The sequence below is a fragment of the Arachis hypogaea genome, chromosome 13, assembly GCF_003086295.3.
Source record: "Arachis hypogaea cultivar Tifrunner chromosome 13, arahy.Tifrunner.gnm2.J5K5, whole genome shotgun sequence".
In the NCBI taxonomy this organism is placed as follows: Eukaryota; Viridiplantae; Streptophyta; class Magnoliopsida; order Fabales; family Fabaceae; genus Arachis; species Arachis hypogaea.
This window is the reverse complement of record NC_092048.1, coordinates 16,762,818-16,906,996: the sequence shown is the minus strand read 5'-3', so window position 1 is coordinate 16,906,996 and position 144,179 is coordinate 16,762,818. Positions and strand designations below refer to the sequence as shown.

The following is a 144,179-nucleotide window of genomic DNA, read 5'->3' as shown; positions in this document are numbered from 1 at the left end:
GTATCGATCTCTTATAACTCCGTTTTCCCTCTAAAATGAACTTTTCTATTCTCTATTTTAAATTATTTTATAAAAAATATATTTATTATAATTATATTATAATTAATATTTAATGAATAATACATAATTATACTAATTTAGGAACATATCTTTATTTTTAGAAAGTACTATTTTCATGTAACTAAAGCACTCTTCTCTTTTCTAAAATTATTTTTAGAAAAATATCTTTATTATAATTATATTAAAATTAGCATTTAATGAATAATGCACGATTATACCAATTTAGAAAAATATCTTTATTATAATTATATAAAATAATCTACTTAATATACTAAAATTGGATTTTCCTCCAACTAATGAAAGTAAGGTGCCAATTTCTCATGAATTTATTTTCTTTTCAAAATAAAGGCGCTATTCTCTCTTCTAAATTTATTTTAAAAAATATCTTTATTAGAATTATAATACAATTAGCATTTAATGAATAATGTATAATTATACTGATTTAAAAAATATCTTAATTATAATTATATAAAAGTTAAACATAAATTTATAATTCTAATTGTTATAAATATGATACTAACGTTCGTAGTGGTAAATTGATATTGCAATAATTAATTTCTATAATTATTTTTGTACTATTAAAGGCTATATATAGTGTTTCTTTGTGGTTAGTGAGTCTAAATCTAAGAATCAAAGCATTTTTTTTCTAATCTGTTATTCTTTTTTGATTGGACAATTGTTTCTAAGGAGCATTGTAGGTCAAGTTCAAGTCACATCCCCTCTACGTTTTCTACGTTTGTCCAAAAATATTCGAAGTGAAGCATATAATGAGATCGAATTTTCTCAATTTAAGTTCAATTTTAAAAAATTCGTACCAAATTTGAAGATGCAATTCAAAGATTGGTACTATATTTAAATTTTTTTCTCTTAAGCTTTTTGTATTAAGAATAATTTTATAACATATTGTATTTTTTTCAGAAACTACCGGTCTTTTAGTGCATTAATGCAATGCCATTAAAGATAATAAAAGTAAATTTAATTTGACAATTTTAACAAGAAGATAGTCTGAATTTGTACCGATTCTAAGTATTCAATCTTATGATGTTATTTCGGTTGGTTGTTACGAAAATGGCTCTAATCTATATGTATCTAAGGATTAGAATAGATTAAATATTATTTAAATAATTTAGTTCTAATATTGGTAGTTGATTAAATTAGTGTTAGAAAAATTTAAATTGTGGTCTCAATTTATATATTATGATTATTCTTTATGGATATGTTATTTTTAAACTTTTTAATATGATTTTTTTTAAGTTTGTTTTCTTTTTTTATATATGTATCACCTTTTTTTTTATATTTCAGATTAGTAATGCAATTATTAAGAGAAATGTAATTCATCAATAAATTAGAATGATTAAAAGTTTAATTAAGATTAACTAACATCTGTTTTGACCACAAGATTGATTAATTAAGATTAAGGCGTGAAAAAGGAAAAAGAGTCACAATACGTGGTTTTGCTTTCTTACTAATATATAAAAATACGTGAAAGAAAAAAATTAAAATATCACCATTTAAAAAAAATTTGTTAATCATACATATGAAAAGAAATTGGGGAATATGCATGGATATAAAAAATAAAAAATTATTACTCGATTGTAGAATAAAAAAATAATCATATATATATAAAAAATAATTAGCATATATGACTTAAATTTATATATATATATATATATATATAAACAAATATTTAGAATTATTTAATAAAATTAATAAATATGTATAGATAAATAAAGAAATTATTGTAATTTATAAAAATTACACATACGATTAATAATAAAGAATAAAAAAATTATTGAATGATTATAGATTAAAAAAAAAAATTATGAAAAAAAAAATAATTAATATATACGATTTAAATATATTTACATACAATATATATATATATATATATATATATATATATATATATATATATATATATATAAATATAAAGAAGTTTTTAGAATTATTTAAAACAATAAATATATTCTAAAAATAAAAAAAATTATTAACTATAAAATAATAAATATATTCTAATATATATATATATATATATATATATATATATATATATATATAAAAATATAAAGAAGTTTTTAGAATTATTTAAAACAATAAATATATTCTAAAAATAAAAAAAATTATTAACTATAAAACAATAAATATATTCTAATATATATATATATATATATGGAAATTAGTATGATTTATGAATATTATTACGCATATGATGGTATTAATGGAATAACAAAATTAGTATAATTATTGTAGACTAAAAAAATTATTTATAATAAAAAAATCAAAAAATAATTAATATATGTGACTTAATATATGTGTACTTAAATAAAAAATATTTAAAATTATTTAAATAAAATAAATAAATATATCATACGAATAAAAAAATTATTGACTAATCGATTAATATATACCGGTAGTATAAATAAAAAATTATTAAATAAAAAATAGTATGTTTTCAATTTTGAGAATAAAACGTAAATAATTATAATATAATAATTTGTTTAATTATTAATATTTATAATTGTTATTTTAAATCATAAATTTAGAGGAAAAAAATATATTAACAAAAATGATTAATAACTATATTAGAGTTGATACATATAACACTAGATTAAGAAAAAATAAACACAATTACTACAATTTAAATTAATTTTAATAAAATCATTTAAAATTATAATTTCAAACTTATCACGTGCATAGTATGAATTATTGAACAATTTATTATCATGTACATGGCACGGATTATTAAACAATTTCTTATGTATTTTTTTTTTCAAAATAAAAATACTATTTTTACTTATAATTATTATTCTTTATCAACTCTTTCATTTAAACACTAATATTATTTATTAATTTTTTTATTTTTATTCCTCACATTTATTAAAAATTATTTTTTAATAATTTAGGTATTAATTGTTGTTATTTAATTAACTTATTTTGGGTATTTATTTATTAAAATTTTAGGTATTAATTATTATTATCTATTAACTTATTTTAGGTTTTTAATTATTAAAATATTAGATATTAATTATATTCTGTTACCATGTTAAGCCTTTAGACATAATTCTAATTTAATTTTAGACAATGTAAGAAGTAAATATATATAATATTAAATTAGAAGAGTAGATTTTAATTTTACATAAAATAATATAATAGATATAGGGTATAAATAAATTTATTTGACAAATATAATTATTCATAGTGTAATATTTTATTACGATAACATATCTTTGTGCATTAACTCCCTATATAGCAATATATATATATATATATATATATAATTTGTAATTTTTTCATCACATGACATATTTATTATTATATTTTAAATTAGAGTTTCTTTTATCTAACATTGCAGTGAAAGAATAGCAAGTAAAAAAAATGAAAAAAAACATGGGAACATTCTAAACATAATTACCGCTAATCTTTTTTTCTTTAGTTTTCAAATATATTATTTATTTTATTTATTCAGAGTAATAACTAAATTTATTATAACTATAGTAAAATTATCTTTAAACTATTACTATTATTAGTAAATTTTTAAAATTATTAATATATTATTAGTATATATAATAAGCAACAAATTTTCTTTCATGTTTATTATTTAAAAAATTTATAATTTTCACATAGTCTTTATTTTATTTTTTTTCCATACCTAATGACTATTGACTACAATCCTATTAATAGTATCACCTATAGTAGATTATACGAAGAGAAAATATGAAAAATAAAGACAAGGATTATAAGGTTATGAAAAGTTCCATTCAAGTTTGACAAGAGTAAGACGGTTTACATAGAAATAGTTCTAATAGATGATAAGATTAATTGATTCATTTACTAAATTTTTTCAAGTAATGCTAAGTTTAATTTATAAATAGAGTTTAATTTTGATGCACTGACAGTGTAAAGTGTTTTACATAGTCGTGCAATCACATCCGTTCTTTTAGATGACCATGCACGCGGTCAATGTGAAATGTATTTATTTTTATTGATGTGTTATTACGTAATTAGATACACGTGTAAAACTACTTTACACTGTCAGTGTATCAAAATTAAATTCTTATAAATATTTGTAGTTCATATTTTAAGTTAATTTTATAAGTACACCATTTCACAAGTCAAAGACAATTCTTTTTAATAGCTTTGTAAATGCTAATAGCTTTTATATTTAATTTATTTTGCAATACGATAAAATTCATTATTCAATCAAGTCAAAGACAATTCTTTTTAATAGCTTTATAAATGCTAATAGCTTTTATATTTAATTTATTTTGCAATACGATAAAATTAATTGTTCAATCAAGAATTATTTGAGAAAAATATTTGAGAATGAATTGGTAGAAAGAAAAGTCTATGTCTTCTCAAATTTTGAGATTGAAAAATCAAGCGGAATGTATCTTCTGACTGTACACACGTGCAAAATATCTTTTAAGATGGAGTCAGGTATAGTACATTTGGTCGATGATCGTAAAATTCTGGATAATCATTTTAATTTGCTTGCTCATGCTGATATATTGAAACAAACAAATGAACGATTCTACTATTTGGTACGTAATTAATTTATATTAACGCACACAAAATTATCTTCCTTTTGATTTTAAGTTTTGCCAAAAAATTGTATAATAGCATCATTTTATCGATGACAAAAATTTTAATAATTTATTTATGAAATTATTTGAAATTGTATTGTGACTTTTTTAAAGGTATATCCTTTTATTAATATACTATTGTTAGTTTTATCGTTGAATATAAAATAAATAAGTAAATTCTTTTTATTTTATACACGTTCGAAATATTATTCACTCATTTGTCCTTAATTTAGTACTTTTAATTCAATTTTTTTGTTCACTTAGATGTTATTAGATTCTTGACTAGAAAAGAAAAACTCATATCATGGTAAAAAAATAGAGAGAAGTGACCAGTACATTGTGATTGATTTTCATGATTTGCAGTATGTAAAATTTTAATATGAATATTTCTTTAGGTTATAATCATGTGTTGTGGTGCAAATTTTTTTTCTTTATATATTACTATTTACTCCCTTAATTCTCGCTTTCATTCAAAAATGAGAAAAAAAATAAGATGTACACGATGAGATCAATTTACAATCAATTACTTGATCATCTATGTGATCACCAAGCAACCGAATACATAATTTATTCTCTAATTTATAAAATTTAACAAAGACATTAGTAAACATATTGGTTTCGCATTTATTTATATATTTTATTTATTTATGTTATATTTGTAATTATATTATATCTATTTTTATCAATATATATTTTTTTAAAATATCGTTAGTGTTAGCACATTGTGTATTAAATAAATTAAACGATAGAAATACGTAACTATTTTCTTTTTCAGTCAAGATTAAGTAAAATACTGTATTTTAGACTTGCAATATCAACATATTAATAGTAAAATGAAGAAAAAAATATAATATTATATCAAAAATTTTTTTAAATCATAATTGTAATTTACGATTGAAATCATAATTTAAATATTTTAAACGGAATAATTTTATTTAGAGAATTCATAATTCAAACATAATTTTTATACACTTAATAGCTATATTCGAGTTAATACATTTAATATTATATTTAAAAAAATACGAATAATGCACATCATATTATTTATTTATTAATTAAATTATTACAATTCAAATTAATTTTAATAGAATAATTTAAAATTATAATTTCAGTTTTATCATGTGCATGACACGAGTTATTACATTTGTTTAAAAAGAACGAGTCACTCAATAATATAATTTTTTCATATAATTGTACAATAACGGTAAAACCCTATTCCTAGTTAAATAAGGAAATAATCATATAATCAAAACTATTTCTAGATGATATATGTGAAGATATTATGTGATATATTCTTTATTTCAAACAAAAAATATTTTAATTTTAAAATCAATTTTGCAATAATATGTAAGTGAAAATCCTAAATTTACTAGGAATTTAGTGTCTTAGTGTTATAACGTGCATTCTAAAATTCACGACTATAACTTGACAGCTTCTACTTACCTTTTTTTGTTTCTTTTAAAGTTTTAACGAACCTGACTCCTTATTCTTGGAACTTCTGCTTCTTTAAAAGAAACTTCAATGATATAAAGTCTTCCAGATTTGGTAATCCTCGTAGCTCTCCTTGCTTCTTTCATACTGTATTGTCCAACAAAAGGTCTTAGCCATCTCTATATTATCTTCTTGGTGCTTATTATATTGTCGAACAAACGGTTAGTTTATAAAATCTTGGTTTCCTCTTCTATTCTTCTTAAGTGATCAACAATCATACTTTTGTTCTATCTTTTTCTCAGTTTCTAAGAAGTTAACAGAGTTGCTTTCCAGGGTTCAGTAATATAGAGTATGACGACCATATATACAACAATGACGAGGATCCATGATGAACGAGAACAACTTCAACAACCACCTAGAGTTTTTCTTATCCCACCGCCCATGGTTGTTGGTTTTCCGCCCTTTTATGGCGCCGCTCAGCCAAGGTTTGTGGAACGGCTGCCACTTCTAGAGCCCAGTCCCAACAGTTCGGTTGTGATCAGGCAAGTGTGGGCTGCCAACGCTGATTCCGAGTTCCGAATCATAAGCAGCCTGATTGACAAATATAGATTTGTCTCTATTGACACTGAATTCCCCGGCGTAGTAATCCAGCCCCGCAACAAGAACTACCGGAGTCTTGTTCCAGAGGAAACTTACCAAGTCATGAAGGCCAATGTGGACGCGCTCAAAATCATCCAGCTTGGACTCACTCTCTCCGATGAGCACGGCAACCTCCCTGACCTAGGAACCAACAACAGAACTCACTACATCTAGCAGTTCAATTTCCGAGACTTCAACCTCATGCGTGACATTCACGCAAAGGACTCTGTGGCACTCCTACGCAGCCAGGGCATCGACTTTGCACGCAATGCAGTGGCTGGAGTTTCTTCGGTGCATTTTGCGAAGTTGGCAGCAGCATCCGGGCTGCTGTTCAACAAAGCACTGACATGGGTCACATTCCATGGTGCTTATGATATTGGATATTTGGTGAAGATTCTGATGTAGCGTGTTCTTCCGACGCGCTTGGAGGAGTTCTTAGAGCTTGTGAAAGAGCTGCTTGGGGGAAATACTTACGATGTGAAGCATGTGATGAGGTTCTGCAATGGCCTCTATGGCGGTTTGGAGAAGGTGGCTGACACACTTCACGTAGACCGAGTTGCTGGGAAGTGCCATCAAGCCGGGTCTGATAGCTTGCTCACCTGCCACACCTTTCACAAGATTAGAGAATCTTATTTTTTGGCTAATGATGATGGGTTTAGGGAATACGTTAATGTATTTTTTGGGTTGGAAATTATAAAAGCTTAATACTTTTAAGTTGAAAGAAATTATCATACATTAGATTTTTCATGTAATAACATTGTGTGTGAATTACAAAGTAGTATCAACTGGTTATTTTTTGGATATGACAATTGTTTTATAACACTTCAATTACAAAGTGGCCTTTTTTTCAGATAACAGTAACATATATTTGAATATACAGCGCTGGTTTTTAGCAGTACGATGTGGGACATTCATGATTTGCTTTATTTTAATGTAGAGACTATGCTGATCCTTTTTACAAGAGATCCTTCTTCATTTGATTTGGGATTGCGTGCCATGCATTGTGAAATGGAAATATTAAATATAAGTACTAGTTTAAATCGCTTGTTTGGGCAGTTGTGCTTAACAGATTAACACTAATGATGCATTGTGGGTTTGAAGACATTAAAGACTATTTCCCATGATATATATATATTATGTACAGTGCTAGTTTAGAATCAGTTGAATATTTGTTTTATGGCTAATTCTATATATTTATGTGTTGGGTATTCTAGTCTTCTAGATCTGTGGAGCAGTTCTTGTTGACTAGGTAAGTTGGTTTTGGGAGGAGGAAGGAAGCAAAATCTTTGCAGTAGTGTGCTATCTGTGCCACTAATTGGTGTATTTGGCCTCTATTTGGTGTAAAACTCATGATTTTTAAGAGGTTTTCCCCTCTCAGACATTTATGGAATCTGAAAACTCCACTTCATTAATAACTTGTTCTTTTCTCTGCTTTTGTTGTCTGTCTTAAAGATGTTCTGCTTATACATGTAATTTCCTGCATAGTGTTTTTCTGCTCTATAATTTCCTGCATTTCCAGTATAATTCTATAACTGGGAAGGGGTGATTTCACACTAATTCATTCCTACCTTAACTCTTCTAGTTCTATTGTTTACTTTCTATCTCTTTTGGCCTTTACAATGATTACATGTATGGCAATATTATCCATGTAGGCAACTAGATTGATGGATTGACCAAGGGAAGCATGTTTTTAGAGAAAGGCACACCATTTCTAATAGGCATTTCAAGTATTTGGATTCAGAAGCTCAATTCCAATTATGAGTTAAATTGTAAACACCAAATAGGGTTTGAGCCAAAATAAATTAAGACATTAGAAATCTGTTTCCAAGCGGAAAGAATGAGTTGAGTTCTGGCTCTATACTTTTGTTTATCTAGGGAGTTGTGTTTTGCTCTACAAAGTTGTTCTTAATGGTGGTCTTTTATAAGTAGTTAGAGTTATTCATTTTTAATGTAATGCAGATTTTGATGAAGATGATATTTCAGGCTTCATTGCTGATTATGCTGTGTGAGGAACTTCTCATGAATGCTTCTGGTAATGTCCTCGATGCTGTGTGATGTCAGGATCATTGTTCTGATTTGAAAAGGAGTCTTTTTATACATGTGTATGTTAGTATGTATGCATGCATGTATTTGTTTCCTTTTTGTGTTTTGGATTCTCTTGTACTAATATATAGTACATGGATCCACTGCTGATCAAGTATAATCCAACTATTGCACTTGCTTAAGTAGTTATTATGTTGATAGTGACTAAATATACAACACATTGAGGGTATAAAAATATCAGGAAGTATTAGGCACTAATCTCTGATTCATCTTCCATGTTGCATTTTCTTGAAAGTAAATTCTATCTTACCAAACTGAAGTTATTTTCTGAACCATTATTAGGCACTAGACTTGACTTTGGAGTCCTTTTTAGAGAGAAGAAAAAAAAAGGGGGGGAGGGGGGTTACAAGAGCCTCTTCCATCAGATTGAAAAAGGATGGCAGAGTGAAAATGATAACAAGACCTTTAGAACCCCTGGAGTGCACTGAAGGGCACTTCTCTTGGCATCATCCTTTGCCTGACCAATAATATGAAGAACAAACTTTGGACAAGATGATGAAACAGTAATATGTTTATTTATATATCTACTTAATCTACTTAATATATTAAAATTATATAAAAGTTAAACATAAATTTATAATTCTAATTGTTATAAATATGATACTAACGTTCGTAGTGGTAAATTGATATTGCAATAATTAATTTCTATAATTATTTTTGTACTACTAAAGGCTATATATAGTGTTTCTTTGTGGTTAGTGAGTCTAAGTCTAAGAATCAAAGCATTTTTTTTTTCTAATCTGTTATTCTTTTTTGATTGGACAATTGTTTCTAAGGAGCATTGTAGGTCAAGTTCAAGTCACATCCCCTCTACGTTTTCTAGTTTGTCCAAAAATATTCGAAGTGAAGCATATAATGAGATCGAATTTCCTCAATTTAGGTTCAATTTTGAAAAATTCGTACCAAATTTGAAGATGCAATTCAAAGATTGGTACTATATTTAAATTTTTTTCTCTTAAGCTTTTTGTATTAAGAATAATTTTATAACATATTGTATTTTTTTCAGAAACTACCGGTCTTTTGGTGCATTAATGCAATGCCATTAAAGATAATAAAAGTAAATTTAATTTGACAATTTTAACAAGAAGATAGTCTGAATTTGTACCGATTCTAAGTATTCAATCTTATGATGTTATTTCGGTTGGTTGTTACGAGAATGACTCTAATCTATATGTATCTAAGGATTAGAATAGATTAAATATTATTTAAATAATTTAGTTCTAATATTGGTAGTTGATTAAATTAGTTTTAGAGAAATTTAAATTGTGGTCTCAATTTATATATTATGATTATTCTTTATGGATATGTTATTTTTAAACTTTTTAATATGATTTTTTTAAGTTTGTTTTCTTTTTTTATATATGTATCACCTTTTTTTTTTTATATTTCAGATTAGTAATGTAATTATTAAAAGAAATGTAATTCATCAATAAATTAGAATGATTAAAAATTTAATTAAGATTAACTAACATCTGTTTTGACCACAAGATTGATTAATTAAGATTAAGGCGTGAAAAAGAAAAAAGAGTCACAACACGTGGTTTTGCTTTCTTACTAATATATAAAAATACGTGAAAGAAAAAAATTAAAATATCACCATTTAAAAAAAATTGTTAATCATACATATGAAAAGAAATTGGGGAATATGCATGGATATAAAAAATAAAAAATTATTACTCGATTGTAGAATAAAAAAATAATCATATATATATAAAAAATAATTAGCATATATGACTTAAATTTATATATATATATATATATATATATATATATATATATATATATATAAACAAATATTTAGAATTATTTAATAAAATTAATAAATATGTATAGATAAATAAAGAAATTATTGTAATTTATAAAAATTACACATACGATTAATAATAAAGAATAAAAAAATTATTGAATGATTATAGATTAAAAAAAATTAATTATGATAAAAAAAATAATTAATATATACTATTTAAATATATTTACATACAATTAATATATATATACATAAATATAAAGAAGTATTTAGAATTATTTAAAACAATAAATATATTCTAAAAATAAAAAAAATTATTAACTATAAAACAATAAATATATTCTAATATATATATATATATATATATATATATGGAAATTAGTATGATTTATGAATATTATTACGCATATGATGGTATTAATGGAATAACAAAATCAGTATAATTATTGTAGACTAAAAAAATTATTTATAATAAAAAAATCAAAAAATAATTAATATATGTGACTTAATATATGTGTACTTAAATAAAAAAATATTTAAAATTATTTAAACAAAATAAATAAATATATCATACGAATAAAAAAATTATTGACTAATCGATTAATATATACCGGTAGTATAAATAAAAAATCATTAAATAAAAAAATAGTATGTTTTCAATTTTGGGAATAAAACGTAAATAATTATAATATAATAATTTGTTTAATTATTAATATTTATAATTGTTATTTTAAATCATAAATTTAGAGGAAAAAAATATATTAACAAAAATGATTAATAACTATATTAGAGTTGATACATATAACACTAGATTAAGAAAAAATAAACACAATTACTACAATTTAAATTAATTTTAATAAAATCATTTAAAATTATAATTTCAAACTTATCACGTGCATAGTATGAATTATTGAACAATTTATTATCGTGTACATGGCACGGATTATTAAACAATTTCTTATGTATATTTTTTTTCAAAATAAAAATACTATTTTTACTTATAATTATTATTCTTTATCAACTCTTTCATTTAAACACTAATATTATTTATTAATTTTTTTATTTTTATTCCTCACATTTATTAAAAATTATTTTTTAATAATTTAGGTATTAATTGTTGTTATTTAATTAACTTATTTTAGGTATTTATTTATTAAAATTTTAGGTATTAATTATACCTCAATTACGGTATTAAGACTTTGAACATAATTTCAATTTAATTTTGGACAATATCAATATATATATGATATTTTAGGTATTAATTATTATTATCTATTAACTTATTTTAGGTTTTTAATTATTAAAATATTAGATATTAATTATATTCTGTTACCATGTTAAGCCTTTAGACATAATTCTAATTTAATTTTAGACAATGTAAGAAGTAAATATATATAATATTAAATTAGAAGAGTAGATTTTAATTTTACATAAAATAATATAATAGATATAGGGTATAAATAAATTTACTTGACAAATATAATTATTCATAGTGTAATATTTTATTACGATAACATATCTTTGTGCATTAACTCCCTATATAGCAATATATATATATATATATATATATATATATATATATATATATATATATATAATTTGTAATTTTTTCATCACATGACATATTTATTATTATATTTTAAATTAGAGTTTCTTTGATCTAACATTGCAGTGAAAGAATAGCAAATAAAAAAAATGAAAAAAAACATGGGAACATTCTAAACATATAATTACCGCTAATCTTTTTTTCTTTAGTTTTCAAATATATTATTTATTTTATTTATTCAGAGTAATAACTAAATTTATTATAACTATAGTAAAATTATCTTTAAACTATTACTATTATTAGTAAATTTTTAAAATTATTAATATATTATTAGTATATATAATAAGCAGTAAATTTTCTTTCATGTTTATTATTTAAAAAATTTATAATTTTCACATAGTCTTTATTTTATTTTTTTTCCATACTTAATGACTATTGACTACAATCCTATTAATAGTATCACCTATAGTAGATTATACGAAGAGAAAATATGAAAAATAAAGACAAGGATTATAAGGTTATGAAAAGTTCCATTCAAGTTTGACAATAGTAAGACGGTTTACATAGAAATAGTTCTAATAGATGATAAGATTAATTGATTCATTTACTAAATTTTTTCAAGTAATGCTAAGTTTAATTTATAAATAGAGTTTAATTTTGATGCACTGACAGTGTAAAGTGTTTTACATAGTCGTGCAATCACATCCGTTCTTTTAGATGACCATGCACGCGGTCAATGTGAAATGTATTTATTTTTATTGATGTGTTATTACGTAATTAGATACACGTGTAAAACTACTTTACACTGTCAGTGTATCAAAATTAAATTCTTATAAATATTTGTAGTTCATATTTTAAGTTAATTTTATAAGTACACCATTTTACAAGTCAAAGACAATTCTTTTTAATAGCTTTGTAAATGCTAATAGCTTTTATATTTAATTTATTTTGCAATACGATAAAATTCATTGTTCAATCAAGTCAAAGACAATTCTTTTTAATAGCTTTTATATTTAATTTATTTTGCAATACGATAAAATTAATTGTTCAATCAAAAATTATTTGAGAAAAATATTTGAGAATGAATTGGTAGAAAGAAAAGTCTATGTCTTCTCAAATTTTGAAATTGAAAAATCAAGCGGAATGTATCTTCTGACTGTACACACGTGCAAAATATCTTTTAAGATGGAGTCAGGTATAGTACATTTGGTCGATGATCGTAAAATTCTGGATAATCATTTTAATTTGCTTGCTCATGCTGATATATTGAAACAAACAAATAAACGATTCTACTATTTGGTACGTAATTAATTTATATTAACCCACACAAAATTATCTTCCTTTTGATTTTAAGTTTTGCCAAAAAATTGTATAATAGCATCATTTTATCGATGACAAAAATTTTAATAATTTATTTATGAAATTATTTGAAATTGTATTGTGACTTTTTTAAAGGTATATCCTTTTATTAATATACTATTGTTAGTTTTATCGTTGAATATAAAATAAATAAGTAAATTCTTTTTATTTTATACACGTTCGAAATATTATTCACTCATTTGTCCTTAATTTAGTACTTTTAATTCAATTTTTTTGTTCACTTAGATGTTATTAGATTCTTGACTAGAAAAGAAAAACTCATATCATGGTAAAAAAATAGAGAAAAGTGACCAGTACATTGTGATTGATTTTCATGATTTGCAGTATGTAAAATTTTAATATGAATATTTCTTTAGGTTATAATCATGTGTTGTGGTGCAAATTTTTTTTCTTTATATATTACTATTTACTCCCTTAATTCTTGCTTTCATTCAAAAATGAGAAAAAAATAAGATGTACACGATGAGATCAATTTACAATCAATTACTTGATCATTTATGTGATCACCAAGCAACCGAATACATAATTTATTCTCTAATTTATAAAATTTAACAAAGACATTAGTAAATATATTGGTTTCGTATTTATTTATATATTTTATTTATTTATGTTATATTTGTAATTATATTATATCTATTTTTATCAATATATATATTTTTTAAAATATCGTTAGTGTTAGCACATTGTGTATTAAATAAATTAAATGATAGAAACACGTAACTATTTTCTTTTTCAGTCAAGATTAAGTAAAATACTGTATTTTAGACTTGCAATATCAACATATTAATAGTAAAATGAAGAAAAAAATATAATATTATATCAAAAAATTTTTTAAATCATAATTGTAGTTTACGATTGAAATCATAATTTAAATATTTTAAACGGGATAATTTCATTTAGAGAATTCATAATTCAAACATAATTTTTATACACTTAATAGCTATATTCGAGTTAATACATTTAATATTATATTTAAAAAAATACGAATAATGCACATCATATTATTTATTTATTAATTAAATTATTACAATTCAAATTAATTTTAATAGAATAATTTAAAATTATAATTTCAGTTTTATCATGTGCATGACACGGGTTATTACACTTGTTTAAAAAGAACGAGTCACTCAATAATATAATTTTTTCATATAATTGTACAATAACGGTAAAACCATATTCCTAGTTAAATAAGAAAATAATCATATAATCAAAACTATTTCTAGATGATATCTGTGAAGATATTATGTGATATATTCTTTATTTCAAACAAAAAATATTTTAATTTTAAAATCAATTTTGCAATAATATTGTTACGGTGGGTAACCAGAGATTGGTGGGCCGGATGACGTTGGTAGGCCCAAACGTGTGAGGGAGGAGACTATCGCGTTTGCCCGAAACTCAGTGTTCCTCCGTCCGACTTGCACGTGTGAAAGAATGGGGGGTGGTACCTGCAAAGACACTCCGATGCCTAAGTTAGCAAGGGTATAAGCAAGTTTAGAATGTATTGGACTTAGTGATACCTGAGGGAAGTCAGGGTATTTATAGTGGTGAACCAATAACCACCGCTGAAGTAGTGCCACCTTTTTAGGCGGATAACCGTTCCCATATCTTAGGGAGGTTAAGATATGGCTCCTTGAAGTGGTTAGAGAGTTTCTAGGGGCAGTTACTCATTCGAATGAGTGTTATCTGCCAGCTAACCCTCGTATCCGACTTCTTTGGAGCAGGTCGTGTTTAGTACCGACTTCTGGGACGAAGGCTGGTACTGGAGGAGGGCCAACCCTTTGGGTTGGGCTTCTTTGCTTAGATCTTGGGCCCTATTTATTGGGCCAGGGTATGAACAGTGCCCCTACTCGAGCCCCATTTCTTTTTAAGAGTTGGGTTCGAGTATTCAACTCGGGGTTTTGGCCGATTTGCAGGAGGACCGACGTGATGGTTTAGGAACCGACGTGATCTTTCTTGACCTTTCGGTTCTGACAGTTACGTCTAATCAAGCGTCGTGTCCGTTAGGGGTGTGCGTAGAGATTTAATGGCCTTGGTAACGGTGCATCTTCATTAATGACTGCCCCCATTTTACCATTATGCCCCTAACGTCTTTATAAATACTTTCCCTCTCTTTCGTTGTTTCGTTTCTGCAATCTTTCAAATTTCCCTTGCATTTGTTCGTGCTGTATTGTTGCGTTTCGAAGGTTCTTACTTCCTCCTGTCTTGATTTCAGACTCAAAGGTTAGTTTTTTCCCTTCTGTGACATGTTTTCTATTTGCGTGCCTTTATCTTGTAGGTAGATTTGGTTTGTAGGCTTTAGTTCCGTGCCCCTTCCCTTAGAGACCGTGTGTTGATTTTTCTTTTCTTTTGTAGGTTTCTTGTCACCCCCTTTTTTAAGAAAAGAAAATGGCTTCCGTAGATGCTCTCTCCCAGTGGGTAGACGTTACGGTTCTAGGGGAGGAGCCCTCCGTTGACACTGAATTTATCACCCACCTTCGTACTCACTATAGAATTTGTACTTCTGAAGAAGATGAGCCCAAGTACGAGTTGGTAGTCCCGGGTCCAGAAGACCGGGTTTGTTTCGGGAGGGCTGACGAGACGGCCCCTCATTTCTTTTTTATGTATGAGAGTATGGTCACTCGTTTGGGCGTTTTCCTCCCTTTTTCAGAGTTTGAAATGTCTGTATTGCGTCATTGCCGAGTGGCTCCCACCCAGCTTCACCCCAACTCTTGGGGTTTTCTAAAAATTTATCAATTTATCAGCCAGGCTCTAGAGTTTCCGACTTCTCTAAGGATTTTCTTTTACCTTTTCCATATGACCAAACCCTTCAGTGGGCTAAATAATAAGCAACAGTGGGTGTCCTTTCGAGCCATTCAAGGTCGGAGGCTTTTTACCCTTTTTGACAAGTCCTTTCACGACTTCAAGAACTACTTTTTCAAAGTGCAAGCTGTAGAGAGTCACCACCCCTTTTTCCTGGATGAGCATTCCTCTCCCCGATTTCCTTTATATTGGCTGGAGGCCTCCCCCTGCGAGAAATATGGTCTAGATGACCTAAATGAGGTCGAGGTAGCCATTGTGGGGTTCCTCCGAGAAGTGTGGGGGAGGGCCCCATACTTGGATACTAAAAAATTTCTCCAGGGGTCGCCGGCCTTTGTCCAACCACAATTAGGTAGCTTTTTGCACTTCTTGCTTATTTCCGACTTGCGATTTCTTTTACCGACTTTGTCTGATTTTAGCTACCATTTTGTTTTTGCAGAGATGGCAAAGAAAAATGCTCAAGAGTCTTACCAGAGGGTTCAGGAAGCCAAGGCAAAGTCTCGAGCCAGGTCTGGAGGTGTTAGAATGGTTGTCTCTCCCCCTCCTCCTCCTCGGAACGTCGGGACTTCCTCTCAACCTATTGTAATTTCTTCCTCTGCTTCTTCTCTGCCGCCCCCTCCCGTCCGACCTACTCCTGAACCAGAGCCAAAGAAGTGCAAGACCTTAGAGTCTGGCGCTACTGGTGAGGCGGACGCTCTTGCGTTCGTCCGAAAGAACATCTATCCTCATGCTCGTATGAGTATGGATGATGTCTCTGTTCGGCACTACCTCACTACTGTGGTTGAGGAGAGTCTCAAGATGGCGGGGGTTTGTGGCAAACTCTTGGATATATTTGAGAAGACTCCCATCAGCTCTTTAGGGACGACCTCGAGGGTCGAGGAGCTGGAGGGTAGGCTTCGTATATATCAGGAGCATGAGAAGGAGTTGGAGGGGAAAGTCGCCAAACTGACGGAGGAGAGGGACAGCCTCAGAGAGAAGGGGAAGAAGTTGCAAGCCCAGTGCAACATGGAGATGGATTTGAGGAAAGCAGCGCAAGCCAGCTACAACAGTTTGTTTGCTGATCTTGTGTCTGTAAAGAATGACTTGCTGAACGCTCGGAAGGCCTATACCGAGTTGGAGGACTCTATTGCGGATGGTGCTGACGAGGCTTGGAGGATTTTCAAGGAACAGGTCGGAGTTATTGCTCCTGACTTGGACCTTTCTCCTTTGGACCCTGATAAGATTGTAGTTGATGGTGCCATCGTGGATCCTCCTGTCCCCGTGGTGGAGTCTGAGTCTGATTTAAAGACTCGGGGTCAGAGGATCATAGAGTCCCCTCCTCGTTCCAAGGATGCTCCGAGTTCCTCTACCGCTCCTCCGACTTCCTCTTCGACTCCTGCTTCTGGTGTTCCCCCTGACTCTGCTGGTGGTGATCCTCTTGAGAAGTGATTTTGGCTATTGGGGCCCGGCCTGTGGGCCCCTCTTTTTTAAACTCTTTATTTATTTTGGTAGTGTTTGAACAATTTTTTGGCCTTTTAGGGCCGTAAACAAAACACTTTATGATACCCCTTTTTATAAGGGTTATTGTAAGTTAAAAAATAAGTACCCTTTTTTGGATAAGGGTTTTGAGTTACCTTATGTGCGCATGCTTTTTCTGTTCGTGGTTCTTTTGACTCCTTGATCTTTTCTAGGAAAAAAAACCTTTTCTTTGGGGCTTGCCTGCTTTTCTTTCGTAGTTTTTCCTTATCTCTTTTTGTTATTCCTAGTACTCAATTTTGTTTTATTGAGTTTTTCGTGACTTAGGCTACTTTTGCGATTCATTTTAGCTTTACTCGGCTTCGTTTTCCGACCTATGAGTCGGATTGCTTCCGAGTTTATCATGATCGACTTCTATAGCCTCTTTACGCCGATTTGTACCTCGTCGTTTTATCCTGACGACCATCTAGGTCGGTTCATGGGATTTTCACGTTTTGTCGAGCTTAAATCGGCGCGTTTCGTAGAAGGAAAAATAAAAAGGGAATTTAAAAGAGATATTTAAAATGAAAAAGATCTTTATTAATTGAGGAGGTACCTTATTGCTACTAAGGGCTTTTGATAATTTATTTCCCTTAGCCCCTACTATGATGCCTCGTTAAAAACCCTTCTCCAGAAAAAACCCTTTGATTCTGGGAAAAAATCATGAAGCTGGGAAAAGAGTACATCAGGGAGTAGAGTTCGCTTCTTAGCTGTAGTACCTTTTCATATTACAAGCATGCCATGACCTTGGTAACTCGGTGCCGCCTAAGTCGGTCACCTTATAATAGCCCTTTCCTAAGACCTCCTCGATCTTGTATGGTCCTTTCCAATTAGCAGCGAGCTTTCCCTCCCCAGATTTGTTGACTCCAATGTCGTTTCTGATTAAGACTAAGTCGTCAGGGGTGAAATTCCTTCGAATGACTTTTTTGTTGTATCTTGTAGTCATCCTTTGTTTTAGCGCTGCTTCTCTTATTTGAGCTTCTTCTCGGACTTCAGGGAGCAGGTCGAGCTCTTCTTTGTGCCCCTGTATATTCCTGATCTCGTCGTGGAAAATCACTCTTGGGCTTCGCTCATTGATCTCTATTGGGATCATTGCTTCTACGCCATAGACTAGTCGGAAGGGCGTTTCTCCAGTGGCGGATTGGAGTGTTGTTCTGTAAGCCCATAGTACTTGTTGGAGCTCTTCAGCCCAAGCTCCTTTCGCATCTTGTAATCTTTTCTTCAGTCCTGCCAGTATGACTTTGTTGGCTGCTTCGGCTTGCCCGTTGGCTTGTGGGTGTTCCACCGAGGTGAACTGGTGTTTTATTTTCATACTGGCTACCAGGCTTCTAAAGGTGGAGTCAGTGAACTGGGTCCCATTATCTGTAGTGATGGAGTAAGGTATCCCATACCTTGTGATGATATTTTTGTAGAGGAACCTTCGACTTCTTTGTGCAGTGATGGTGGCCAGTGGTTCTGCTTCTATCCACTTTGTGAAGTAATCTATTCCCACTATTAGGTATTTAACTTGTCCTGGCGCCTGGGGAAAAGGACCTAACAGATCCATTCCCCATTTTGCAAAGGGCCATGGAGAAGTGATACTAATGAGCTCTTCTGGGGGAGCCACGTGGAAATTTGCATGCATTTGACATGGCTGGCACTTTTTCACAAATTCTGTGGCATCTTTCTGCAAGGTTGGCCAGTAGAATCCTGCTCGGATCACTTTCCTGGCCAATGACCTGGCTCCGAGATGATTCCCGCAGATTCCACTGTGTACCTCCTCCAACACCTCAGTGGTTTTTGAGGTCGGCACACACTTTAGCAATGGTGTTGATATCCCCCTTCTATAGAGAACATTTTTCACCAAGGTATAGTGTTGTGCTTCCCTTCGGATTTTTTGGGCTTCTTTTTCCTCCTTAGGGAGGATGTCGAATTTTAGGTATTCGACTAAGGGGTTCATCCATCCGAGGTTCAATCCGACCACTTCAAGGACTTCTAGTGTGTCTTCCATTTTTACCACTGAAGGTTCCTGGAGAGTCTCTTGAATCAGGCTTTTGTTATTTCCTCCTGGCTTGGTGCTTGCTAGCTTGGATAGGGCGTCTGCTCTGCTGTTTAGATCCCGAGTTATGTGCTTCACCTCGGTTTCTGCAAAGCGCCCCAAGAGTTCCGAGGCTTTCTCCAAGTACCTTTTCATAGTTGGGTCTTTTGCCTGGTACTCCCCACTTATTTGAGAGGTCACCACTTGGGAGTCGCTGTATACCATCACTTTCGTAGCACCGACCTCTTCAGCCAGCTTCAATCCTGCGATCAAGGCTTCGTATTCTGCCTGATTATTTGAAGCTGGGAATTCGAACTTGAGGGAAACTTCTATCTGGGTTCCCCTTTCATCTACCAATATTATACCTGCGCCGCTTCCTGTTTTATTGGAGGATCCATCCACATAGAGTTCCCAAGTAGTCGGTTTGTCCTCTTGATCCCCTGCATATTCGGCAACGAAGTCGGCGAGGCACTGGGCTTTAATCGCCGTCCGAGTTTCATACTTTAAGTCGAACTCGGAGAGCTCTATTGCCCATTGTACCATTCTTCCTGCAATATCCGTTTTTTGGAGGATTTGCTTCATGGGTTGATTCGTGCGGACTCTTATTGTGTGAGCCTGAAAGTAAGGCCGTAGCCTTCGAGAGGCTATTACTAAGGAGTAGGCGAACTTTTCTAATTTGTGGTACCTTAGCTCAGGGCCCTGTAGAACTTTACTGATGAAGTAGATTGGGTGTTGCCTGACCTCCTCTTCTCTTATCAAGGCTGCTGAGACAGCCCTGTCTGCCACGGAGAGGTATAGGATGAGGTCTTTTCCGGCTATAGGTCGGGTCAAGATAGGAGGCTGGCTCAAAAACTTTTTGAACTCCTGGAACGCCTCCTCGCATTCGGGAGTCCACTCAAACTGATGCCCCTTTCTCAGTAGGGAGAACAGCGGAAGGGATCTTAGTGCTGATCCTGCCAAAAATCTGGAGAGAGCTGCTAGTCGGCCATTCAGCTGTTGGACCTCTCTCAAACAAGTCGGGCTTTTCATCTCTAGGATAGCTCTACACTTGTCGGGATTGGCTTCAATCCCTCTTTGTGTTAGCATGAATCCTAGAAATTTTCCTGCCTCCACTGCGAAGGCGCACTTTGCAGGATTTAGTCTCATCCCGTGCAACCTTATGGTGTCGAAGACTTGTGAGAGGTCAGACAAGAGGTCGACTTCCTTCTTGGTCTTTACCAACATATCGTCGACGTATACTTCCATTAAGTTTCCTAAGTGAGGGGAAAACACCTTGTTCATCAGCCTCTGATATGTGGCCCCTGCATTTTTCAATCCAAATGGCATGACCACGTAGCAAAAGTTAGCTCTGGGCGTGATGAATGATGTTTTTTCCTGGTCTGGTTCGTACATCGGGATTTGGTTATATCCCGAGTAGGCGTCCATAAACGACAAGTATTGATAACCCGAGCTAGAGTCTACTAGGGCATCAATGCTTGGTAGTGGATAAGGGTCCTTGGGACATGCCTTATTTAAGTCGGTGTAGTCGACGCACATTCTCCATTTGCCATTTTGTTTTTTGACTAGCACTACATTGGCTAGCCATGTTGGGTATTTGACTTCTTTGATGAAGCCGGCTTCTAGGAGCGCCTGCACTTGTTCTTCTACTACTAGGGCTCGTTCTGGGCCGAGCTTGCGTCTTCTCTGTTGCACAGGTCGGGACCCTGAGTAGACCGAGAGCTTGTGAGACATGAGCTTGGGGTCTATCCCAGGCATGTCGGAGGCCTTCCAGGCGAAGAGATCGGAGTTATCTTTTAGGAGCTTAGTCAACCCTTGTCTTAAGGTTTCCCTTAGGTTGGCTCCTATGTGAGTATTTTTTTCCTTCCTCTTCGCCGACCTGAATCTCCTCGGTTTTTCCCCCGGGCTGGGGTCGCAGCTCTTCTTTAATCCTTGCTCCACCGAGCTCTATTGTGTGAACCTCTTTGCCTTTTCCTCTCAGGTTTAGGCTTTCGTTGTAGCATTTTCTTGCTAGCTTCTGATCTCCCTTCACCGTTGCTATCCCTGCTGGGGTCGGGAATTTCATGCAAAGGTGGGGTGTCGATACCACCGCTCCGAGTCGATTAAGGGTAGCTCTGCCGATTAGAGCATTATAGGCCGACCCCATGTCGATGACTATGAAGTCTATACTCAGAGTCTTTGATTTCTCCCCCTTTCCAAAGGTGGTGTGGAGGGGCAAAAATCCTAGTGGCTTTATTGGCGTGTCACCTAGTCCGTACAAGGTGTCGGGGTAGGCTCTCAACTCTTTCTCATCTAAACCTAGCTTGTCGAAGGCGGGCTTGAATAGGATGTCCGCCGAGCTTCCTTGGTCTACTAGTGTTCTGTGTAGATGGGCATTTGCCAGGATCATGGTGATTACCACTGGGTCGTCGTGCCCAGGGATTATTCCTCGCCCATCTTCCTTTGTGAATGAAATGGTTGGGAGGTCGGAGGACCCCTCTTCAACCTGGTACACTCTCTTGAGGTGTCTCTTACGAGAGGATTTCGTGAGTCCCCCTCCTGCAAACCCTCCTGAGATCATATGGATATGTCTTTCCGGAGTTTGCAGTGGTGGGTCTCTTTTGTCCATATCATCTCGCTTTCTTTTTCCATGACTGTCCGACCTTTCTATGAGATATCTGTCAAGCCGACCTTCTCTGGCCAGCTTTTCTATCACATTTTTAAGGTCGTAACAGTCGTTTGTAGAGTGCCCATATATCTTATGGTACTCACAGTAATCCCCGCGACTTCCCCCTTTTTTATTCTTAATAGGTCTGGGGGGAGGCAGCCTTTCGGTGTTACAAATTTCTCTGTATACATCCACTACAGGGACTTTCAATGGAGTATAAGAGTGATATTTTCTTGGCTTATCAAGGCCGAGCTCTTCCTTCTTCTTCGCTTCCCTCTCCCTCTCTTTCGTTGAGGGAGGGTGCCCGAGTCGCAAACTTGGGTCTCTTAGCCTAGCTTTCTTCCATATTGATGTATTTTTCGGCTCTTTCCTGTACATCATTTAAACAGGCGGGGTGTCTTTTTGATATGGACTGTGAGAAGGGACCTTCTCTAAGACCATTGACTAGCCCCATGATGACTGCTTCGGTGGGCAGGTCTTGAATCTCCAAACATGCTTTGTTGAACCTTTCCATATAGGCCCGTAAGGACTCTCCGACCTCCTGTTTTATTCCCAGGAGACTTGGTGCATGCTTTACTTTATCCTTCTGGATGGAGAACCTCATCAAGAACTTTCTTGAGAGGTCTTCAAAACTGGTAATTGACCTCGGAGGGAGGCTGTCGAACCACTTCATCGCTGCTTTTGACAAGGTTGTCGGAAAAGCTTTGCATCGCGTAGCGTCAGAAGCGTCGGTCAGATACATCCGACTTTTAAAGTTGCTCAGATGATGCTTTGGATCGGTGGTTCCATCGTAGAGGTCCATATCGGGGCTTCTAAAGTTTCTCGGAACTTTTGCCCTCATTATGTCCTCGCTAAACGGATCTTTCTCTCCTAAGGGAGAATCTTCTCTATCGCCGTGGGAATTCCGACTTTTGAGGGAGGATTCTAATTTTAAGAGTTTTCTTTCTAACTCTTTTCGTCGCTCCATCTCCTCTTTTAGGTTCTTTTCAGCTTCCTTTTGTCGTTCCCGCTCCTGTTCTAGCTGCTCGAGGCGGCTATGGATTAATCCCATAAGCTCACTAGTGTGGGAGGGTCCTTCTTTTTCTGATTCGCGCCCCTCCGAGGAGTTCACCTTCGGATTTTTGATTCCGGAGGTGCCTTCCCTATGTTGATCATTAGCTTCCTGGTGGAGGTTCTGATCTGCTTCATTGTTTCCGGTGTTCAAATTCTCTTGATCAGAATCTGTCTCCACATGACTTTCTTCAGGGGATCTTTCCGCCATCACTGGTTGATCTCTCGGATCCCCGGCAACGGCGCCAATGTTACGGTGGGTAACCAGAGATTGGTGGGCCGGATGACGTTGGTAGGCCCAAACGTGTGAGGGAGGAGACTATCGCGTTTGCCCGAAACTCGGTGTTCTTCCGTCCGACTTGCACGTGTGAAAGAATGGGGGGTGGTACCTGCAAAGACACTCCGATGCCTAAGTTAGCAAGGGTATAAGCAAGTTTAGAATGTATTGGACTTAGTGATACCTGAGGGAAGTCAGGGTATTTATAGTGGTGAACCAATAACCACCGCTGAAGTAGTGCCACCTCTTTAGGCGGATAACCGTTCCCATATCTTAGGGAGGTTAAGATATGGCTCCTTGAAGTGGTTAGAGAGTTTCTAGGGGCAGTTACTCATTCGAATGAGTGTTATCTGCCAGCTAACCCTCGTATCCGACTTCTTTGGAGCAGGTCGTGTTTAGTACCGACTTCTGGGACGAAGGCTGGTACTGGAGGAGGGCCAACCCTTTGGGTTGGGCTTCTTTGCTTAGATCTTGGGCCCTATTTATTGGGCCAGGGTATGAACAAATATGTAAGTGAAAATCCTAAATTTACTAGGAATTTAGTGTCTTAGTGTTATAACGTGCATTCTAAAATTCACGACTATAACTTGACAGCTTCTACTTACCTTTTTTTGTTTCTTTTAAGTTTTAACGGAACCTGACTCCTTATTCTTGGAACTTCTGCTTCTTTAAAAGAAACTTCAATGATATAAAGTCTTTCAGATTTGGTAATCCTCGTAGCTCTCCTTGCTTCTTTCATACTGTATTGTCCAACAAAAGGTCTTCTTGGTGCTTATTATATTGTCGAACAAACGGTTAGTTTATAAAATCTTGGTTTCCTCTTCTATTCTTCTTACGTGATCAACAATCAGACTTTTGTTCTATCTTTTTTCTCAATTTCTAAGAAGTTAACAGAGTTGTTGCTTTCCAGGGTTCAGTAATACAGAGTATGACGACCATATATACAACAATGACGAGGATCCATGATGAACGAGAACAACTTCAACAACCACCTAGAGTTTTTCTTATCCCACCGCCCATGGTTGTTGGTTTTCCGCCCTTTTATGGCGCTGCTCAGCCAAGGTTTGTGGAACGGCTGCCACTTCTAGAGCCCAGTCCCAACAGTTCGGTTGTGATCAGGCAAGTGTGGGCTGCCAACGCTGATTCCGAGTTCCAAATCATAAGCAGCCTTATTGACAAATATCGATTTGTCTCTATCGACACTGAATTCCCCGGCGTAGTAATCCGGCCCCGCAACAAGAACTACCGGAGTCTTGTTCCTGAGGAAACTTACCAAGTCATGAAGGCCAATGTGGACGCGCTCAAAATCATCCAGCTTGGACTCACTCTCTCCGATGAGCACGGCAACCTCCCTGACCTAGGAACCAACAACAGAACTCACTACATCTGGCAGTTCAATTTCCGAGACTTCAACCTCATGCGTGACATTCACGCAAAGGACTCTGTGGCACTCCTACGCAGCCAGGGCATCAACTTTGCACGCAATGCAGTGGCTGGAGTTTCTTCGGTGCATTTTGCGAAGTTGGCAGCAGCATCCGGGCTGCTGTTCAACAAAGCACTGACATGGGTCACATTCCATGGTGCTTATGATATTGGATATTTGGTGAAGATTCTGATGTGGCGTGTTCTTCCGACGCGCTTGGAGGAGTTCTTAGAGCTTGTGAAAGAGCTGCTTGGGGGAAATACTTACGATGTGAAGCATGTGATGAGGTTCTGCGATGGCCTCTATGGCGGTTTGGAGAAGGTGGCTGACACACTTCACGTAGACCGAGTTGCTGGGAAGTGCCATCAAGCCGGGTCTGACAGCTTGCTCACCTGCCACACCTTTCACAAGATTAGAGAAACTTATTTTTTGGCTAATGATGATGGATTTAGGGAATACGTTAATGTATTTTTTGGGTTGGAAATTGCAAAAGCTTAATACTCTTAAATTGAAAGAAATTATCATACATTGGATTATTCATGTAACAACATTTTGTAAATGAATTACAAAGTAGTATCAACGGCTTATTTTTTGGATATGACAATTGTTTTATAACACTTCAATTACAAAGTAGACTCTTTTTCAGATAACAGTAACATATATTTGAATATATAGCACATATTTTTAGCAGTACCATGTGGGACATTGATGATTTACTTTATTTTAATGTAGAGACTATGCTGATGCTTTTTACAAGAAATCCTTCTTCATTTGATTTGGGATTGTGTGCCATGCATTGTGAAATGGAAATACTAAATATTCTGGTTTAACTTGTTATCTTTGTTGGGCATGGGTGTGCTTTGCCATTTTACTGCAATTGAATTAACAACTTTTTGTGTTTTGGATCCTCTTGTACTACACGGATTCACTGCTGATCAAGTATAATCCAACTATTGCACTTGCTTAAGTAGTTATTATGTTGATAGTGACAAAATATACAACACATTGAGGGTATAGATCATACTATGCTAATCACGTAGTCATCATGTAATAACTTGAGTTAACCTTAGGCACTTCTTTACATACATTTGCATCTGTGTAGAGACAGATTCAAAATCCTTTTCTATGTAGGGAGACTTCTCATTTAGTTAGCCTTTAGAGATATCTTCTATCCACAACTTCTCAATCCAGAGTTTTTTATCATGTTTAGGAATTCACCTAGTCTTGGGTGAGGTCTCTTTAACTTTGACATTCTGTCTCCTTGTCTAGGTAATAAGTCTTTGTGTCTTGTGTCTGTGTTAGGTACTTGGGTATTATGAGGTGCCCAAAGTCCGATATTGGGTAGTATGAGATGCTTGATGTTGTATTTAAGGAGATCTCTTCCCTCATAACAGCTAGCTCTTAATGTTTGGTTTCCTTAAGGAGTAGGTACTTCATAGTCTGATATCTTACTTTCAATTTCCTAGCCCATTCTTTGAACTAAATTCTTTTTTGCCTTGATACGTTCATTGGAAGTCCAAAGCTCCTTAAAGATTAAATCGCTTATTTGGGCAGTTGTGCTTAACAGATTAACACTAATGATGCATTGTGGGTTTGAAGACATTAAAGACTATTTCCCATGATATATATATTATGTACAGTGCTAGTTTAGAATCAGTTGAATAATTCTATATATTTATGTGTTGGGTGTTCTAGATCTGTGGAGCAGTTCTTGTTGACTAGGTAAGTTGGTTTTGGGAGGAGGAAGGAAGCCAAATCTTTGCAGTAGTGTGCTATCTGTGCCTCTATTTGGTGTAAAACTCATGATTTTTTAGAGGTTTTCCACTTCATTAACAACCTGTTCTTTTCTCTGCTTTTGTTGTCTGTCTTAAAGATGTTCTGCTAATACATGTAATGCATAAAACAAATCTTTTGATATCTTCTTTCATCCAAATCTCTTTGATCTGGTTGAAGCTTAATATTTGGGTCTACAAGAGTGTCACTCACCATTCCCAATTTTGTCCAAAACATCAAGAAACATATTTCTTCGAGAGATGACAACTTTGGTTGTTGATTAAGTTACTTCAATCCCGAGAAAAATAATGCACCTATTCCTGTTGTATGATTCTAGTACATACTCTGAGAAGGGTGGGAGCAAGAAAGAAGATTCTAATGAGGCAGCAACAGGGGGCCAATAGAGTTCCTCCTTTACTAGCATGAATAGGAGACATAAAAGTGCAAATGGTGGGGAAGCATGTTTTTAGAGAAAGGCACACCATTTCTAATAGGCATTTCAAGTATTTGGATTCAGAAGCTCAATTCCAATTATGAGTTAAATTGTAAACACCAAATAGGGTTTGAGCCAAAATAAATTAAGACATTAGAAATCTGTTTCCAAGCGGAAAGAATGAGTTGAGTTCTGGCTCTATACTTTTGTTTATCTAGGGAGTTGTGTTTTGCTCTACAAAGTTGTTCTTAATGGTGGTCTTTTATAAGTAGTTAGAGTTATTCATTTTTTATGTAATGCAGATTTTGATGAAGATGATATTTCAGGCTTCATTGCTGATTATGCTGTGTGAGGAACTTCTCATGAATGCTTCTGGTAATGTCCTCGATGCTGTGTGATGTCAGGATCATTGTTCTGATTTGAAAAGGAGTCTTTTTATACATGTGTATGTTAGTATGTATGCATGCATGTATTTGTTTCCTTTTTGTGTTTTGGATTCTCTTGTACTAATATATAGTACATGGATCCACTGCTGATCAAGTATAATCCAACTATTGCACTTGCTTAAGTAGTTATTATGTTGATAGTGACTAAATATACAACACATTGAGGGTATAAAAATATCAGGAAGTATTAGGCACTAATCTCTGATTCATCTTCCATGTTGCATTTTCTTGAAAGTAAATTCTATCTTACCAAACTGAAGTTATTTTCTGAACCATTATTAGGCACTAGACTTGACTTTGGAGTCCTTTTTAGAGAGAAGAAAAAAAAAAGGAGGGGGGGAAGATCTAGACAGTGATAAATAAAACTGAAATTCTATAGCAACTGCAGTCTAAAATATCAAAAAATTTGTTTTACATTGCAGGTCATTTTGGATCCGACCATACCAGCAAAAAGCTTAAATGAAATCAAGAGCTTCCTTGTCTCAACTCTTGCCTCACATGGGCAGTTGTCCAAGGCACTTTTAGTATATGAGGAGATTAATAAAGCTGGATACAATTTGGAACCGAAAGTTGTTATAAGTCTTATCGTAAGGTTCTGAATACACAGTATTGCTATATCTTTCTTCAGCTCTTTAACTAATTTAGGGACATATTAGGAAGAGTCACCAAATTGAAAGGAGAGTTGGAAGGGATGCTTATGCTACTTACAGAATTGAGTGATCTAGACTATTGGGTCAATGGCTGCTTCAGAGTTATCATATATTTGATTTCTCATTCATTTTGTAATTAAATTGCAATGTGTAATGCGCTTATATTTATAGGTGACCGCATTTTGCATCAGTTCTGCTATTAACTTGTTCAAGAAACTGAAGGATAAATTTGAAAGTGATGAACTAGTATTGGAAGTTGTCTTTGATGAAGTGAGTTCTTGTTCCCTCCCAACATAATTTGTATAAGGTTGCTTTCAATATTTGAAAAATGGATCCATTGGCTATTAATTCAATTCTTAAAAGGTTGAAACTCTTTTTGGCTACCCTGTGATGGATCATGGCTAAACCTCATCTTGACAACATCCGAGTCCTCAAATTTGCAGATTGGTTTAGACTTGCTTTGGGCAGTCAAGAACAAGCTCCTTCTAAGTGCCTACACCAATGCTGGAGATTTGAGTAATGCTCGTTTGATTTGGAGAGAATATGAGGTTGCTGGATTTCAATACAATGTGCTAAGTTATTTGAGGTACGTTTTTTTAAAAGTTTCCAATGCTATAACTCCATCTCCTTCATTGCTGAGGCTATTAACGACATGTATCAAGAACTTTTGGCATCGGGAGATTATAGATCTGCTAACTTTATGCTCAGCTCTGCTATCATCAAAGCCTGTCAAGAAACATACTCTGGTCTTTCCTCTGTGGCAAAGAAGAAAAAGAAAGAAAAACGAGAGGCTTGAGTTCTCTTTCTAAGATAATTTTTATGTCTTGTTAATTTAGTTACATCAAATCATGCTGATATTGTCCATGCTTAGCTTGCATCAGATTCAGAATGGTTTGATTGGGTTCTCATGTATCCCAAGTTTCCCATATGATTACCTTTTCAGTTTCAGCTTGAAAAGGTGGTTGCTGCGCTACACATCCATGACCATGTCTTACACATAATTGGAACTCTGATCCCCCATTATTTTTCATCCAAAGAAAGAAGATGAAAGCTGAAGGCACCTTATTTTCCCAACTTTAGATCACTCATAATTCTTTAATACCTTGTGGCGATGGAATGTTCAATACAGTTCTCAGTTGACGGTTGAAGGAATATTTTCTCCAGAACTTAAGGATGAGCCATTCTCTCGTGCTATGTACTCTCCCAGCATGAGGTGGAGGAAATAACAATAACACCACCAAAGGTTCTATGAGTGGCACTAATGAACAAATCATTTCCAACAAACTGCATTCAATGGTGAAGACTCAAGAAATCAAAGTTGAAGGTCTTAACTGCCAAACTGGAAGACTCGAAGTGGAGAAGGCACAATCTGAAGGGAATGGAGGCAGATTAGAGGAGTTTGCTAATAGTTTGCTTTCTTATTTCCCATTCTGGATGAAATTATTTGCTCAAGAGCCAACCAAATATATCCAACAACAATACTTATAGGTGCCACACAGGCCAATATTTTTCACATTCACTAATATGTTTTTCCTTTTCTTTTTCATTTTTTTCCTTATTAAAGAAAGAAATATTAATGTTAGGGGAGAAGGATAATGCAGACAAGGTGGAGGACAAGAGATCCTCAATGCAAAGATTAGCATCACAATATTCATTAGAATAATAAAAGCTTTCCAATCTCTCCAAGATGCACCAAGTAGAAGCAAGACATTCAACCCTGTCCCAGATTATCTATAAGTGGTGATATTATAAAATCCAGATTATCTATAAGTGGTGATATTATCTATAAGATTATCTATAAGAAGGTTTATAAAATATTTACAAGGACCAAAAAAGAAACTTTCAATATAGGTAAGGACTAAATATTGGAGTTTACAATGATCAAAGAACCAAATATTGGAAAAGCGTGCTAACAAACGTCAAGAAATTTTTTTTATCTATGAAAATAAAAACAAAAATAAAAGATATCACATATGATTATAGCAAAAAAAAATAAAATTTGTATTAGTTTTGTATGAATTAGTTAATTGCATATATGTATTTAAAACACAAAATAGAAAAAAAAATAGCATGAAGAGAACCAGAGATTAACAGAGGAGCTGCGGTTTGAGTTGGAACCTGGTTCTGAGGTTCAAGGCATGAAGGAGACGTTGAATGTGTAGTACATTCATCCATGAAAAAAAAAAAGGTAAAAGATGTCTTTTTTAAATTTTAGTAAAGATATTTTTGTCTATCAATGATTACAAAACATTTTTTTAAAGAAATTTTTTTTTTTAAAAAAGATGTTAATTATAGCTTCTCAAAAAAAAATATTTTTTTATTTTTCTAGTATTTTTACTTTTATTATTAAAAATTTATCAAATATACTAAAAAATAAAAAAAATCTTTTTTTTTATCAAAATAATAACACCAAAACATACACTAAAACTAAAACATCCTATATCAATTTAAATCCTTTTAGATTAGTTTGTATATAGTTCTACTCAATTTAAAGTCCTATTAACACCAATAAATAATACCAAAGACCCATGAACAAAAACAAGATTAGTTAATTATTTAATCCTTTTGGTAGTAGTTATTCGGGCAGCTATATAACACAAACCTTAAAAATAGACCTCCAATGGTAATCCTGATCAAACTATTGTCATTTTTTCCCTCGAAAAGACTTGCCTGCAAGAAAAATATGTAAACAATTAATTGTTCTTCAGGGGATGCCAGAAATATTATGGCACATCAAAGGACTAATAGACATGGCAACTTGCCAATGCAAAAAGAACTGGATAAATATTTTTCATCAATGTATTTAAAATCAGCAAATGCTGAATAAGATCATCCAAGATAAACATATAGAGGGAGATATAAAAATGGGCTAATGGGACTGATAAATAAAATAGATTGATACTTTTGTCTTTTGAGTTCTTGAATTTCATTTAGTGAAATAAAATAGACTTTTATTTTAAATTATATTTATTAATTAGTATATATTAAAATTTATCTTCTTCCTTGTTTCACAATTTAGATGGTGGCGTCAAAATCATACACTTTAAAAATTAACAGTCATGCATGAATCTCTTGCAGTGAAATTAAATTTAAAAAATAGAATAATAATCATTCAAAACACAATCGTTTTTAATAATAGAATAGATCAAATAATTATATTTGTGTTAAATTAAATCAGAATAAATCAAATCTAATAACTATAAAATTTAAAAGAATGTTTGCAATTAATAACTCTAAATATTTATTGTTGTTATTGTTCACATTAAACAATTAGATCTTTTGGTGCAGTGTAGTATATATTACATTGGTTTTTATTTATTTTTGAAATTATATTTATCATAATTGACTCTAATTATAATTATATTTTTTCTGCCATCGTTGATTTCAAGTTCCGAATGATAAGCAGCCTGATTGATAAATATATTTGTCTCCATTGATACTAAATTTTCCGGAGTAGTCATCCAGCCCCGCAATAAAAACTACCGGAGTTTTGTCCCAGAGGAATGTAGACGCGCTCAAAATCATTCAGCTTGGACTCACTCGGGCATAAGATTCGACTAGAAGCTTTAAGCTATAAATGGTCCAATAATAAAACATGTATTTTTTAAGTTTTTTAATAACTGCTAAATAATTTTTAATTAATTTTAATTTTAATTTAATTCTTTATATATTATTTAATTATTAAATCTATCCTCTATTTTATAAATTATTATTTTTTATTCATTTATGATGCTTATTAACCATTAAAAAAACAATAATGAAATAGATTTTTTATTAATCGTAACCTTCATAAATATTTTTGGTAATGTGATTATGTGAATCAATGAGGTTTTTTTAGGAAAATCGTATTTTTTAGTAATTTAATCGATTGAATAGCACATGTTTCTTCAAAATTCAATCAATTAGAGGTATAAAACAATTGATTGAATTTATGGATTTTCTCAAAATTCAATTGATTGAAATTGTTACACACAATTGATTGAATTTTACAAAGCAATAAGGATATTTTCTTATTCAATCGATTGATATGATAATACAATCAATTGAAATTTGTACGTAATTAAAGTTTTTTATATATTCAATTGATTGGTATGATACCATATTTATATATATATATATATTAGTTTAAAAAATTCATATTTTTACGATGAAGTAATATCATTTTTATTTATTATTTCAACAACCATGTCATATAAATATTATGTCTTGTCAATTATATTTTATTTTATATAATTAATTTGTTTATAAAAAATATTTTGTTTGCATTCTATTTATATGTTTGTATATATTAATATTATATATATTAGTTTAAAAAATTCATATTTTTACGATGAAGTAATATCATTTTTATTTATTATTTCAACAACCATGTCATATAAATATTATGTCTTGTTAATTATATTTTATTTTATATAATTAATTTATTTATAAAAATTATTTTGTTTGTATTCTATTTATATGTTTGTATATATTAATATTATTTTTATTTGTTAGATGTTTGTGACATAAATTGATATTTTTTAATCTTTATGTAGAATTTTTTTTAATTTTCTACCATTGTTTAGAATAATATTTTTTGCATTGATTAATCCTTGGAATTGGAATTTTATTTTTTGTTTTGGTATAAAAAAAAATATCGATTTTAATTCTCATGTTAAGGCTATATACAAATCAAACTAAAATAGGTCTGATTTCTAATTCAATTTAATTTATTCCTCTTCGTATTTCATTTTGTGTAACTGCTCAAGCACCCACACTTTAACAAATTTAAAAAAGAAAATTCTTTAAAGAAATTGGAGAAAAACAAGAACAAAAAATAAAAATAACAAAGTATACGAAGTACAAACAATTAAAGAAGAAAAACACAACAACCACGAGAAAAAATTCACACAGAGTGAACCATGAGTCAACAAAAAAAAAGAGCAAACAAGCATTATTTAAGTGTCCTAACATGAAATTTTTTTATCTTTGTTTTAAAAATTGGTAATTTTTACAGTTATTTAATCAGGCTAAGTAAACCGTTTTAATATATTAAAAATTATATTTTTAATAATATATATACTTTTAATATATGACGAGGACTGTCATAACTAATAAAACAAGGAATTACAAAATAAAAAATTTTATTCACTAATCTCAATTTTGGAATCAAAATCTTACATTATTTCTTAAATGATATAAGATAAAAAAGACTCTTTCACGAACTAATTGATTACTATAATAAAAAAATTGATTGGATTTACTGCAACTGTGAAGATCGCATACGATGAATAAAAATTAGATATTGAGAAGATGGATAAAAGACGAAGAAAAATTAGATATTAAAGAGATGGATAATCTATGAACAAAAACGATGAATAAATTGTTAATTATTTAGAGTACTAAATTTGATATTTAATTATTTAAAGTACTAGATTTGTCATTTATTAATTTTTTACAGTATATTGCAAAAATTTAAAAATTAATTAATTTAATATTATTCAATTAGGTCCTTCATAACAGTAATTGACTTAATTGTATAGAGACCCAATTAAAAAAATACAATTGGTGCAGGGACTCAACTAAAAGGAAAAAAAAGTTTAGGGACCCAATTAAAAAAAATATTTGGTGCAAGAACTCAATTAAAAGGAAAAAAAATATAGGAACCTAATTAAAAATTTTGCGAGACTATAGGGACCAACAGAATAATTAAACTTTTGAATAATTGACTTTTTTTTCTTCCCCAATTTCAACAATAGCAGCAGCAGAGCTTCATAATATTCAATATACTAGTTTGGTGCATGCAGAGCGAAGACTTCTTCAACAATCTTCAATGAAACACAAAGATAAAAACGTTTTTTGATTTAGCCTTCGAATATGATCTTTGCTTAGAACATTAGCTTATTTGAATTTCTTTTTCTTGTTTGATTTTGATAACTCACTTTTTCATCTTTAATTTGAACTCTAATAAAATTCAAAAATTATTTTTAATATGGAAATGAAAATGGTGTTTTGGTTGAATATTGATATTTGAAGTGTATTATAGTATTGTGGAACTCATTCAACACGCCCTCACGTGTTGGTCAGGATGTTGTCACGTGTCCAACACGCTCCCACGTGTTGGCTAGGATGTTGCCACATGTCCAACACGCCTCCACGTGTTGCACCACGCCCCACGTGTTGACCTTTTTACTTACAAAATTCACCCCTCTGTAATTATACCAAATAATCTCATTTCCCAAAAAAAATACCAATATTTCTTCCATATACAAAAAAATCAGCCAATAAAATTATCTTTTTTTTTTTTTGCTTTCTTTTTGAAATGTTTCACGTGGGTTGAGAGAGAAGAGAGAAAATTGGTTTGGTATCTTTGATTTGGTTCAGATAGAAATAAAGTTTCATTTCTTAGTTAGCAACCATTCTCATGGACCATGAGAGTGTGATATGATCTTGGGCTTAGATCATCATTTTGACCTTAAGCTTGTTTTTATTCTAATAGAAAAGAATTGGTATGATCAGTAACTATTCCCTTAAAATTTATGGGCCTGAAGTTTGTTATTGAGCCTGTTTTGCTTTTTATTAATTTTTACACAAATAATAAACTAATCACATATATAAATAAGTTTTTAATTTAATAATAACATTTAATCATTATCAATTAATTTATTATTTTTTTAAACTCAATATAAATAAAAAATAATTTTAAATTAATCTATACGTATTTGAAGTATGAGTTTAATTTTAATGTAGTCATCTAATTAATTCAATGACTTTTAAAAGATTATCCAAATAAGTTTATCAAAAATGTCATGTGTACATTTTAAATTAATCAATAAATAATATGTTATGTTTTTTTTATAAATATATTATTTAATTTATTTTTAATATATATATATGACTGATTTAATAATTGATTTTTGTTCTGCGTATATATTATGATTGTCGATTTGTTTACTGATTATTGATCGTTAAACTTTAATTTTTCTAGTAGAGTTGATTTTATTAATCTTAAATATGAGAATTAATTAATTAGAAAAGTTTAAAGTAATTTTAATTATAATGACCATTATTTTTAGTTGGCAGTCCACAATAATTTTAGTCCAATAGTTTAGTATCATATTTTTAATCAATCCTTTTAAATATTTTTTAACTAATTGCTAATTAAAAATAATAAATTATGCTGATGGTGTAATATTGTTTGTAACAATGAATATAAATTTTAGATATTTAATTTTTAAATTGGAAAATAGAGTATCTTTGAATGGTAATTGGATAGACACTCGGCAACTACTAAAAACATAAGGACAAAACAAAGAAAGAATGACCAAGGCAGTGACAACATATGCTTCTGAGTTCTTACCTCGGTTGCCGTTTGTCTTACATGTCAACCACACTTAAGAAAATTCCAATGAAATCATGCATCACCATTCACCAACTACTTCTTTATGCTTTGCATCTTTTTATTTCTTCTTCTCCCTTTGATACTCTCTACTTTACATCCCTTTTTTCATACATAATTGATCCATTAAAATTTAAAACATCCAACATCCTTTTTCTTCACAAAGAGAAAAAATGTCCAACACGTTGGATTCCAATCCCACCTTAGTGGATGATTGTCGTGGTGTTCTTCATGTGTACAGTGATGGTTCTATAGTGCGTTCTTCCAATCCAAGTTTCAATGTTCCTGTCCAAGACGACGGCACCGTTTTGTGGAAAGATGTCATTTTTTATCCTACTCATGACCTTTGGCTTCGGCTCTACAAGCCAGCCGCTTCGTGCCACTCCGGCTCCAAGCTTCCCATATTTTACTATATCCACGGCGGCGGCTTTTGCATCGGCTCCCGCACGTGGCCTAATTGTCAAAACTATTGTTTTCGGCTAGCTTCTGAGCTTCAAGCCGTGGTCGTTGCCCCAGATTATCGGCTCGCTCCCGAGAATCGGCTCCCAGCTGCAATTGAGGATGGCTACACGGCCATCAAGTGGCTTCAAGCCCAAGCTGTGAGCGACAAGCCGGATCCATGGTTGAATGGAGTGGGTGATTTCAGCCGAGTGTTCATATCGGGCGACTCAGCCGGTGGAAACATAGCTCACAATTTGGCTGTTAGGCTCGGCTCCAAGTCGCTGGAGTTGGCGCCAGTTCAGGTGAAAGGCTATATTCTATTGGCACCTTTCTTTGGTGGAACTATCCGAACCAAATTAGAAGCTGAAGGACCTAAAGATGCTTTTCTCAATTTGGAACTCATTGACAGGTTTGTGAATCTATGGTATTCAATTGAGCATCATATTTATTTTGTTCTTCCTTCTGTACACTCAAACCTCAAATTAAACATGTTTATTCACAAATCATAATTATTAATTAGTCTATTAATCAATATATCATGGGATCATTCGAGTGAATATGAGACATGTGAAATTGTGGATCAATAATTGATTGATTAAAGTATGAGGTCTTATTTCTATATACCTTTTATAAAAAAAAAAAAAAAAAATTCGATACTAAATTTTCGAAAATGATTTCGACACTCATTTTATCACTTCAATTTTAATATAATCCACACTCTAATACCATACTCTTGATTTTCTGAGTCCGATGAGTAATCATAGTAAAATTATGGATGTGTGTAAGAAATCGAGAAAGACATAATTATTGTCCACAGATAAAATTAGAGAAGAAATACAATAAGGTATGAAACTTTCATTAACATTAAACATGATTTTATTATTATTGCTAACACTCTTATTTTTGTTCTCTCCGAGAGCTTTACTACTAATAGTACATTTAATAAATATCGATAAATACTTAAATTTACGGTAATGCTAGAGAGATAATAATTAAAGTTTTATTATTTAACATAACATTTATAATTATGTATTTATTATATATAAAATTACACAATTATTCTAATAATAATTTTTGAATACAAAATAAAGTAATTTTGGACTATATTTTTATTATTTTTAAAATATTTTTGTAAATTTACAAGTATGCAAATATCACTGTGAGTGAGTAATTAGTGCATAAATTGTGAATGTTTTAGTGTGCAAAGACATATTTATTGTGTTACTACTCTTTGATGCTAGCTAGTGAATTTGTTCTGCATAATTGAACAGGTTCTGGAGGCTTTCAATACCTGTTGGGGAAAACACTGATCATCCACTTGTGAATCCATTTGGACCAATTAGCAAGAGTCTTGAAACAATTGATCTTGACCCAATTCTAGTGGTGGTTGGAGGGAGTGATTTGCTTAGAGACAGGGCAGAGGATTATGCAATGAAACTCAAGGATTTGGGTAAAGATGTTGAGTATGTAGAATTTGAAGGACAACAACATGGTTTCTTCACCATTAATCCCAACTCGGAGCCATCAAAGAAGTTGATGCTGGTCATCAAACATTTCATAAATAAGTATTCTGCCTAAGTTTCAAGGATTCCAACACCACTATTGCTCCTACTTGAATGTTCCATATACTCAATGAATAAGAATTTAGAAGCTACTAAAAAAACTTTTTCATTCAAAATTTAGTAAAACCCTTTTACTTTGTTTTATTTTTATTTCTTAAGGTATGTTTACTTGGAATCGTTCCTATAAAAAAATTGTCTTGATGAATTTCATTTAGTTATAAAAAAAGTCTCACTAATCTATCTTTATGAATACATATATGCATTAGACCAAAAACTTTCTTGTATTAAAAATTGAATAACTTTTCCCATGTAATTTGGCTCTTAGTAAATGATGCCATGCAATTGAGTTTATCTAAAGCTTCATTATCTTTCGATCAATTGATATGGAATTATGGATCAGTAATCAACATACAACCATAGAATGCAAGAGTCGAACATTATTTGCTGAGTGTTCTATCATCTATGAGTTAACTCCCCCCTATTTATACATTTCATTATTTGCTGAAAGTTATAACACAAAGCTGGTAAAAAATTGCTTTTGGAAGCTCTCTGCTTTATCAGAGCCTGGTTTCGATCCAGGGACCTGTGGGTTATGGGCCCACCACGCTTCCGCTGCGCCACTCTGATTGTTGATTTTAAATGTTCAATTAAATTTAGTTATTCTAATAAATACGCGCTATTTTAATTTTCATCCCTTACCAGACCTTTATCTCCATCTATTCCATCAAATAAAGCACTTTCCCTGGATTTTATTTTATATTTGTAATAATGGAACAAAGACAGAGAGTTTTGTTCCTGGTGTTTTTGCTTAGAAAATTTAAAGACGTATTTGGTTTATATTTTTATTTTTATTCTATTTTTGACAAAATAAAAAAAATACAAATCAAATTATTCTATTTCTTTTATAGAAATACGTGTACTCAAAAGTCTTTTACTTAATTAAATTAAAAAATTATAATATTATGCAACTATTCTAAAACAAAATTGATATATATCATAATTTTTATATATATAGATAAAATAAGTATTTTTTTAATATACATAATTGAGATAATTTACACATTTAAATACAAAATCACATTTTGGATACTATCATTACCAGACATAAATTTTTCACGTCTTGAATATTGTGAATCCAAAATGAATAAACACATGTACATGCATTGAATCTAAAATATGTTAAGATGTGAACAATTTACTTAAATAAATGAATTGGAAACTAAATTGACATGAATCTTCTAAATATGGATAGCCTATTTTAAAATAAATCAAATTCATTTACGTCGATTTAGTCATGTATATGTAAATCAAATTAAATACATTCGACTTAGAATTTTTCTAATAAATTGAATTAATAAAATTCGATTTAGGCATGATGCTAGTGAATCAATCTTACTAGATTCGATTTACTTGAAATGATGATGCACTAAAATAAATCGAATAAAGTGAATTCGATTTATACATGAAAAAACTATAGGATAAATCGACTCTACTTAATTTGATTTATCCTTTAAAAATAATTATATTAATTTAATTCGATTTAAAATAGACGTCCAATCTATATAAATACGAACAACATGTTGAATCCACATTAGAGTGACACTCAAAATGACTATGGAGGATAGCTTTCTAGTTCTTGTGCACTATAAAGGCACGATTAAGAAAGAAATGCGATCGAAAATTAAGTTTACAGATCCGTTGAACGTCTTTATCAGACCTTCTATGAGCCTGGTTGATTTTTATAATACCATACTACAGAAATTGAGTCTGCATGGAATGAAACTGATCGAAAAGTTATATATCGAATTTCGATTTTTGTTGTTCTGGATGGGTGAAGTACGACTTGTTTGTGATAGACAGTGACGAGGATTTGTAAGTTTTATTTCATTATCATCGCCAGTTTCTGGAGGTGAGAATCCCTAAACTATTGGCGAAGCTCGTGGATGTAGTCTCTAACTCAGAATGATCGAATTGGAATCATCAATCAGTACCTATGACAGCAGCAGCCTCCAGTTCAACCTCTTTTGTTGTGTCTTCATCTGTACTAGTGATTTTGTGTGGGGAGATATGGTGGCATCCCCATCTTTTACAGCTGATTTACACTGTGATGATATTACAAAACAAGGTGCTAACATGAATACTCCTTATATGATTTCGATTTCTAGGGCAGTTGGAGAACCAGATGTGGTGGAAGACGTCCTAAGGGAAGACGATGATGTAGAGTCCGCTACGATTGCTGATGACAGCGATGATGATATAGGGAGGAGTATTCCTGTCGGTCCTGGTGGAGCATCAAGCTCGGGAACTCAGCGGTATCCCCCGCACTTTTCGACTCTAGACTTGGATGTAATGAGACCAGAGGAGTTATCGGATGTACAATCCAATTTTGGCGCAAGAGATTCACAGGACACGCAGATCTAGCTGAGTTTCAAGTCAGTCAACAGTTTCAGAATAAAGAAGAAGTCGTCTTATGCATGAAGACTTATAGCATCCGTCGCGGGATTGAGTACAAAGTGATGGAATTGAACTATGTCAAGTACTTCGGCAAGTGTAAGGAGTTCGAAAATAGTTGCAGATGGTTGATTCAGATCATGCTACAGCGGCAGAAGGGTATCTGGGAGGTCATAGGGTATAACAACAGACCTCATACATATTTAGCCACCTCGATCTCCAGTGATCACAAGAAGCTTGACTATCATGTCATATCTACTTACATCCTTCCTATGATCAGAGCTGATGCATCTGTGTGCATCTAGATTCTGCAAAATATGACATAGGCATATTTTAGGTTCAGACCTATGTACAGGAGGGTGTTGTTGGTTAAGCAGAAGGTTGTGTAGATATATGGCGATTGGGAGGAGGCCTACAATGAGCTGCCAAGATGGGTGCTCAATGTGCAGATGCCAGGTACTATCGCAGTTCTGAGGACGAGTCTTGTGCAGGTTGGAGGCTAGGTTGACAGGAAATCAGTGTTTTTTCATTGACTTTTTTGGACATTCTCACCGTGCATCGAGACATTCATGTATTATAAGCCATTTGTCAGTATTAACAGGATCCTGAAAAATACGGCAAATTTCATAAAAATGAGTAAACTACAGTGAGATTGTAATAATTTACATAGATATATAATTATATACGTATTTAATAGATTCTCAATTGTTATATTTATGTAATTTTAAGATTTACTTATTTTATTTACATAAATTGTCCTAAATTTAAATTAACTAAGATATGATAAAAAAAATCGTTATATTATTATTATTATTATGGATTTGTTAGATCAACTTTAAAATAATTTTTTTTAAAAATATTTTTAAAAAAATAAAATTAATTTGATCTTTTATATAAATATATCTTTTTATTTATCAATTATTGTTGAATATAATAATATACAAATATTTTTTATTTGTTTATTATGCCAATTTTTTTTAAATAAAAAACTTTTTAAGATATAAATTGTAGTTTTAAAAAAGATATTTTTTTAGATAAAGTATTACAAACATTATTTTTCAAATTAACGAATATAATCTATTACACGACTCTTAATTTTTACCACTGTATCTATGGATAAAGTTAGATTTCATGGTTAGAGTCAAATTCAAAATCAGTTATTAATTATTATTATTTATTAAGTACGAAACATAATTTATAGAGCAAGACATGAAGATGAGAAGGTCAAGACAGTAAATTCCCTCTCGGACACACACATAAAGCATTCTTGGTTTTTTCACTCTCTCTTTCTCTCTCTCTCTCGCTTTTTCAGGTTTGGTAGGCGGCACCACCAAATCAGACTCTTACTTTGTTCTTTTTTTCCCCTCATCCTTTTCCCCAAATCCACCTGCTTGAAATTCCTTACTCACACACATACCCTTCGCCTCAAAGTTTCCGAAAACCACAAAATAACTAGAATCTTCCTTTCAATATTTTCAAATTTTGCCCTCAATATAGTATCTTTTTGAAAACAACCTGAGTTGATACTTTCTTTAAGAATTTCAATTTTGAGGGTGCGAGAATGTTCAACGGAATGATGGATCCTGAGTTGATCAGAATCGCTCAGGAACAGATGAGTCGCATGTCACCCGCTGAGTTGGCTCGGATCCAACAACAGGTTTTTCTCCTTCAATTTTGGCTCTGTTTCTCCCCCTCCCACTGCAATTGAATGTGTATAATCTTTACAATTTGTGTTTTTTCGAGTCTCTGGTGGAATGGATGCAAATTCTTTGTTCTCAGATTCCCTTTCTTGAAAAGTAGAATCGGCTTGATGATTATAATGGAATAGGATAATAAATGATGCAGTTATGAGTTGTGTTTTGTGGATTGGTCATTCAGGTTTCTTGATGCGTGTGATATTGGGAGTCCTAAGAAGTTTTGTGATCTTAGTCATGATTAATCCTTCTTTAGGGATCGTAATCTGTTGGTTTTTGAGCCGGATCCTTAATTTGATCCTAGAGATTTAATTTGGTAATAATATGGTGTAATACACTGTATTTTTGGAATTGCAGATGATGTCTAATCCTGATCTGATGAGGATGGCTTCAGAGAGCATGAAGAACATGAAGCCTGAAGACTTTAAACTCGCTGCAGAACAGTTAAAGCATACTCGTCCTGAAGATATGGCTGAGATCGGTGAGAAGATGGCTAATGCATCACCTGATGAAGTAGCAGCTATGCGCTCCCGTGTTGACGCACATATCAAATATCAATTGAGTGCAGCTGAGTTGTTGAAGAAGCAGGTGAGTTCAAACCTGTTTTCTTATATTGATAAAATATGATTGGCATTAGATGAACCAAAGTAGAAGGCAAAATGTAGTTTGGAAGAGTTCTTAAATATTCTGATTCTTCCTGAGTTCCTGGTAGAAACACACTACGAGTTGACGGAAAACTCAGCCCCACAACTGTCCACCGAATGACCTCACCAAATTATGGCACCTTAAGGAAAATTCTTTTCTAGAATCATTTAGACTTAATGTCAGAGTTATAAGTACAATTATATTTGAATAATATTTTAGCCAAATAGATTTGCTTGCTTAGAGAACACACAATCAGCCACCCGTATAAATTACATATTAGAATACGAAATACACATTGAAAATGCGAGAAACAACATATGTAAATATACACAAGTATATGGTGGCTTATCTTGGTGCGCAAAGAGCATTTTTGTTCTCCGATTTTGTAAACATGTCTCATGTGTCCTTATGGACTAAAATTAAATTTTGCAGGGCAATGAGCTTCATAACAAGGGGAAGTTCACAGATGCTTTGGAGAAGTATTCTCGCGTAAGTGCACTTTTTCGGACTCCTCAACTGTCTCTCATGCAACCTTTTTTCTTGTTTTACCCTGTTGTGAGACTTAAACTCATCTGCTATTTTGGCATAATTCCTTGCTTTTATGTTCCATGTTCCAGGCTAAAGAAAATATTAAAGAGATTCCCTCTTCTGAAAGTAGAAAACTTCGTTTGGCATGCTCACTCAACTTGATGTCCTGCTACCTGAGGACAAAGCAGTACAATGAATGCATAAAAGAAGGTTCTGAGGTATTGATAATTCCTTCTATTTTGCCATTGCAAAGTATGATGCTAGTTAATAGTTATGATCTTTGCAATAGTATTATTGTTCCTTCCTTTTTGCTAATGTAGCATCAGAAGTATTTCATTTCTTGAAAGTTGTTTCATCCTATCAATGCATTAATGTGCCTTTAACTACTGTAGGTTTTGGAATGCGATGCAAAGAATCTTAAGGCTCTTTATCGGAGAGGGCAAGCATATAAAGAACTGGGTTTACTAAGGGTGAGCTTCTAGTGACTGAACTAACATTTTGCGATTTAGATTGCAATGATATTTTTATTACATAAGTTAATGGTTTCCTGATTTTTTAGGATGCTGTTGCTGATTTGAGTAAAGCACTTGAAGTGTCCCCTAATGATGATACAATTGAAGAGCTTTTAAGGTGTGATCTTGTTCCCTTTAATTTGCATGAAACTATATTAGGAACAAGAGCAATTGACTATACCTGTGATATGTCTGACTTGATTAGTTGCGATTAGCTCCTCAAACTCATTTAGGTGGTTAGTTATACCAGTTAGCTCAATTAGCTGGTTAGTTAATTAATTAGTTAGAAGTTGTTGAGATAGATATTTTTTGCAAGTTAAGTTAGTCGAAGGAGCTTTGATTAGGCGATGCATATATATATATATATAGCTGCACTGTAACTATCTGAACTACTGAAGTATGGGTTCACCACTGCTTCATTTAGTCTTCAGCTCATTCATTCCACTTCAATTCCTCTTCTTCTTTCATCTCTCTCTCTCTCTCTCTCTGCCCCCGCTCTTATTGTTCTGATCTTTTCTCTTCTCTTGAGCTCACACCAGAGATTGATGACAGATTGATCACCTGCTTGCACGAGTTTTCACAATGTTTTCAATCTCATTTTTTAAAAAATCAATCTCGCCCTCTCTCTCTCTCTCTCTCTCTCTCTCTCTCTCTCTCTCTCTCTCTCACACACACACACACACACACACATTAAAACTTGTTTTGTAACAATATAGGAATTGATATATCGGATGCCATTTCTTTTCTATACTTACAAATTAGAGTTATCATAGTAGTTTTATAAAATAATAACTTTTTTTTTAAAATTAAAAAAATATGAAGCATTATGTTGGATGTGGACTGCTGTTTAATGCCATAAAATATTTATTCCAGGGACACCAAGGAAATGTTGACAAAGGAAGGTGGTGACTATGCTCCTGGAGGTTAGTGTCACTCAAAGTTGGTTATTGATTTTCCCCCTTTTATTTGTCACACTCTCCTGACCTTTATGGTTGTAATGGATGTAGGATTAGTAATTGAAGAAATCACTGAAGAAATTGAGAATGTGCCTTCTGGAAAGAACAAAAGCTCTTCTTCAGAACAAAAGGTGGTTCAACCAAGAAAGTCTGGTGAATCCTCAAATAGTTCTAATACAGTAAATGGAAATCCAATAACAAATGCCGAGAGTATAGATAAGTTGAAAAATGATCCAGTAGCTATGAGGTAGGTTAGCTATGATATGTTAATTTAATCATTGACCTATAAAGGAGATACACATTCTTATGTATTTTTTCTGCAGATCTTTCCAAAACTTCATTTCAAATGCCGATCCTGCTACTCTGGCTTCTTTAAATCCTGGACAATCCAATGATATATCCCCAGAGATGATGAGAACTGCTACAAATATGATTGGAAAAATGTCTCCTGAGGAACTTCAAAAAATGCTTGAAATGGCTTCTTCATTCCAAGGGGACAACCCAATTTTAAGGGGAGGTTCCCCCAATTCTCCTTTCAACCCTGGATCAATTCCTCCCAACATATCACCTGATATGTTAAAAACAGCAAGTGATATGATAGGTAAAATGTCACCAGATGACCTTCAGAAGATGTTTGAAATGGCTTCCTCATTGAACGGGAGAGGATCTGTTCCATTGTCAGCACCTGTGGACAATACTGAAAGAAGTTCTTCCCTGTCGGACTTACCAACCTCAAGTACTAGTGGAACTAGTGTTTCTGGAGAGTCAAGTTCTTCTCAAAATGTCTTCCCAAATATGAGAAATGCTTCTCAGCCGAACTTCCCTTCCTCGACCACAGATTTGCAAGAACAGATGAGAAATCAGATGAAGGACCCAGCTATGCGGCAGGTATGTTCATGCGTGGCTTGAATAAATGCAATCGTCTTCCTCTTTTATTTCTCATTTTGTTATTAGTAAGGATTTTGTACAAGCACGTCACTAAATAATACCTTTGTTATAGTTATACTTCTCTCTTGGTTATTCTTTTGTTTTCTTTTGTCTAGTAACACAGATTTTTGTATCATGTTACATTTTGTGTGAATTATTTGCATGTACTTATCATCTACTTAATATTTTAGCTTATGTTGATTTGGCAGATGTTCTCATCAATGATTAAAAATATGAGTCCAGAAATGATGGCAAACATGGGCGAACAATTTGGTTTCAAGCTTTCACCCGAGGATGCAGCAAGAGCTCAGCAAGCCATGTCATCCTTATCGCCAGAGAGCTTGGATAAAATGGTAGTGTTTTAGTTTGAAATTAAATTTTTTTTTTAAATCATGCCCAAGTTTATTCTTGGCAATAAATGTAAGATAACATTAGGATCCAAGTTATTTCCATGCTTAATTTTAGCATGAGTTGTCGTTTGGTACTTGAAGTAGCATAGGCTGTAAGGTTGATAAGCTTAGGATCGCCGTCTAAATCTTTGTAGCTTCATCACATGGAACGGGAATTGGTGCTTGTTTTGAGGGTTTCCAACTTCAACATCTGATGTTATGTCTGTTGTACTAACATGAGGCCTTTCTCTTTCGTATTTGCAGATGGTTTGGGCAGACAGGGTTCAAAGAGGAGTTGAAGGTGCGAAAAAGACGAAGAACTGGCTGCTGGGGAAACCTGGCATGATCTTGGCAATATGCATGCTCATTTTGGCTATCATTCTTCATCGATTCGGCTTCATTGGTAGCTAGAATAATGGAACTTAAAATTGTATGAGAGCCCTAAGGGTTCAAGTTCATGAATAATCTAAAAGAAAAAAGAATTCTTGAGCTTAACCTGATAGCAGAGGAATGAGTTGAAGGGACATAATCACATAACCATTGTTCTTTCAGTTGTAAATGTTCCTGGAGCAAGAATTTAGTGTGTTCTAGGAGCATGCAAGTATTTCTCGGCCAAGAGATTTACTAGAATGTATTTAGCGGGTACAGTTGATATTTTTCTTATAATATTTTTTTTATATAATTTCTTTGATTTATTTTATTGTAGAACTTTATGAAGGTGCTAATGGCACTGATAGATTGACAATGCTAAAATGGCATCTCATTAGATATATATATTCGGATTGGAGATGAGATTTGACCCAACTTTTTGTAATCCAAATCCATATATCATATATGAATAGCCTTTTGAGTTGTTTTGCATAATTGAGCACTTAGAATTATAAAGGGACCCTACCATTCAATAAATACAAAAATTTTATGTCATTCGTTCATTTGTTCTAATCCTAATCCTTGAAACAGTCAGCCATGACTCACCCTTGGACATACAATATTATTTAACTGAGAATTACTTAAAGAGTAAGACTTAGTATGATTTACCTTATACTTGACATTTTGAAAATAGCATTTTGGTCAATACTCAATAGCATTATTTGTGTTACTATATCAAAAGTTGAAGTTGTGTCGATATTGACTTGTTAGTCAAAGTGTTTGGCTTCATTGCTGCTGCAGCCATGTTTGCTTTATAAAGTATCTTAAGGTTAAGAAGTTAGAGTAAAAATTTTATATTGCAAAATAACAAACTAACTCAAGTTTCTAATGTTGAATTAAATAAATATAAAGTTAAAATTTTTCTATTCTATTAATCTTATCTATTGTTCTAAAGATACCAGTTAGCAAAGTCTTGTAAATTATCATGCTCCATGCTGCTTATTCAATCATATTAACATATTAACAAGTAGAATTATGTTCAACTCTAAACCATACATAATATTCAAACATATTAACAAGTAGTATTATATTCCTCGCTACTCCCTAAAAACCAAAATTGTATCAAGTTCTTTATACTTATTTTAACTAATTCTCAAATCAAATAATGATGAAGCTTTTATTTATTTTTATTTTTTTTTTGAAATCAAAATTATTTAAATTTTACTTTCAACAGTTCATAATAGATTCAAGTTCATATTTAACCCTCTTCTTTGTAATTTTAATAACTTTTTATTTATAAAATTTTTAAGGCTAAAACAAAGTATATTTGCAATTGCAGTTAAAAAATTTGGTTATGGAAAGCAAATGTGTGAAACGCTTCAAAATAGGTGAAACAAATTGAGATATAGAAACAATATTTTTGAAAGTTGTGAAATTGATTTATATTTTTGGAAACATTTCAAGTGCACTGGGGAGTACCGGTGCACCAGTTGTTTTAACCGTTGATTTCAATTAATATATATTATATATACTTTTATAATTCAGATCAACGGTTAAAATAACTGGTGCATCGATACTTCCGGTGCACTTAAAATGTTTCCTATATTTTTAATTATTTTAATTTTTTACAGGTTTCGAAACAGTTTTTAATCTTTTATTTATTATTTCGTTTTTTGCAGGTGTAAAAATGAATTTTTATTTTCTAATTTTTTTTATTTTACTTTTTACATGTTATGAGAAACATATTATCTCCTGCACATCAAACACTTGACACATTTTCCTCTTTACATAGGTTTCGAAAATCATATATCAGATACTTAGATTTATATATGTATTACATTCTATTCATCCATTTTCAGAAATTATATTACTTATACCCACTTAAAAATTAATTTGAATACAATTGCATATATTAAATTATCTTTCATTCAACCACTTTAGACAAGTGATTAGTTCATTTATCCGCTCAAACAAGTGTGAAAAATGTGAATCCTCATAATGATTTATTGGCTAACGACAAATCCTTAAATAGAAATCAAATCTACTGTGATAAATCATTAATCTATTAATTGAGGAATACCGTAAAAAACTAAAAATAAAAATGGTCTTTTATTGTTACACAGTGTACTGATTTTCCAGGACCATTAAAACTCAATCATACATGTGTAGTAGTTACTTTATTCGATCAGAAAAGCACTTGTTTTGTTGCACTTCAAGAAACATAAAGTGGTAAGGCATCGGATCAGAAACTGAAACTCAGAGCTCTAAGAGCAATTCAGTGGGCAAATCCCAACTGCAGTTCCACTCCAAGTCAGGTCAGCATGTAAAAGTATTACAAAAAAATAAAAAATAGAAAATCAATTTATAGATATTAAACAATTATAGATTTTATTAAATGATTTATTCCATTTTTTTATGTATAATATTTATTGAATAAAATCATATTTTGCAAAATAATTTATTACATTTTTATTTTATAATGAATATTATTTAAATAAATTAAACAAAAAATTCATTTAAAAAAAATTATTTATATTCTAAAAATATACTCTACCAAACAACTATATAATAACTGAAAATAATACATTACTAATGAAAATAATTTCGATATAAAAAATGTGTAATAAACAACATCCACAACTTTTAAACCAATTATGACAAACGTTATGAAATAATTATTGATTGTGATATATATTCTATTAATAAGTCTTGTTTTAATTATCGATGTATGTCTATCACAAATTTAAATATAACTAATGCTACATGACCAATAAAAAATACATATTTTTCCATATTTTTAGATAATATTTTTAAAATTCTGCTTAGGAGAGAATGAGGAATTTTGACTATATATACAATAGATTTTAAATTTGACTCAATTTTAAATTTGACTCAATATAAAGAAAAAAAAAATTCAAACAGTAATTATTAAAAAATTAACCATCTCAACCTAATTTACCAATGGAATTTACCCAAACACCCTTTCTCTCACAACTATTTGCTCCCGCATCCTCATCAATCATCCCACATCTCTGGCGTTAGAAGCTTTCTCGTCGGCCATCAAATAACTATCACGTAGTTATTAAAATAATTATCTGACTGCGTAGTAAAATGACCATCTAACATTTATTAATTGTATATACTTCAACTGAATTAAATAAAATAACCATCAAATTAAGAATTAAAATAACCATCTATATACTTAATAAATTGAATATCTAGCATCTAAATTTATCAGTCTTCAACTAACACCGTTGGTAACCGCTCTCCCTCCATGGTGCACGCAAAAATGCTGTATCCCGCCTTGAAATTCAACTCTCCACCACCAAGAACATTGTTCATCACCAAGCTTCCCTTCTTTGTCTTATTCAGCTTGAGGATTGCGCGGTTCTTCTTGCTTGGTTTGTTAGTGAAGAGCATTGAACAGCCGCTGGATCGCAAGAGACAGTTAGAGAGCATCATCATCTTGTCCCTTTCGCAATACCAATGAGCACCGAAAAGCTGGACATTGTTGGCTGAAGGTTGGCCAGGGGGTTCTTGTGGCCGCCGCTGCCGTCAGCCTTCCCGGCAAGTGCTACGGCGAGGGCGAGAGGATCCAGGTCGCGACGTCGTTGAAGACGGCGACAACCATGGCGGTCTTGGGCTGCGCGACGTGAAAGAATGTGAAATACGTAATTTTTTTATAACCAAATCCTTATGTTTTAAAAATTTAAAATTTAAAATTATTAAAAATTAATTAAATTAATTATTAACTGATTATAATTTTAATTTTATCTCTATTATATACATTATATACTAAATTCATTGCCTCTTCATACTTTTTCATATTTGTTATTGTCAGTTTATACAATAGGTGCCATCCAATATTTCCTTTCGAAAAACCCACTTTCCACTCCCATTTGAAGTAGGCATTGTATATTATTTAAGTTTGGTCTTTGTAAATATCCATTCTCAAATAATGTCTTCCACGAACTTTTCTAAACTCTTAATTGTAGTGCTTCAGTCACCAAAAAAATTGTAGTGCTTTAATCTATTCGCACTTAATCTTTAACGGCATTGACAGCTATTCCATATGTCAACATGCATACTATTTTTTGTTATTTTATTTTTTTAAAATAACATAGTCTCTTTTAACATTAGAGAAAAAAATCAATGTACAAATTTCACATAAGTGGTTGCTAAAAGTTTGGGACAAACCTCTTTTGCAAGGAAGCAAATCCTTCTTTTTTGGTCCCAACTTCTTGTAACTTTTATAAAAATGTTTTGGAAGCATTTCAAATATAGCATGAAATTAAATTTTCTAATGATTTTAATTATTAATTTTAATGATAAAATCTATATAATTAGATTAATAGTTAAAATTAATTTTATTATATTTCACAAGTTATTTAAGTAAATCTTTACTCAATCATACTGTATCCTAATTAATTGAATACTTCCTATAAATAACAAAAATTTATTTAATCAAGCAAACATGAATAAATAATTTAGAGTGTAAAATTATGTAGATGTCTTAAATCAATTTATGTAACACTACAAAAAAGTCATTGGATATTAGCAGATTTACTAAAAAATTTGCCGGTAATCTGTTTACCATCAAATTTAACGGCAAAATAAACCTAAGAGTATAAATCTTGGCGGTAGCTGTTTATCGGCAGATTTTTTCATCTGCCTCTAATTATTGGCGAATATAAACTTTTAATTGCAAAATTCTAGAGTTTGTTACCGTCGTATTTTTCTCCCGGTAAATCCGACAGTAATATATTATTTATTATTAATAATTAAATTAATAATTACCGGTGAATCTGATGATAAACTTAAATTTTAAATTTTTTTAAAGAGTTAATAGTTAAAATCGTCCCTGAAAGATACCTCGATCTCCATATGAGTCCCCGAAAGATAAAGTTAATCAAAATTGTCCCCGAAAGATGACAGACATGACCACGTTAGTCTTTCCATCATCTCGTCCGCTGAGCTGGCTAACATTGGGTGACGTGTTCATTAACTGCCCGCGTGGCACAGTAACAAAACGACGCCGTTTTGATTCAATGGCCTCCAGGTCTTGATACGACGTCGTTTAATGTCCAGGTCTTGATACAATCAACCTTCTACCTTCCTCAACCTTCCCAAAGTCGCATAGACCCTTAACCACTATCCCGGTGCTATAGTTATCCACAACCTTACCAGTGCCACCATCTGTCACAAGCATTTCATCATACAACTTCCTTGCAACCTCAACATTCCCCCTTTTGACCAAACAATTCAGCAACGAATTAGAAGTGACAACATTGGAGAAACAACCATGCACTTTTCGCACTGTATAGAATAACCATAGGGCAGCATCAACCATCCCAAAATCTTCGTAGGCTCGAATAAGAGAGTTCAAAGCCTCATGGGTAGGCTTCAAGTTCCCAACTTTCATGCTGTTCAGAACCAGCTCGACCTCGGAGAACATTCTGAATCTTGCCAAGAGCTTAAGAAGAGCAAAGCCATCGAGGGAACAAGAAAAGGGTCTCGAGTTAGCCCAGTCGAAGAACTTCAAACCCAGCTCGGGGTCGTGTATTCGGTCTAGAACGAAATGGGCAAGGGGCAACGTCCGAAACTAGAACCTCGGATTCTGCAAAGCGAGACTCAAGGGAGTCCTGCAAATGGGCGTGGGTAGCCAGTATTCGAACGTCAATAACGAGGTTGTGGATGCAGGGACTGAAGCGGGTCGGCGTAAAGGTGGTGGCTCTGGGGCGGTTACGGGGTTTGATTCAAACGAGGATGGCCTTTGACATTAGATTTTGAGTGTATAGTGCTAATCATTTGTGAAAGACAAGCTCTCTTTTTGGAGTTGTCCCAGATTTTTTTATCACAGCCTTCAACCCACAGAAACATGCTTCCTCGTGAGTCTTCCTCTTCATTCGCATTGAAGCACTAGAACCGTTACTGTCGTACGACCGAAGAGACACACCATCACTACGACCTCCATTTTCCATCTCCATCCTCCCGGCGACCCAACAATTGCAAGATCTACCCAACTATGTGGCCATATGATTGTTGACCGCGACTTATTTATCATCGAATTTAGGATTAGGGTTCATCATCCAAGGGACTGATTTGATTTCTTTTAACGTACTTACCTTGTCAGCAACCCCAGCGTACAAGTAGGCATCATCCACCCAGGCAGTTAACAAAACACGTCACCCAACGTTAGCCAGCTCAGCGGACGAGATGACGGAAGGACTAACGTGGTCATGTCTGTCATCTTTCGGGGACGATTTTGATTAACTTTATCTTTCGAGGACTCATATGGAGATCGAGGTATCTTTCAGGGACGATTTTGAATATTAACTCTTTTTTTAAAATTTGTTTGAAAATTCAATATATAATTTTAAATATTTAAACTTAATAATTTTTAAACTAACAAAATTCAAAATTTTATAATTTCTTATAATAATTTGTTTATAATTTTTAGTTGAAAGTTCACAAACAAGTTTAAATATCAAAGTTTAGTTAAAAAAAAGAGAGAATTCAATTAAGCAGAAAAATCATATTTAAAATGCATCAAACCCTCAATTACAAAAATTGAATAAAATTAAATCAAAAATTGAAAGAGTAATATCGATGAGCATTAGAGAATAGACTATACTAATACTACTATATTACATAAAAAATTAACCATACCAAATTATTTATCAAATTATTTATGATACTAACAATTAACTAATTTATTGTCTCTCCCTATTCTTTTATCTTGAATTCTTGATCCTAATTCTTTGACAAAATTGCAAGTGTGGTTGAAGAATCAAAAGATTAGTATAATAAACCTGTTATGTTACCATAATCTTATACTTAATGTTATTATTGCTACAAGAGTATATTAAACCTATTACATTACTATAATCTTCTAAAAAACTTTCGGTGATACTGCTAGTATTACATTGTTTGTGTATTTTTTATTTCTATCATAGTAATTCTAGATCGAGATAAGTAGTGCTTAGTATATCTTTCTAAACCAAGTATTCAAAGTTACATTATTCGCATTATTTACTAGAATGATGATCTTATTATTTTCTGATCCACTAGTAATATTATTGTTAACTATGCATTGTTAAGAGATCGAGCAAATACATACATAAAGTACCAAATAACACATAAAAAATGATAAAAAAATATGTATTATATGTTTATAAATGGATGAACTTTTTGAATTTTACCTTGAAAGACATTAATATATGCAAGAAAGCAGAAACTAAAATCTTACTATTATGATAAGTGTAGTATTTTACCAAATATTAGAAGGCATGCGAAAAATAATAAGATGCATAGGCATAAACAAGGGAACGAAAGAATAAAACAAACCATAGTGTAATCGGCAAAGGACCCAAAATTCCAAGACTTTACCAACACTGTATATCCTAGCAGTGTGTCTCATTAACCTGGAATAAGGTTTTATATCAAACCTCGTTAGCTCGTTATTGGATAACCAAATTATAATAAAATATAAATAAACACACAAAACATAATTATATTCTAATATAAACCTTAAAATCTCATCCAAATTAAAAATTTTGCATCAACCAAAGTGCTATATAATCTCATTTAAGTCCACACAAGTCAAATAACAAAAAAGAAAATCCAAACAAGACTAATAAATAGGTAGCAATTAGTATACAAATAAATACTAGCTAGAACAATAAGTAGGCAACAATATCAATTAGGCAAACAAATTCGATAACTACATAGCAAAAAAATTTTAACAAATCAACAAGAACAATGACAACAACAACAATAACGTAACAATCACTAACAAATCAGTAAGAACCATAACAACAATCACTATGAGAATTGAATAATTATTAACAAAAAAAATTAAGTAATCAAGAACAATAACAGCAAATAAATTCAATAACTACAAGAATTGAACATCTATGCAACAACAACATAACAATTAACAAGAAGAATCAGCAATAAAAAGAAAAACTAACAGAGACTGAAGAAGAACAATCAGCGATGAGATGCTGAAGAACTAAATTGAGTAACAGAGTCGCGTACTATACCTGAATGCCGGAAGGAATGGAGCTGGAGGCGAGCAGGTTTGAAAGCGACGATGATGAAAAGCAGAAGATGGCGACAAGGTGACGGCAGAACTTGCAGAGTGGTGAACAGAGAAACTCGCAACTTCAAACTTTGGGAGAGGAAGGAGGTAGTGCACCGTCGGAGAGGGCAAAAAGGGATTCGGATCTTTTATTAAAAAAATAAAAATAAGATGGAATAAGGAGAGGGAGAAGAGCAACCTACCTGAATAACAAAGGAGAGACACAACTCCGACGACAAAAGGAGTAGTGACAACTCTTCCAATGGTGGTGGAGACAGAAGAAGCAATTTCGTTTGAGGCAACGAAACACAATACAGGCAATTTGACGTAGATTTTGGAGGAGAATGAAGGTGGATAGCGCTAGAGGAGATCGGACTGGGGTGCCAGAGGTAGTTGCAAGGGAGAGAGAAGAGATAAGAGAATGAGGGAGAGAGAAGAGTGTTCTCGAAAGTTAGGAAAGAGGGCCATGCATTTTGAATTTAGATCAGGTTTACCGGCGGATGAATTCGATGGTAATGCATTGCGTATGACCAAAATGCAGCGTTCTATTAATTGAGCTTTATCGTCGGATATACCACTTTGGAAGGCAATACTTTATATTAACTTTTTCAACATAAAAAATCCTATTAATGATTTTTCAGATGTTAATGAGTCAGGATATTTTTTAATAAATTTTATAAATTGTTTATTGTTTCGTTTTAAATTAATAAATTTGTCAAAATGTAAATTTAATGAAATTTAAACTAAAACACAAAATTTAAATTTCTATTCATTTTTTTTAAATCTAAATGAGCTGTTTTATTATTAACATTTATGTTTTAAAATTAATAACGATTAACTTAAAAATAAAAAATGTCAATAATCTATATTAATATTAAATGAATCAAGCTTATTCGATCAAGGTTCTGAAAACTGGACCGGACCGGCCGGTTCGACCGGTTTAACTGCGAACCGGCACTACAAACGGTCCGATCCTCTCCTGAAAACCGTGCAGCGAAAAATCGCTTAAGAACCGGCGAACCGGTCAAAAGCCGGCCGGTTAGACCGGACCGGTGACCGGCCGGTTACGCTAAACGATGCCGTTTTATGATTTAAAAAAAAAAGAAACCGACCCGACCCGCTCGAGGAGCACCCTACTCCCCTTTCTTTCCCCGACCCCATTCATTCATGGAGAACCCTAGCCGCAAAGAAGGAAGAACAATAGCCCCCTGTCGCCGTTTTTTCCCCTGGTGTCGCCATCGTCAACCCCAGTAACCCTCCAATCTCCATCTTCGCCTGGTTCCTGCCCAGTAGCCCTCCATCTCCATCGGCTTCATCTTCTCAACAGCAGCACGCAGTAGCCCTCTCATCGCGCGGTCGGCGGTCCTCAACAGTCAACACCGGTAGCCCTCCATCGATCCCAGGTGAGTGACTCGTCCTCTGCTCATCTTCTTTGTTCTTCGCCTCTGCTCATGTTCTTCCATCGACCCCGGTAGAAACATGCATGAAATTGAACTTCCTCTGTGAACTGAACTTAGAATTATGTTTAATTTTCTGTGAACTGAACTTAGAATTATGTTTTATTTTGTTGGTCAATTTGTGTTTGGTCAATTTGTTTCCTCGGCTCAATTTCTGTTTGCTGTTGAGCATAAGAAATAAAAAATCTGAACTGTGAACTGTGTGAAGTGTGAACTTGCTCTGTGAAATTGGCTCTGTGAACCGTTCAATTTCTGGAACTTCATCTGTGAACTGTTTAATTTCTGTGAACTTAGCTCTGTAAACTTCCTCTACTCAGTGCTCATCTTCTTCCTTCTTTGTTCCTCTGCTCAATTCCTGTTTGTTGGTTAGCATAAAAAATTAATAATATGAAAATTAACTGGCTGTGGCTGATCTTCTATTTTGCAGCTCAATTCCTGTTTGTTGCACAATTTCTATTTTGTTGGTCAATTTGAACTGTGAACTTGCTCTGTAACTGAAGACATTCTGTTTTCTGTTGCTCTCTATTTGTCAATTTTATACAAACACGGTTTGGTATGTAACTAAAGACATTCTGTTTTCTGTTGCTCTTTTTTCTTTGTTGCTCCATATCTTTTGTGCCCCCCCCCCCTTCTCTTTTCCCAGTTAAGATTAAATGATTCTTTCATTATGAACTTTGGTTGCATTTCGGCAAGTATTGTTTAATGTTTATACAATGCATATCGTCTTAAATACAGATTGATGTCTGAAGGATTTGTTTCATACCTGGAGTTGTGGAAAAAAAATGGAGTTTCATTTAAAAGATTGTAACATCATTTGCAGTATCAGCTACTTTGTTGATGTAAATATCAATATTATACTCTAATATGCTATCTTGTATTGCTTCCTTTTGTAAATATCAATTTCTGACTTTCTGTGAATTGTTCAATTTCTGACTTGACTGTTTTTACTTTTTAATTTCATATATGTTTTATTAATTTCAGTTATGGAAGATAATATTAATCAAGAAGTATCTGCTAATAACAATGTTTTATGTAATGTTTTAAATTTCGAAGATATTTTAAGATTTATATCATACTATAATTATATTTTAGGATGTGTATTTATAATTTATTTATTATTCTATTCTAAAACGGTTTTTTCGGTTGAATCGGTTAGACCAATAAATCAGTAAACCAGTGACTAAAACGGTTTAATGACCGGTCCGGTTTTCTGAACCTTGTATTCGATTTATTATATATATACTATACAGTAATAAATCAAATAAAATTTATTTAATTTACATTAAAAAATATAAATTAAATTTATTTAATTATATTTATATAAAATCAAACAAAATATATATATAACTAAATTTAATTTAAGATATTTTGCAATCTTTTTTTTTTATTTAATTTATCTACGTAAATTATCCTAATTCTTACTACGTTCCAATTTTTAACTTTCTTAAATATTAAGCTTGTAACACCCAAATTCATAATTAAGTAATATCGTAAAGATTTTACGAGTAAGCATAAGCTAATGGACATTAAAGGCAAACGAAGCTTCATGAGGATAATTAAAAGATTTAGAATTTGTTTGGATGTTATTATTAAAAAAAAATCATTTTTATAAATAATTTTATTTATAATTTTTTTTTGTAAAAATAAAAATAATTTTATATTTAAATATTTTATATAATTTTTTTATTTATCAATTATATTTAAATAAAATAAAATAAAGATAGTTTTTGTTCATTTATCATGTGAAAAATATTTTTTTTTTAAAAATTGTTTATAAAAAGATGTAAATTATAATTTTTTTAAAAAATATTTTTTTATTATTTTTATTTTTACTATTAAAAATTAGAGAAAATGATAAATAGGTTCATGACCTTTTATCCCGCGGACATTTTCGTCCATAACGATTGAAAAATACTTTTAAGTCCCTGACCTTCACAAAACTTGGACGGATCAGTCCCTGACAGAGGCATTTGGACAGAAGGACTGATCCGTCCAAATTTTATGATGGTCAGGGACTTAAAAGTATTTTTTAATGGTCAAGGACAAAAATATTCGCGGGACAAAATGTCAAGAATCTATTTGTCATTTTTTCTAAAAATTATTAAATACACTAAAAAAAATTATTAAAAAAAATTTGAACAAGCACTTAATCGAAAACTTAAATTTTAAGTCATTGATCAAATAAGAGATAGAAAGTTGAGCAACTATTTCTCTTGGCCAAAAGAAAATTAATATATTCTAAAAAATATATGTTCAAATTATAAATTACAAGAGTGTTTATAAAAATATATGAAAATGATAATTTTAACATATTTATCCTATATTATTAAAACAAAAAATAAAAAACATATATGAATAATAATGTTACTAAATAGCAGTTTGGATAGTTCTAGAAGGTTCAAACTTCAAATGTCACAGATTTTGATCAATCCAAATTAATATATATAGTTAAATATAAAATATCCATTTATAACGAATTTCAAGCTTTGTGAGTCATAGAGACTTAGAAAAAACCGCGTGCACCTCTCGTTTCTCGTTTCATTTCCATAACCGCTCGCTTATCCCCTTTCATCCCCAATTTATAATCATTCAAAGTTCAAACCCAAGAATACTAAAATCTCTCTCTGTTTTCAGAATATTCATGATTCCTCACAATCACACTCGCTCCTTTCCGTGAATTGTGATCATAGAGAGAGAAAGAAAGAGACACAATCTCTTTCTTTCTTTCTCTTTTTCTCTCAAAATCTTGAAATCTTTAAAATGTCTCGCCAGGTCATCGTCGTCAGTAACCCGCCGTCGCGGCGGCGGCGCGCGTGTGAAGTTGCCGGCGGAAGCGCGGCGGAGTGCGCCGCCGTGGTGTGCTGCTTCCCTTGCGCCGTGATAAACCTCGCAGTTCTCGCCATTTACAGGGTTCCAGCGGGGTTGGTGCGCAAAGCACTGCACAAGAAGAAACGACACCGTATGCTGAGAGATTCCAAAAACGACCTTGTTTTGCTGCGGCACCAGCGGTCTAGCGGCCTCGCCCCGTCGTTTGACTCGCTACCGGTTTCGGTCGAACCCAGGCCGGTTGAGGAAAAAGAAGTGTGGCCTATGGAGAAGGAGATGTGGGCCCGGTTCGCAGAAACTGGGTTTTGGAGGAGTGAGTCCCAGCGCCAACCATGATTAATTTTCCGAACCGAATCAATTGGAGAATATGGGAAATGGTGCAACGGTGATGGATGGAAAATGTGTACATACATGTGCAGAGGGTTTTTTTTTTTTTTTCACCATTGGTACATATTTTAGAATTTCAGTGTATCTAATACTTTATGCATTTTTGTTTGTTTGTTTTTATTGTGAAAATTTTAGAGTAATTCTTTCTTTTATCTTACTTTTTTTCTTATATACATAATACTATCTCAAAAAAAAATATTTTATATTACAAATGCATTAAAATTAAATTAAATTATTAAAATTTAATTTTTATATTTTGTTAAAAAATTTTATATTATAAAAATAATTAATTTTAAACTCACTCTTTAATTTTTTTTTTAAATTATTGCATCCAGATTAAATTTAAAAGTTTTTTAGTAGGGTGAAAGAAATTGTTTGTTGAAGAAATGATTGATGATAAAAATGATGGTTTGGGCATGATTGTAGTGATATGAAAAGTTTGGATTTACTACTATCTTTCGGGAGATTGTGAAAATGAAGATTATGATGACGTAATCATGGTATTATGGGACTTTGAAATTGCGTGGTTGGAAAATTCGGGAAGGCTGCGTTTGATTGTAGCTGTGTGGTTTTAAAATAAATGACAAAATGATATGAGACAGTGATGGGTGTTATATTCAATTATTCGCGAGTGATCTTTTACTCTTTTAGTACTGTGCACTTTCACTTTTAAGATTAGCATTAAATTTTGGAATGCACACATGCTTAGGAGACAAAATATTTTTCTTCTACTTTCTCCTTTTTATTTATTTTTCAAGCCTCCAGTGATTATCCGAAAGAAAAACGAATTCTGTTACGATCAGAATCTTCATGATTGTTGTTCTGTTCTGTTCGTATGCTACAGAATATGGATGTTGTGAAGAAAAAGAAATGAAAAAATAACAGAAAATAAAGAAGTTTGCATTTGGAGTCACTCATTAATGTTTTTTCCCCCTTGCTTTTTTCCTTTTATGGACATGAATGCTTCATCTCAATAGACAAAGATTTTGAAACAACCCAACAAATTTACAAATATGCTAATGAACTATAAAACTAAATGACCTGCGATATTAGGGAGGTATGTAAGTGCAAACCCCATATCCTAACTTTTGTTGTTGAATACCCAAATTGGGATCCATTGTGGCCTTTAAGCTTTAGAAGTTATATTTCACATCGGAAGAATCACTAATTATGCAACACCCTAACAAACTTGAGAAATGAGAATTTACTGTAACTGGTTTCCTACCGTATTTTTCAGGTCATGACTCTAAGTTCTATTTAATGGTGGTATTCAAATTTTTAACACTTATTGAAGTGGACGAACGAGCCGACCAACCTAAATTGGTTGTAACCCTTGCTTTTTTTTTGTCATGCTATGGGCCGGGGAGCCCGAACCACACCCAAACACTAACTCACCCTAACCCAACTACTAACTTGATGTTACAGAACCTGACTCTCCCTCCATAAAACCTCAACCTAACCCTTGCTTATTATTTACCTAGTCTTTTTTTTAAACAAACCTACAAGTCTACACCCCAACTGAACATACTAACAACTTGTTAGTGTCTTATTGGACTTTCGATGAACTTGGGCCTAATATTGTATATCAAAAAATTTGCATTTTCTCAATGCTATTGAAAGCCCAAGGCAACAATCCATTTTGTCCTTAACACAGATGACTGTTTTTGGTCTACAAGAGAGCCGAGGGCTCAAGAAAAAACCAGGGTAACTAAATTAATTTGTATGTTATATTTTAAAGACCAGTTAATGTATCAACCCTTATTAATTCAACCTTATGTAATTGATGGTCCTTTTTTTTTTTCCGGCTCTAGGACAAAATTAAATTCTTAATTAATTTAATACTTAATGGTAATTATTTAGGACTAAAATTTTAAGAGTGAATGTGAATCAAATAGCTAGACCTATAAACGGAAGTGTAAGAGAAATAATGGTTTTGGAAGTTTTAGTTACTCTAAAGGAACTACAAGTTCAAAATTGATAAGGAAAAGAAAATATGAGGCTAGGAGTTTAATTTTATTGTTTCATTCTTTATCAAAATAATTGAGTATACTTAATTTATCATAATAATATTAATTATTTTAAGTAAATAGCATGATATATTGATATTACATTGAAGCAAAAGAGTTGTAGTTTCAGTTGCCAAAATAGCATTTTGATCAAATTTATATTTTCTACATTATTGCTAGTGTCAGTGTCACCTGTTCAAAGTTCACATCCTTCTTTTATGGATCATATAGGATGCTATCTCAAGCTATATCCCTACATATAATGAATACTTTTTCACAGTATAAAACTTATGAAGAAAGTAAAATCTTATAAAAATTCCTGAACGAATTCCTAAATCAAAACCAGAATAACATATAAATGTTGTTCTCCCACTATTTTATTTCAACAATGCTAGGACTTGAAATACACGAATAGAGTGAGACAAGGATTGTGTTTTGGATGAATTTTTTGAGAGAATCATCTCTCAGCGTCAATATATATATATACATAGGTACAGAAATAAAATTTCTTAATACTAGAAGATATAACAGAATTAGATATCTAAAAACAGAAACTATATCAAAACAGAATAACTTATATAAAGCCTATATCTCTCAGAATAACTTATATACAGCCTATATTTCTAATATGATATTCAACACCCTCCCTCAAGCTGGAGCATATAAATCATAAGCACCAAGCTTGTTACATATGTATTGTATCCGAAGACTCCGTAGAGCTTTGGTGAAAATATCTGCAAGTTGATCGTTGGAGTTGACAAAGGTTGTTACTATTTCCCCACTTTGCAATTTCTCCCTTATGAAATGGCAATCAATCTCTATGTACTTGGTCCGTTCATAAAACACAGGGTTGGAAGCAATATGTAAGGCAGCTTGATTATTGCACACCAGTTCCATCTTACTCGGCTCACAAAACTTAAGTTTCTTAACTAATTGCTTCAACCATATAAGTTCACATGTGGCAAGTGCCATAGCTCTATATTCAGCTTCCGCACTAGATCTTGCTACAACATTTTGCTTCTTACTCTTCTAAGATATCAAGTTTCCACCAATAAAAACACAATAACCAGATGTAGAACGTCTATCAAATGGAGATTCTGCCCAATCTGCATCAGTATACCCAACAATCTGGTTATGTCCTTTATCTTCATACAACAAACCTTTTTCTGGAGCACCTTTGATATATCTAAGGACTCTAACAGCTGCGTCCCAATGACTTTCGCATGGGGACTCAAGAAACTGACTTAGGATACTAGTGGCAAATGAAATATCTGGCCGAGTGACAGTCAAATAATTCAATCGGCCAATTAATCTGCGATATCTACCAGGATCTGCAAGAGGTTCTCCTTGATCTGGACTAAGTTTTGTGTTGGGATCCATTGGTGTATCTACAGGTCTAGAATCCAACATTCCAGTTTCTTCAAGAATATCCAGAGCATATTTTCTCTTTGAGATACAGATCCCAACATTAGATTGTGCCACTTCAATTCCTAGGAAATATTTTAACTTCCCCGTATCCTTAGTTTGAAAGTGATCAAACAAGTGTTGTTTTAACTGAGTGATTTCCTCATGATCATCTCCAGTAATGACAATATCATCCACATAAACAACCAGATATATGGAGGTCGTGGAGGAAGAATGACGGGAGAAAACTGAATGATCTGCTTCACTCTGAATCATGCCAAATTCAGAAATAACAGTACTAAAGCGACCAAATCAAGCTCGAGGGGATTGTTTCAAGCCATATAAAGATCGGCGTAAATGACATACTAAGCCAGAAGACTCCCCCTGAGCAACAAACCCGGGAGGGTGCTCCATGTATACTTCCTCCTCGAGATCACCATGTAAGAAAGAATTTTTAATATCAAGTTGATGAAGAGGCCAATGGCGAATAGCAGCCATAGAAAGCAAAAGACGAACAGAGGCCATCTTCGCAACAGGAGAGAAGGCATCACCATAGTCCAAACCAAAGATTTGAATGTAGCCCTTAGCCACAAGGCGGGCTTTTAATCGATCAATGGTTCCGTCTGAGCCGACCTTAATAGTATAGATCCAACGACAACCCACAGTAGATTTGTCCGGTGGCAATGGAACAAGATCCCAAGTACCAGTAGAATGTAAGGCAGACATCTCCTCAATCATAGCCTGGTGCCACCCTGGACGTGAAAGAGCTTCTGCTGTTGTTTTGGGTATAGAAACAGAAGACAAAGAGGAGGTAAAAGCATAGTGAGAAGATGATAAACGATGGTAACTAAGAAAATTATAAATATGATTAGGATTACGGGTGGAACGAGTACCTTGTCTGAGAGCAATAGAAGGACTACTGCTAACTCCCGAAGAAGGATCCAAGGACGGTTCAACCACGGGTTCAGAAGATGAGTTATCTTGGACTGCAGGCCGTGGGTGGCGATGATAAACCTGGAGAGGCTTTGTGGGAATAGGAGGCCCATCTAAGTAAGGAACAGGAAGCACCTCCGTAATGGAAGGTGAAGTGATGTCGGGTGCAGAGAAAAAATGGGTATTCTCAAGAAAAGTGACATCTACAGACACAAAGAAACGATTAAGAGCTGGAGAATAACAACAATAACCCTTTTGAAATCGAGTGTACCCTAAGAAAACACATTTGATAGAGCGAGTAGTTAACTTGTCTTTGCCTGGGGTAAGATCATGGATGAAACAAGTACAACCAAAGACTCGTAGTGGAAGAGAAAAAATGTGCTCATGAGAAAATAAAATGGAATGAGAAACTTGATTTTGCAAAACAGAAGAAGGCATACGATTAATTAAATAACATGCAGTCAGAACAGCCTCACCCCAAAACTTAAGGGGAACATGAGTATGGAGAAGAAGAGTGCGAGCAGTTTCAACCAAGTGACGATGTTTACGCTCAGCCACACCATTCTGTTGAGGGGTATGAGGACAAGACGACTGATGTAGAATGCCTTGGGAGGACAAGTAAAACGAAAAGGGTGCTGAAAAATACTCACGAGCATTATCACTTCGTAAAATTTTAATTGAAGTTTTGAATTGGTTTTGAATTTTAGAACAGAAAGACTTGAAATGTGCAAATAATTCAGATCTGTCCTTCATTAAATATAACCAAGTGCAACGAGAAAAGCCATCAATAAAGGTGACAAAATAACGAAAACCAGAATGAGAAGTAACACGACTAGGTCCCCATACATCAGAATAAATAACAGAAAAGGGAGACGCAGCTCGTGTATTGACACGACTTGAAAAAAAACTACGAACATGTTTACCTAAATGACAAGTTTGACACTCTAAGGTAGCAAGACGAGATAAACTCGGGACCATAGCTTGTAACTTCGAGAGGCTGGGATGTCCCAGGCGACAATGAACCATGTCCGGAGACTCAACAGTAGCAACAGAAGACACAGTAGTAATGGGTAAGGCAAGCCGATACAGTCCTTGAGACTCACATCTTGTACCAATCGTCTGTCCCGTCCCTCGATCCTGCACAATGACGGAGTCAGCAAAAAAGGTAACAGAACAATTAAGAGAACGAGTAAGTTGGCTAATAGAAATCAAATTGAAAGGACAATTGGGCATGTAAAGAACAGATTTCAAAGGTAATGTAGGAAGAGGAGTAGCTTGACCTATTCCCTTAGCACCAATTTTAGAACCATTAGCCAAAGTGATAGAAGGAAGAAATGCAGGGTGTTCAAGTTTAGACAGGACAGAAGAAGTACTAGAAATGTGATCAGAAGCACCTGAGTCAAGGACCCATGGTCCAAGAGAAGAGGAATGAGAGATACAAGCAACATAATTACCAGAGTGGGCCACCAAAGCAACGGGAGTAGATGCTTGCTTTGAAGCTTGGTACTTGAAAAACTCATCATAATCATTGCCAGAGACAAATATCCCTTGTGGTTGTGCGGCGGAGTGAACGTCAGATGGCTCATTAGTTTGGACAACATTAGCTACCTTGGTAGGACGACCATGGAGAGCATAACATTTATCCTGAGTATGACCAATCCTATGGCAATAGATACAACTAAGGCGAGTACGATTACCACGACCCCACGGCCGCCGCAAGTGGGCACTTGAAAGGACACTTGAGAAGAAGATTGGGATGCCAATGCAGTTTGGTCAAAAGTATGGGTCTCAAAAGAGGGGCCGGATTGCAAGAGTCGTGCAAATACGTTTTCAAGGGAAGGAACGAGTGAGGTGCCCAATATTTGTTGCCGAAGAGATTCAAGTTCAGCTGGCAACCCAAGTAACGTAAGTACCAAAAACAGCTTTCCCTGTTGAGCATGATGGTCATCAGCATTAGACACATAGGGAAGGAGAGTCGAAAACTCTTCCTTGACAGCTTCCACAGCCCCAACATAAGATTCCATATCAGTTCCTTGAAGCTGTAAACTACACAGCTTCTTAGCAACATGGTAAAGTCTTGCAATGTCATTAGTGTATAAAGCTTTAGCACGGTCCCACACCTTTTTACAAGTTTTGTAAGCCCGAAACATAGTCAGCTTTGGTGGATCAATGGTCTGCCACATAAGGTTACATAGCTGGGCATCAATCTTCTTCCAAGTGGTTTTGTCAGCGGCGTGAACATCATCAACAGATTTAGTAAGGTGGTCTTCATAGCCTTGGCCCATGAACCAAAGTTCCACAGAATCAGCCCAAGAAAGGTAATTTTTGGCACCCATCAATTTTTTAGAGGTCATTGTAGCGGTTCCAGAAACAACAGATGTTAGAACAGCCGGTTTGCCACCATTGGAGTTGGTGTCGGGGGTTACCTCAGAAGACATGATGGCAGACACTCAGAAACGGCCGGAAAACACTTGCAGAAGGGAAACGAGGGCCGGAAAAAGCCTGGGCAGTGGAGCGTGACGTTCACACGCGTCTGGAGCGGAGGCGCGTGAGGACCACGCGCAGGAAAAGGGGCGGCGCGTGCCGGCGCGTGCGGCAGTTGACGGCAGTGAAATTTTGGGGACAGGCCGAACTTGGCTTTCTGGTTCTGATTCTGGGGTTGCTTCGGAGTGGGTCTGATGTTTGACCAGGTTTTGGCCGGAAAAACAGTTTCTGACGAAGAGACACAACTGATAGTGTCAGCTGGTGGGAAAAGGGAACACGGCTGAAAGATTGCAGCCGGAAAAGAAGAAAAACAAATAGAAACCAGAGCCGGGTCGGAACCCGCTCTGATACCAACTTGAAATACACGAATGGAGTGAGACAAGGATTGTGTTTTGGATGAATTTCTTGAGAGAATCATCTCTCAGCGTCAATATATATATATATATATATATATATATATATATATATATATATAGGTACAGAAATAAAATCCCTTAATACTAGGAGATACAACAGAATCAGATATCTAAAAACAGAAACTATATTAAAATAGAATAACTTATATAAAACCTATATCTCTCAGAATAACTTATATAAAACCTTATATACAGTCTATATCTCTAATCTGATATTCAACACTAGGGAACGAAGAGGGTATCAGTCAAAAACCAGCCAAATGTTTCTGGGTGAATCCAAAATTTCTACGGGGATGGTGCTTATGTTAGGTATTAGGATGTTTTTTTCTTTGTAAATTGGATGGTTCTAAATCTATTTTCTGATTTATCATATTTTAAGCATTTTGTGAGGGAAGGAAGGTAAAGAGACGGAAGCTAATTGAATCAGTTTCCGTGATTCACGTTGCAGTGATATTGAACGTATCTCCTCCTAATTTAAATGTGGTGAAACATTTAATAATCAATATTTAAAATTATAAATAAATAAAACTAATTACTATATTTATAATTAATTAAATTGTTTCATTGGTTCATATATTTTTCCATTTTATTTTACATTCGTGCCAAATGAGAATTAATAACTCAATATTCTATCAGTTTCGCTTTCTCGTATAAAGGATTCTTTTCCACTTTTCTTTATGTGGAGGACTCAGTCATAAACATGTGATTGTTTTGAATAGGAAATAGACTAAGAACTGTTTATAAGTTAAAGTGGTTCACAAATATGACTAACATAATTATATCTCTGAAATTCTCCTTTTATATGTTTTCTTTTTTCCCTCTTAATGCTTGCTTGAATGCGTAGCTAGATTCATCAATTTGCAAATATGCTTTCAAGAAAAATAAACAAATAAAGATTCAATTTGCAAATATATATGTAAATCATTCTCATATGAGCTAATAATAATGGTTTCCCTTTTTCCTTTTTTGAATAGTGCTCAATGCATTATAGTTATATTTTTATTTAAAAAAAAAAGAATCATATAATAATTTATCATATATTATATAAACTCGATTTTGGTAGTTTAGCATGGGATATTGCAAAATTATTATTATATAGAAAAAGAAAATTGTATATCCACTAGACAAAAATACACCTAAACAAGCAAAGCCAATTATATTATAAAACCAGTGAGACGTCCATTTTCCATGTAATAAAGAAAAGAAGAACATGTTTAATTTACGTAAATTATTATTAGTATGGACGAAACAACAAAAGCAAGCACACTCGTTTTGACGAGATGATTTATTCCATAGCAAGTTCCAAGTCCGTAAAGTCCACAACACCCTTTATTATACACCAAGATCTTAAGATTTGAACTTGCTTTCCTAAGGGTGTTTTGGTAAATTCGAATTTCTCCCAAAACATACATATTCCATGCCAACTACTCAAAGATATGCTAAAGTCATGAATAATAAATATCAGACATTAAAATAGTTTGTCACTAAATGATTAGTGTAAGGGCCACCGACAATTTCCCAGAGGATGCAACTAGCTAGGAAGTAGGAATACAAAGTAAATGAAGTGAAAAAAAAATTTGACCCAAAAAAAATGAAAATGTCCCTTAAACTTCGTTTCTTAAGGACATCTCCACCTAACAGTTGAGGGATACACAAGACCAAACTCATTTAATATCATCACCAAAATCATTTGTTAATTTCATAATAATGGATATTCCATATCTGCTTCGTTCTATACTCATTGTAGAAAGACCTAATCACCTCCACTTTTTGTCCTACATCATATATGTTTGTCATTTGCAAAATGCACACTCATTTCAGGTTAAGTTAATTAGTCCTAAACCTTTTTCCCTACTTAACAAAATTACTTTAAAATTAATGCATTCAAACATAAAAAATGATATTCGAGTAATATATTATATGAAAAGAAATTAATTATATTTTTAAGTAATTATTATTTTTATTTAAAAAAATATTTTTGTTCTTTATTACTAATCTAAGTTGCCTATATTACACATGTGCGCCTAAATTCAGATAGAGGAGTGTTAGGGAGTCAGCAGAATTTATGATGTTTAGCCATCAATTAGTCATCATTAATATTTTCAATGGTGTAAGATGACATCTAATGATGTAAGATTAATCATTTTTCCTTTTATGATTAAGTATTGACCAAATTTCAACAAAAATGCTGACTCTAAATTTTTTCGTCCAGATAAAAGATGAGAGTTGTGTTAAGTTTTCAACAACCAACATACAAATTTTGTTAAATCTCTTTATGACATACTGTATCGCTAATCTAAATACATCTGAATACTATATATTATTTTTCACAGAAAAGAATAATAATTAGTATTTTTCTTTTATTAAATAAAAAAATACTTTGAAATTATATGTTGATACCTTGATGGTTTATTTGATGTGCAAGTAGCTAAAGAGACTAACTACGTATGTGGTAATAAAAATAAACAAAAAATTGTGATAAATCGAAAATAACACATGCATAGTTATTAATTAGTTGGAATAATTAAACGAAATGACAGCAGTATAAGTAACTTTCATGTTGTTGAGAACTTGACAAGGAAATTAAAACCATGCAAGTTATGCAATGAATGTTAACATTGTATACATTATGGTAATTGATTAACCAAGAATATAATCCAAGACTTTTACTTTCACCATCAATCAAAATATGAATACCTCTTGATCCAGCTTTCACATTTATGAGAAGATAATAGTGAAGATTGAGTAAAGAAAGCTCAAAGAGACAGACATATTAACAGCCCCCTCCGGTTGGGGATATGTCTCTCTCCGCACAAAGAGCACTACACTTGTGTTTGCTAAGTCACCATTAAAGGAAACCAAAAAAATATGGTTTCCTATTTAATTATCCATAATGTTAGAGAGATAAAAATAATCGATCTAAACAGTTAAAATTTATCTTATTTATAATTTATTTATTGCAAGATTTATTTAAAAAGTAATAAATTTCGACAATTTTTTGCTAATAATTTTTAGTTAACAAACATTTTCATTTAACTACCAACTATACCTTGTAAATCTACTCATTCAGTAGTTCTCTCCTAGCATAAAATATTATCCTTCCATGTGTAAAAGGTGCAGAGCAACAATAACTTTCCTTTAGTAGTATCATTTGTGGAGTAAATTCGCATAGTGGTCTTTGATATTGACGCCGTGCACTAAAATCGTCTTTGGGATTTTAATTGCATTAATTATGTTCCTGAGATTGGAAAAATTGTACATAGTAATTCCTGATCCGTTTTTCGTTAACGACGCGCTGATAGGGGTGGCAAAACGGGTCGAGCCCGTCGGGCCGATCCGCTAAACCCGCTAAAAAAGGCGGGTCGGGCTAGGAATTGGAGCCCGTCAAATTAAAAAAACCCGCCAAACCCGCACCGCCCAATTGGCGGGTTTTGGCGGGGCGGTCCGCCGGGCCGAAGATTTTTATTTTCTTTTTTTTTAATTAAATAAAAGAGTGATTACTATTATAAAATTAATAATTATAGAATTTTTAAACACTTTTTTTTTCATTTTTTGTTCTTATTCTTTTTTGAATTATTAACTTTATTTATTTTATTTTACAATTTCGTATATATGCTCAAATTATGTGACTTATTTTTTAAAATAAAGATGATTTTATTGACAAATATTATTTTGAACAATTTTATTGAAGTTAAAAATTTAAAAAAAATAATAAAAAAATTATATTATAATTTGACTATTTTTTATTTGTATTTGATTTTTTAATTATTATTTTTTAGTTAATTTTAATGAATTTTATTTTTCAAAAAAAAAAAAAAGAGTCAAGCGGGCTAGTCCGCCAACCCGCCAATCCGCCATAAAACGGGGCGGGCTAGCATTTTAAACCCATTTTAGTTGGCGGAGCGGGCCAGTCCGCCCCATTTATGTGGCGGGCCTAAACGGGGCGGGGCGGGTTGGGGCGGGTCAGCCCGCTTTGCCACCCCTACGCGCTGACATGACTTGATGACGTGGACCTTTGGTGACACGTGTCACCTCATGGTTTGGCCACGTGTAATGGTACGATGACGTGTCGGTCAACGACACGGGGCATACTGACATGGATGTGTATGCCACATGTCACAATGCTATTTTGCCACATGTTAGATTATGCCACGTGTTGCAATGCTATTTGTCCACGTGTCATCCACTATGTCATCGTTACATGTGCACCAAATTGGTCCCTTACTTTGCTGAAATTGAATATCGTGCACCAAATTAGTCCATTCATCAGTTTTTTCTCATTTTTTTTTATAAATTTAAAATTCTCAATATTTTTTTATATACTAATTTTAATTAAATTTTTTATTATACATATTTTATAATAATTTTTTTAATTAATAATGTTAACTTGTATCATTAGAGTACATGTTAACTAAAACCAAAACTTTATTATTGCCTCTTGTGTTTATTTGTATCTGTTTTAATACTGTTCAAGTCATGGTTACAATAAGTACTTATATTGATCAATAGTGTAATATATGAAAAAGCTGCCTAACTAAATTATAGATAAAATGAATTATTATAATCGACATTCGACAGTATAAATCTATCTTATTAATTTAGTGAGAAGTTAATTATATAGGAAATCGGACATTCTTAAAATGGATAGGAATAATGAATTTATATTAGTTAATAAGTGCCTGATCAAGTATTCCTAAAATATTTATTAAAGTGTTAAATGTTAAAAAATTTGTATTAAGGAATATTATTATACTCTTAACTTACACTCTTTATTAAATCAATATCAATATGTCACATAATGCTTTTAATAAAATATTGTAGAACAAAATTGTATAATTAAAACTAATATTTTAAAAACATTTTATAAAAACACTTATATCTAAATAACTTGTGAAAAGATAAAATTAAAATTAGTGTATTCAAATATATAATGAGAATTTTAAATTTATAAAAAAATGAAAAAAAAAACTAATGAGAGAACTAATTTGGTGCATGACATTTAATTTCATGGACTAAAATGAGTCATTTGATGCAAAGTAAGGGACCAATTTGATGCACATGTAATGATGCCATAGTGGATGACACGTAGACAAATAGCATTGCAATACGTGGCATAATCTGACACGTGGCAAAATAGCACTGTGACACATGGTATACCCATCCACGTCAGCATGCCACGTGTCGTTGACCGACACATCATCATATCGTTACACGTGGCCAAACCATGAGGTGACACGTGTCACCAAAGGTCCACATCATCAAGCCACATCAGTACGTCGTTAACGAAAAACAGGTCAAAAACTGTTATGGTGCAATTTTTTCAATCTCAAAAACATAATTAATACAATTAAAATCTTAGAAGTGATTTTAGTACACGACATCAATGTCAAAGATCATTACTGGGATTTACTCATCATTTGTGGGATCAATTATTTTGTGCCGATTTCCTTCTTTTTCATGGAATATTAAACGTACATATAACATCTTTTGATTTATATTGTTAATTTCCAATGTCAAGTTTATAAGCGTGATCATTATCAATATTACAAAATACACAATAGTATTAATAAGTATTATGGTGCTCAGTATCGCAGAAGGTTAGTATGTACTTATACGAATAGAACAATTGTTGCGTGCTAATGTCGACAAATAAGTATAATTGATGAAAAAAATGATGACTAACATGGCCAATAATGCATGTGAAAGAGTTAAGAAAATAGATTTCTTCATTTGCAGAACTCAGAAAGTAAATAACTAAATACATAGAATAAATACATATATTTCACTCCGTTTGAATATTCATCTTATCCAATTAAACTTAACATAAATTTATAGAAAAGTTTTTAAACATTCTAAAAATATTAGTGTTTTAATAATTTTAACTGTTGATTTTAATTATAAGAATTATTTTTTACATATAAACCTTTTTCATATACAAGTTTTTACAAATTATTTATATTTATGCGCGCATCTTCTTTTTTTCTTTTATTTTTCTTTTTCGTTTTCTTTATTTCTCTTCTTTCTCCTTTTTTTATTGGAATTTCTTTTCTTCTTTTTATTATTTTGAATCTAATCAAGTAGCTGAGGTGTGGTTCAATTTAGAAGAAAAAATATAGCATTAGAGGAAATATTTTTTCTGTATTTGCAGTAAATTTTGGTGTAATACAGAGATATTTTAGTATAACACGAAGATATTTGGGTGTATTTTAAAAATTTTGAGTGTATTTTTATTCTGGTAAGTTCTGCATAATTCAAAACTCTTCTTCTTCCTCTTTCTCATCTTCTACTGCTTTTTTTTTTAATCATCATCACCATCTTCTTTTTCTTTTTTTCTTATTCATCTTTTCTTTTGGGTAAAGTATATTTTGTCCCTAAAGTTTGACAAAAGTTTCAAAAATACCCCTAAGTTTTATTTTGTTTCAATTTTGTTCTAAAAGTTTTCGATTTTCATCAAATATACCCCGAACGGCTAATTTTTCAAAAAAATTAAGACCAATTCAACAACAATTTCATAAGAACAACCCTCAACACAAGTAAATCAAGCATAGTTTTCATGCATTATTGTTAGATTGGTCTTAATTTTTTTGAAAATTTAGCTGTTAAGGGTATATTTGATGCAAATCAAAAATTTTTAGGACAAAATTGAAACAAAATAAAACTTAAATGTATTTTTGAAATTTTTACTAAACTTCAGAGACAAAAAATATACTTTACCCTTTCTTTTTTGTTTTATCTTCTCAAGTTTCTTTTTGTTTTAACACATAATGCTGCAAAATTACTTGGAAGATGATGAACTTACATTCATTTAACTAAAAGAAAGAAACAAATAAGAAAAAAAAGAAGAAGAAAAAAATACAACATTAGAAGAAATATTTTTCTGTATTTGCAGTAAATTTGAGTGTAACACGAAAATATTTGGGTGTAACACGAAGATATTTGGGTGTATTTTTATTTTGATAAGTTCTGCATAATTCAAAACTCTTCCTCTTCATCCTCTTCATCTTCTATTGCTTCTTCTTCCTCATCTTCTTATTTCATTTTTTTATAATTCTTTTTCGGAGAAAAAATTAAATAAAGAAGAAAAAAATACATAATGTTTTAAAATCAATAGAAAGAGAAAGATGAAAAAATACACCAACAATAAAAAGAACCACGATGAGGATGAAAACGCGAAGAAGAAGAAGAAGGAATGCGAAGAAAAAATGAGGAGGAATGCAAAGAAGAAGAAGAAGGAGAAGGAGGAGGAGGAAAAATGTGGAATACAAACGTTGAAGAATAACCATTTCTTATTTCGTGCTATTCAAAGTTGAGGAAGCGCGTGCTTATATGCTCTTTAAATTGAGAGTTGTTTTTGTTGAGTTTGAGTTGACTTGTATAGACTTGTATACTAAAAAGATTTGTATGTGTAATAAGTCTCAAAAAATTTAAATATACCTAAAACACTAGTATTTTAATAATTTTGATTGTTAATTTTGATTAATATATATTATATATATTTAGTTAAAATTACTAAAATATTGATATTTTATATACACTTAAAATTGAGAATAGATTCTCTCCAGTAAAAAAAAATGGATGGTATTCAGTATTTAATATCACCTTTCATTGCTCTCTCTTTTTTCTTTATTTTTAGTCCCACTTATAAAATTAGAAGTGAGAAATCACATTTTATTCTCTCAAATATTAAAAAAATTAAAAAGAATCTATTTTCCTTAAAATTCTTCCTAACTTATGTATACTTAACAAAACCCTGCCGCTCTTGAAGTCAAATAAGGTAGTTTTCTAGAAGTTATTTCCATTTTATTTCTTAATTATTTATTCTTAATGCTGTTTGGGGTGGTTTCTTGATTCTTGGTGAGGTACTTACACACTCTGTATGACAAGAACAGCTCAGCTTATACCCCATCAAAATAAGAACCCAAGGTCAAGTGGGAACCACCACTCGTAATTCATAAGTCTATATGGTATCTTATTTTTATTTGCTTCGGTGTCTATTCTATGGTATGGACCTCATATCCGATCTATATTAAATGCACATATTAATGTGAAAAGATTCATATGTAATATATATTATTAGAGCAATATGCTAATAAGTAATAACACACTATTAAAGAAGAGTTAGCAGAATTCCAGAGCGATGAAATATATAATAATATAGTTCATTTTATTTTATTTTATTTTATAAAAATGAATAAGTATGTTGTCACATTATGATCTATCAAATTAAATAAATTTCGAGAAGAAAATTGTATTTTGATAACCCTGTTTAGAATATTAATCTTGTAGTTCACAACCAATCCTCATTTTTTAACATTCTGTTATGAAGATCAACTAGTTGGAAATAAAGGAAGTTTACCCTAAAGAATGAGTGTCAAATGGCTTTAATAAAAGTGACCTTTAACGTGCACAGAAGCTGGAAACAAAACGCACAAGAATCACAAGACACAGTCAACAAACTGAAAAAAAAATATATTATATATCAAGGGAGAAAGACAAAACATTGAGAGAGAGAGAGAGAGGGCCCCAATGCCATCGGAAAATGTTATTTTAATATATTTAACAGATATTTAATATGATTTTAATTTTAATATATTATTAGTATAAAATAATTATATATATATTTAATTAAATAATAATATAGTAGCATAAATAATTATTTTTATATTAGTTACATAAATAATAATAAAAAAGAATAAAATATTATGATTATATAAATTTTATAATATTATTGTATTAAAATTAAATTTATTTAATATATTGAAAATTTTTTAGAAAACTATAAAAATAGTTAAATAAAAAAAATTTAGCTAACTGATGTTTTAAAAGTAAATGTTAAGATTATATATTAAAAAATTTATTAAAAATATAAAAAAATTAAGTTTTTAATATATTTGTTTTATATTTATTTAAAAATATTTAAAAATTCTATCAATAGTAATTTTATCATGTGTCCTAAAAATATATGTTAGCTAAATTCATAAAAAAATATTTAATGTTATTGGAAAAGATATTTATATTGAGTAAACTATAAAAATGATACCCAAAAATTTATATCGCTGACAAAATTAACGATAAATAAATTTCCAAAAATTTAAAAATATGATTAAAAAATTAGATATTAAATATATATTCTAAAAAATATTTAGATATCTTATTTTAATGTAATTTTTTACAATCATTATTAAAAAAAAAAAGATTTTTCATTCTTAAAATATGGTAAATTTGATGTCCGGTGAATTTAAAAAAATAAAGTTATTGTGAATGACCAAATTCTTTTAAAAAACAAAATGTAAAAGCTAGAGATTGAATTTTGTTTTAATTTTTTTTTGTATCTTTTTAAATATTTATTCAAATGTCACTATAAAAATTTGAATCCATAAAAATGCTATTTGTTTAATACAAAAATTTTTTGTCATTTAAAAAAATACAATATTTATTAATTATTGAATAATTATCCAAATTAATACTCAAAAATTTTAAAAGTAGATGTTTTAGTAAAAAAAAAATTAATACACAGATTAATTCTCAATATTTAATTCTGACAGAGTAATTATCCAAATTAGTATCTAAAAATTTTAAAAATAAACATTTTAGCCTTAAAAAAAAATTAATACACATGTCAATCTTCAACGTTTTTTTTTGTTAAACATAACAGTCTCCATCCATTTTATTTTTATTATATGTCAACCTTTATTATTATTAGCTTAATTTTATGTATGTGAACGATGACACTAGCATATTAATACACTCTTTTTCCTAAAAACAAACAAGGTCAATAATAATGCTTTGAAATCTAAATTAAAATATTTTCTTTTAATATAAATATAATTTTTTAAAATAGGCCATCTTTTGATTATATTAAATACAAAAATATCAAATAATTTTAATCTTTAAATTTTTTGTAAAATAATTATTAATAATTTTATTGATTATTATTATTATTATTATTATTATTATTATTATTATTATTATTATTATTATTATTATTATTATTATTATTGTTGTTGTTGGATGAATAATTTCTAATAGGATATCTTTTGATTATACTTTTTATATTTTTTATGCAAAATTTATATTATAAATACATATATAAGAATCTAATAAATAAATTTATTATTATTTTAAAAAAAATACAAAAAATTATATTACATTATTATTATGTAATAATAATAATAATAATAATAATAATAATAATAATAATAATAATAGGAGATTTAAAATCTTTGAAAAATAATTTGGTAATTACTTTTTCGAAAAATGGACTGGGAACTGATTTGTTTGTTGAAATAAAACTTTAAGAATATTTTGTATATTAATTTTTTTAAACTAAAATGTCCACTTTTAATTTTTAAATTAGAGACTGATTTAAATAATTATTTTTAATTATTTTATTATATTTTTAAATTATTTAAAAATTATTTTGTTAACAATATTTTTTAGAAATTTTTTGTCATTATTTAGATCTTTTGGATATCAAATTAACCGTTAATTCTTATATAATTATATTTTTTTGGGGGTCTATATTCATTCATTTAATATAATATATTATAGTAACTCATGATTCATCTGTTTTATCTAATTGATGATAAATGAGGGTAAAGTGGAACAATATCCCTATGACGAATTAGTAGAAAACAATAAGATTAATAGTAGTGATGGCATTATTAGGTAATGAAAGTTGGTTTATTTATACCTCCATTTTACTCACAACCTGTAAGTAGCAGCTGAAGCCAGGTAGCAGTTGGGTACTGGACCCCACCTTTCCACTTCTTTCTTTCTTCACACGAGCCCTCCCTCCCTGTTCAATCATGACCCGCCACGTGGCAAATTCTCAACAGTGCAACCGACACCTCCATTGATTTACCCACTTCTCCTACAATACAAGTAAAACCTATCAACAAGACAACAACATCATCATTAGTTGACTAATCAAGTTACTTAATCACCTTCTAAATTCAACACCAAATTAATCACACAAAAACAACACCACCTTAATGCCTTAATCTCCTTTTCGCACTCACTCTCATTAACACTAACAGCAACCCCATAACATACATGTAACCATACATTTTTATAGCACTCACCCACCAAAACTAGAAAACATAAGACCCCAAAAACCAACATTTCACAGAAAAGCAACCAAGCAATGTACCTGGTACACACAACACAGCATTATTAGCACAAAACCCAAAAACTGGTCTCGTCTCAGAAGATTTTTTCTTGCATTCGCCATGGATTGTTACATCCATGGCACCTTCTTCATCATCCTCATTTTCTTCTTCTCCAATACCCCAACTACATTTTCATCACCATCGCCATCATCATCTTCTTCTTCCTCACCAACGGCTCAGATCAATTCAAACTCCATCTTGGTGGCACTACTGGACTCACATTATACAGAACTGGCAGAATTGATTGAAAAAGCCATGCTTTTGCCGACACTCGAAGAAACCGTGGCAAACCACAACATCACCATTTTTGCCCCAAAGAACGAAGCTTTGGAGCGAAACCTTGACCCCGAATTCAAGCGCTTCCTCTTGGAACCCAGAAACCTCAAATCTCTTCAGACACTCATCATGTCACACATCGTCCCAACCCGAATCAATTCCGAACGCAAACCCGGGTCGACCCGACACAAAACCCTCGCCGCCGACAACCACCACATCCAAATCAGCGCCAATTCCACCGTTGAATTCACCGTCGACGGCGCACGGGTCACCCACCCGGAAACTCTAACCCGACCCGACGGAGTGATCCACGGAATCGACTCGCTCCTGATTCCACGCTCCGTCCAATCAGACTTCAGCAACCGCCGGAGCCTGCGCTCGATCGGCGCCGTGAAACCAGAAGGAGCACCGGAGGTCGATCCCCGAACTCACCGCCTGAAAAAACCAGCACCACCGTCAAAACCAGGTTCCTCACCGGCACTCCCGATCTACGACGCAATGGCACCAGGTCCGGCAATTGCTCCGGCGCCTGCACCAGGACCCGGAGGAAAACACCACCACTTCGACGGCGAAGCACAGGTGAAAGATTTCATCCAAACCCTAATCCAGTACGGCGGCTACAACGAAATGGCAGACATATTGGTAAACCTAACTTCTCTAGCAACCGAAATGGGTCGTTTGGTCTCAGAAGGTTACGTTCTAACGGTTTTGGCGCCAAACGACGAAGCGATGGCGAAATTGACTACGGAACAGTTGAGTGAACCAGGTGCACCGGAGCAGATTATGTATTACCATTTGATCCCTGAGTACCAAACGGAGGAATCGATGTACAATGCCGTTAGAAGGTTCGGGAAGGTTCGCTACGATACGCTTAGGGTTCCGCATAAGGTTGTGGCGGAGGAAGGGGATGGTTCTGTCAGGTTTGGCCGTGGCGATGGCGTTGCATTTTTGTTTGATCCTGATATCTATACGGACGGGAGGATCTCCGTTCAGGGGATTGATGCCGTGATGTTTCCGCCGGAGACGGCGGAGGAGAAGGCTGAGAAGGAGAATCAGGTTTTTAGGCGGGTCGCGAAAACGGGTCAGCCCGGGAAGGTAACGGTCAAGAAGCAGAGGAGAGGTCAGTTTTCTTTCCTTTTTTCTTTCAATTATTTTAGTTTGTTATGGTTCACTTCAATGGGTGATAATAACATTTTAGGACTTAATTTCTAGGTGATAGTGTAGATTAAATTAAGCTGAGTAACTATTTATGATTATAAGTTCTTTGCTTATCAAATTTCTATATATTTTATATTGTTTGTTGCATATAATTTTTTTTTTTTTTTTTGCATTGTTAGTGTATAGAAATTATTCTCTAATTTTGTCATGTCAGAATACCGCTTCATTGTATATAACTATTCACCAGTCACCACTATATTATTTGGTAATTTGTCATATATTTGGTTGGTTAACAATGTAAAATTAAATGGAAATTAATGTCTTCATATATACTTTTGAATTGTGATTCATGTGAAAGTGAAAATTTTATAGTAAACTATGGAAAACGTAGACGGTGAAATCGTGGTTGTGATTGTGATTTGCTAAGACTGAGGCAAGAGTAATATTGCTGCCTCAATTATCATTGTCAAAAGTAATTTAAAACCAATCTTGATCTGAATGTTACTCTTATTTGATGCTAATATGTAACTTTTGGTTAAATGCATATATTTTAGTTAGTGGGGTAACTCATTCTTTTCATTGGGAAATTAAGGGGTTAGTTAATTGCTGCTAATCATTAAAAATTATTTAATGATTTATAAGGTAAAATATCAACTTTATGTAAAATTTTGTGTGGAATAAATTTTTGTGCTTGGATGGGTGTTTTTTTAAAGTCAAGATGGAAAGAGATGGTAAAAAGGTGATAATGATGTGCTTGGTTTGATTGGGTGGGTTTTCCTTTTATTCTTTATTTATTTATTTATTTTTCCTCATCTTTGAGTTTTCTTTAAGTGGGGATTTTATTGTGTGGATGGCCGCCTTCTTGTTTTGGTTAAGTTTATTGGCTTACATTGATTGTCTTTAAGCTATTGATTGGGATGGAATTTTAGTGAGGGTTTGAAATTGTAAGCAAAAAAGTTAGAAGGTGTTTAATATGACCTTGGCTTCTTATTGCAAAAAAATATAAATAAATAAATAACAATCATGTTATATGTAAAATAAAAATCAGTCACCCGAATAAAACACATTAAAATACAAAATAACTATATGGTGACTGATCTGCGATTTGGTGACTGATTTTTTGTATACACATAGCACTTCTGAAACAAGAGAAGCAGTCTAAGTTATTTCTTAAGTAATCCATTAAAGTAGTCTTTGTCTTTATTATATTGTGAGGGCTTTAGATGTTAAAGTTGAAGCAATATGTTATTTTGCTGATTTTGATTTGAGCCTGCTAGATTATATCACTAGAAACTATAGAAAATTGATGTGGAAGATAGTTTTCTTAAGTTGTAAGAAAGTAGTTCAAACTTTCAAAATTAAAGGTCCCAAGCTTTTTTCAAAGACATAAAGAAAATATGTGATTTTTCATACACACGGAAGCCCTTTCAACCAAATGTCAAATTTTAATTGCCATGCCCTCTATATTGAAAATCTGCATCATAGCAACACTCAAGGATCATTATACATAGTTTCTCTTTGAGCTCATGTTTAAAGAATTTTATGGAATTGACAGGAAAATTGATGGAAACAGCATGCTGGATGCTTGGAACCTTTGGACAGCACTCTAGATTTGCCTCTTGCCAATAAACATACCTTTGATATGGATACTAGCAACACTCCTTATAACAATAAAAAAAAAGTGAGACTATATATATAGCTTCGTATCTCATGTTCCCAAATAATTCATTAATGTGATCTTATTTTTGAGTAAATGATTACCAAATAAAAAGAATATTTTCTTTGCTCATGACAAACTTCATCCAAATATGTCTAATGAAATGCACCCTAGTTGATTGAATAAAATTCTCAAAGCATAAAGCCAGCCTAATGAGCTTATGCAAGATAAAATAAAATAAAAACATCAACCTAGGGCCTTTGAGACTTTCATGACAATTATTTTTTTATTAAGAAAAAAAATTATGAAAATATTGTTTTCCTAAATTGGCATGGAATTGACCTTGTATCTTTTCATGATTCGTTTAGTATTGTTTATTTACACACTGATCGCATGCACATGCCATGATACAGATGCACAGGTTTGGTGGAAAAATTCCAAAGATGTAAAAAGTCAACGGAATATGAAGGCCATGTTTCTTGATGGAATAGTAGCAGCTGTTATTATGGGTTTGAATTTTCCCACGTTTTTGTTTACCCTTTTATTATTATTATTTTTTTTTATTTTACCCCCACTTGATTTTTCTCCTTGTGAATTTGCGTCATAGACAAGAGAACAAACAGCTTCTCAAGTCTCGAAGCAATACAACTATATAGTGCATATATGTTATATTTGTATTATTTTATTAAATATTATATATGTGACTTTAGATTCAGCTATGGATGCTGCTACAGATTGTGTTGGTGGGATGAGAAGGTTGTGTAATTAGAAGGCAGGGAACTTGTGTCAATTCAATAAATAATCTTACGCAAGTAATGAAAAATGGAAACACAGTAATGATAATAAAATGATTCTTTACTGTAATATTTTCAATTTTAAATATTATCGCCAGTAGCTTGATAGAATCGAAGATATGTGTATCTATTTTTGTATACAATAGTGTTCTCTTGGGAGTTAGTATTTTGATGAAGAAAGTTCTTTTGATTAGAGAAATTTTATCTTTTATGATGTTTTGATATATTTGGGTGACGTGTTTTAGCAAAATCAGACTGGACTTATTTTTAGCAGTAACAATTTGAAATCTAGAAAAATGCCTTTTTATAATTTTAAGAATATTCAAGAATAACATGTACTTATTTAATATCACACCTATGTATAATGTATAAATTGATTACTAGAAAAAATACATAAACTAATTCTAAATTCAAGTACAACACTTTTTACATCAATATTTTTTCTTTTTTAAAAGATTATTTCAAAAAACGATATTTAGAAGAAAGTAAATCAAGTAAACGAGCCAAGTCCTTATTACAAAGGTTTTTTTTTTTGGACTTATTACAAAGGTTTAATATCGTTTATAATTTCGCTAAGTAATTAACTAGGGTACTAGCTTTTTTTTTTTATTTTTTTGGATGTGAACTAGGGTACTAGCTAACTAGTATATGGACTTCAAAAAAAAAAATTCCAAAACACGTAAAAAAAACACATCCAAAACTTAAAAAAAAAAAGTATCTAGAACTAGTAAAAAAAAACCATCCAAAATCTACAAGAAAAAGAACGCTGTGTGTGACGTAATTGTGACAGTCGCTCTCTCGTATGCCATCGACTGTGGAGGATCGGACTACTTGTGCTGGTGGATGACAAGTGCGCGACGGGTGGTGATGGGCGGCGTGGCATTGCGATGCAATTTGACGTGGCACAGCAGTTGCGTGACGTACAGTAATAAAGAAAAAACAGACTGTGGCGACATCGTGTTCCTGGAGGAATAGGTGGCGCGGAGGGAAAGAAGAAGAGACGCATAGGGAGAGGAGAAAAGAGGTGAAGAGAGGTGGAAGAAGACATGCTTTTTAAACGTAAAACTAGTTTTTGAAATTTAGAAATTAGGATTTTTTAAAAAATTGGATATTTGGTTGCATATGGAGTTAGTTCTCTAAACTTTCTCTATCATTTAATCACAAATGTACAACAAATATTTAGAAAAAAAAAAGATAAAATAAGTTAATTTCAATAGTTGTATTTATAATATATAGATAAATAAAAGTTTTGCCAATCAAAGTTGCGAGAACTAAACTGATCAATAAATCAATCGAGTGATTGGTTTATGTTCATACCCTGGCCTAACGATTAAGGCCCAAGGTCCAAGTAAAAAGGCCCGACCCAAAGGGTTGACCTCACCTTTCACCAGATCAGCCACTACGAAGTCGGTACTCGTCACGACTTGCTTTAAAGAAGTTGGGAACGAGGGTTAGCTGGCAGATAAGCACTCATTTGAATGAGTAACTGCCCCTAGAATCTCTCTAACCACTTCCACGAGCCATATCTTAACTTCCCTAAGATAAAAGGACGGTTAACACCCTATAAAAGTGACACTACTCCAACGGTGGTTATTGGTTCACCACTATAAATACACTGACACCCCTCAGGTATCTCTAAGTCCCAATACTCTCTAGACCTGCTAACACCCTTGCTGACTTAGGCATCGGAGTGTCTTTGCAGGTACCACCCCCCATTCATTCATACTCACAAGTCGGACAGAGGCCCCCAAGGCGCAGACCCTCTCAAAGGCTTCCTCCCTCAGACGATTGGGCCAACCAACGCCATCCAGCCCATTAATCTCCGGTTACCTACCGTAACATTGGCGCCGTTGCCGGGGACCCGAGAGATCAACCAGTGATGGCAGATAGATCCCCTAAAGAGGGTCATGTAGAGACAGATTCTGAACAAGAGAATCTGAACACCGGAAACAATGAGGCAGACTTGACCCTTCACCAGGAAGCCAATGACCAACACAGGGAAGGCACCTCCGGAATAAAAAATCCGAAGGTGAATTCCTCAGAAGGACGCGAATCAGAGAAAGAGGGACCATCCCATGCAACTGAGCTCATGGGGTTAGTCCACACTCGCCTCGAACAGTTAGAACAGGAACGGGAGCGACAAAAGGAAACTGAAAAGAACCTAAAAGAGGAGATGAAGCGACGAAAAGAGTTAGAAAGAAAACTCTTAAAGTTAGAATCCTCCCTCAAAGGTCAGAACTCCCGTGACGGTAGAGAAGAGTCGCCCCTAGGGGGGAAGATCCTTTTTGTGAGGACATAATGAGGGCAAAAGTTCCAAGAAATTTTAGAAGCCCCGATATGGACCTCTACGACGGAACCACTGATCCGAAGCATCATTTGAGCAATTTTAAAAGTCGGATGTATCTGGCTGACGCTTCTGATGCTACGCGATGCAAAGCTTTCCCGACAACCTTGTCGAAAGCGGCGATGAAGTAGTTCGACAGCCTCCCCCCGAGGTCGGTTACTAGTTTTAAAGACCTCTCAAGGAAGTTCTTGATGAGGTTCTCTATCTAGAAAGACAAAGTAAAACATGCACCAAGCCTCCTGGGAATAAAACAGGAGGTCGGAGAATCCTTACGAACCTATATGGAAAGGTTCAACAAAGCTTGTTTAGAGATTCAAGACCTGCCCACCGAGGCAGTCATAATGGGGTTAGTCAATGGGCTCAGAGAATGTCCCTTCTCACAGTCCATATCCAAAAAACACCCCATCTCTCTAAGTGATGTACAGGAAAGAGCTGAAAAGTACATCAACATGGAGGAAAATGCTAAGTTGAGAGACCTGAGTTGGCGACTTGGGCACCCTCCCTCAACAAAAGAGAGGGAGAGGGAAACCAAGAAGAAGGAAGAACTCGGTCTCGATAGACCAAGAAAATATCACTCTTATACTCCTCTGAAGGTTTCTATAGTGGATGTATACAGAGAGATTTGTAACACCAAAAGGCTGCCACCCCCCAGACCCATTAAAAATAAAAAGGGGGGAGCCGCAGCGACTACTGTGAGTACCATAAAATATATGGTCACTCCACAAATGACTGTTACGACCTCAAAAATGTGATAGAAAAGCTGGTTAGAGAAGGTCGGCTTGACAGATATCTCATAGAAAGGTCGGACAGCCATGGGAAGAGAAAGCGAGATGATGTGGATAGAAGAGACCCACCACCACAAACCCCGGAGAGACATATCCATATGATCTCAGGAGGATTTGTGGGAGGGGGACTCACCAAATCCTCTCGCAAAAGGCATCTCAAGAGAGTCTACCAGGTCGGAGGAGAGTCATCCGACCTCCCCACCATTTCATTCACAAAAGAAGATGGGCAAGGAATAATACCTGGACACGATGATCCAGTGGTAATAACTATGATCCTAGCAAATGCTCATCTCCACAGAACCCTAGTAGACCAAGGAAGCTCAGCGGACATTCTTTTCAAGCCTGCTTTCGACAAACTAGGGCTGGATGAAAAAGAGTTAAGAGCCTACCCCGACACCTTGTACGGATTAGGTGACACGCCAATAAAGCCACTGGGATTTTTGCCCCTCCACACCACTTTTGGAAAAGGGGAAAAATCAAAAACTCTAAGTATAGACTTCATAGTCATCGATGTAGGGTCAGCATATAATGCTTTAATCGGCAGAGCTACCCTTAATCGACTCGGAGCAGTGGTATCCACTCCTCACCTTTGTATGAAATTCCCGACCTCAGCGGGGATAGCAACGGTAAGGGGAGACCAGAAATTGGCAAGGAAATGCTACAATGAAAGCCTAAACCTGAGAGGAAAAGGCAGAGAAGTTCACACAGTAGAGCTCGGAGGCGCAAGAGCTAAAGAGGAGCTGCGTCCACAACCGGGAGGAAAAACAGAGGAGATACAGGTCGGCGAAGAGGAGGGAAAAAATACTCACATAAGGGCCAACCTAGGGGAAACCCTAAAACAAGGGTTGACTAAGCTCCTAAGAGATAACTCCGATCTCTTCGCCTGGAAGGCCTCCGACATGCCTGGGATAGACCCCGAGCTCATGTCTCATAAGCTCTCGGTTTACCCGGGGGTCCCGACCTGTACAACAAAGAAGACGCAAGCTCGGCCCAGAACGAGCCCTAATAGTAGAAGAGCAAGTACAAGCGCTCTTAGAAGCCGGCTTCATCAGAGAAGTCAAGTACCCAACATGGCTAGCCAATGTAGTGCTAGTCAAAAAACAAAATGGTAAATGGAGAATGTGTGTCGACTATACCGACTTAAATAAGGCCTGTCCCAAGGACCCTTATCCACTGCCAAGTATTGACACCCTGGTAGACTCCAGCTCGGGGTATCAATACTTGTCATTCATGGATGCCTACTCGGGGTATAACCAAATCCCGATGTATGAGCCAGATCAAGAGAAAACATCATTCATCACGCCCAGAGCTAATTTTTGCTACGTGGTCATGCAGTTTGGATCGAAGAATGCAGGGGCCACATACCAGAGGCTGATGAATAAGGTGTTTGCCTCTCACCTTGGGAGCCTAATGGAAGTATACGTCGACGACATGCTGGTAAAGACCAAGAAAGAAGTCAACCTCTTGGCAGACCTCTCACAAGTCTTCGACACCATAAGGTTACATGGGATGAGACTAAATCCCTCAAAGTGTGGCTTCGCGGTAGAGGCAGGAAAATTCCTAGGGTTTATGCTAACACAAAGAGGGATTGAAGCTAATCCCGACAAGTGTAGAGCTATCCTGGAGATGAAAAGCCCGACTTGTTTAAGAGAGGTCCAGCAACTGAATGGCCGACTTGCAGCCCTCTCCAGATTCTTGGCAGGATCAGCACTAAAATCCCTTCCACTGTTCTCCCTATTGAGAAAGGGATGTCAATTCGAATGGACTCCGGAATGCGAGGAGGCGTTCCAGGAGTTCAAAAGATTCTTGAGCCAACCTCCTATCCTGACCCGACCTACAGTTGGGAAAGACCTCGTCCTATACTTATCTGTAGCAGACAAGGCCGTCTCGTCGGCCCTGATAAGAGAAGACGAGGTCGGACAGCACCCAGTATATTTCATCAGTAAAGTTCTACAAGGCCCTGAGCTAAAATACCACAAACTAGAGAAGTTTGCCTACTCCTTAGTGGTAGCCTCACGAAGGCTACGACCTTACTTTCAAGCTCACACAATAAGAGTCTGCACGAACCAACCCATGAAGCAAATCCTCCAAAAGACGGATGTTGCAGGGAGAATGGTTCAATGGGCAATAGAGCTCTCCGAGTTCGACTTGAAGTATGAAACTCGGACGGCGATTAAAGCCCAGTGCCTCACCGACTTCATCGCGGAATACGCAGGAGACCCAGAGGAAAAACCAACTACATGAGAACTCTACGTAGATGGATCCTCAAACAAAACAGGAAGCGGTGCAGGCATAATATTGGTGGATGAAAGAGGAACCCAGATAGAAGTTTCTCTCAAATTTGAATTCCCAGCTTCAAATAATCAGGCAGAATATGAAGCCTTGATTGCTGGATTGAAGCTGGCGGAAGAAGTCGGTGCTACAAAAGTGATGATATACAACGACTCGCAAGTGGTGACCTCCCAGATAAGTGGAGAGTATTAGGCAAAGGACCCAAATATGAAAAGGTACTTGGAAAAAACTCTGGAACATCTTGGGGGCTTTGCAGAAACCGAGGTCAAACACATAACTCGGGACCTAAATAGCAGAGCAGACGCCCTATCCAAGTTAGCAAGTACCAAGCCAGGAGGGAATAATAGAAGCCTGATCCAGGAAACTCTCCAGAAACCCTCGGTGGTAAAAGTAGAAGACAAAAAAGAGGTCCTTGAGGTAGTCGGATTAAACCTCGGATGGATGAACCCCTTGGTCGAATACATGAAATTCGACATCCTCCCCAAGGAGGAGAAAGAGGCTAAGAAGATCCGAAGGGAAGCACAACACTACACCTTGGTGAGAAATATCCTCTACAGAAGGGGGATATCAACACCATTATTAAAGTGTGTACCGACCTCAAGAACCACCGAAGTGTTAGAAGAAGTCCACCGTGGGATCTGCGGAAATCATCTCGGAGCAAGAGCACTAGCCAGGAAAGTGATTCGAGCTGGATTCTACTGGCCGACCTTGCAGAAAGATGCCACGAAATTTGTGAAAAAGTGCCAACCATGCCAGATGCATGCAAATTTCCATGTGGCTCCCCCGGAGGAGCTCATCAGTATCACTTCTCCATGGCCTTTTGCAAAGTGGGGAATGGATTTGCTAGGTCCTTTCCCCCAGGCGCCAGGACAAGTCAGGTACCTGATTGTGGGAATAGATTATTTCACAAAATGGATAGAAGCAGAACCATTGGCCACCATCACCGCACAAAGGAGTCGGAGGTTCCTCTACAAAAATATCATCACAAGGTATGGGATACCCCATTCCATTACTACAGATAATGGAACCCAATTCACCGACTCTACCTTTAGAAGCCTAGTAGCCAGTATGAAAATCAAACACCAGTTCACCTCGGTGGAACACCCGCAAGCCAATGGGCAAGCCGAGGCAGCCAACAAAGTCATACTGGCAGGGCTGAAGAAAAGACTACAAGATGCAAAAGGAGCTTGGGTTGAAGAGCTCCCACAAGTGCTATGGGCTTACAGGACGACCCCCCAATCCGCCACTGGAGAAACACCATTCCGACTAGTTTATGGCGTAGAAGCCATGATCCCAATAGAAGTCAATGAGCAAAGCCCAAGAGTGATTTTCCATGATGAGATCGGAAATATACAGGGGCACAAAGAAGAGCTCGACTTGCTCCCCGAAATCCGAGAGAAAGCCCAGATAAGAGAAGCAGCGTTGAAACAAAGGATGGCTACAAGATACAACAAAAAATTCATTCGAAGAGCATTCGCCCCGAACGACTTGGTCTTGATCAGAAACGACATTGGAGTCAACAAATCAGGGGAAGGAAAACTCGCTGCAAATTGGAAGGGACCATACAAGGTCAATGAAGTCTTAGAAAAAGGTTATTATAAAGTAACCGGCCTAAACGGAACCGAGTTACCGGGGTCGTGGCATGCTTGTAATATGAAAAGGTACTACAGTTAAAAGCGAACTCTACTCCCTGATGTACTCTTTTCCCAACTTCATGATTTTTTTTCCCCAAAATCAAAGGGTTTTTTCTAGAGAAGGGTTTTTAACGAGGCATCATAGCAGGGGCTAAGGGAAATAGATTGTCAAAAACCCTTAGTAGCAACGAAGTACCTCTCCAATTAATAAAGATCTTTTCATCTTACATATATCTCTTATAAATTCCTTTTTTGTTGTTTTCTCTTCCTTTCGACGAAACGCGCCGACTTAAGCTCGACAAAACGTGAAAATCCCATGAACCGACCTAGATGGTCGTCAGGATAAAACGACGAGGTACAAGTCGGTGTAAAGAGGTTATAGAAGTTGATCATAATAAACTCGGAAACATCCCGACTCATAAGCCGGAACGGGAAACCGAGTAACACAAAAATGAATCACGAAAGTAGCCTAAGTCAGAAAAGCTCAATGAAACGAAATTGAGTACTAGGAATAACAAAAGAGAGATAGGAAAAAACCCAAGAAAAGACTAAAAGACTGTCCTAAAGATCCTTAAAACAAAAAGGTTCAGAAAGGCAGACAAGCCAAAGAAAAGGTTTTTTCAGAAAAGATCAAGGGGAATTCAAAAAATCGCAAATCAGAAAAGCATGCACGCATAAGGTAACTTAAACCCTTATCCAAAAAAGGGGTACTTATTTTTTAACTTAAACCCCTATTAAAAAGGGTATTATAAAGTGTTTTGTTTACGGCCTTAAAAGGTCAAAAAATTGTTCAAACACTACCAAAAATAAATAAAGAGTTTAAAAAAGAGGGGACCCACAGGCCGGGCCCCAAATAGCCAACAAATTACTTTTTTGCAAGAGGAGTAGACAGATCACCACCACTAGAGGCAGAAGGAGCGCCACCAGGACCGGGAAGAGAGGCATCCATAGGAGACGAAGAGGAAGTCGGAGGAACTGTACAAGAACTCGGAGCGTCCTTAGGGCGAGGAGGGGACTCTATAATTCTCTGCCCCCGAGTCTTCAATTCTGACTCGAAAATAATCTCGGGGATAGGGGGATCCACAATGGCACCATCAATGACAACTTTATCAGGATCTAAAGGGGAAAGGTCCAGGCCAGGAGCAATGACTCCGACCTGCTCCCTAAAGATCCTCCAAGCCTCCTCAGCCCCATCAGCAATAGAGTCCTCCAACTCGGTATAGGCCCTCTGAGAATTCAGCAGCTCATTTTTCACAGACACAAGATCGTTAAATAAACTTTGGTAGCTGTCTTGTGCTGTCTTCCTCAAGCCCACCTCCATGTTGCATTGGGCTTGCAATTTCCTCTCCTTCTCCCGGAGGCTATCCCTCTCCTCCTTCAACTTGGCGACTTCCTCCTTTAACTCCCTCTCCTGCTCTTGATATAAAAGAAGCCTTCCTTCCAGCTCCTCGACCCTCGAGGTCATCCCTAAAGAGCTGAGAGGAGCCTTCTCAAAAATATCTAAGAGTTTGCCACAAACCCCCGCCACCTTGAGGCTCTCCTCAACCAGAGTGGTAAGGTGGCGCCGAACAGAAACATCATCCATGCTTATACGAGCATGGGGATAGATGTTCTTTCGGACGAATGCAAGAGCATCCGCCTTAACCTCACCAGAAGAGCCAGACTCTAAAGCCTTGCGCTTCTTCTTCTCTGACTCAGGAGAAGATCGGGCGGAGGGGGCGGCTGAGAGAAAGCTGAAGAAGAAATCACAATGGGCTGAGAGGGAGTCCCAACGTTCCGAGGAGGAGGAGGAGGAGGAGGGATAACCGCCCTGGTGCCACCAGTCCTGGCGCGAGACCTCGCTTTAGCCTCCTGAACTCTCTGGTAAGACTCCTGAGCGTTTGTCTTCGCCATCTCTGAAAAGACAATAACTAATAGATTAGACAAGTCGGAAAGGTCAGTCAGACAAGTCAAAAATCTAACAAACAAATAAAAGCTACCTAGCTGTGCCTGGACAAAGGTCGGAGACCCCTGGAGAAACTTTTTTGTGTCCAAGTATGGGGCCCTCCCCCATACTTCTCGGAGGAACCCCACAATGGCTGCTTCTACCTCATCCAGGTCATCCAGACCATATTTCTCGCAGGGGGAGGCCTCCAGCCAGTACAAAGGAAAGCGGGGAGAAGAATTATCATCCAGAAAAAGGGGTGGTAACCCTCTACAGCTTGAACTTTGAAAAAATAATTTTTAAAGTCATGGAAGGATTCGTTAAAAAGGGTAAAAACTCTCCGACCCTGTATGGCTCGAAAAGACACCCACTGTTGCTTATTGTTTAGCCCACTGAAGGGTTTGGTCATATGGAAGAGATAGAAAAAAATCTTCAAAGAAGTCGGAAACTCCAAAGCCTGACTAATAAATTGATAAATTTTCAAAAAACCCCAAGATTTGGGGTGAAGCTGGGTAGGAGCAACTCGACAGTGATGCAAAACAGACATCTCAAAGTCTGAAAAAGGAAGAAAAATACCCAAACGGGTGATCATACACTCATACATAAAGAAAAAATGAGGGGCCGCCTCATTGGCCCTCCCGAAGCAGACCCGGTCTTCTGGACCCGGGACTACCAATTCATACTTCGGCTCATCTTCCTCAGTAGTACAAATTCTGTGATGAGTGCGAAGATGGGTAATAAACTCAGTATCGACCGAGGGTTTCTCCCCTAGGACCGTGACATCAACCCACTGAGAAAGAACGTCTACGGAAGCCATTCCTTTTTCTTAAAAAGATGACAAAAACCTACAAGGGAAAAAGAAAAGGAAAATCAAAAACACGGTCTCTAAAGGGAGGGAACACGGAACCAAAGTCTACAAACCAACCTATCTACAAAATAAAGACATGTAAATAGAAAGGCATGTTACAGAAAGAACTAACCTTTATCTGAAAATGGGGGTTGGAGGAAGCAAAAGCCTTCGAAAACACGAGGGTGCAGCACAAACAAATGAAGAAGAAGTTTAAAAATCGCAGAAACGAAACAACGAAAGAGAGGGAAAGCATTTATAAACATGCTAGGGGCACTATGGTAAAAACGGGGTAGTCATTAATGAAAATGCACCGTTACCAAGACCATCAATCCCTACGCACATCCCTAACGGACACGACGCTTGATTAGACGTAACTGTCAGAACCAAAAGGTCACGAAAAGTCACGTCGGTTTCAGAATATCACGTCGGTCCTCCGACAAGTCGGTTACAACCCCGAGTAGTATACTCGAACCCAAATCTTAAAGAGAAATTGGGCTCGAGTAGGGGCACTGTTCATACCCTGACCCAACGATTAAGGCTCAGGGTCCAAGTAAAAAGGCCCAACCCAAAGGGTTGACCTCACCTTTCACCAGATCAACCACTACGAAGTCGGTACTCGTCACGACTTGCTTTAAAGAAGTCGGGAACGAGGGTTAGCTGGCAGATAAGCACTCATTTGAATGAGTAACTGTCCCTAGAATCTCTCTAACCACTTCCACGAGTCATATCTTAACTTCCCTAAGATAAAGGGACAGTTAACACCCTATAAAAGTGGCACTACTCCAACGGTGGTTATTGGTTCACCACTATAAATACACTGACACCCCTCAGGTATCTCTAAGTCCCAATACTCTCTAGACCTGCTAACACCCTTGCTGACTTAGGCATCGGAGTGTCCTTGCAGGTACCACCCCCCATTCATTCATACTCACAAGTCGGACAGAGGCCCCCAAGGCGCAGATCCTCTCAAAGACTTCCTCCCTCAGACGATTGGACCAACCAACGCCATCCAGCCCATTAATCTCCGGTTACCTACCGTAACAGTTTAGTTTATCATTAGAAATTCACAAATTTAAATATCTAAGTTTACTACTAAAGAAATCATATGGCACACAATAATAAATAATAACGTTAGTGAGACACATTTATATGTATGTGCAGATTGGGAATACAGAGCCTATACAATGCAATGTGCACTCAAGAAGTATTTTGGTGTGTATAAGAACATCAACATGTACAGCTTATACACTCCAATGTGTTTCACTAACACCAACAGCTCCACCAGGAGGGATATCCCTAATGTTGCCAAGGACGTTGCCCCTCGTACTTTCTCTAAATTTGTTTTTTTTTTTTTTTTTTTTTTTTTTTTGGACAATGCTCTAAATTTGTTATATATTAGTTATGTGCATAGTATTAAATCGGATAACTCTATTAACATTTTAGCTATCCTATGTATTATTCCATTAGTATAAAAAAGGGTTAAGTATAATTTTGGTTCATAAGTTATAGGCAGAAAATTTTTTTCACCCCAACCTTTTTTTACATACAAAATCGTCCCTAAGATTCAGTTAAATTTTAAAACCATCATTCAGACTAAAATATCCTTCTCCTTCTTCACCAACATACTCAGTTTTTATTCTTCTTTCTCTTCTCCATTGCAGCAATATCTCTTCTTTTTCTTCTTCGTCGTCACACAATCAGGAACAACAACAATGAAGCAGAAACAAAGAAAGAAAAGAACAACAACAATTCATTTCAACTAACAGCAACAACAGAATCAGAAGAAAAAGAAGAAACAGAATCAGCAACAACAACACTTCATTTCAACAATCCATTTACTCTCAGCATTCTCATTTTCTTTTTCCATTTTCCTTCTCTATTCAGAATTAGAAGAAACAGAAGCAGAACAACAATGAAATCAAAATAAAAGCAGAATCAATAACAACAATAGAATCAATCAGAATCAATATAATTAATAAAATCAACAAATCAACAATGTAATTAACCAAAGAAACAGAAGCAGAATCAACAATGTAATTAACAAAATCAACAAATTAGAAGTAGCATTAGAACCCTAGGGAGGAACAGCGGTGACTAGCGAGGAGTAGCGATGACTGGCACAAGGAACAGCGGCATCGGCATTGTTCCCAAATTCCATCAACGCCTCTCTCAAAGCAGCGGTGCGGACGCGAAGCAGCGGCGAGGAGCAGAGCAGCAACGACATGCGAGGAGGAGGAGGAGCATAGCGACGCGGCGAACTAGCATGGAGGAGGAGCAGAACGTCGACGCGACGAGCTAGCGAGAAGGAGCAAAACGGCGACGCAGCAAACGTCCTCCCTCGCCGACCTGCTGACGTCAACATCCGTCCTCTCCATCACAAGCGGCGTCGCCACCTTCCCTTCTCCCCCCGCTCCCCCCAATTCTCTTTCTTCCTCTCGTCATTCTCTTTCTGTTTTTTTCCTTTTTATTTTATTTTATAATTTTTTACTTAGGAGTATTTTAGTCATAAAATATAAAATTTAAGTAAAAAAGACAATTTTAAAACAAAACTAAATCTTAGAAACGATTTTGTATGCAAAAAAAGTTAAAAGCAAAAAAAATTTGACTTATACTTTAGAGATCAAAATCGTATTTAACCCTATAAAAAATGTTACTTATACTTCTCTATTTCACGATATACAACTTTTATTTTTAGAGATAAAGTGACTAAAATAATCACAATTATTGTTTTAATACTAAAAGAGGTTGATAGAAATAATGTTTCTCTCATCATCATTCTCTAACACTTCAATATTACTCACTCAATTGGTTACGTTAAAGTATATTTATGCTCTACTAGTAAAGCATTCCTAAAATGGTTTCTAAGTTTGATCGCGTACAGTAAAATAATTTGAGATCCAGATTGTATCAATTATATTATTGAAATTGACAAAAATACACCACATTAGTCTTATATTATTGAAATTGACAAAAGTGCACCACGTTAATCTGTAACAGTGCGATGAATCACTTGATGGAAAAAGACCGAGGAACTAACATGATTTCTACCAATTTCAAGAATGTAATTAGTACAATTAAGATCTTGAAAACTATTGTAGTGCATGCAACCAATCAGCTTAACTCCCCATTGGCCGTTGCAATACATATCCAACCATAGTATCGGGTAATAAACAAGAGACAATTAAATTCAAGAATTCTTCACAATGTGCCATGCAATGTTCTTAAGAAGACATCATCTGCATTTTTTTAAAGAAAAAAGGCCACCCATGTTTCATTCAATCGTCCTAGGAAAATTTACAACTCAAAACAGTTTATAAGATCAAACATCAAACACAAGAAGATCATCGACTCATGGACATGGTTCATATACAGATGTTGCTAGTGTCGCCAGAAGAAAAACCTATCTATGTTCTTCACCTCTTTCTTTTCGGAGCAGCCCTTGAAGTTTGGCCACCCTTCTGTGCACCACCTTTGCCACCAGATGCCTTCTTGGAACTCGAATTCGCTGCACCCTTCAGCTCCAACTGTACTTGCATGCCTACATGCACAAATATATTATTTATCAGAAATTAAATTATGGTAATGTGTTTAACCATACACTAATTGAAAAATACATATGTTGACCTACCCTTTGAGTTCAAACTTTGAAGTTCTGACTTCAGCTTCTCACCGGGGTTGTTGCCTTCTAAAAATGAGCAAAAGCAATCAATTAAGATAAGCAGAATAGTTACAAAAACTATACAACAAATCAAAGCACATAGAACTTACCCAACTCCTCTGTGTCGGAATTGTTCTCCTCTTCACTCTCATCCAACGTGTTACCCTCGCCCTGCTCTGCTACTTCTTCAGCTGGTTCTAAAATAGCAGCAATGCGCTTCTTAGGGGCCTTCTTTATTCCAGGAAGATTCACTAGATCCGCAGCTCGAACCATCCTTGATTTGCTTTGCTCTTTGTATGCTTTTGTCAAGGCTGACTTAACAGCAGGCTGTACGCCTTCCAATGGATTAGGGTGACCCTGATACAAAACAAAATAAATAAGTTAAACCCAGATTTAGCAGCCTGTGGTATTGACACAGCTCAAATATACTTGACGCACCTTGAATTTTGACAACTCTACAATAGTATCGAAGTCTTCCTGACTGATAGAATATGTATTCATAAATTCCACGACTTTCTCAACAGCTTCAGCCTGATAATTTACAACAGATTAGATGTGATTCAGTCCTTCAACTAAAATTCAGCACATCTTTCACATGTTTAAAGATACAAGAACAGATGTACTTCCAACCTTGGGCAGAGCTCGCAGCGGTTCTGTTAATTGTTTAAGGAGAAGGGTAAGGTATTCCAATCGGATAGTATCCCTGCAATGTTTAACGAAACATTATTATAACAAGTCTATGGGACACACTCCATAAGTCTGCTTGACATTACTTTGTATGGAAGTGCCTAATATTAATGCTAAGTTCAGTGAATGATTGAAATTCACAGCCAAACAAATCCCCGTAGTCTAACTGCAGATACTCAAGAATTGAAAGAAGCATTCATTTCAACAGAAGAAAACCTCCGAGAGTTATGTGCATAAGGGATAAACTTAATGCAAAATAAATACTGAATCGATATCTACCTTCCTGAACTAGATTCACGTGAAGCAAGCATGTGGACATGCAGATCTTCCATAAGCCTAAGGTTTTTGCCTGTCGTTGAGTTCTTTCCAAGCCACCCGCCGAACCTGTTAAAATTATGCTCTCCCTGCATATATTGGCATGTTTTGCAAGGATTGGGGGAAAAATAGATGAGTTTAATGAAAGAGACCAGCATACATAACTAATACTATTAGATATGTAAATCACCAATAACTTTCCACCGAGAAGCTGGTAACAAAGTCAAAACTCAGAGGAAACAAGAAACTCTTGCAACTCATGTTGATCATAAGAGGCACAAGAATAAAAATAATATATGGACAATTGATTAAGAATTGAGAATAAATGCCATTTCCCCAAACATTGAGCCCAATTATTTTGGGGTGATAAAAAAGCACAAAAAGAATAAGGAGATGGAAGACAAATTGCAATAGCTTGAACAAGACAAACTACTTTCACCTGTTCAAGTATTTCTCTCTGCCCATGCAACAATGAAGCACTGAAACAAAGACATGGATAAAGAATGAATAACTTGATGGAGAACATCTGATTTAAGAAAATCTTGTTATTTTCCAGATCAGACACAAGGCTACATACGGAATAATACACGAGGCCACAGAACTAGTTTGAGAGAGCTGCCACTGTCGATATCTTCGAATCTGTACATTCACTAGATCCCCATCAGCAATTGACTCAGCAGCACGGGCAATCAGGTTCATGCGTTTTACCCCCTGGTCATCCTTAACAGCTAAGCTTGGTCTATAATTAATATAATTTTCCTGCCATGTATAACACCAAAAGAGTTATACAATAAATATTTTTATCTTTGGATCTGCAGTAACATAAATGCTTGTTTGAGACTTTGGGAAAGTGCTGTTTAAGAAGCTAGATATTATTTTTAACGTCTCAATAAGCATGGAAATTACTTCTTGAGAAAAAATAACCTAAAAGTAGGACAAGCATAAAAAATGTGATTTTGACTCCTAAAATGTAATTTAAAAGAATTAATATTTTATTTTTTATTTAAAAAAGCAGTTACCCAACTGGGCCCTAAATCTCCATCAAGTTTGCAAGATCGCATAGAAGTGGATATGGCTATTCACCAGGAAAGCATCAACTACAGATTACTAAATAAAACAAAAGAAAGGAAGGCAATTTTGAATTCCCAGATTGTTACACAAAAGTGCACATTCATCAATATATGATGAAATCAACAAACATGCAGCCCAAATAAAATTATGGTTTTCCATGAAACAACATCACGGATGAGATTATTCAAAGTTTAAGCAGGTTTTGGGTATATGTTCAACAATAGGGTCATTTTAATACACAGTAAGTACACAATGTGGTATAAATTTTTAATTTCAACTGATCATAAGTTTAATAAGCAATTCTATGATTTAACTAAGCAGTTGAATTTTAAAAAGAATAAAAATAAAGTGAAAGAAAATGGATTAAAGAACCTGGATAAGAAGTGGAACAAGATCCGGATCACTCATGCTAAGACTAATCCTGTCATCCATTCTCATCTTCGTAGCATTAAAACCAAAAAGCCTACAAGATACGAAGATCGGATGTCATCAAATATCCTGATGTAATTTACCACAAAACCTTCGAGACTATTAATGCTCTAGATAAAATGAGAATACTGATCAAATGAGATGACAATGAATCCAGAAATCTAAAACTTATTTAAATCTATAAATGTCATTTGGCATTTAGAAACACAAAGCAAACAAGTGAAATAACTCGACAATATTGAAGAACAATCTACAATGAAATAAGAATACAATTTTTTGGGTACTCTAAAACACTGGCTAGTTGAAACATACCATTCCAAGGATGGGATTCTATATAATGCAAACTGTTGACTGGAATTAAAAAACAGCCAACAGAATCCTATTTTCTCTGTAGAGACGGCATCAAATTACTACTTGGAAGTCCATACTTCCTCCAATTGAGTCCTATACACTTTATTCCTTTGCAAGGTAAGCACAAAATAGATCTAGCCATGAATTTTAAAAATTTGATATTGACCAATGGAGCCATTAAACAAGCACAATAGTTGGAAAGGGAGTAAAACAGAACGTCAAGCAAGCAAGTACAGATTGAGAATTAAAATGCAACTCACAATGATTAAAGCCAAGAAAAGTAATGAGATTCGAAGTATTCAACATAGAACATTGTTCAAGTGTTGCATGGAATAGTCTAGATATCATACTTATCAACAGCTGTGAACGGTGATATGTCTTCATCCTTTGAGCTGGTAAGAAAGCGCTGCCTGATATCGTCATAATTTATAGACGACATAGAGAGACTCATATATTGTAACTGGTTCAGTGCCATACGCATATCTCCATTAACTCTTACTGCTAGTTCCTCCAGAGCAATCTTAAATGATCATGGTGAGGATTAAGTCGGTCAATATTAAGACCAAAGTTAATAGTTTTTGTAAGAAACAGGAACCACTAAGGTCCACCCCTTTTAAATACAGCAGGAAAAGCTATAGAACTCACATCATTAACTTGAAGCTTTTCTGCCTTTGCAACATCCATCAACCTCTTGGCCATCTGCCATAAATTAAAAAGTTAAGCTCAAAATTCTCAGGTTTCAGCAAAACTGTTTTAACATTTAGAGCAAAACACTAGATTTCAAAGACTAAAAGGTAATAGCAAGATAGACTCTCGTAAAGCACATATAGACCCAGTGACAGAAAGTCAATTAACCCTCATGGTGGAAAACATTTATTAGAGCAGGCAATTAAAAAATGCATGAGGATCTAAAACAATTCTTTTGTTTTAGATTATACACAATGTGTCCCATCTGATCTTTGAAAAGGGTGAGAAAGGTAAAAGCAAGATAATCTGTGGCAAATCATCCTGTCAAAAAACTAAAACCAACTAACTAGAATACCCAAAATGCTAATCTCCTAGTTTCACTTCACTTCTATAAATGCTAATCTCCCTTTTCTTATAAAGTCCTTAACCATATACTTCTCATAACATCTCCCTGTCCTTTATCCAACTAGCCACATACGGTTTATATGAAGCCAGGCCATGATATTACATTGAAAGTCTAAAACTTAAACTAAATGGGTGACGAACTGTGTACTTTCTTGTATAGTTGATTTAGTACCTTTAATAACCAGGTTCACTTAAAAATAATAATCTGCAGTATATCATATCTGAGCTCAATAATTTTTTGGTAAGTGACAAGCATAAATACCTGTTGCTTTGTAGGTTTCCGGAAGTTAAGAAGCAAACAGTAGTTCACGAGACTTTTCAGTTTCTGGCTGTAACGGTCATTGCAAATGCAGATAATAGGAATTTTCGATATCTTGATGCTAGCAATAAGATCAGCAACACCACCCCTATCACCAGCTGACATCCCATCAACCTCATCCATAATGAGCACAGTTCTAGCAAGCTTCGACCTGAAATTTATGAAACTTGAAGACTTAACAACGTGAATCTTATGAACTTGAAAATTAAATATTATAGTAAAGCAAGACTAACCGATCCATATTTGCACCAAAGGCCTCATTGGTTACAAGTTCTTTGATAGAATTTGCATTACTTCCACTAATCCCTTTTTCAATTTTGCTATCAGCTTTTCCACGGCTGTCACTAGCATTTACCTTCAGTACATATGTAAATCCAGATTAGAGAAGGAAGATGATGAAATAGCATTACCATATATGTAAAAAGTGCCACCTCTATGGCCTGGAAACCAAGCTCCTGACAGACAAGCTTTGCTGAAGTAGTTTTCCCTATACCAGGGGTTCCACTTAACAGCACAGCTTTTTTGGAATTGGGTTCGTTCTGCTTTTTTCCCTTTTTTTTACTGCCAGTGCCAAGAAATTGCTCGTTCCAAGTTTTCAACCAATTTCTGAGCTGTGAAACCTGAACACAAATACATATAAGAAATTATAAAACAGTTATCCAAATTCAGATATATAAGAGCACAACTTATGCACAAAAATAAGGCAATCAAGAATGTCGTTTATACAAGTGACTGATTCCCTATCACATCCTTTGGATCTTTAGGTCGATATTTCTCTGTCCACATCAAAGGAGAGTGAACAGTAGATGCTGTCTTTGGCTTAGCTTGGGTAGAAGGCAGCCGTGAAGATAGAGAGGCTGCATTTATTGATCAGGAGTTCAAATTAGAACTAGAAATCAAATGACACCCTTTGATTGGAACAACTTTAAGCACTGCCACTAATAGAATAGAGAAAGGAAAAAAAGAAACTGAAACCCTGGCAGCCATAAATAGAAGCACATCTTGTGATGGCTTACGCTTAGGTTCTGCTTTTGCGGGACTTTTTGACTGTGATGCATTAGTAGCAGGCTTATTATTGACAGACTTTTTGGGCTCTTGTGAAGGAGCTTTTGCCGGTTTTGATGCCCGAATCATATCAAATAATCCATCCTCTGTGAGAAATTTAGTTCTACAGAAATAAAGGGACTGGGAAATATAAGTGACAGTAAAATGAGGAAATATTATGTTTAAAATATGTTATAACGGTATAAATATATGAATGCTAACCCAAGCTCTTTGGCTTTTTCAGACTTCCGTCCACCAATATCTTCATCACATAGTAGATAATTCTGCAAACAGAGAATGTTCATCAGATGATGTTTATGCAAATTCAATCAATTACCATTAACAAAAGCATTATATAACCGTTTTCTTGCTGACTGATCCCGTGACACGACCACCATGGCGCTTAATCAAATCTTCTGCTTCTTCTCGTTCCAAACTGTCAGTATGCAAACAGTAAAATACAAAGGACAACTACGCTAAAATTTGGAATGTAGTAATTATAAGTTTACAACTTGTACATTGTAAATAGAAATAAACCTAAACAATAACCATAAAGAAAACGGACGAGTGGACGGAACAATAGATGAAGAAGCAATAAACTTTAGACTGATTTCTGTCTCAAGTAAGAAAAATGGGAAATCTAGGTAAAATTTAGAAAGCAATACCTATCCAGCGTTCCGCTGATCACAAAAGTTAGGCCAGCTAAACAGTCAGGAGCACCTTCAGGGACTTCCTGCCATGCAAAAGAAGTTTCAGTGAAATAGATAAACAATATTTTCAATAGATAAGATCCAGATTCATTATAACTATGAACCTTTTCTCCTTTATGTGGAGGATCTTTTCTTTCTCCAAAATTCATGAACCCACCCCTACCACCACCACCTCTACCCTCCCACCAGATGGTTGTGCCGATGCTCCTCTACCACCACGACCTCTTCCGGCAGATTTAACTGATGCCACAGCTTCTTTCTCGTCATCTTCATCATTTTCTTCTAACTCCACAGATTTCTGCGGGATCCCCCTACCAGATCCACTCTTCAGTTTCTTTGTTGGAGTGGCATGAGCTGAACTCTTTTTATTTTTTGGAAAAGCATAGTCATCTTCGTCATCTTCTTCAGCTTCATGAATCTTCTTCGAAGTACGGGCCTCTGGTAGTTCTCCACTGTCCTTTATATTCTTTCGTTTAGCAGGGAGCTCCAGTGTTTCTTTTTCATCTTTTGCCTTTTGTTTGTCTGTAGAAAAATATTTGCTAGTTTTCCTCCTCCCGGAACTTTCTTGACCTCCAGACGCCTGCACAAGGGAAAAACATCTTCCTTTCACTCAACACATTTTCATATATATTCAAGAACCAAAGTGTCGCTAAACTCTTAACCAACCCATAATGCAAATCATTTAACCACACCCATTTGATTATGACCAACCTCCCCCGCCGCGGGGAAAAACCATCAAGTTAATGGGAAGCAAAGCCCCAACAAAAGTAAATTTCCTGAATCAACACATGCCTCCAGAAAATAATAATCATAATAATACAGGAATCACAACCTCGCATCCTTCAGCATTTAATGCTTCTTTTTTCTTTTTTCTTTTTTTTTTTTTGCCATTCTACACCCCTAGTTCTATTAAAATCATTGAAACTAATCCTATACACTCTAAATTGACCTGTACATTTCATTTTGTTATATGTTAAAAAAAAAGAGCCTTTAACGCGAATTACCAAACAAAACAAATAAATAGTAACAAATAAAAGTCGAAACAAGACTAACCGGTTTGTCATTCTGGGGTTTATCGGTGGCGGGCTTGGAGGAGGCATTGGCATTGCCCTTGTCGTGCGATTTCATGAACCACTTCCTTATATCAGTCTGAAAATTTCAAAAGAATAAAAAAAAAATTTCCCGAAACGGAAATATTAGATAAGGAACTTTCGAAGTGTGAAAATGAAGAGGAGAAACAAATGGAGAGGTGAAAGAGTTGATGAAAGGCGAAGAAGAAGAAGGAAGAACCCTAAGTTACCATGTTTTAGCGGAGAGCGCGGGAGAACAAGGTCAAGTGCGTTAGTGTAACCAGTTTGGGCTTCGTAAATTAAAGCGGAATATTTTGGGCTTCTTCGGGAAGGAATAAAGTATCGCCAAAAAAAAAATTATATATATATCTCTTAGGAGAGCAAGCGGTTTTTAGCATTTTTAGCTGGGGAAGTGCTAGAGAACAATGAAAATTTTGAACAATATGAACAACCCACCAATCAAATAAAAACACACTATACTTTTAAATTAATCCTCTAAATTTTAATATTAAAATAACCATCCATACACTAGTAAAATAAACATCCAATATATCTATTGTTTATACTGTTTAATATTTTCATTGTTTACCTATACTTTTTTATATTAAATTAATTTTAAAAAACAAATTTTACTAATTTATGCATATAAATTCTGATAAATATTAATATAAAATATATTAATTCATGTGTGTAACTCCGCCTATGTTACACTTGTGCTACATAGTCAATCCCAAATCTGGATAAAGGAGGAGGGTTGTGTTAGGTTTTCGACAACTATCATAAAAATATAGTCGAATCCCCCTGACATGAATCAAAGACATTATTACGCTAAAGTTAGGTCGTTGCCCGAAAACAACGCGTTGTATGGCTCGAGTACGGTGTCAAACACTACAAGATTTTTGTTTATTTGTGAAGGTTTTTTCTCCTATTTGTGGAGGTTTATAACCCCCACCAAATAGTTTGTGGGGGTTTCTAAAACCCCCAAAATTTGAGGTGCCACGAGGTCTTTTGTGGGGGTTTTTAAAAACCTCCACAATTCATTCAGTGGAGGTTTTGTGTGTGTTTAGTGGGGGTTTTATATTAGACTTTTGTGACAGTTTTAAATCACTTTTGTGACGGTTTAAAACCCCCACAATAATTTTTTAATTTAACAAAAAATAAACTAATTTGTGAGATTTTCAAACCTCCACAAACCCTGTAAATATTTATTTATTTTTACTTTCAAATCATTCATTAATCTCATCTTTTATAATTATTATTTTTTAATATCAAAATTTAAAAACTAAATCTTTTATAACACAATTCCTCAATATAAGGCATAACTCTATATATAAAAAAATTCGCAATGTCAATAGTTCCAAATATAATTGTTTTTCTTTAAAAAGTAAAATAAAACAACTTCTTAGAGGGACATTAATTGAAAGTCAGAAAATACTCAACAAGTTGTATATGAAGTTGTAATGAGATTTACTTAAATATTGGAATTGAAAAGAGTGGCATTGGGAATGTACTTGAGATATAAACAATAACATTTATAGCATACAGGAAAATGTACTTGAGATAAGCTATGGTAATCTGATTCTTGGATTCGTACAATATCAAAATTATCAAATCTCATAAAAAAAATGTGAATCTATGACAGTAACAACATACAAGCAAACCAAGTATTTCAATTTGGCAATTCAGGGAGAAAGTGTTCCAGAAAATCCTGTTGATGCCAAATTCCTGCAAGAAGCAACTAATGCATTGTCAAAACTCAAAACCAAATAAGAAAAAAAAAGGGAACACAAAATAAAAAAGAATATATATACAGATTGTGAACCTACAGAGATATAACATGTTTGTTGCTACAATCAACATTAGACCAACTATAGCAGGGGCTCAAAAAAAACTATTCCAATCTTTTGTGATTTTTCAATATGTTCTAGTGGTATCCACAACATCATTATAGATACAGCTCAATGTCATTATGTCTCCATCTTTATACTTTAGATGCAAATCAGTAAACAAAACAATAATAAGATTTTTCAAGAATAAAGAATACCTCCAAGGCAAATTCATGCTGAGCTACATCAACCTTGTTGAAAGCCAAGATAAGAGGTAACCTAGTCCTATAGAGGATACTACAAGCATAAAGCATGTTGCTCATGAAAGTGGTGGGATTTTCTGAACGAGGTGTATCAACAACATAGGTGACTACAGTGGGAAATGTGGAGGCAAATGCTTCTGTAATAATAGCACCAGAAGCAGACCAGGTGAATATCTCGATCTGCCCAGGCGTATCCACAAGAACATAGTCAAGTTGATCTGCTCGCCTCTCAATAACAGAGACTACCTGAAAACAACAAGCAAAAACATTTATTAAACTGCATTTAAGCACCATAGCTGGGAGCAAAACCAGCATAGTAAGATGAAAAGCACTCAAGAAAATCAACCCCAACCAAAAGTAAAAAAGAAAAAAGAAGCAAGGAACCTACATTACTAAAATTATTATTTATCAGTGAACAGGATAGTATGAAGGACACTTAATTCAAAAGGGAGTAAATAGGGTAATAAGTAAGATTGAAACCAAAATGTTTCATGAACCAATAAGCAATTATTACCTCGTCAAACTTGGTAGCAAACAAGTTAAGGGAAGTCAAAATTCCACCATTAGGGCCAAGGTTGAACTGTTTCATGACTTCTTTGTACTTAACAGTATCTCTAATATCAATGTTTGCAGCAAACGGCAGGGTCATGATAGCTGGGTCGAGATTGACCACATAACCCCGAATATTCGACATTTGTGTGTGGCAAACCAACCTATGAAGAAATGTTGTTTTCCCAGTACCTAAGCACAAATTTAGTTTTAATTCTCAGTCATTGTTCAGTTCTTCTAACACCATTTTCTGTTACTTTAGCACAAGAGAGCAACTAAGCAAGAACCATTAAATATTTACCTGTCATTCCTACAACTATGATAATGACCGGTTTTCTTCTGAAGTTAGGTGATCCATTCCCAAATGATGATGATCCTTCAATATGCAATTTGTTCATATTCTCTGTGAGTTGCTCCTTCTCTTTATCTTTTGCCTTCAAAATCAAACCAACAAAAAAAGAATAAAGTATCCAACGATGCAAATTTTCAAAGTTAAAAACACCTAACTAACGTGGAAATAAAAGGTAAAGGTCGGAGCGACATAAGGTTGAGATTTGGGACATGGAACATAGGCACTCTAACAAGAAAGTCCATAGAGGTGGTGGATACCATGACAAGGAGGAAGATCAACATTATGTGCCTACAAGAAACAAAATGGGTTGGTGCGAAGCCTATAGAGTTTGATACTTCTAGTTTCAAACTTTGGTATACAGGAAAGGTGAAGAATAGAAATAGGGTCGGTATTATCGTGGATAAGCAGTGGAAGAATGACGTAGTGGATATCAAGAGGGTGGGAGATCGGATCATCTCTATCAAACTTGTGGTGGAGGGAGGTGCTTTTCATGTGATTAGCGCCTATGCACTGCAAGTGGGTTCGGACAAACAACACAATATAAGGTTTTGGGAGGATCTAGAGAGTTTGTTCCAAGACATACCTTCGGAAGATAAGATTTTCTTAGGAGGAGATTTAAATGGCCATGTTGAAAGAGAAGTAATTTGGTATGGAAGTATTCACAGAGGCCATAGTTTCGAGGTGATCAATGCTGAGGGTAAAATTATTTTGGACTTTTCCTCAACCTTTGACCTTCTCATTACAAATACATGTTTTAAAAAGAGAGATGAACATCTTATAACCTATAAGAGTGGCATGACAAGCTCTCAAATCGACTTCTTCTTGTTGAGGAGAGTCGACCGAAAATTTTGTATTAATTGTAAAATTATTCCAGGAGAGAGTTTGACAACACAACATAGGGTGCTCGTCATGAATTTTCGCGTTGAGTAAAAGTTGAGGAAAATACATCATACGAAGAACCCAAGGACAAGGTAGTGGCGGATGAAAGGTGAGGAACAAAGAAACTTCCTAAGACGGGTAGGAGAAGAGGCAAAGTGGGATGGGAATGAAAGCGCGAAAAAAATGTGGAGGGAGAGGGCAGAAGTTATTAGAAGAACAGCAAAAGAAAGTTTTGGTGAATCTAAAGGAATAGGACCAAGAGACAAGGAGTCCTGGTGGTGGAATGCGAGTGTACAAGAAAAGATAAAAATAAAAAGAGAGTGCTTTAAAGAGTGGTATTTATGCCGTAATGCAGACAATTGGGAAAAATATAAGGCAGCTAAGAAAGAGACAAAAGTGGCTGTAAGTGAATCAAGAACAAGAGCATACGAGGGTCTCTACCAGTCTTTGGGCACGAAAGAAGGAAAAAACGGTATATATAGAATCGCAAAGAGTTGTGAAAGAAGAGCGAGAGATTTGGATAAGGTTAAGTGCATAAGGGATAAGGATGGAGAGATGCTAGCTCAAGAGGAGAAGATTAATGAAAGGTAGAAGAGCTACTTCTATGAATTATTTAAAGAAGGACAGAAGACTCTTCCGAGCCTTGGTCGGTTATGCACAAGGGAAGAAGATCAAAACTTTGACTATTATCAAAGGATCCGAGACTTCGAGGTAAAAGAAGTTCTAAAGCAGATAAAAAATGGCAGGACAGTAGGACCTGATAATATCCCGATTGAGGTTTGGAAGGGCCTTGGAGAAAAAAGCATCAACTAGTTAACCAAGCCTTTTAATGAGATTTTAAGGTCAAAGAAGATGCCTGATGAGTGGAGAAAGAACACCTTGATACCTATCTACAAGAATAAGGATGATATACAAAGTTGCGGAAACTATAAAGGAATAAAGCTCATGAGCCATACCATGAAGTTATGGGAAATGGTGATAGAACGGAGGTTGAGAAAAGAGACACAAGTAACAGAGAACCAATATGGATTTATGCTAGGCAGATCCACCACCGAAGTGATATACCTGTTAAGAAGGATGATGGAGAGGTATCGTAATAATAAAAGGGATTTACATATGGTGTTTATTGATTTGGAAAAAGCGTACAATATGGTGCCAAAAGAGGTCTTATGGAAGGTTTTAGAAAAGAGGAGAGTAAGGATCGCATATATTCGTGCAATTAAAGACATATATAATGGGGCCACAACTAGTGTGAAGACTCAAGGTGGTGTGACAGAAGAATTTTCTATTGGTATAAGATTACATCAAGGATCATCCTTAAATCCATACCTTTTCATATTAGTCTTGGATGTACTCTGCCTGTGTCATGGTGCATGTTTTTTACCGATGATATCATCCTTATGGGAGAGTCAAGGGAAGACTTAAATAAAAAGTTGGACTTATAGAAAGAAGCTCTAGGAGTGTTTGGTCTGCGCATAAACCGTAGTAAGACAGAATATATGGAATGTAAGTTCAGTCTAAGAAGGAAAAACCCTAATATAGAGGTGAAGATTGGAGAAAACATCCTACGAAAAGTTAAAAGTTTTAAGTATCTTGGGTGCATCATACAGGATAATGGAGAGATTGAACAAGATGTAAATAATAGGATCTAAGCAGGTTGGTCAAAATGGCGAAGTGCATTTGGTTTTATATGCCACAAAAAAAAGTGCTTTTAAAACTTAAAGGTAAATTATATCGCACTACTATAAGACCGACTATGATTTATGGTACGGAGTGTTGGGCGGCCAAAGGGGAGCACGAACATAAGCTGAGTGTGGTAGAGATGAAGATGTTGAGATGGATGAGTGGTCATACGCGATTGGATAAAATAAGGAACGAAGATATAAGGGAGAGAGTTAGAGTAGCACCCGTTGTGGAAAAAATGGTTGAATCGCGTCTCAGGTGGTTTGGACATGTGAGAAGACCGACAGAACACCCAGTCAGGAGGGTGGATGAGATGGAAGATGGACAAGGGGTGAAAGGCAGAGGAATACCTAAGAAGACCATAAACGAGGTGGTCAAATGAGATCTACATGTAAACGGTCTCTCTGTAAACATGATACATGACAGAGCACAATAGCGTCGTTTGATTCATGTAGCCGACCCTACCTAGTAGAACTAGGCTTTGTTGTTGTTGTTGTTGTTATTGTATTAATTCATGTGTGTAAATTTTAGTAAATATAAATATAAATATAAATTATATATTTTATGTGTATAAATATATGTTGAGTTAAGAAATTAACTAAATTAATTAGTGATGACAAATATTATTTTTGGGTAAAATAAATAATTAGTGTTAAGTGTTAATAATTATATGTTGCTAATTATTTATAAATTGTTGCAGGCCAAAATTCAATCAAGCAGCCCAAATTGGAATGAAAATAAAAACATCAAGACTAATGTGCTGGTTAATCAAGTGGAGCCCAAAAGAAACAAAGAAAGGAACCAACGGGCCAAGCAAATCAAACCTGATCCAAGCCCGTGTCCATCAATCCAAGTTGATCCCACCAAGCTTCTCATACAAGATTGAAGTCTTCACTCTCTCTCTCTCTCATTGCTTCCAAAGCAACGTTCGTTTCACCTCTGTCTTAGTCAAATCACAAAACTCAAAAAAGTGAGAAAAAGAAAGAGAAAGCTTCTTCCCTAAGGTGATTATCAAAGAAGCAAGAAAGAGAAAGTCCAAGTTTGAAACGCAGAAGTTCAATCAGAAAATCAAAACCATATCAAGCTTAGGTTAAAGGTAATCCATTTCCTTTTACATGCAACACACTTTCTTCTCTTTATCTTCAACTCTCTGCCACTCCGTTTTGAGCTATATGGAAAAGAAGATTTCTGTTCCTCTCTGCTGTAAATCCACGATCTCAAACATGTCTTGGGAACCAAGTTGGTTTTCAAGGGCTCAGATCAAGTTGACCATTAAAAGACTCTTGTGGTTGCAGATTTATGGCTTTCGGTCAAGATGGAGAAGTCAGAAGCAAAGTTTCTACTCTGAGAAAAAGTGAGTTTGTGGGTTGGTGAAGCTCAAGGCTCAAGAAGTTGACCTAGGAAGATGAACTCAGCAACATGCAAGGAGATAAAAGAAGACTTTCTGCTCATTCAGAAGCAAGGAGAGAAAATCAGAGTTTGGTGAGTTGAGTTCTGCAAAGAAGTTCCTCTACTTGGATAATGCTTTCTTTCAAAGAAGCATTCGGCTAATACTGAAGAACTATATCTAAGGTTTGCAAATCTGGTTTTGCACATAGCGAAGAGGCTGTTGATGAAGTCAATCTCATTCATATTTTACAGATTGTAATGTACTTTTTGATGTTTATCTTTCTGTGATTTCTTGAGAGAAAAGACATATTGAGAGAGTTCAAGTAAAAGTCATGAGTAGAAAAAGGTTGAGTGAAACACTTGAGAGAAAAGGCTAGAGTTTATTTCATATTTTTTTAGATATGTTCATGTCTTGTATCTTGTACCTATGAGGTATCACTTTTTTAGTTGGGTTAGCACTAAGAGTGAAATAGTTAGGTATTAGCATAGCCAATGTCAAGTTAAGTTAGAACTTGAGTGTGAAAGGATTGTGTCAATACTGTGGAATTAGTGTATGTAATACTTTTAACTATAATGGAAATTCCTCCATTATTGTGAAGGAGACTGGATGTAGGTTGCATAGCACAAGGCAACCGAACCAGGATACATGCTGGTGTAAGCTTATCTCTTCTCTACTGTGTTCTGTTTTCTGATATTCATGAGACAAAAATAAATTGTTTCATAAATTTTCGCTGCTGAGTTCAAACAGAATCAGAATTAAAAGTTTGTTTAAAAGGGTCATTTTAGTAACATTAAATAAAGGCATAGATTCAACTCCCCTTCTCTAAGCCTACCACAACCTTCAATATAAGTATTTATTATTATTGGCCAAATATTAACAAAAAATAATAATATTTACTAATCATATAATACTGCTGATAAATAAATAAATAAGAAATACAATTGCTCTTTTAAAATTGCATTTAAATGGATTTTAATTTCGAGTTTTATCTTAACAAATGATTTATTTTAATATTATTTGAGTCTAATTTTAATACGTTGAAAATATAAAATATTTTATACAATCATTTAATTACATCTGGTCTTTTAGATGATTATTTTTACTAATATAATAAGATGTACGTGTAAAACTATTTTACACTAATATTACATTAAAATTAAATTTTTATTTTATTAAGTAAAACTAAATGTATTCTTCATTTAACTCAAATAACCATCCATCATTCTACCATCTCTTATTTTAGTTATTTAACATGTTTATAAAAAGCATAGTTGCTAAAGTGAAAATAACACAGGTTTTGTTTGCTCAACAACACCACGGTTGGAAATTCAAAAAATAATGGTTAATTTCACCAAATTAACTTATATGCATTATGGCTTGTTCACTTCTATTCTATCCCTTTTTATTTTTGTTAATTCACCAAATTAACCTAATCTTTTCAAAACACCTTGGAAATTACAAAGTACTTCTGCAACATGCAGTCATGGTACAAATAGGTCACACGGAAAATATTTCAACATCAAACATAAAACCATCAAGATGAATAGATGACAAACTTATGAGATGTGTTGACAACTTTAATATTACAATGGTTATTTAACTTTCTCCAAATATAAGGGTAATTTGGGTGCTTGAAATATGTAATATGTATATTTACAGCATCACTATCTGCATCAGGGACACTCAATTAGGCAATGTTACTATCTTACTACATTTCCGCTGTCCATTCCATCAGCCACCACAAAAACTTCAGCGCATGCTATTACAAACTATAAGTTTCAATTCTCTAGATCTGTTTTTCAAACTATAAGTTTAAGCTACTTAAGAGATGAAATATTCATAGATAAAGACACATTTAAGTTCTTCAATCACTGTGACAATAGGAAGAAGTTTTAGCAAGCTGAAATGAAAATTTAGATAAGTGACTTATTTGCAATAAACATTAATATATATTATTTGTTTAAACATCCTTTTCTCCAAGCCGCAGTGTCTCCCTTCACCGTCCGCCGCTACTGGTCTCTAATGGGGAGGGGCTGAGGACCTTGGCTAGAGAGTTAAAGAATGTGAAAGCAAATTACATGACATGATTTTGTACCATAATCCAAAAAAAAAAAAAAACAACAACAACAATTTAGCATGGGCATGTTCACATTCATCAAAAGAAAACATTCACGGATACAAACAATGCATGATTAGCTCTCTCCCTAATTTCACATTCTCTCTTACTATTCTCTTGTTTCATTAAGTTCTATCTCTCTAACCATATATTTTCTCTTTCCAGGTTTACATTGAATTCGATTTTTGGAAAGGTGAAGTTAAGAATAATAAACTGGACACAAAGAAAACCTTTACACCAGCATATACATCATTATAACTCATTGCATTTCACTACTTGTGAGAATAACACAGATACAACTAAGCATTTCATATAATTCAAGTTTTGCCATTTCCAGAACAAGGAAAAAGTTATTTAAATATATATCCACATTCCACAATATGTTTCTAATAATAAACACCTGAAGCATCAATAGGTAAAAATAAAACCTTGGCTCCATGCAAATTTATATGAACGAAAATTACATTGACTCAGTAGTAATATCTTGGATAATTGAAATAAACTTACACAACCACTTGTTTCATTTATTCAATCCATTATTTAGACATCCCAACTCTGGTTTTTTTACATTCAAGACAATTCTTTATCAAGATATAGTTCCATTTGATAAAAGACTAATCTCAGATTAGCAACAAGAACAAAGCATACTAAATGAAATTGACATGATCATAAAAGAATGTCTTATTAATTATTATTGTCATTAACTTTTTTTCAAAGAAACAACTGAAAAGGATTTATGTAAGGCATGGATACCAATGAAGAATGTTTGTAAAGCATTTGTAATATAAGCATCCTTACCAGTTGGTTGAAACAACCTTGGCTACCATATATAGAAGTAAAGACAAGTTAGATTTGTCCCGTCATGACAGCAAGCAAAGCTAAACCATACTTCAAGTTGTAGAAATTATTTTATCTGCATTGGTAAAGAAAGTTGACATACTTGATATTTTTTGCTTTGTTGTAGGTTCCATGAACACACTAGCATCCCACCAAACACAGCACCTTGATTTCTCAAACAATCAAACAATCAAACAATTAAGCAAAAACAATAATTAATAAATCCATCGTCAAGAATAGAAAAAAAGGAACTTATACATTGATGCAATCATGGGGAAAACTCTGGTATTTTACTTGCTAGCTGATGGTTTGAAAGTACATACTTCAGCACACATGAAACAACCATTTGAAGGTTCTTCAATAAACCAACATACGAAGTGAATAACTGCTGTTATACACAAAGTACAGATATATCAATATTCAAAACCAGAATGAACTATATATATAAATAAATCTACAACCATTCAGCTTCAATCTAGTACCTCCATGAACTTTACCTTCATCATATTATAGCAGTACCAAATCAGTGGGGTGAAGAAGTGATCCATTAGGGGATGCTAGAAAATAAAATATGAAATTTCATAAAACAAATATATGTTGCAGCAAAGTGAGGGCAAATGGGAGAGAAAAGGAGGAGAATATGTTCAACTATATCCGAACAAAGTTAATGAAAGAATAAATTTTACCATGAGTTGAAAATGATTCTCCATGTCACTTTCCGTATTTCTTTCACCCATAACTTCAATCTGGAGCTTAGGATTTCCAATTAAACCACACCTAAACTACTAGATCAGCTACGAATTTTATTAAAATTGATTGACAGTTGCTACAGGTGGAGCACACAAAATATTTTCAGTTATACCAGCAAAACAATCAAACTACCAGAAAAGCTCAAAAATTGACTTGAAACTGGCTCAACAATCTGCAATGAAGAAGCACTGCTCCATTTATATGCATATATAAAACAATTATTGCACCAAAACATAATAATATATCATATCTACATGATGCACCTCATTATAGAGAGATTTTCCGATTACAGTTTTTATGCATGGTCAAGGGCAAAAGAATGTTCATCACTATACAAGTTACATAGGGATTAGGGAAAGCAGATGCAAACTTCTCTAAGTATCGTCATGATTTCTTATGATTTTTTTATTCAACCTGTTCATGATTCGAGAAGCATCATTAAGTCTATCTGCTCTTTCATAAATGCTGGAAACAACAAGATGCAACTCCTTTTTGTTGATGTTGGGATTGGAATCCAACTTCTCAAACAATGACTCTACTGTTGTGAAATCCTTTCTTGCTCCATATAGACTGAGCATCTGGAAATGAACTTCATCAGGAAAAACACACCCTTCTTCATGCATCTCTCTATATAAAGCATCTGCTTTCTCAAATTCACGTAGCTTCCCAAAAGCATTCAGCACAAGAGCAATAACATTAGAATCAGGAAAGTATCCCACCTCTCTCATCTTCTCAAACACTTCAACAACATTTGCATGCCTTTTGTTCCTTGAGAAAAGATCAATCATACACCCAAACAAAGATATATCCTTCACCTCTCCAGCATCAAAAGCCTGCCGGAAAACCCATGTAGCCTCTTCAATTCTACCAGCCCTCGCAAGGATTGCAATCGCAGTCTCCCTAGGAATGTTCTCTGGATGCCTAAGCTCGTGAAGCAGACGCTTGGCATGAGCAACTAAACCTGCTTTCTCGTAAGCAACAATCATTGTTTGGTAAAGAACTTGATCAATTTCAACTCCTGAGCTCCTTAACTTCTGAAATAACATGGCTGCCCTATCCAACTTCCCTGCCTTTCCCCAGATAGATATTATCGTGGAATAAGTGATGGCATTTGGTTCAATACCTCTGCTCTGCATCTCTTGAATGAGATTCGTTGCCTTCTCATGCTCGAGAGACTTGCCATAGATCTTAATCATGGTGTTGTATGTGACAACATTCTGTTCCACACCCTTCCTCTGCATCAAACGAAATAGATGGATGGCTTCCCCAAACAGCTCAGCTTCTCCATAGACCCTCAAGAGTGTATTGTAACTGACCACATTGGGTTCGATTGCCATCTTCCTCATGCTCCAGAACAGCCGATCAGCTTCCTTGGCCATGTCAAGCTGGCCATAAACATCAATCATAATATTGCAAGTCGTCAGATCAAGCGGGCACTTCTCTTCATTCATCTCCGAGAATACCGAGAGTGCCTCAACAAACTTCTGGTTCTCAACATACATCACGAGCAACGTCGAGTAACTCACCGTATCCGGGCGGACACCATTACCCTTCATCTCCTGAATGAGGAGGCGAGCCTCACGGAACAACTTAGCCTTTCCAAACACATTAATCATGGTGTTATAAGCTACCAGGTCAGGCGTAATGTTAGCGTTCTTCAACCTCATGAATATCGAAATCGCCTTGGTGTAATCACGCAATTTTCGAGAAAGCTCAATCAAGTTGCTATACAAGACAAGATCACCAGACACATTGTCCTGCTCCATTTGCTGGAGCCAGAACAAGGCCGAATCAAACATGCCATTCTTACCAAACTGAGTAATCAGAGTTGAATAGGTGTACCTGTCTGGGGCAAGGCCTCTCTGGCGCATTTCGTCGAACAGGCCGTGTGCAACTTGCCACTGCTTGGCGCGTAGAACATTGCGAATAACGACATTGTAGGCGAAGACTGAAGGAGAATAGAGAGCCGTGTCATTGATCCAATCAAGCAAGGCAAGGGAGCGTTGCCAGTCTGGCTCCCGAGAAAGGAGAGAAACCATGAAACGCATAGAGAGCTGCCTGCCATTGTAAGGAGACATGAGGGCATAAAGCTCCTCCGCATTTTGGGTCTGTCTGATCGAAGATATCAGCTCATCCATGTCCACAGCGTGGTCCAAGAACGTTTGGTCTTTGTACCGGGTTCTGCCACGTGGATGGAGTTGGACTGTTCTTGTCCATATGTGTTTGGATGTTGCTGCTGCTGACTTGGAGACTAAGGTGGTAGTGGTAGAGTTGATTGAAATGGTGGCTTTGGAAGAAGGGAAGGGAATGGAGAATACAGTAGTTGGGAGAATTGAACAACTCATAGCGGACAGAGACATCCTCTTTCTTCTTAACAGGAGATTACTACATGCTTCAATGCTTCACAAGTGTCAAGAGTCTTTACTTGAGAAGAGGTATCTGATAAAAGTAATAGAAATTTAATTGAAATTTAAAAATGTTAGTAAACACAAAACTTAGAAAAAGTAAAGCATGTGCAGAGAATGCAAAAACATAAAATCAACTTGATAGCACATTAGAGAATGTGATTAAAAATTAATCACTTCTTATATTCATACAACATACAAAACAAAATATCTACACAACATACAAACAACTTGATAACACATAGGATAAAAGAATATGACGAAGCCAAAAGTAATCATCTTTTATATTTACATAACAAGCAAAACAATATATTTACCAAGGTTGTGAGAATTGGACCGGTCAGTGAATCACTTTCTTTAATATCTAAATTCAATGAATCAATGACAATAAAATTCGAAATTTCACTACTCATATAATAATTTGTCATCATTAAAATTTTACAATTTACATTCAAAGTTCAACAGATCAAAGTTCAAAACTAAAATAAAATTAAAATGACATTTTGTAGGTTCTTGGTCAACTATTTTGTTAAAGGAAAGTTAAACAGCAACTCAGAAAAAAGAAAATTAAAAGGCAAAGGCAAGATTGTTAAAAGAAGGTTAAACAAAACAACTAGCCATAGCAAACTTAATATTAATTAGGATAAATAAATCACATTAACAAAACCTTCTTATTCATTAGGATAAACACAAATCCATAAATCATGAAGCAAATCCAATGCAGAAATTGAGAGAGCAGTAAGTCTTAACCAGGGAAGGCAGCAACCACGGCAGAGAAGGTGGGCAGACACGGGAAAAGATGCAAGCAGAGATGTGGTCGGAGAGGAGAGAAGAGAGGCGAGTAGAGACGCTAGCGGCAGCGTGGGCGGGTACAGACGCTGGCGGGAAGAGACGCTTGCAGCAGCCAGAGGTGGCAGAGATGCAGGTGGCGATGCAAGAGTTGGATGGAGCAGAAATATGGAGAACAGAGCAACAATACCGGTGGCGGCGGCTCCGCCGGAGTTGGAAGACAGAAAAGGGGAAGGAAGGGGAGAAGAGGAAGGTAGTAGCAAGGTTCTGGAAAATAGGGGTGTTCAAATCGAAAACGATCCAAATTAAACCACTCATCCAATCCAATCTAATTCGAATTTGATTGGATTCTATTTTTTGTAAACCGCTGAATCGGATCGAATTTCGGATCTACTTTCCATAACCGATCCAATCGAATCCAAACCACACAATGTGCTATAATATTATTATTTTATCATTATATTTACAATTATACTTATAACATGTTCAATTTGTTATACAACTTTATATTATTCATGTATTATTATTATTTAATAAATATTTTATGTCCAAAATGTTATTTATTTATTTATTTTAACTAACTTATAATTTTATTTCTATTGTTATGTTATTGTTGGCTTCTTAAAATGTTGTTGAGACTTGTTATGTCATCGTTGATTATTTAAAATTTAATGTTGCGACTTGTTATATGTATTTGATTTTTTTAATTTACAAAACCACCAATCCAATCCAATCCAAACCGCTTGAAATTGGATCGGATCGGATCAGATTTTTTTTTGAAAGTCATCCAATCCAAACCGCACCGCGAACACTCCTACTGGAAACCGAACCAATCACCAAACCACTAGTTACTGATTTATTGGTTTACTGGTTCAATTAGTTCAATCGTAATTCAACCGAAATAACCGTTTTATAATAAAATAATAAATAAAAAAAGTATGGAGAAACACACTTAGCAAATTAACAGAAACAAAGCCTGAATAAAAAATCCAACAATCCAATAACAAATAACAAGAACAATCCCAATCTCAATCCAGCAAATTAAAACCCAGCAACTCAACAATTTAACAAATTAACAAAAATAAGACCTGAATAAAAAATCCAATAACCCAATAACAACAGAAAAATCACAGTAACAACCTGAGTAGAAAATCACAGTAAAAAATTGAAAAAGAAAAATAACAAAGACATGAATCAACATAACAGAATCAACATAATCAATCAACATAACAGAATCACAGTAATAACAAGTTAACTACAATAATTAAAAAAGATAGCTAATTTTGGTGAGATGGATAATAAAATCACAAAGTTTGAGGAAGAGATCAGGAGGGTTGATGATATGGTCAGCAATGGAGTTTATGATGCCACGACGAAGGCTAGAAGAAAGGCGTTGGTTAATTGTTGTGAGAGATGGTACATAAGGAAGGAAATGCATTGGAAACAGATGTCTCGGTCTCGGCACGCGAAGGACATGGACAAAAATACAAGGTACTTTCATAATATGGCTTCAGCAAGAAGACGAAACAATATGATTGATGCACTGGTGATAAATGGTAGATCAATCAGGAATCAAGCGAGAATCAAGATAGCTATCAGAGAGTTCTACAAGGAATTATATCATCAGGAAGCTACCCCATTGATGGGTTTTAGAGATGGTATGGTGGAAAAGATAGCTGAGGAAGATGCTGTGACCTTAGAGATGCTGCCCTCGGCTGAGGAGATCAGGGAGACTGTGTGGGACTGTGAGTCTTTTAAGGCGTCAGGTTGTGATGGGTACAACATGAACTTCATTAAGAGGTGTTGGGATGAGATTGGACCTGAATTTACGGCAGCAGTGATGGGATTTTTTAATTCTTCCAGGTTACCGACTGATAGCAATATTACTTGGGTGGCATTGGCTCCAAAATTCATCGGTGCAAAGAAGATCAAAGACTTGAGACCTATTAGTATGGTCGGGTGCGTCTACAAGGTCATCTCGAAGGTGCTAGTCAGGAGGATGAGATCAGTGATGTCAGGATTAGTAGGGGAGACGCAGAGTGCGTTTGTCAAGGGAAGGAAAATACACGATGGGGCACTTATTGCATGTAAAATAGTTAACTGGCTTAAACAGAGAAATACAGAAGCGGCAATAATCAAGCTAGATTTTCATAAAGCATACGACCGAGTCAAATGGAATTTTGTGGACATTGTGCTACACAAGATGGGATTCGGGCATAAATGGAGAGCATGGGTTATGGAGTGTGTGACCACTGCATCTATGTCAGTTCTGGTAAATGGTTCGCCATCTAAACCTTTCAAAATGGAAAGGGGCTTGAGACAAGGTGACCCACTTTCTCCCTTTTTATTTGTACTGGTGGTGGATGTACTGCATCGAATGATTGGAGAGGCGATCAGGAACGGGCGTATATCACCGTTGTTGGTGGGGAGGGATAGAATAGAACTGTCGCACCTTCAGTTTGCTGATGATACTATTCTGTTTTGCCCACCAGAAGAGGAGACTATCAAGAATTACAAACACCTTTTGCGATGTTTTGAGTTGATGTCAGGCCTCTGTATTAATTTTGATAAGTCAAGTTTGATATCGATTAATTGTGACGAGCAGTGGCTCCAGCGTATGTGTAACCTTCTGGGCTGTAAGGGGGACACTCTCCCAGTTAAATACCTTGGGATCTCCTTAGGAGCGAACCCGAGGTTGGTGAAGACTTGGAAGCCTATTATGGACAAAGTGGAGGAGAAACTCAGTTTATGGAAAGTTAAGGTGCTAAACAAAGCTGGAAAGTTGGTGCTTATCAAATCAGTCTTAAACAGTTTGCCAGTATATTATTTGAGTTTATTCAAGATGCCGAAAGCTGTTGCTGCAAGGTTGATTTCACTGCAGAGAAGATTCCTGTGGAGTAAGGAAGATGGTAGGAATGGTATGGCATTAGTTAGGTGGGAAATTGTGCAGGCTCCAAAAAAAACTAGGTGGCTTGGGAGTTGGCGATGCTATGATTCGAAACTCAGCATTGTTGTTCAAGTGGTGGTGGCAGTTTGCTAAGGAGGAGTGCCCGCTGTAGAAGAAAATTGTATGTTCATGTAATAACATGAATCCCAATGAGCTACTGTCAACTCAAGCACTACCTACGAGAGGAGGTCCCTGGAAGGATATTTGCCAGTTAAACATCATGAATGAACGTATAAGGGATAAGACGGTTACAGGGATGTCCATGAAAATTGGTGATGGGTGACGGACTCAATTCTGGGAGGATGTTTGGTTACTATGTGGATCTCTGAAAGACCGGTTTCCGAGGCTTTTCTCTATTTCAAACCAGTGTGGATCTGTAATTAGGGATTGTGGGTTATGGTATGGGATAGAGTGGATTTGGAATTTCCAATGGAGGCGAGAGCTTTTTCAGTGGGAATTAGAGCTTCTGAGTCAGTTACATGAGTCTTTGAGACCAGTGAAATTAGTGAATCACAGAGAGGATAGAGTGCTTTGGAAATATGATAAGCAAGGTGTCTTTTCAACTAACTCATTTGTGCAGGTGTTGCAGGTTGAAATGCTTCCAGAGGAGGTGGCCAGCTACAGCTTCACAAGTACCGTTTGGAAAGGTTTGGTGCCACCACGAGTGGAGCTATTTGCTTGGTTTGTTTTAATAGGCAGAGTAAACACTAAGGAAAGGCTAAGCCGATTTGGACTTATCAGACAGGAAGACACTGTATGTGTGTTATGTAATAACGAATTGGAACATGTATATCACTTGTTTTTCGGCTGTGCATTTGCTTGGCAGGTGTAAAGTGCTTGGATATCAAGGTTTGGCTTTCAATGGTCTTATCCGGATTCGTTGAAAGAGCACTATCTCAGTTGGACAGAGGAACCAAGGAGTAAGGAAAATCGTAAGCAGCGACTAAGGTATTTTTGTGCGGTCATTTGGAATATATGGATGGAAAGGAATAGAAGGATTTTCCAGAATCATAGCCGAGGTGTTGAAGAAGTTATCAACATAACCGTGACGAGCGTTAATGAGTGGAGAGGTGTTGATCCCTCTTATTGTTGATGGCTCTGTCGGAGATGACATGGGGACCTTTTTGTATTTATTGTGCCGCTTTCTTATTTAGGTTTTATATATTCTTGATTGACTAGCTATGATCGCTCCACTTTATTGTGTTGAGTTCTTATTTTAAAAAAAAATAATTAAAAAAAAAAAATCTAAGTAATAAAACATAAATTAACTTGCACAAAGCATAAGAATGCAAAAACAGCAGCAAAGCAAACAAACAGCACTTCATGAAAAAAAAAAACCAAGAACCATAAGAACAAAGTCAACAAACAATAGTAAACAAACATCAACAATTAGAACCATCAAGAACCATTAGCAGTAATCAGCAACAACAATAAACACAAGAAACCTAAGAAAACTCAATACAATAAGCAAGAAATTAAAGAACAAAAATACAGCAACCCAATAATCTCAACGACAACAAATACTTGAAGAAATTAACAGCAACATATCAGAATCAAAGAAAATCACCCTAAAAACCAAAAAAGAAATTAAAGACAACAGAATCAAGAACATCATCAACAACCACAGTAATGACAACAACACAAGAAGAAAAATCACAGATTAACAATCCTAAACCAATTAAAACAACAATTACAGTAAAAAAAATACCTTCTAGAGCACAGAGGTGAGGGAGTACGAGGGAAGGCTGGACGCGGCAGAACTGGAGAAGAGATGGCCTGGACTGCCGCGGAACTGGAGCCGAGGAGGGTGGTGTGCCACGGTACTGGAGCAGAGGAGGGTGGTGTGCGAGGTACTGGAGCGGAAGAGGGTGGAGCGCAGCGGAACTGGAGCAGAGGCAGGTGGAGTGCAGCGGAACTGGAGCAGAGGAGGTGGAGCGTGGCGGAACTGGAGCAGAGAAGGGCTGGAGCGCGGTGGAACAGAGCCGGCGCGGCGGAACAGCGGATTCGCGACGGAGGAACGATGCGACACAACTTGCAGTGTGGACGGCGGCTTCGAGCAGTGGCGGAGACGACCGTAGTGGGGACGGCGGTGGCTGGACGGAGGAAGTGATGCGATTCTGAAGGAGCGAGGGAGGACCGGAGGAGCTCTGAGAGTGGCAGTGGCAGAGTGCTTTGGGGTAATTTTTTAATTGAGCGAAACGACGTCGTTTCTTGCTAAAAGCAAAAACCGACCAGATCTCGTTCGGTTCGACCGGGAGATTTCCAACCGGTTCAACGATCCAAAAGCGATTTCTGAAACAGGCAGTTATGCCTGTTAGTCGAGCCGCTTTCGTTGTTGGTTCCAATCAACAAGAGCCAAAGGTAGGGGGGAGCTAGAGTGAGTTCAAATGATTTAGAATTTTTTTTTGTCAAATATATTTTCTCTTAATATTTTTAATTTTTTAAATTATTTTTAATTTTTTATTTGATTTAATTTTATTCTTAATATTTAAATAAATTTTAAAATTATTCCTTAACATTTTAATGCTCAATAATTAGTTAATTTATTTTTGAAAGAATAGACAAAAGTAAACATAAATTTTTTTACGGTGAACAAATATATACTCTTATATTTTAATGATCATGTGTACATATTAATATCACACCCAATTAATCATTCTACCTTTTTATGATCTCATTAACGTTTTTGTTAGTAGTGGCTAATAGGTGGCATAATATTTGCCATGGTGACTTTATGTATTGTGTGATATGGATTTAGCAAATAAAAATAAATAAAAAATTAAATGATAAAGTAAAATCTTCAACATCTTCTTTGTGTAAGTTTATATTGGAATTTATAAACCTTAAGGTACAAAAATGTTATAATCTCAACAAAGGAAAAATATATCGAATCTTGTATGAGTATTTGTGGTGGCTCCTCTTATACATCGAAGAATAGGAAGAAGAAGAAGTTCAACTATAACAATGGCAAGTGTTTGCATGGATTTGATGTAATGGTACTAAATTTACAACAGAATGGAACCTATGGAGATCATTTTTTTGTTGTCCATTATTATGGGAGGTATATGATTTCTTATTCTATTTATGATGATAAATACTATACAACTTATTGAAATGGTTTAAATTGTTCATTGATGAATAAATGCAGCAGGTTGATTTGAGATGCAATTATTTTATTTGGACCGATGAAGTTGGTGATGTTGAAAAAAATTGAAAAATTTAAGATAAGAATGAAAAAAGCAAATGGAAGAAACGAGGTAAAAACAAGGTAGAGGAATTTGCTTTGGGTTCAAAGGCTAAAGATGAGGTGAAAAAGATGTTGAAAATAATTGATGAGATTAATGAAAAATTGAAGAGCATTAGACAATGAGTGCAGTATGTTTGCTTAGGAATGCAAATCTATATTTTGTGGTTGTTTATTTACACTTTTCATAAGTAATTGTAATGCTCTGTAAATAGAAGAAATGAAAATATGTACTAGGGTTGTTTTGTAACTTTCATTTGCATGAATATGGAATACAAATCTATGTTTAAACTTTAAAGTGTTAGTTCCAAAACAAGTCCAGTGCAATCAACAATTGATTGCAAATTCACAATAATCAACACTTTGATCAACAATTGGGTGGGCAATAAGTAACGCATAATTAGAAATTATCATTAAAAACCTGCTGAAATAGAAATCATCAAGACAGACCTAAATACCAAATTACAATTTACATTACAAAATATCAAACAACAAATCTACCATTGCCATCAAAACAGAGGCCTAAATCAAAACACCAAAGTCACATATGAAATCCAAAAAAACCAACCACACAAGTCTATGCTTGTCATGAAAATAAAGGCCTAAACATAACACCAAAGTCACATTTCAGTACAAACAACGGTCTGAATACCATAGATGCCACTATTTCTGAGGTGCAACTCTTGATCCACCTCCATTTGCTAATTTTGATCCACCTCTATTTTTGCACTTGATCCACTTTTTGCACTCGGATCACTTCCAGTTGGGCCAATCATATTTGGTGCTAGTGGCGATGGTCTTGGGCCATTGATGAGTTGTTGAGTCAGACTTGGGGTGGACATAAATTGCATGAACCTTCTTCATTGAAGGGTTTGCAATATTCCTTGTCTTCACCGTAGTTCTGAAAATCGGATCGGATTGGTCAGTCTGATCAGTCCCACCGCAAACTGAACAGTAATGCGGTTTGGTTTACCATTAAAATCGACAATTCCAAACCGTTTGCAAAACTGCTGAACCGGCTAGAAACTGGCCGATCGGACCAAATCAGGACCCGCTGGTTTTAATGAAACGAGGTCGTTTTGCGTTGTCTAAAAAAAATAAGAGGAAGAGATGGGGTCTTCCTCGAGCCCTCCCTCTCATCCTCAAACGAAGTTTCTCCTCCCCCAAAAGCCAAAACATCTCATCTATATAAATGTGTAGGAGTCATCTCTTGCAAAACATCTTTCCCCCATATAAGCCTACAAGGCTACAACCTATAACCTTGCAGAAAATGTTACCTCTACCACCACCTGTCACCTACTGCACTACAACAAGTCAACAACACATTTCTATATGCCAGAGCCATGGCCCTAACTTTTACTACCAGCAGAAACTGATCCAATATCAACGTTGTCCCCTTTATGGATGAATATCCCATGAGGCCCTTCTCTGTCAATATCAAAGATGCTAATAAATATTTAAGTCAAAAGCCAAATACTTTCATGCTCAGCTTCCATAATAGTTAATGAAGACATCATTTTTAGGTTTATAAATAAAAAAAAAAAGTTATTAACTCATTTCAATGTGACACAACAGCAGCTAGCAGAGACTTCTACTCGCCCAATTGTAGCCAGATTACATTATTTAAATGCCACAGTAATTTAGAATGAAAATGCAAGAGGTTTGAATTTGAAAATGGATAAAAATGTAAGACAGCAGAGTCAGCATAACCAAATTTTAATTACTATGTTCCTTTAATCATGCGGGCCAGCAAAAGCTATATCTCATGAGTAAAAGATAGGAAGTGGGATCTTCATTGTTATTCATTGATAACACAAGTTGAAAATTCACTTTGACAAAATTCATAAAAGATATAAAAATAAGAACTACTCACGTTCTCTTTGCTGCTTTGTATGTATGGCTAGATGCTACAGCGATGATAAGTTGTCCCTCGTGATTGTATGATAAGGACACAACACTACTTGGGCACCTCAGCACTAGGCAATTCCTGATTTTGAACGGGTTTGCATTGGATGAGTGTTGAGTGAAAGAGTAGTTTTTCCAAATTGGATTTCAATCCCTTGAATTGGAATACTAAGGGTGAATAATTTGATGAGGTTGAGTGAGGTTACTTGGTGTAGAAGCAGATGGTGTACATGGTGTAAAAGGAGAAGGAGGGGTAGGATCAGAGATGGGCACATCAGAAGAAGAATTAGAATCAGTTTGAGTAGGACTATGGGAAGAAAATTGTGATGAAGTGTGAGGGGATATGTCAACAGAAGGTGATGGAGGAATAGATGGGGTAGGATGAAGTGTTAAAACAAGGTGTGTATGAGGGAATTGTTGCTGAGGCTTAGATGGGGTGGAATTAGGAAAAAGGGTGGAGTAAGGGAACCTGGTTACATCAAATAAAACGTGTCGAGTAATAAGGATTTTGCCTTGCTGAGTTAAGCACCCCTTGTGATTTGGTGCATAACCAAGAAAGACAGAAAGATGAGATTTATAGTCAAATTTGGTAGAAGAATAAGGTTTAAGGCAAGAGAAACATGTGCATCCAAACACCCTCAAGAAAAAGCTATGAATTGATTACAATGCTCTAATATTAATATTAATTAGATACAAATGCAAAACAGAATTAGGTAAATACCTCAACTAAAATTTTTCTCTTTTAGCATCCCATATGGTAACGTAACCTTCATTATCACCGGTGACGAAAGCACCTTTCATCCTAAAACAGAAGTTAAATTCATCAAAGTTAGTTTCCTAATCCAAAATAGCAACTTATAAACAAGAAGTCACATACATTGGACTGAATGCAATGTCATTCACTAATGCTAAGTGATGCTTTCCTTGCTTTGATTTTTTATGACACCGGAAAATATCTGTGAGAGTTTGATATAGCATTGTGTTAGAACCTGACACAAGAACCTACCAGCTATGAAATTCAAATAAACCATAAATAATATTCAGATCAACCTACTCTCTGCTTCACATACATATAAGCCTTTAGCCATGTGTAACATGCAACTCTTCCATTGGTGGTGGAATGCAATTATAGCTTTTTATAGAAAAAAACCATTTTATGTACCAATGCCTTTTTCCTTGCAAACTACCTGAGAGAGAACATTAGAAGACATGCCTGCTAGCTAATGCTAAAAAGAAAGAGGCAGGTTCAAACCAGTCATGGACCGTTTTTCTGTCAAAATTCAAAAAATTAAAAACCTTACCCAAAGAGATATATAAGGCCTCCTGACAGACCAATCTAAGTGAGAGTTTCAGCCAATGATCTTGTGGCATGTGGCATGAGATTATAGTATCATACTACCAGAATTGAAATATGAATCATGGGTCATTGGCCCAATTAGCAATGACACAAAAATAGATCATGGAAAGTGGGAAACTACAAATAATAATAAACAGGAGGGCATAGTATATTCAAGTACTGAAGTACACTTGAAATGGTGATCAATGAAAAACTGTACATTACCAATAATCCCCACAAGAACATGTACCATCTTTGAAATGGTGAAACCTGCTAGCATCTCGCACAACAATTTCTAAATTTTTTATCTCTGATATGTACTTGATGGCAACATGGCAATCACTACAAACGCGCAAGTTCTTCATCACCCTTATTGGCATTCCCTCTGGGCAATTCATCAATGCAAAAGCAATTGCCATCTTCTCACTGTGGTGTGCCAAGTTGTATTCTTTCTCCTCATTGTCCATGTCATGCGTTACAGAGCTAGTATCCGGGACATAACCGCGCATCTTCATTTCTGAAGTTAGTTCATCCAGATACCGATTGATCTCTGCAGATTGTGGGTGGGATTTGTCATCCAAACAGAACTGGTGAACCTGATTCTTTATTTCTACCCAACTTATGCCTGGTTCTTTCTTCAACATCTTGCCTCTCATGGCCTTCCTCACCTCAGAAACATCCTGCCACTTATTAGCAGAAGCATGAATATTGGCAAGAAGAATATATGATGCTGAGTCTTGAGGATCGATCCTAAGAACTTCTTTGGCAACCCGTTTTGCCATTTCTGCATTCTTGTGGATCTTACATGCAGATAACAGTGTTTTCCATATAATGGCATCTGGTTCCATAGGCATGGAACGTATCATAGCTTCTGCGTCTTCCAAACAGCCAGACCTACCTAGTAGGTCAACGACACAATTATAGTGTTCTAGTCTAGCCTTGAGTCCATACTTTTGTACCATCAACTCGAAGAAATCAAGTCCTTTGTCCTTCAATCCACAATGACTACATGCATATAACAAGCTCAAAAATGTAACTTCATTTCCTGGCAAATTTTCTTGTTCCATCCCATTAAAGAGCTTTATAGCTTCTTCCCCTTGACCATGAAATCCATAAGCGGAAATCATTGAGCTCCACAATACAATATCTCGCTGTTTGCCTTCCGAAAAAGCTTTCACAGAGTCTTGCAAGGATCCACATCTAGAGTACATACTAACTAATGAGCTAACTACGTCAACTATAGAACTAGCTCCTGCTTTGATTGCTTCAGCATGTATTTGCTTCCCTTGACCAAGTGTGGCTAACTCTGAACATGAACTGATCACAGTCACAAAAGTAATCTTATCTGGTCTAAAACCTGCCTTTTTCATCAAACAGTATTGATCCAAAACTCCCTCAAAACACCCATTTTGAGCTTTTCCAGACATAAGTGTATTCCAAGCAACCACATTACAATTTGGCATCAATCTGATCAATCTCTCTCCTTCACTTAAGCTTCCAGCTTTAATGTACATGTGAGCTAAAGAGCATGTGACAACCAAATTAGACTCAAACCCACTTTTCATAACATAAGCATGAACCTGTCGGCCTGCAAACAAAGCTGTCAGGTGTGCACATCCCCTAAGCACACTGCCCAGTGAGTACTCATCCGGCATGAAACCCAACTCATTCATCTGTGAAAACAAGAACAAAGACTCCTCATTCATTTCAAACTTGGCCAAGCCAGTGACCATTGCATTCCAAGTAGCAACATTCCTCTCAGGCATTTCATCAAACATTTTCTTGGCACTCTCAAAACTACCCATTTCAAGATGGGCCTTGATCATGATGTTACACGACATGGTGTTCCTAGTAGGCATTCTATCAAACAGTAAGACTGCAGCTCGAAACTCCCCAAATTTCGAATACAGGTTGAGGAGATGGTTGGAGACGAACTTGTCCGAGGAACAGCCAGAAGTAATAATCAAAGAATGAAGCTGCTTCCCCAAAGAAACAGACTTTGTGCGAATGCATGCTTGTATGAGATTTGAGAACAAACGGGGTTCAGACCATATATAAGAAACAAAGTTGTGATACGCTTCTCTGATACGCCCATTGGAACACAAGGTTGCAAATTGTTCTTTGGCATATGAAAAGTTTCCATCTTCCAAGTGGGTTTTGAAGGTAACGGTCGACAAGTGAAAGACGGAATTTTGAAAAACGGTAGACACAGAAACAAAGGAGAAGCACGTACGAGGAACACGAAACCTGCCCATGCATGCTACGGGGGTTTTTTTTTTTTTTTTTGGGGGGGGGGGGCAAACTGGGTTTCAGCCACACAACAGTGCTGAATTATCCACCGCCGGCGTGTCGGAGGCGAGCACCAAATCAGCAGCGGCAACTACGAGTGTAGAGAGTTGCTGGCGAATGCAGCACCGGCCCATAAGGGTGGCTTGTCGCTTCATTCTCCTTTCTTGTTTCTGTTTCAGCCTGCAGCAGTTTACTTTCCTTCATTTTCTAATTTGGGCCTTTATTTGTAAGAGCTTTTCTTTTTAGGAAAGAAAATAATTATTTACTTAAGGTAGATGAATTTTGTAAGCTGATAGCAAATAATTACAACGCTCTGGTCATTGATCAAATCAATCCAAAGTTTTGGAGAGAGTATCATAGCTTTTATTCATGACATAATTAACTTACTTGACCTAAATTATAATTATGTTTTGGAGAGTTTAGACTTGCATAAGAATATAAGATTACGGGCCTGCTACACATACAAGTTTACAAGCATCCAAGTTGGTCCAGCCCAAATCGAAGACACGCGCATAAAGAAACATAACATGGCGCGTCAAAATCACGCGCTCAACACAAACGGTTACGTATGGCAGACTCTTCCACTTCTTCCACTTCTCAAAACGCTTCGAAAACAAGGAAACGCTCCCATTTTCGAGCAAAAATCAAAGTTCAAAATATACAAATCGTTGTTCGAAACCTCCATCAAAACAACATCAAACTCTCCGTGAAGAATCTGAAGAGAAAACAAAGCAACAACACTCAACGTAAGTTCATTAAGATTACTGTATATTTTACTTTTCTTCTACGTCGTTCTTCTAGGGTTTACTATTATTGTTGCTTCTTTGTTACACTGTTCTAAGTTCTACGTCGTTCTTCCAAGTTCTACGTTGTTCTTCTAAGTTCTACGTCGTTCTACGTTCTTGTAATAAGTTCTCCTGCTATTGTTGTTGATTTTTGGGGGTTTATTCCGTAGATTGGGGGGTGAATACTGCTTGAACTTGTAATGTGGCTTGATATTGAAGCATGTTTGACTGGTATCTGACTGATATATATGAATGTATCTGAATATCAATGGGTGTATCTCACTGTTATCAATGGGTGTATCTGATTCTTACATATAGGTGTATCTTACTGTTATCAATGGGTGTATCTGACTCATATATGCATGTATCTTACTAATATCTCAATTAATTTGATATTGAAGCATGTTTGAGTGATACCTGACTGATATATATGGATTTATCTGAATCATATCTATGGGTGTATCTCACTGTTATCAATGAGTGTATCTGAATCATATCTATGGGTGTATCTTACTGTTATTAATGGGTGTATCTGACTCATATATATGGGTGTATATTACTGATGTCTTTGGGTGTATTTTTCGTTTCAGACAAAATGGAAGCAAGAAACCAAACAAAGGACCTTAAGTGTGCCACACATCTCCTGAGTGATAAGTTCAGAAACATGACTGAGGAGAAGAAGGCAATTGTCAGGGATCTCGGATATGGAGGGTTGATGCACATCCCACCACTAAGGGTGGATCACCAACTCTTAAGGGAACTGGCAAACAACTTTAAACTTGGGGAGAACAAACTGAAGACAGGATATGGTTCTTTCCAAATAACACCAAAGACAATAGGTGATGCGCTTGGCATCAATGCAACAGGTAACTAGCTCAAAATTATAGGTGTATATTAAGTTCATGCTTGGGTGTATTTAAGGTTGATGCTTGGGTGTGTTTGAACCGATTTTGATACTTTGTTGTTTTCCTTTTTGTAGGAAATCTGTTTCCTGAGAAAGTTGAGTATAAGCAACTTTCTGACGATGACAAAATAATTTATAGAAGATTCCAGGGTAAGACCCTCAAAAGTCTTACCGATGAAATGATGGAAATCGGCGTTGGCAGCGAAGAGGAACGCCTGATGTTTAAGAGGATATTCATCCTCTACATACAGATGGCGTTCCTTTTGCCAACGACGATAAACAAAATATCACCCGTGCACCTGGCCCCAATTTTTAAGATGGACGGCATATCGGAGAGAAACTGGGGGGACATGTTTTGACCTTCATAATCAAGGGCATCACAGACTACCAGGAGAAGAAGAAGAAGGCAATTGATGGCTGCCTCTTTGCCCTGATGATAATATACTTTCATCTTTCAGAAAACAAAGGCAAGAAGAGGGCTGAAAGACCACCAAAGCCTTGGATTGCGAACTGGACTAAGGAGCAGTTGGTGAAAAGAATGACTGCAGAAAGAGAGGAAATTTTGGTAAGTAAACATAATATGTTGGTTGTATTTTATTTACCTGAATGCTGCTAGCTAAAATATCTCATGTTTCAGGGGATTGTGAAGATGGCGGAGACAAGAGCAAGAGAAAAAATGAAAAAAAAAGAAAAAAAAGAAAAAAAACAAGAAATCAAAAAAACAAAAAAAAAGGAAGGCGAGTCCAACATCGTCTTCGGAGACAGAAACAGCTACTGACAGTGACACTTCTACCTCTGAGTCTGAGACTCAACAAGACTCAGAGGATTCAGCAAGAAAACACCCCAGCAAAAAGGGAAAAAAGTAAGTACCATACTTGGGTGTAATTTCTTTTTCGAGTTGGGTGTATTTTGTTGATCACGTTGGGTGTATTTTTAGTATGTTCTAAATAATCATTGTTTGCCTTCCAGAATGGACTCCAGAAAAAGAAAGCAGAGGCAAGAGGAGTCAGATTCTGATTCAGAATCTGAATCTGAACCAAGTGATGAGTAATGTCCTGAAATTATTACTCCTTTCTTTTGGCTTCATTATAAAGATTTCGTGTATTAACTGAAGTGTCTATTATTAACTTATAGGAGCGAAGAATCATCACCTGCAGAGAAGGAGAAGAAAAAGAAAAAAACAAAAACAACACCAAAAAAGTAAGCACTTCTTTGCATAATATTCTGTGATAAAATTAATTTTTTATTTCTGATTGGTACTCTTTTTTTTTCCACCCAGAACACAACCAAAAAAGAAAAAAGTTGTTGTGGAGGATTCACCTCCTAAAGAAGATCAATACTTTGACGGGTACAGTACCTCGTAAGCTATATTACCGTCTATCATCGTAATTATTTTTGTTAACGTCTTCTTTTATGAATGTAGTGAGACATATGAAATATCAAGTGACGAACTAGATGAATGGCTAGGGCAAAATGTTGATAAATCTGCTGCAGAGGGGTATGTCTTGCTGGGCTGTCTATTTCATATTTTGGTGTGTTTTGTATGTTAATAATTGTTTCTTGTTTTGCAGGGAGAACCAACCTGACCTGCGATCGACAGAAGGTCACTATGTGTCGTCTGAAATGTAAGAAGCTTTATTATTTAATAAAATCTTGTTATCATGATTTGGGTGTATTTTGTGGAACCATTTGGGTGTATTTTGTGGATCAAGTTGGGTGTATGTTGTTTAATAAGTTGGGATATTAAGTTTGTTGTGTTGGGTGTATATTGTCCATTCGGTTGGTTGTATCTTGTGCATTCATTTGGGTATATTTTATACCTGTATCTTATTTTGTCTGAATAACATCAAATCTGTTTTAGAATACCGGCTGTGAACTTGGGAAGTGATGCTCCTTCCTCTCAAGGACACACAGAACAGAGTAGTGTAAACCAGCCGTCACAGAGCATGTAATTTCTCTTTCAAATAACCGTTACTTTTGTTCTTCTATTACCCTTCTACTTCTAATTCTGTATGTATTTTTTTTAGAAAAAAAATTCCTTTATTATTTTATTCAAGAAAAAAAAGGCAGGAAAAAAAAGCAAAAACTGCAAGTATGTAAGTTCTCAAAAAAACAAAGCCTGTCTTCTTTTTGAATTGTTCGGGTGTATTTCTTGAATTTCTTTGGGTGTATTTTAGGTTGAGTCCGTCTGATTCGAATACGATGGTTGTGAGGGAACAGACACCGTCGGAAGCGCTTGCAATGTGAGTTTTCCAATAATATTTCAACCTTATAACCTTATTATTTTCAAAGGCGTTGTTAACCTTTCATTTTTCTTCTTGTTTAGAGTCCCGATTCAGGTTTTTGTGCCGGTATCCCAAACAACCACTGAGACAGATTTTGAACCAACCCCTATGCTACAGATTGAAGGGACTACAGAAACGTAAGAAATAGTATTGAGTGTATATTTGTTTAGAGTTTGGGTGTATATTAGCTAACAGTTTGGGTGTATATTGTTCCTGATTAGTTTTTTTTACGCCGTGATTAATTTTTTGTAACTGTGCAGCACTCCTGAAACCCCCAAACAACTTCAAGAGACCACACCCACGGTTCCCCCAGCTCCAACTAAAATGTAAGTTCATCAGACTAAAATCAATCTTTGCTTATCATCCGTATATTCTTATTCTTATTCTTATTCTTATACATGATGACGCAGTCATCCAGACGCAGAAGACGCTGCTGCCCTGTTGATGATGGCACGGACAGCATCCTATGTTCCTAAAACAGATCCAGGGGTGCCATCATTCAGCCTTGGATTGACTGATTCAAGCCAGGAGGGGGCGTCAACGCAGGAGACAGAAAGGGAAAAATCTCCAGAAGCTGCAAATTTGACAGAACAATTGGACAGTTTGGTCCAAAGAATAGCAAGCAGCGCAGCGAAGGAAAAAAACACAAGTCCACAAATTCAGAGGGAGACTGGGGGAGAAAGTTCTGCAAAGTTTGAAACTCCTGGGGGAATGAATCAAATTCCAGATGATATGAAACAAAAGTGCTACATCTGGGGGACGAGACTGAAGGAAGATGCAGATGGCAATACTAACGAGTATGAGGAAATGTGCACTCTGATTGGCCAAGGAGAATACATTTTGATGAGAATGCACCTTGCCTCCCTCCAGGCAAAAAAAGTGATATAGAATCTCAGGTAATATTAGAATAACATTAATCTTTTTACACCAAAGTCAATTACAATGCTTATTAATGTAAAATTGATTTTGGCATATATTTCTAGATTGTATCTGCCATCTGCCTCATCCTCAACAACAAAAATGAAAAGAGGTTTAAAGAACAAATATACTGTCTCCCCCCCGATATTGTGGTAAGTGTTACTTCTCCGAACTTTGGGTGTATTTTCTGTATTGATTTGGGTGTATTTATTACGTTCCATTGGGTGTAAGTTTAGTATTTCATTTCTTGTTTCGCAATTCTTGCAGTGCATGGCACTTTCGGATCACCCAAATGGGGAATTCGTATCACCGAAAATGAAAAAGAAATTCAGGGTGGAAGCCTACCCGAGTTTCATTCCCTTCATAGATAGAAAAAAATTGACTTCGCACCCATATGTAAGTTTTCGTTTGCTAAATTTGTTAGTACGCTTATTTACTTATTTGCAAAATAAAATAACACACTGTTCACGTGTGGCAATCCTTCAGATTTTTGCCCCTGTCTGCTACTCGGGGCATTGGTGGTTATGGCTGATAAATACAAGAAAGCGGAAATGTCAAATACTTGACCCGCTACACAAAAAAGCTCCCACCGATGAGAGAAAGGCCATTAATAAATTCACTGTAAGTTGCCTCTGTCTTCTTTACTTTAATAGATAGGTCTATTTCTTTAGTTCTGATGGGTGTATATTGTCCATTCAGTTGGGTGTATCTTGTCCATTCATTCGGGTGTATTACTGATTTGTTTTTGTATTTAAGGGATACGTATTTTCAAGATTGATAACATATGCCGGCGGGGAACCTCTGCAGAAAGGGGAGAGGGAGAAGGAAATTAAATCACCATATGTTAAAATATCAGGCCAAAAAACAAGGTATAAATTTGTGACTCTGAACATTAAACTTTAGTAAATGAGATTTGTAATTTATTTTCTTCGTTTTCAGCTATGACTGCGCTGTGTACGTTATGAAGTGGATGGAGTTAATTGAGCCGGAAAACATCAAAAAGGGGAAGTATCAATGGGATAATTGGCCACAGGTAACTGTCTTTAGAACCATATAACTCTGTATTACTTTATTGAATTAATATTATTGTTTAAACAGAATATACTTTTTAATTGTAGGAGGAGGTGGACCACTATAGAGTGGAGTACGCTTCCCGGATACTATTCAGTGAGATGAATACACAGAGAGATCGGGCAATTAGAGAGAGTAGTGCTATAAGGCTGTCGAAGCCATCCTCTATATTATTAAGTCCGTTTTGTCAGATTAATTCTGCTGATATAGAAACTGGGTAATCCAACTGCTTGGTAGTTTGTAAATTGAACAAATGATGTAAATATTTGCCATGTATCAACAACTTCTATTCCATGTATATTTTTTCCCATAGTTAAACTATCTGTGCTGGTAAACTGTCTGTGATGTATTCAAAAGCTGTATTACAGGTGGTAAAATATGAAGGAAAAAATCAAGGTATATATAAACTGTTACACCCAACGCAAGTCTAATAATACACCCAAGATTGCATAAAATATACACCCAAACTGTCTGTGCTGTATTCAAAATGTATGAATTACATGTACTAAAATATGAAGAAAAACATCAAATCAAATATAAACCCATAACCTGAGAATTTTTACAGCTTTTGTTCTATATGTATCTATATATGTGTCTATATGTAAATTGTGAATTAACGAAAATACACCCAAAATAACAGTACTTTTACACCCATATTCTGTAAAACTATACACCCAACGAGTTATCCCCTGCTGCTGGTACCCTGAACTGATAACTCATAACGTGTCCTTGATATTGGCTGCAATTTGAATGCGCCGCTGATGCAGCATCAAACAGGTTTATCTGAAATATAACACACACACATTACCTAAACTATTAACGAGAAAAATAAACTCAATCGCCACAAATTTAAAGAACAGTACTTTTACCTCGCTTAAAACTTTCGTCTTCTTCTTCTTTGTGGCATTTGCGATCTGTTTCTCCAGCTTTGAACCTAGCCTGTTTTTTGGACGTCCTCTTGTTCGAATCCTTGGCGGGCTTTGAAGCTCGTTAACGGATTCCAAGTTGGCGTCTTCGTGGGATAAAGAAGATGTCCCCTTCCTTTTGGCTTTTAATGATTCCATCTCGGCCATGACGTTATCGTACGCACGGTGCAGAATTGCAGTCAGCTCCTCCGATTCGGAGGCAAATTCGCAGATATTTTGCGAACGAAAAACCAATTGGTCGAACCTCTTGCTTCTTGGCTCCATTAGTGGCTCGTCGTGGCTGCTCTTGATGTGTGTGTGTCGCCTCTTTACCTTCTTGCTCTATCGTTCCAGTATGTATCTCGGTGACACTTGGCTTACTTGTTCGAAGCTTAACACGCTTAGTGCGTGACGGCACAGTATCCCTCTCGACTCGAATAATAAGCATTGGCATTTTACCTCGACTGCCACTGAGTCGTAAGTAACCACGAACTTGTTGAATATTGAGCTGGAAACTTGTTCTCCGACGTCGTATACTGAATAGCCTAGAGCGGAATTCTTTAATCTGGTGATGCAATTCGCCTTTCCTCTGAATTGCGCTTGGACTTCCCTAAACTTTGCGTGAGTGTACGCATCTTGAAACTGAGCTTCAATGCAGGATTTGGTTGCACACGGTATGAGCGTATGAAAATCTGCAGTATCTGATTCTCTCTCTGCTTGCTCCCTGCTTCCGAGGCAATTATCGTATTTGACGAACTGAATAAGCGAGCTGTTCCGGGTGATATACTTGTTAAAAAATGAATGCATGCTCTCGCTCCTTTGTGTGCTTCTCATCCCTGCCCAGAAGTGGTGATCCAGATAGATAGGAACCCATATGTGACGGTCTTCGTACAGATCTGCATTATACACCCAAACACAGGCTGTAAATACACCCGAGGGGACATACAATTTACACCTCTGCTGCAGATTTTAAAAAGACATTACCTAAAAGCCACTTGTTGTCCGCAAGACCAAAATTCAGCAGAAAATCGTTCCAATTCCTATCGAATGAGTCTTTGCTATGAGAGTTCCAAACAAATTGGCTCATTTCTTGCTCGATATCGGCATGTCCCTTGTACCCGTTTAATTTGCTTGGAATCTTCTTCATGATGTGTCAAATACACCAGCGGTGAACTGTTGTTGGCATACAGGCCTCTAAAGCCCTTTTCATGGATGCGCACTGATCGGTGAGAAACCCTTTCGGAGCGTTTCCTCCCATGCAACGAAGCCAGCTTTGAAATAACCATTTGAATGATTCAATTTCTTCGTTCTTCATCAAAGAGCATCCGAGAAGTGTTGACTGACCGTGGTGATTCACCCCGACAAAAGAACCACAGACCAAATTATACCTGAAACAAATTACCATGGTCCAGAATGCAAAATCATTAGTTACACCTTAACAAATGCTTCCCATACACCCAATGAAACAGCCAATATACACCTCTGATGCGGATTAGTAAAAATAAATTAATTTAGCATCATAAACAGGGGCAGTTTGTTACCTGTTTGTATTGTAGGTGGTGTCGAATGAAATGACGTCTCCGAAATACTCAAAGGCGGCTCTGCTTCTTGCATCGGCCCAAAAAGCCAGCTTAATCGATTGATCCTCTTCGAGTTGGAGCTCAAAAAAGAAATTCGGATTCTTCTCTTTCATTCTTAACAAATATTTCCCAAATTCCTTTGCATCTTCTTGTTCGGAAATATTCCGCACTTCCCTGGTAATGTAATTCCTCACGCCCTTTTCGATAAAATTTAACTCGCGGTGACCCCCGGCAGCAGCAACAAATGATTGGTAGGTTTTGCTTGGTCTGATACCGGCCTCCTCGTTGTTCTCTATCATACGACGAATGGACATGTTTAGTTCCATGTGCTGTTTGAGCATCTCTGCTTTGCTTGGACAGCAGGGGTGTGAATGATCCAGCACAACCTTTGAAATGATCCAAGCACCGACATCCTTCAATGTGTGTATATAAATTCTTGCAGGACAGTTTAGACCGGCTGTCGGATTGGTCTTCTCGGTCGGAGATATTTTAGATTTCCATTTTCCCTCTCTGCTACATGTAATCAGTTGGTTCTTAATCTCGTTTCCCTTCCTATTTGTGCACCGAACTCTTGTAGAGAAACCTGCAGCCTTGGCATAGTTCCTGTAAAATTTTCCAGCATCTTCAAGGGTGGTAAAGGTCATTTCGACCTTTGGAACAAGCTCGTCATCAACAACCGAGAGAGGCTGCAAAATACACCGTGTCAGAACTGTGAATACACCCATAGATATGATTCAAATACACCCAATCATGTCTAATACGATACACCCGAACCGCAACAACTCAACTACAGAATGACTTTTAAAGCCATAAACTGTAAATACACAGGCTGCAGAATACACCATCTCAAAAACTAAAAACACACCCAATCATGTCTGATATAATACACCTGAACAACAACAAGTCAATTAAAATAACAAAAAACCAGTAAAGTGTAGATACACCCACACTTCTAGCTAAAATACACCCAAACAAGAATTGATCTACACCCGAGCGTCTGCTACAAATTCCAGGTAATTAATCACAACTAATACATTGAATCGACAGATTCAGGTAAACGTGTTACTTTCACAGTCAATGTTCAGCAATTTTTCAACTACACAATGCTATACAAATTACTGAAAGAAAATTCATACTAATCCTATGTAAATCAAACCTCAGGAACTTCATTAGATTCTGACTCATAATCCACTTCGCCTGCATTCAGCTGAGAATCTGAGGTTGAATGATCCATTATCTTCAAAACGAGATCAAACTTTGATTTCAGAAAACAACAAATCAAAAATAGAAATCGAAGGTTGAGTTGCAGAGAGAGAAAAAGGTAACCTAAACGAAGAAGATGCTAGTGAGAAAAGGAGAGGAAAAGAACGATGGAGAAGAAGGAGGGAAGACGCGCGAGAAGAAGAACAACGAAATCTCAAAATAACGAAAACGAAAAAGGAAAGAAATATTTTAAATCTGGTAGTTAGATATACGCGCGATGTTATATAGCGCGTGTAATCAACGTACCTGAAGCAGCGCATATTTTGATTTTATTGTTTAATGAACTTGTAAAGCATACAAGCCATTAGGGCTTGTATGCAGAGCTTTTCCGATAAGATTATAACTTTTCAACTGATGTAATAATTTTAATTTAGAAGACATTTTAAGGTTTATGTTAAAATGATCTTTGAAAAATTAGATGAGTATCAATTTAATTTTCAAACGATTATATTCATCAAATTGGTCCTCTAAAAAATATAATTGTAAATCAAATTAGTCGTTTTATTAGTTAGATGATAGATTTGTTTAGGTGAATTTTAAAAAAAAAATCTTTTGTCAATTATCTTTTTTTTAAATATTTTATAGAAAAATAAAAATAATTTTATATTTAAATATTTCATGCAGAAAGATCTTTTTATTTAGGGTAAATTATATTTTTTGTCCTTGAAATTTAATAAAAGTTTCAAAAATACTCCTAAATTTTATTTTCTTGGCGATTAATTTTTCAAAAAATTTAAGGCCGATTCAACAACAATTTCATAAGAACAACCTTTAATACAAGCAAATCAAGTATAATTTTCATGCATTATTGTTAGATTGGTCTTAAATTTTTTGAAAATTTAGCCGTCGAAGGTATATTTAATACAAATCGAAAACTTTTAGGACAAAATTGAAACAAAATAAAATTTAGGAATATTTTAGAAACTTTTGCCAAACTTCAGATACAAAAAATATACTTTATCCTTTTATTTATCAATTATGTTTGGATAGGTGGAAACTCAGCTGCAGTCGACTTCACATGAAGTTGATAACTGAGAGCTTTTAGATAATTTGACTAAATTTTCTGATTTAACTAAATTTTCATCGATTTCACATGAAGTTGATAACGGAAAGCTTTTAGATAATTTGACTAAATTTTCTGATTTGACTAAATTTTCATCTAAGGCTCTCAGCTATCAACTTCACGTGAAATCAACTGCACTTGAGTTTTCACCGTTTGGATATAACCATATAAGAATACTTTTTTGTTTATTTATTATATAAAGAACATCTTTTTTTTAAAAAAAAAAAGATCTTACAAAAAAAGATGTAAATTATAACTTCTAAATTTTTTTTTTTAATTTTTCTAACACCTTTACTTTTATTACTAAAAATTTACCAAACACCCTAAAAAATGAAAAACGATCTTTTTTCATCGAAAAAATATTTTTTTTTATAAACTTAGTATCGCTCAAACAAACACAATAACATGACAAATTAATATTATATATCAATTATCATAAAATAATTATATAAATATTATCTGATATGTTACAAATTTATGCAGGTCAAATTAGACCTTGAAAATTTAAGCCTTTTTGCCAAACATAATATTATCTGGTTGTTATGGAATGATCAAATTCGTTTCTGATTCAAATGGCAGTTTTATCTACTGAGATGTGCACAACTATAACTATCCATGGCAACATGGAAGCAATTTTGAATTCATTTAAGGACTTCCTCAACTGTGAATTCATTGTCCATCAATGAAAACTTGTAATTAAGCAAAACATCAAACTCAGGATTTTTTTCAACGTAGTGTATAGCTCAGCAGAGTATTGTTATCTATTTCATTTCAAGTTGTAAACTCCAATAAAAGGCATAAGAACACTTCCCATCCATAGTTTACCATCTTTCTCCTCCACTTCACTCACTGCTCTAACAACTTTTCCCTCGCTATCTTCCAATATCTGCAGAAGTTTGCCTTCGGAGCTGTACTTAACAGCCAACGCATGTTGCCGGCCACCAATTTGAAGCAGGTAGTGAATCTTTGTTGGTATAGGGAGCTTGAGTATGAGTTTCCGAATATTTGGATAGAGGGCATTAAGGTACGCATACATATACCTTCGGCAATGAAGTGCAATCCAAAAATCGCCATCTTCATTGACTCTCACATTGTCAGGGATTCCAGGCAGGATGGCTATGATCTCTGAAGTCCCGGCCTTTTCGCCTTTCAGCCAGTATTTGCGTAGCCTATATAGAACAAGAAATGGTATAAAGAAAAGAACTCTAATAATCAACATGAATTCAGATATCGGACTTCTATCATTAGGTTCTTTCAGAAAAATGGCAAAAGATTTTCTAGCTAACATTGCTTAGTTTTTCTTTCAGCACAGGTAATAACTAGTGAATGGAATTTGCATTATCACCAACTTAGAAATATCCTCTTATTTGGTTTTTGTTTTGATTTCCTGTTGTTATTTTCAATGTTGTTTGTTTTAGGATTTTATGAAGATAAAAACGAAACATGAAATGAGAATAAAAAATTTGATTGTACTGTTTTCTCTGTCTTCCTTTATAGAATCTAGAAAATAGAAAAATTCTGAGGATGAACCCAAAGAGACACTAATCCTGCTTATGTTTGCAGTCTCTAGCATATCAGAAGGTTCACATATAGATATATTCTCTTAGAATCTCTTGCTATGAACCTCTGATTGAGTACCACGTTGTTGGGGTGGTAAACATTTAACAGTAGATAACAAGATATATAAGTTTCTTTGCGAGCAAGTAAAAATTTCTAACACAAGGGGTCGTGCTTATTTGAAGTGTTAAAAGCTGTTATTTTAGGTTCACCTGCCAACAACACCTTCACAGACGTAAAAGAAGGAACGATCTTTGCTTAAGGAAATGCCATTTGGAAATTGAATGTTTCTCACAAGAACTGTGGTTTCCTTAGTGTCAGGGTTGTATTTCAAAACTCTGCCGCTATCATCTCCAGCAAATACCAGTTGAATAAAGTTCCTGCACACAAAATTATTTTAGAACCAACAAAGCAAGACAGATGTAACAATAATGACAATATTTCAGAATTCTATGAATTAAATATTTAAGGAAATCACTCTAAATAGGCCTAACACCTTAGTAACTGCTTCATATAGGGATGCCTAATAGACCTAACCATTTGACAATGCGTTTACATTAGTTGTTGACGCCTTAGCATAACCTTCCTCATTTGTTTGCGTTTGGGATAGGTTATTATAAGACAACGCGTTTCACTCTTACTATATGATGCATGGAAAACTAAGTTCATAAAATTCTAAAGCATGGAAAACCACCAGATTTCAGTAGTGGTGCATGCATCATATTTATAACCAAGGATTTCTAACTTAGTTTGGATGATTCTCTTGTATCCGAATCTTGGATACAAAATGATAAAGGATTTACTTACTCTGAAGGTCCTATAAATCATTCAATTTTCAATCAAATTTCTACAGTTCAAAATTTGTTATCATGTCCATATATTGTAAAAGAAAAAAAATCAATCAGATTCCAAAGTTTAAACATTTCCATTTAAGTCGCTATACAAATAATTTTCTAGCAGATTCCTCTGATTTAAAATAATATCTTGTGATTATATCCCTATTCAGTACAAAGTTTTTCAAAAGAAAATAGCGATTGCTAAAAGTTTTAAAAGAGGATCCTACCTGCGCTGATATTTCGCACTGCTATCCGTAAAATAAACATTCCCTTCTTCGTCAACATCAACATCATTGGTAAACCTGAATGGCACCCCTTCAGCCTCAGTTGTAAGAGGTGTTGCTAAACCACCCTCAGGCCCCACCTTCAGAAGCCCAAAATATGCATCCGCAATGTATAAATCGCCAGTTTTCTTGTTGAACCTGAGTCCCAAAGGCCTTCCGCAGATGTGCTCGGTCGTCACATAGCTAAGTGGTGATGCAGGTACTTTAGGATCACACAATTCTGACCTGTGTTTGAAATGGACATAGAAGAAAGATCATTAACATTTAATCACATGTTATTGCAAACATATACACTCTACTGATCCAAAAACTTAAATTCAGTATCTAAACAAGAACAAGCTTTAAAGACTCAAGCTCAAACTTTGAAAAGGATGACCTTGTGTACAATAATTTAAGGTTCGTCAGCAATGCTGCAAGGAAACAGCATGTTGCAGAAGTAGCAGAACTTCATCTGAAGTGAAAACTCAGAAATTGGGAGAAAATGGTTCTACAACTAGAACTTGCTGGGTGAAAAATGTACAAGGCATAGTGGGTTGATGTATGTGTAAAGATTGCTCCGCTCTAGAAATAGAACAGCTCAAAAACAAATATTTTTCAACCATGTTAGGTAAACATAAAAAATCCGCCACCAAATCAGCCACTCGTATAAAATATATATTAAAATACAAAAATAAACATTGAAAACAGATTAAATAAGAGTTTAATTTTACGGCACTGACAGTATAAAGTGTTTTGTACAGTCGCGCAATCACATCTGTTCTTTTGAATGAACATTCACGGACACCATATAAAAGATAGTTATTTTTGTTTATGCCGTAAAACTTCGGACAGTACCTACCTACAACTAAAACTAACAAGTATAAGTACCTACCTACAAGTATCCAATTAGTGCCCATATGATATAACATGGAAAGTGGGTCCCATTTAAAGTTTGAAATCAAACTAAATTCTGTCATATAGTGAGAACCATGAAATAAGTAAAGTAAACTAAAATCAAGATAAGACTAATTAAATTAAGGAATGATAAGTTATGCGAACTAATTGTAGATTTGCAGGACTCACCACTTGAAAAGTAGAAAACACTCTCAAAGTGGAAATTTAGGGGTTTTCAAAATTGTTATACCTGTTGGGAGAGGTATAAGCAAAGGGAAGCCAAGAGTGTCCATTCCAGAAGAGAATCCTTCCATCAGCGACACCAGCGTAAGGACCGCGACCTTGAGGGTCGAAAGCAACGCTCTCTGGTCCCTGAACCTCGTTCAAGAACTTCACCTCCGATTTCTGCAACAAATTCTCCGAGTCTTTCTCCGGCGGCACCTCGGACCACGGCGGCATTTCAATCAATTTGGCCTCGAATTCCGGGAAGCTGGCTATGGGGCTGTGTCGAAACGGATCGAGACCGCAGTACACGGCGAGCAGAAGGAACAGAATCGCAAGCCATCGAAGCAAAGTCATTGTTTGAGTTTGATTACTGAAAGTTAATGTATTCTTATGTGAAGTTATGTGTGTAGGTAAGGGCCTAAGGGATGTTGAGTCATGAGGAGAGTTTCTTTATTATGCGTTTATGGTGGGTAGTTGAGTCACACATGTGGGGAATTGGTAGCTGTATCATTCAAACTTCAAAGTTCAAAGTCAACATTCATTGTTAATGTTATGCAATTGCTGATATCCTTCATAAATAAAAGAGTAGAAAAATTAACGGGATTTTTTTTAATAAATAAATAAATATTATTTATCAAAATATACAATTTGAAATATTTTTACGAAAATGTATTGTATCTCTTATTTCATTTGCATGATAAACGAGGTAAGAGTGGACAAAATTTATATATATATATATTTCGTTCAACAATGTGACAGAGAGTATGTCGTCGTACATTTTAAAAGGATCTCCTTGTTGGCGGCTACAGATGACGGTGAAGAGAGGGGGTGTGGAGAGTTCACGAAAAGATTGATGCCACTGTGAACAATGTTTACGAGGCGGATTTGGGAGTAGCGCGGAAGTCAGTTGATGATGGCGGAGGTAATAATGTCCGTATTGAGCTTAATGGCGTGGAGGACAGAGAGGAGCGTGAAGTCCCTAATGCACCTGACGAGCAGAATCAAGCCGAGAAGGAGATTGGTGAAGGTGCGGAGAATTGTTCGAATAGCACAACAGAAGGAAACATTCCACCAAGTGCAGTTAATGAGATCTACACTAGCTTGGATGGGAGTGGTAAGCAGCATGTTGGCATATGTCTGATGAGGGATGATACAGTGCATGATTTAGATTTAGAGAATGAGAATACAGTGGTGGAGAAACTGGGTTGGAGGATAAATGGGCTGTAAGAAACTTGAAAGATTTGGGAGACTCAGAGTCGGATGCAAACGATGAAACTAATCAAGATGAGCACGGAGGAAGTTAGGATAAAGATATGGTTAAAAACAAGGCTGCTTGGGATCTGGCAGTCGAATCAAGAGCTGTTTTATATGACGAGGATGAGGACATTATGACTATTCTCCAAGCTCAGAATGAAATATTGGCACAAAAAAAAAACAAGCAAAATAGAAAGAGAAAGCAAGAAGGAGCCGCCCAAAAAATCGGAATAAGATGTGTAATAAAATTTTTAAATGATTTTAGTTTATGGAGTGTGAGGGGTTTACGGGGTGGTGGAAAGTAGAAAATGGTAAAAACTTTAAGCGTAAAAATAATGTGAATATGTTAAGATTGATAGAGACAAAGAAGGAGGTGATTACTAAGTTTGGTGTAGTGCAATTTTGGAGTAATGATGCCGTGGGTCGGGAATTTGTGGAATCAAAAGGTGCTTTTGGAGGATTATTATAATGTGGGATGATATGATGTTTAGGTTGAGTAATTGTTACATAGGAGAGAGATAGTTGTATATAGAAGAGAAATTGACAAACAATAATTTTCATTGTGCGATTTGCTTGGTGTATAGCGCACATACAAGGGAGGAGAAGCTTGTTGTGTGGGAAGAGTTGAGTTTTTTATCGAGAATATGTCAAGTTTCTCTTTGCTACATGGGTGACTTCAATGAGGTTGTGCAGTTGGAAGAAAGGAAAGGCGCTAGTGTGTTAGCAACAACAGAGGAAGACTTTAAAACATGGATACATGAATGGAACTGGTGGATATAGAAATGAATGACCATAAGTTTACATGGTTCAGGGTCAATCGTGCAGTCAAATTGATAGAATGT

At 34.9% G+C, this 144,179-nt stretch overlaps 11 protein-coding genes, 3 long non-coding RNA genes and 1 pseudogene across 32 annotated transcripts; 8 read left to right on the top strand and 7 right to left on the bottom strand.

Annotated features, from left to right (window-relative positions):
• Positions 1-6,446: 6,446 nt before the first annotated feature.
• Positions 6,447-7,418, top strand: LOC112732809 (probable CCR4-associated factor 1 homolog 11; annotated as a pseudogene).
• A 17,004-nt stretch (positions 7,419-24,422) lies between these two features.
• LOC112732808 (probable CCR4-associated factor 1 homolog 11) lies at positions 24,423-25,789 on the top strand. The gene is made up of 2 exons (XM_025781609.3): positions 24,423-24,564; positions 24,681-25,789. Exon 2 carries the CDS (start codon positions 24,699-24,701, stop codon positions 25,689-25,691), a length of 993 nt encoding a protein of 330 aa, XP_025637394.1. The 5' UTR covers positions 24,423-24,564; positions 24,681-24,698; the 3' UTR covers positions 25,692-25,789.
• A 1,437-nt stretch (positions 25,790-27,226) lies between these two features.
• LOC112732806 (pentatricopeptide repeat-containing protein At4g04790, mitochondrial-like) lies at positions 27,227-29,291 on the top strand. The gene is made up of 7 exons (XM_025781607.1): positions 27,227-27,238; positions 27,702-27,791; positions 28,268-28,437; positions 28,506-28,596; positions 28,667-28,773; positions 28,905-29,085; positions 29,136-29,291. The coding sequence occupies exons 1-7, from the start codon at positions 27,227-27,229 to the stop codon at positions 29,289-29,291; spliced, it is 807 nt and encodes a 268-aa protein (XP_025637392.1).
• Positions 29,292-35,803: 6,512 nt separating this feature from the next.
• LOC112737492 (strigolactones hydrolase CXE15) lies at positions 35,804-38,126 on the top strand. Its single transcript, XM_025787411.3, has 2 exons — positions 35,804-36,723; positions 37,586-38,126. Exons 1-2 carry the CDS (start codon positions 36,047-36,049, stop codon positions 37,890-37,892), a joined length of 984 nt encoding a protein of 327 aa, XP_025643196.1. The 5' UTR covers positions 35,804-36,046; the 3' UTR covers positions 37,893-38,126.
• Positions 38,127-41,549: 3,423 nt separating this feature from the next.
• LOC112737491 (outer envelope protein 61) lies at positions 41,550-46,842 on the top strand. The gene is made up of 11 exons (XM_025787410.3): positions 41,550-41,984; positions 42,379-42,609; positions 43,099-43,155; positions 43,284-43,412; positions 43,587-43,664; positions 43,754-43,824; positions 44,580-44,629; positions 44,714-44,909; positions 44,986-45,550; positions 45,799-45,942; positions 46,243-46,842. The coding sequence occupies exons 1-11, from the start codon at positions 41,889-41,891 to the stop codon at positions 46,387-46,389; spliced, it is 1,764 nt and encodes a 587-aa protein (XP_025643195.1). The 5' UTR covers positions 41,550-41,888; the 3' UTR covers positions 46,390-46,842.
• Positions 46,843-55,541: 8,699 nt separating this feature from the next.
• LOC112737490 (uncharacterized) lies at positions 55,542-56,805 on the top strand. Its single transcript, XR_003168988.3, has 2 exons — positions 55,542-55,833; positions 56,623-56,805. It is a non-coding gene; the product is annotated as an uncharacterized lncRNA (long non-coding RNA).
• A 1,842-nt stretch (positions 56,806-58,647) lies between these two features.
• Positions 58,648-59,049, top strand: LOC112737489 (uncharacterized). The gene has a single exon (XM_025787409.3). It carries the CDS (start codon positions 58,648-58,650, stop codon positions 59,047-59,049), a length of 402 nt encoding a protein of 133 aa, XP_025643194.1.
• A 15,439-nt stretch (positions 59,050-74,488) lies between these two features.
• LOC140177869 (uncharacterized) lies at positions 74,489-77,234 on the bottom strand. Its single transcript, XR_011869410.1, has 2 exons — positions 77,037-77,234; positions 74,489-74,756 (listed from the first exon to the last, which is right to left on the bottom strand). It is a non-coding gene; the product is annotated as an uncharacterized lncRNA (long non-coding RNA).
• A 2-nt stretch (positions 77,235-77,236) lies between these two features.
• Positions 77,237-81,469, top strand: LOC112737488 (fasciclin-like arabinogalactan protein 15). Its single transcript, XM_072211321.1, has 3 exons — positions 77,237-78,910; positions 80,504-80,629; positions 81,019-81,469. The coding sequence occupies exons 1-2, from the start codon at positions 77,575-77,577 to the stop codon at positions 80,575-80,577; spliced, it is 1,410 nt and encodes a 469-aa protein (XP_072067422.1). The 5' UTR covers positions 77,237-77,574; the 3' UTR covers positions 80,578-80,629; positions 81,019-81,469.
• Positions 81,470-94,392: 12,923 nt separating this feature from the next.
• LOC112737487 (replication factor C subunit 1-like) lies at positions 94,393-102,310 on the bottom strand. Its single transcript, XM_025787406.2, is given in 23 exon segments — positions 94,393-94,766; positions 94,857-94,913; positions 94,997-95,243; positions 95,325-95,417; positions 95,517-95,589; positions 95,853-95,977; positions 96,328-96,367; positions 96,466-96,647; positions 97,332-97,422; positions 98,090-98,259; positions 98,385-98,438; positions 99,094-99,301; positions 99,384-99,505; positions 99,582-99,770; positions 99,877-100,007; positions 100,167-100,318; positions 100,417-100,478; positions 100,555-100,630; positions 100,860-100,927; positions 101,009-101,074; positions 101,077-101,484; positions 101,958-102,053; positions 102,205-102,310. Coding segments are annotated over 23 exon segments (2,838 nt in total). The 5' UTR covers positions 102,208-102,310; the 3' UTR covers positions 94,393-94,641.
• Positions 102,311-103,420: 1,110 nt separating this feature from the next.
• On the bottom strand, positions 103,421-105,078 carry LOC112732802 (GPN-loop GTPase QQT2). Its single transcript, XM_029291194.2, has 4 exons — positions 104,914-105,078; positions 104,578-104,804; positions 104,019-104,309; positions 103,421-103,699 (listed from the first exon to the last, which is right to left on the bottom strand). Exons 1-4 carry the CDS (start codon positions 105,008-105,010, stop codon positions 103,589-103,591), a joined length of 726 nt encoding a protein of 241 aa, XP_029147027.2. The 5' UTR covers positions 105,011-105,078; the 3' UTR covers positions 103,421-103,588.
• A 5,349-nt stretch (positions 105,079-110,427) lies between these two features.
• LOC140177868 (uncharacterized) lies at positions 110,428-112,791 on the bottom strand. The gene is made up of 5 exons (XR_011869409.1): positions 112,556-112,791; positions 112,367-112,426; positions 112,128-112,257; positions 111,831-112,034; positions 110,428-110,962 (listed from the first exon to the last, which is right to left on the bottom strand). It is a non-coding gene; the product is annotated as an uncharacterized lncRNA (long non-coding RNA).
• Position 112,792: 1 nt separating this feature from the next.
• LOC112737486 (uncharacterized) lies at positions 112,793-121,149 on the bottom strand. 2 transcript variants are annotated; one of them, XM_025787404.3, is made up of 2 exons: positions 120,469-121,149; positions 112,793-115,058 (listed from the first exon to the last, which is right to left on the bottom strand). In XM_025787404.3, exon 2 carries the CDS (start codon positions 114,977-114,979, stop codon positions 112,994-112,996), a length of 1,986 nt encoding a protein of 661 aa, XP_025643189.1. In that variant the 5' UTR covers positions 114,980-115,058; positions 120,469-121,149; the 3' UTR covers positions 112,793-112,993. The 2 variants fall into 2 exon arrangements, with proteins under 2 accessions (XP_025643189.1, XP_025643190.1); XM_025787405.3 differs by lacking the exon at positions 120,469-121,149 and adding an exon at positions 115,775-116,143.
• Positions 121,150-122,394: 1,245 nt separating this feature from the next.
• LOC112737485 (pentatricopeptide repeat-containing protein At2g41080) lies at positions 122,395-127,789 on the bottom strand. 18 transcript variants are annotated; one of them, XM_072211313.1, is made up of 5 exons: positions 124,964-127,786; positions 124,787-124,865; positions 124,631-124,711; positions 123,878-124,378; positions 122,395-123,432 (listed from the first exon to the last, which is right to left on the bottom strand). In XM_072211313.1, the coding sequence occupies exon 1, from the start codon at positions 127,498-127,500 to the stop codon at positions 125,467-125,469; it is 2,034 nt and encodes a 677-aa protein (XP_072067414.1). In that variant the 5' UTR covers positions 127,501-127,786; the 3' UTR covers positions 122,395-123,432; positions 123,878-124,378; positions 124,631-124,711; positions 124,787-124,865; positions 124,964-125,466. The 18 variants fall into 18 exon arrangements, with proteins under 18 accessions (XP_072067414.1, XP_072067415.1, XP_072067405.1 ...); XM_072211314.1 differs by having other exon boundaries at positions 124,980-127,786; XM_072211304.1 differs by lacking the exon at positions 124,787-124,865 and having other exon boundaries at positions 125,471-127,789.
• A 10,925-nt stretch (positions 127,790-138,714) lies between these two features.
• LOC112737484 (protein STRICTOSIDINE SYNTHASE-LIKE 3) lies at positions 138,715-142,634 on the bottom strand. Its single transcript, XM_025787402.3, has 4 exons — positions 142,109-142,634; positions 140,929-141,210; positions 140,078-140,245; positions 138,715-139,477 (listed from the first exon to the last, which is right to left on the bottom strand). Exons 1-4 carry the CDS (start codon positions 142,435-142,437, stop codon positions 139,075-139,077), a joined length of 1,182 nt encoding a protein of 393 aa, XP_025643187.1. The 5' UTR covers positions 142,438-142,634; the 3' UTR covers positions 138,715-139,074.
• Between the last annotated feature and the right edge of the window lie 1,545 nt (positions 142,635-144,179).

Bases quoted from the DNA above. Each gene is read 5' to 3' on its own strand.
- LOC112732808 (XM_025781609.3), top strand. From the start codon at position 24,699: ATGACGACCATATATACAACAATGACGAGGATCCATGATGAACGAGAA.
- LOC112732806 (XM_025781607.1), top strand. The intron at 28,597-28,666 runs GTTATCATATAT...TTATATTTATAG, and splicing joins GGGTCAATGGCTGCTTCAGA to GTGACCGCATTTTGCATCAG. The intron at 29,086-29,135 runs GTTTTTTTAAAA...TTCATTGCTGAG, and splicing joins TGCTAAGTTATTTGAGGTAC to GCTATTAACGACATGTATCA.
- LOC112737492 (XM_025787411.3), top strand. From the start codon at position 36,047: ATGTCCAACACGTTGGATTCCAATCCCACCTTAGTGGATGATTGTCGT. The intron at 36,724-37,585 runs GTTTGTGAATCT...ATAATTGAACAG, and splicing joins AATTTGGAACTCATTGACAG to GTTCTGGAGGCTTTCAATAC.
- LOC112737491 (XM_025787410.3), top strand. From the start codon at position 41,889: ATGTTCAACGGAATGATGGATCCTGAGTTGATCAGAATCGCTCAGGAA. The intron at 45,551-45,798 runs GTATGTTCATGC...TTGATTTGGCAG, and splicing joins AGGACCCAGCTATGCGGCAG to ATGTTCTCATCAATGATTAA. The intron at 45,943-46,242 runs GTAGTGTTTTAG...TCGTATTTGCAG, and splicing joins CAGAGAGCTTGGATAAAATG to ATGGTTTGGGCAGACAGGGT.
- LOC112737489 (XM_025787409.3), top strand. From the start codon at position 58,648: ATGTCTCGCCAGGTCATCGTCGTCAGTAACCCGCCGTCGCGGCGGCGG.
- LOC112737488 (XM_072211321.1), top strand. From the start codon at position 77,575: ATGGATTGTTACATCCATGGCACCTTCTTCATCATCCTCATTTTCTTC. The intron at 78,911-80,503 runs GTCAGTTTTCTT...TGGAATTGACAG, and splicing joins GGTCAAGAAGCAGAGGAGAG to GAAAATTGATGGAAACAGCA.
- LOC112732802 (XM_029291194.2), bottom strand. From the start codon at position 105,010: ATGAACAAATTGCATATTGAAGGATCATCATCATTTGGGAATGGATCA. The intron at 104,805-104,913 runs GTAAATATTTAA...ATTTGTGCTTAG, and splicing joins CATAGTTGTAGGAATGACAG to GTACTGGGAAAACAACATTT. The intron at 103,700-104,018 runs GTATTCTTTATT...TGCTTCTTGCAG, and splicing joins AGCATGAATTTGCCTTGGAG to GAATTTGGCATCAACAGGAT.
- LOC112737486 (XM_025787404.3), bottom strand. From the start codon at position 114,979: ATGTCTCTGTCCGCTATGAGTTGTTCAATTCTCCCAACTACTGTATTC.
- LOC112737485 (XM_072211303.1), bottom strand. From the start codon at position 127,500: ATGGGCAGGTTTCGTGTTCCTCGTACGTGCTTCTCCTTTGTTTCTGTG. The intron at 124,712-125,470 runs GTAATGTACAGT...CTTCTGTTTTAG, and splicing joins TGTTCTTGTGGGGATTATTG to GATGAAAGGTGCTTTCGTCA.
- LOC112737484 (XM_025787402.3), bottom strand. From the start codon at position 142,437: ATGACTTTGCTTCGATGGCTTGCGATTCTGTTCCTTCTGCTCGCCGTG. The intron at 140,246-140,928 runs GTAGGATCCTCT...TTTTGTGTGCAG, and splicing joins AGTGCGAAATATCAGCGCAG to GAACTTTATTCAACTGGTAT. The intron at 139,478-140,077 runs GTGAACCTAAAA...TGTTCTATATAG, and splicing joins TGTGAAGGTGTTGTTGGCAG to GCTACGCAAATACTGGCTGA.